Raw genomic sequence first — 118,527 nt, 5'->3', positions numbered from 1 at the left:
CTCCTTAACCGGGACTAATTGACAGTCTCTGTCTTTCTAAATGTGTTTGTGGAAAGGGAGGTTATTGGTTTGTTTTTGTTTTGGATCTTATTTTCTTATTTTTGTGTTCTCATCTTGTACTTTTATGTCATGAACCGCCCTGTGATCTTTGGAGGAAGGGCAGTATACAGATTTAATAAATAGTAATAATAATAATAATAATAAATAATAATAGAATTGTAGAGCTGGAAGGGATGCATCCAATCCAACCCCCAAAGAGAGGAAGAGATTAATTTTATTAGCAATTATTTAGGCTCTACTGAGAGGGAACTAAGTGGAAAGGACCTTGTCACATCCTCAATCTAATGCACAAAACTGCTGGCCAGCCTACCAGAAGGCTGGATGCTACAAAGCTATTTCTAAGTACTAGAGCAGGGGTCCTCAACCTTTTTCAGCAGTGGCCTGGTCCACCGTCCCTCAGACCATGTGGTGGGCCCGGCTATATTTTGAAGGGGGAAAAAATGAACGAGTTCCTATGCCCCACAAATAACCCAGAGATGCATTTTAAATAAAAGGGCACATTCTACTCATGTAAAAACACGCTGATTCCTGGACCGTCCGTGGGCCGGATTTAGAAGGCAATTGGGCCGCATCCAGCCCACGGGCCTTAGGTTGCCTACCCCTGGACTAGAGGGATCCTGCATTTGTGTGCGCAGACTGGCTGAACCACTCTCAAGGGGAGGCAGCAGCCTTAACTGATGATGGGGGTTTGTGGCAGCACTCCCACATTCCTCCTGAGCTTGGTACACACCTCAACAGAGAATCAGGTTGCATATTTATTAGTTTATTTATTAATTTAATTATTATCATTATTATTATACTTTCCACCTGACATGGCTCCTGATAAAAATAAGAACCGCTTAAAACACAGGAAAAAAACAATCATTAAAAACAATTCAACATTGATAGAATTAAAACGATATACACATATAAAATCTTAAAACCATACAAATAATTGCAATAAAAACAGCAGGGCTCCAGCATTTTCATTAAAAAGCAGTGAGTTCCCCAATAATAAATAATAATAATTTTTTTTATTTATACCCTGCCCTTCCCGGTTTAAAAACCAGGCTCAAGGCGGCTAACAGCATATATAAAACATTGATTAAAATGCGACTATAAAACAGCATAAAACACAACATAAAATGCAGCATCAATAGCAAAATTCAGGGGTCATTTTGGGGAGGGGGAAAACCAACAACCCAGACAGTAGACATTGAATGATCACCAGGGCTAACTGGCCCAAAGCCTGTTGCAACAGGAAAGTCCACCTGCCTGAGGAAGGACAGCAAGAAGGGAGCCAGTTTGGTTTCTCTAGGGAAGGAGGTCCAAACCACGGAGCCACCACTGAGAAGGCCCTCCCTCTCCCGTGTCCCCACCAAGCAGGCCAGTGAGGGTGGTGGGACTGAGAGAAGGGCCTTCCTTGAAGATCTCAGAGGCCCATGAGGGCATGAAGTCCTTCACCTAGCTTGGACCTAAGCCATGTAGGGCTTTATAGATCATAGCCAGCACTTTGCATTGTGCCTGAAAACTGAGCCGCTGTAGGATTTACCACAAGAAGTGGCACATGCGCACCGTTTTCAGCATCACAAGGGGGTGGGGTAGGGCAGACTTACATGTGTCCTGCTGGTGCGTGTGGTGGCCAGGAACGTGAGTGGGGAGTTGCCTGCAGGGGCGGAGGAAGGGGGGTTCGGTAGGTGCAGTGCGCCCCAGGTGTCCCCACTGGGGGGTGATAAAATGCCAGGCGGCACTCACCACAGGGCCTGCAGTGCACCCAAAACACCCCTCTCCTGGAAGTGACACGGTGGCTTGAGCGCCTGCAGGCTCCGCGATGCCCCAAATGGTTCGCCCACCGCCTACCCCTCAGCGGTAGGGCTGAGTGGGAGGAGGCAGGCAGACTCCTCACAGGCCCCACACAGTGTCCTGGCCCCACCCCATGGGTGGCTGGCTCCGCCCCTGGGTGCAGGGCACACGCGCCGACCCAGGTGCCCAATCGGCTTGCTCTGCCACTGGTTGCCTCTACCGTAATGGATAAAAAGGTTAGGGTAAAGGGACCCCTGACCATTAGTTCCAGTTGTGGCCGACTCTGGGGTTGTGGCGCTCATCTCACTTTATTGGCCGAGGGAGCCGGCGTACAGCTTCTAGGTCATGTGGCCAGCATGACTAAGCCGCTTCTGGCAAACCAGAGCAGCGCACCGAAACGCTATTTACCTACCTATTTTAATCTACTTGCACATTGTGCTTTTGAACTGCTAGCTGGGCAGGAGCAGGGACCGAGCAACGGGAGCTCACCCCGTCGCGGGGATTCGAACTGCCGACCTTCTGATCGGCAAGCCCTAGGCTCTGTGGTCTAACCCACAGCGCCACCTGTAATGGATAGTCTTTAGCAAACACTTATCTCTGGCCCTACATATTTATCTCTGGTACAATTTTGTACATTATACTTGCTCTACTTACTGATTTGAAACAAAATGCTCCTTTCAATCTTGCTCTGGGCATGTAGTATGGCTGCAAATGACTAGGGCCTGTTTTGGGTGTGCATGCATTCACTTTCAAATATAGGACTGGAGAGTAAACATTGGGAGAACGACAGCTAAAAGTGAGCAACTTCTTTTTAGAAATAGAAGTGTTGCTTTATGCCACCGTATCGCATGATTTGCGCATGTTCGGTTTGTTGCCCATTACAGATTTGAAACCTCTGAAATCCTGCCACCTGGTTCCTTAAACCCATAGTCTTTCCTCTGCAGAACCCTTTGCATTTGCTGCTGCTGCTATCTGCCCAGCTAATTTTGAATGTATCCCCTTTCCACTAATGGTGATCCTACAAATGTCTTGACAGATGTCACGAAAAAAAAGATGAATTCTTTCTTCCCTGAAAAAAGGTCTGAAAAGTGTTTCAGGGAAAATAATTGAGAAAACTTGCTAACCAAATAAGGAGCTCTTGGAGCTTTTAAGTTATGTTCTGATATTGTTATTGTAAGCTAGTTAGCACACATATTTTATTGGGCAGCCGTATAAATATAGGTTAACAATAATAAATGGTTTCCCTCCACCTTCTTTTCTTACAACTCATTTTGAAGCCTTACTTTTGGACAGTTAAGTACTTGAGGCTTTGTTTAAAGCAAGATGTTCAATTGATTTAAAATAAATAACAAAGTAAGCACCCAGTTACTCTTTCTGTGTCTGTGTCAAAGACAAAAAAAAATAGGCTTATCACCAAGTCTGGGCTTTGTCTGAGGAAAAACTCTGGCAGCAGTAACTTGTTTCGGTCAAGTTTAGGTCAAGAGAATGAAAGCATGAGAGCTTCATTAGCTAGCTTATTATGTTATTCCCAGAAAGAGGTATCACAAGCCCATCACATTACTCAGAATTTGATCAGAGTCCCAGCATAGTTAATGAGAAAACTGTAGTGGAAACTTGATATGAATCTTCTTAAAGTTAACATAGAAACTTGTGAGACCTCATGTATGCATAAAAGAGGTAGTTGTTCCATAAGAATAAGTGCAATACAATGATCCTATAGATGGGGTTATCAACCAAGAGAGGTTTTCTTTCAGTTTAACCGGTTCTGCACAACCTGCTAGATAGTATATTTGACTACTAAAACAAGTGAGAGGGGGCTGTGCAATATTTACCCAGGATTCTGGCACAAAGTGGGTTGTGCTCAGTTCATCACAAAAAGGGGGCTCTTGTGCAAGTGCTGCTTCTGGGTCAGGGACCCTCTTGTGATGCAGGTCCAGTTTCACCAATGGTGCCACAGAGGAGTTCCCTGGTCCTGTTCCCTGTCTTCTCTTGAGTTAGGGGTCCCATGGGTTGTGGTGGTCAGGTATGCATTTCATGCTCTTTATTCAGCTCATAGTAGTGAGGAATGGAAGTTCCCCCAGAATGTCTGCTTTATATACGGTACATTATTTACACAATGGGCCCCACACTAATTCCGGGATTCACCTGTAGGCCAATCAGGTTGCAGATTCACTTCCACCTGGAGCTGGATTGGGTGGCTCCTGTGAACCAATCAGACTGCTGCATTCTGGACCCTATTGTTCTAGGACCAATCAGACTGCTGCATTCTGAATCCTATTGTTCTAGGACTAATCACACTGCTGCCTTTAGGATCCTATTCAACTCAGAACATAACAACAGGGAACTCACTGGTTCAGCATAGTGGCTAGGTCTTGAAGAACAGGAACCAAATAAGATACGTCCAGAAGTTCAGTCTGGGCCAAGTGAAAGATTACAGAGAACCCTGGAGAGCTCCCTTGTTGGCAACAACTCTCTGCAGTCCTGCGAAAGCTCGTTAGCCTATTACCTCCTGTTAGGCCTGGTCCCTCTGAAGAGCTGTTTGTTATTCAAAGGGCTGTGGTTCTGTTTTGCAGCCACTGACTCCTAGAGGTGGCAAAGAGGGATGTCCTCTGAGCTGCAGCAGGTGGGCAAGGATGGTCCAGAAGTGGAGGACAATGGTGTCCTCTGCTTCTGAGCTGGATTGCATATTGTTGGCCCAAGAACAGGATACCCAAACATTTTGCTAGTGTCATTGAGTCCTGAGGTGTTGGCAGAGGAGGAGGAACAGAAGAGTGGCATTGCAGGGTGGGCTAAGACTGGGCAACAGGCGGGAGGAGGCCTGAGAGCCAGTATGGTGTAGTGGTTAAGAGCGGTAGTCTCGTAATCTGGGGAACCGGGTTCGCGTCTCCGCTCCTCCACATGCAGCTGCTGGGTGACCTTGGGCCAGTCACACTTCTTTGAGGTCTCTCAGCCCCACTCACCTCACAGAGTGTTTGTTGTAGGGGAGGAAGGGAAAGGAGAATGTTAGCCGCTTTGAGACTCCTTAAAGGGAGTGAAAGGCGGGATATCAAATCCAAACTCTTCTTCCTCTTCTTCTTCTTCTGGTAATCCCCCTTCCAAGGAGATGGCTGCCTTGGCTGAGGACGCAGGACTCTCCCCTGGGGAAAGGAGCACAGCAACAGACTCCAGGAAGGCTGTCAGACCAATGCTGGGGGCTGAGGAACCAGAAAAGGGAAGGGCACAGCCTGGCTGCCCAGGGCCTGGCAGTGCTCCCTTCTCTGGGGATCGGTGCATCTTCCCCAATGCAGTGAGCATTTGCACACTCAGCCATCTCACAAGGCACGTGGATCTTGTGAGTAAATGCTAGGCTGGTGGGAGTGCCAACCTGTTGGGACCATTCTGTCATTATTTGCTGATATTTTGTGCATTATAATATTCTAAGGTTATTCATTACTTTATTTGATACAAGTTGCTTATTTTAAGTCATATCTTTTATTGTCTCTTATTTGCATGGGATTGGGTTAGTATATGATGCATGGTCTTTGCTGTATATTTTGTAGCTTCTTCAGCTTGAAAACTGCCTTGTGTATAGCAATATAGCAAGGCGGTGTACATATTAAAAGTTTGGGTGCTAATGAAGAGGTTGGATCACCGCTTCTAGCCTGGCCGGCCTCACATTTCCTGCATCAAACCTGAGCCTAACAGCTACTGTGATTCATCGCCTATTCCTGTCTGCAAGTCTTCTTCGCTTCAGTAAAGGCCTCTTCCTTACTCTCAAGTAAGAGTCTCTGTTGCCTCAGCCTGGATAGGCACCAGGAGAGCGAGGACACTAGTGGGAGAATATGACAAGATCAATGGGATGCCAGGGAAGGATGGCATTTAACAAGGATAATTCACACACACACATACTTCCACACATTTGGGCCCTCTCCATTAGAAAGCCAATTTTGACTTGGTGCCACATGCGTAAAGCCAACTTAGAATGTGACAGGTCAAACAAGTCATACATAAGATCAGGGTGTCTCCTTGGCCCCCAGATTAACATTTACTGGAAGCAAATAACCAGTAGTCTAATGACTTAAGTACAAAACCAGTCAAAGGAAGAAAATGTTCCTTGCTTCCTTCTCAGCCTCCCATTGAATGAGTTAAGAATGAAGTCAGAAGGTGCCACAGCGCTGACTAGCAACTGCCTCATCCTTCAGTTGTTTCAAAACAATGTCTTGGCAATTCCTACATTTCTATGGTTACTAGAGAATAATGGGAAAATAGTTGAACTGAGTTGCTATAACCTGCTGGCAAAAAATAGTTTTGTAGGGAAAATACTATGAGAGAAAAACCTCAAGTTGTACATGACTACACAACCAACAAATTTTGAGGACTTTAGCTTACAATTATAGAGCACCAAGGGGCCAAATTACACTTCTCTCAGGAGGACATAGCAACAGGCAAAAGTTTAGACTCAAAGAATATACTATTAGTGCAAAAGATAATTCTGTTTTTGTGTTTGGATCGGGTTGGGGAACTTCCAGTTGACATTCCAGTTGGTCTGCCATGGTGCCAAATTGTGGGAATGTTCAGGGGTGCAGGAGAGGATATATTGACTAATTATATCCTTATCCAACTTGTGCTAACAAGTTCACAAAATATCAGCAGAGTTTATAGACATTCCCCTTTAAGTACGCAACGGTAACGTGTGCACAGGTTCGCTAGAACCTCTATAATAATTACTCTGGTAATTTCCCCTTTGATCCCTCTTAAAATACAAGACACTACACAGTCTTTATAAAAGTATAAAAGAGTTTACTCACGTTCTGTTCACAATATGATCCCAGAAGGCACACAGACTTAAAAAGGTAAAATACATTTAGAATCTATCTTGTAGCAAGATAGTCCTTATCTCCTCTCTTGGCTGGGAGCCAAGAGAGCATCCTTAGATGTTTCCTCATGGAAGGAAGATGGCAGAGAGAGGCAAGAGAGGCAAGAGAGGCAAGAGGGAAGAGAGGGAATGGCTGCCTGCCCTGTGCTTTTATCATTACCTGCACAGGTGAGGCCACACCCATCTCTGGTCACATGCGGAGGAAGTCCATCCCCAGGAAGTTTACCTGCTTGCTGGACAGACATCCCTCTCCATGTTCTAACATGTACACTCTAGGAATGTTGTCATTGACTGCTCCTGTGTTTACATCCCACACAAATTGCAAAGATAATGCACGGCTATTTCCCCCAAATTACGCCCACCTAGTGAAGACCCACCTGATGGGTAGGAGGGGTGGGATAAATCCTGTGTTGGCTGTCCGTATCTGTTCCCAACCCAGCTCATCAGGTTAAGTCCTGCTCAGTTTGGCAACTTCGAAGCAAACCCCTGGTTGCATTAAAAACCAGGCTCAAACAACCCACTTCCCACAGACATTTTAGCAGGGCTTTCCATATATCCGGAAGGGTTTTACATTCAAGCCTGCTGAACCTTTGCTTTAGCAGTGGCTTGCAAGGTGCTTATACCTTTATATTATGTCACTCTGTTGTCAGGTGACCGACAGGTTGCAGTGGAGGAGGCAGGGAGGGGGGAGGCTGAGCCCGGAACTAGTCATTCTTTGAACAGAGGAAATCAGAGGCGGGGTTTCCGCCGACTTGCATGTTGGGCAAAAAAAAGTAAAAAGAAACAAGACGAGGCATCTTTGAAGCTCTGGAGATGTTCTTTTGAACTTTGTAAATAAATCAAAAAGATTGTAATGGCAGCGAGCCTGGAGTTTTATCATCATCATTTGACTTTTAGGCCTGGTTCTGGCATTGATACAGCTTTGGTTGTTGTGGTGGATAGGAGAAAGACCAGAGGAGGACAACCCTGTTAGTTCTTCTTGAGCCCACAGCTACTTTGATACAATTGGTCATGCTATTCTCCTGGAGCAGCTCTGTGGGTTGGGAGTGAAACCACAGAAATATGGTGGTTTCACTCCTATCTGGGGGCCATTTCCAGAAAGTAACTTAGTTAATTCTGCTCAGCCCCAGAGCAGTTATTCTGTGGGGTCTCACAGGGCTCCAACTTTTCACCAAGGCTATTTAACATTTATGAAGAGCCGTTAGCTGCAGTGGTCATCAAAGAGTTTGCAATTCGGTGTCATAAATATGCTGATGGCACCCAGCTCCAGCTCTCTCTATCATCTCATCCAGATGAATCTCTGTCTGTGATGAATCAGTTCCCGGAGGCAATCATGGGTTGGATGAGAGCCAATAAACTGAAAATGAGTCCCAGCATCTGCATCCAAGATTTAATCCGATGTTCCAGTGTTTTGCAATAGTACTCCAAGATTCAGTGGCTTGATAACATGACAACTTGGATCCTTAAGTCTGAACAGGCACATGCATTATTATCTGACTACAATTCACCTTAATTGCCTTATCTGGATTCGACAGCCATATTTCCAAGAAATACGGACCTCACTTAGCAAGTTGGCACCATGTTCTTTGAGACACATTCAGCAAAGGGAAGAAACAAGAATCCACCACAGGACCCACTCGTCTCACATGGAAGCTATTTTGATCCTCTTTTCACAACACCCACTTTTCCCTGCAGAATTAAAGGTACCAGCCATGATTGTAATGTTCTGCCCATATGTTCTGTTTACTAGTTGAGAGTTGTGAAGGGAGCACTGTTGCGCTCATGGCCTGCTTGCAGGCTTCCTCTTGGCATGTGGCTGGTCAACGTGGGAACAGGAGGCTGAGCTAGATTCAGGAGGGCTTCTCACTGGTTCTTAATGGAGCTGGGTCCTTAATCCCCCATCTGTAAACGCAGGGCTCCTAATCTAACAGCAGCAGCAGCTCTGGGAGAGCGGGGCCATTGACCCTTTTCATCCTTGGTTATTTCTGCCATCTAAACTGCCCACAAACCTCTGCTGTCAGTTTCCCATGTGTGTGGGGGGCGGGAAGACAGTAGCTTCTGGTATTGGTGGGGATTTAGTTTGGGGAAATGGTGAAGGAAGGAAGAGGCAGGTACCTTTATCCTCAGTCCTGCTCATCCAAACAACTTGGGTCAGGCTTGGTAGTAGAGCAACTGTTTTGCATGCAGAAGGTCCCAGGTTAAATCTCCAGGATCTCTTCTTCTTCTTCTTCTTCTTCTTCTTCTTCTTCTTCTTCTTCTTCTTCTGTGATTCCTCATAGCCGAGTAAGATTGCCTTCCATAAATATTGTTTTAGCAGTGAGTCCATAAGTGACTGTGGAGGCCAATTCTGGATCCACACATCCTTCCACAGTGGGGACATTGGTTACAGGGCAGGAGTTGATCAGGTGAGTGGTTGGCAAGCGTGCCTTCCTCTTAGCACGTTTCTCCCTTTCGTCCTGAGTTTGTGCTTCTTCAAAGTCAATGACACCTGTTCTCCAACTGGAGTGCTCGCAGGCCAGTGTTTCCTAATTGTCAGTGTTTATACTACTTTTTTTTTTAGATTTGCCTTGAGAGAGTCTTTAAACCTCTTTTGTTGACCACCAGCATTACGCTTTCCATTTTTAAGTTCAGAATAGAGTAGTTGCTTTGGAAGACAATAATCAGACCTTCGAACAATATGACCAGACCAATGAAGTTGATGTTGAAGAATCATTACTTTGACACTGGTGATCTTTGCTTCTTCCAGTACACTGGCATTGGTTTGCCTGTCTTCCCAAGTGCTATGTACATTTTTTCAGAGACACTGTTGATGGAATCTTTTGAGGAGTTGGAGGTGGTGTATATAAGTGGTCCATGTTTCCCAAGCATACAGTAAGGTTGATAAGTACAATAGCTTTGTAAACAAGCATTTTTGTTTTCCTGCGAATGTCCCAGCCCTCAAACACTCTGCACTTCGATTAGGAGAAAGCTGCACTTGCAGAACTCAGGCAATGTTGGATTTTGGCATTAGTGTCGGCCCTTGTGGAAAGATAACTGCCCAGGTAGGAGAAGTGATTGACACTTTCCAACACTACACCATTGAGTTTGATTTGTGGTGCTGCTGAGGAGTTGATTTGTGCTTGGTGCAGCACTTTGGTTTTTTGGATGTTGAGCAATAGGCCAAGCTTTTCGTAAGCTTCTGCAAAGATATTTAGGATGGTTTGGAGGTCATCCTCTGAGTTTGCACACACTACGTTGTCATCAACATATTGAAGCTCTATGATGGAAGTTACGGTAACTTTACTCTTTGCTTTCAGCCTACACAGATTAAAGAGCTTTCCATCTGTTCTATATATGATTTCCCTTTGACAGTGTAGGATCATGGCACTGAAAATAATAAATAGAGTTGGGGTGATAAAACAACCCTGTTTAACACTTGATCCCACAGTGAATGGTTCACTTTGAGAGCTATTGTTATCTGCAATTGTTGCAGTCATATATCATGGAGGAGCCGAAGGATGTTCACAAATTTATCTGGGCAGTCCACAGGGCAATACGATTTACAGTGTCGAAGGCCTTAGCCAGGTCAATAAATGCCATGTGCAGCAGTTGGTTTTGCTCTCTGAATTTTTCTTGAAGCTGCTGAGCAGTGAAAATCATGTCCACTGTCCCCCTAGAAGGTTGAAAACCATTTTGGGATTCAGGAAGCCTCAGATATTGTTAGGAGACAGTGTGCTAAGATCCTTGCAAGGATTTTGCCAGCCACAGCTAATAAAGAGATGCCGCGATAGTTTCCACAATCCGTTCTATCACCTTTTTTAAAGAGATTGATCATTTTGGCATCCCTAAAGTCTGCTGGGATCTCCTCTGTCTCCCATTTTTTCCTGATGAGCTTGTGAAGTTGTTGTGTTAGTTCAGTTCCACCCACTTTGAGGACTTTGGCAGGTATCCCATCAGGACCGCTGGCTTTGTTGTTTTTCATTTGGTTAATAGCTGTACACAACTCACCCAGATTTGGAGATACTGAAAGCTCATCTCCATTTTGTTTTTGTGGAATTTGTGAGAGGACCTCGGCAGCTGCGAAAGACTCCAGCATGAAGCCTTGGAGAGCTGCCAGTCACTGGAGACAGCAATGAGCCAGATGAACCAAGGGTGTGACTCAGTTTAGGGCAGCTTCCTATGTTCCTAACCCCAAACAGCTGCACCGAAGTTTCAAAAAACAAACAAATGCACCCGGTGGAGATCCTGATCCCAGCCCTTCTGCGTCATGTCTAGTTTGTCTCCAAGAGAACATGACTAATTGAAAACTGACAGACCCTTCTAACCATATTAGTGGCAGCTTGAGGGGAGGGGGAGAGAAATAAGATCTTTAGCATCTTTTTAAAGTAGGTCTAGCATCAGATTCATTGGCCTTGTCTTCTCAGGACAGAGATGATGACTTCCATTTGTGCCTGATCTTTTATCATGATTAAAGCACAGGTTGTCGTCATAGAGACTGTAAATGTGTACGGTACAAAAGTGGGTGTCATGAGTATACATTAAATAACTAATGCTTAAAAAAAAAATATGCTTAGCACTGACCACTTTCTTTCTCAGTTGCATTCAATTTCCACCAAGGGGATACCAGCTCAGCTCAGCAAAACTTTACATGCTCACTTGCCTCAGTTTATTTGCTGGCCGCCACTATGGTAGCAGAAGTTGTCTTTCATAAATACATTATCATTCCACTTCAAGGGCCAACTTACTAATGACAAAGAACATGCACGGTTGGCTCTGACTTCCAGTGTTGCAGGATGAGGGCTTTGGTTTCTTTGTTTGTAAACAGTTTCCATCATGTGCAAATGTTGCTCCCAAGAGCTTTTGGGAGAAAATTATTATTATTAATATTATTTATTAATTTTTATACGGCCCTTCCTCCAAAGGTCACAGGGCTGTTCACAAATACAGACATATTGTGCCATCATGTTTCGTCTGCCGCAGCTAACAGTCGCTCTGGGGTGGGGCAATTTGCATATGCAATTGCCCCCACCCCCAGCTGTATGCAATAGCTCCAATGCAACCCCCTCCTATGTCTACTTCTTTAAAAAGAAAACAGCATTTGATAGATCTCGTATATCATATTAAATCTGGCTTTAAGTGAGGCATGGCAAATATTTATCAGAAAATAATAGCTCAGACTTGCAGGTAACAGTTCTGCCCCACCCCTGAGGCTTGCCAGCCGGCGAGGTCCTTAATCCCAAAGTTGGCAAATCAGCTTTTTATCATACAAGTGAGCCAAGCAAAGGGCTGTTAACCCGCAACTCCCTCCTCAAGAGTAAACGGCAACGATGAAGGCCGCCAGAAATAATTCAACCCACATTATCTGCCTCAGAAAGAGCCAAACTATACATGACACTAAATCTATCCCTTGGAAGCAGGATAGGTTTTAAAAATGTTTCTTTGTTTATTCACAAAATTTATACACCGCTTGAGTGTAAAAAAACCCACAACAACCTCAAAGCGGTTTACAAAAAGTTAAAACAAGGAAACGCAGAAAAAAATACAATACTTTAAAACATACAAAAAATTAAAATACTCAAACAGATTAAAATTCATATGAGCAAGTGTGTTTTTAGCCTGTGCTGAAAAGAACAGAGCGAAAGTGCCTGCTTGATATCAATAGGCAGGGAGTTCCACAGTAAACGACTGAATCCTTTGCTGTGATCCTGGTGATTATTAGCAGTTAGTCTTGAAAGAAAAGCTCCCATTGGTTCCCAGGCCCTGAGCAGCTGAAGCACATATGGAGAGCAGCTTTGCCAAAGCTCTTGTTCCCACTGTAGAAAAGGGGATTAAAGAGCTTTGCCTTTGTTTTGGCTTGGGTGGGAGTGAGTCAGTAGGTGGAGCCCATATTACTGGCGGTTCAGCACTTGCTCCATTCAAATATGGCCCCTGGTATAAATTAAGCCCTGCTATTGCCAGCAAAGCCAATTTACACATTGGATCTGCCTAGCCCCATGTGGGGATATATGTCTCCAGTATATAATATGTGAAGTCTAGCACAACTCTCTCACTCCAAGCTAGAGGGTCCAGATAGGGCAGCTGTTGCACACAATGATTTGGCTCGAGATGAGATTTCTGGTGAGGCAGTAAGAAATCATAGATCCAGCCAGAAGATTTGCAAGGCAAGGTGCATAAGAACTTCCTAAAGTCCTATAGCCTGGGTTATTCACCATAGAAAAGTATCAGGGCAACAGGTAGCCAAAGTACTGGTATCATCACTCTCAACCCTTGTGCGTTTAAAAGTATGTTTGCTTAACCTAAACCATAAGGTATTCATTACATTAGATGTACAATAGATTATGCTGCACAGAGCTCTACAGTGAAGTCCCTTGAGCTGCCCTAGTTTCCTCAAAACCATTAATCACTGACAAGATGTCTCACACATCCAGTAAAACGGTTTCATCCAAATTCTATGAGTTTTATTCCATATTAAACATTTTTAATAGGAATTTTAGGTCCAGCTATTGAGATATAACATTCTAATAACACGTTATTGGATCTCCACCAACTCTAACATATGCTTAACATATTATGATGCTGATGATATAATCTTTATTGTAACAACTATCATTTCAACTGCTCAAAATACACCCCACCCTGATATAAAAGGAAGTGTTTCTATTTTTAGAACATCTCGCCTAGTGCTCATCACATCTTTGGGCAGCAAATTCCTCGTTAACAATGAAGTATTTTCCTTTGTCTGCCCTGAACCTGCTGCTCAAGGTGAGTCAAAGGAGCACATTTCACCGCCCTGGGCACCTTCAGGAGGAAGGATGAGCTATAGCATGGGTTGGCAAACTATGGCCCGGGGGCCAGATCTGGCCCAATTGCCTTCTGGATCTGACCCATGGACAGTCTGGGAATCGCTGTGTAGATTGGCGTGGGGATTCTGATAGTTCGGGCTGCGCCATTCCCCCCTCCCCACTGCGGTGGCGCCTCCTCCCTCCCTCCTTCTGGCTTCTCCCCGCCCTGCCTAGAGGAGGAAGGGGGCTGGGCTTTGTGGAGCCAATGTTGGCCGAGTGCCATTTTAAGCAGCCCCTCTCTGGAGCCAGCCCTTTCGCACCACTTATCGTCCCTCCGCTGCTGCCAGCCCCTGCCGCTCGCAAGGCACAGGGAAGAAGCCACTGGGGCTCGTCCGGTGCTGTGGAGAAGGGAGGGGAGAGTCGTGGGGGGGGAATATCTATTTCCCCCCCCAAAATGTAGTCCGGCCCCCCACAAGGTCTGAGGAACAGTGGACTGGCCCCCTGCAAAAAAAGTTTGCTGACCCCTGGGATATAGAGTGATTTAATTAAGAAATCCAGGCCCCTTTTAAGGCAGGGGCACAGGGGGGAATTATTCCAAGCCACACATGGTGTGTGTGTGTGTGTCTTTACACATGGAGGCCACATCAACTCTCCAAATGTGCTTCAGCTGTTTGTTACGCATCTATGAGAATCTGGACAAGAACACTAAAGGCATCAGTGTCTAGTTTGCCAAGACGTCAAATGTTCAACTGAGGGCAGAGTGCAAAGTTGTAGAGAATACTGCTCTCCAACAAGCAGACAGTGTAGAGAAAACATAGTGTCTGAACCCGGCACACCATGTTTATTTGCACATTGGACAGAGTTGCACGCCATTATTTTTTTGTAATGGTTAACAAAGCGAAGGTTGCCTGGACCACTTGCAGCTCCTTGTCAAGCTGCTGATGTTGGTTTGACCTGAAGATAAGTGCCCTCTGGAGAGCAGGACCACAGATCCGTTCAGGGAGACAGGGCATTTTCTGCTTGTGAAGAAGAGAAGCTTGAAGGTCTGAACTGGTCTCCTGTAGAAGAATGCTTCCACTAGAGGGGAATGCTGAGCTTCTTTGGCTGAAAAACTACCAGTCGAAATTGACCTAGGAGGGGAAGCTTAGCACTACCCTAGACTTGGCTTAGCCATTCTTACTGCCTTCAGCTGCAGAGCCACAGAAACCGCCCTCTGCTGCCACCTCCTGGAGGCTCCCCAGTTGGAGGCTGCAGCCTCTCTGCTGCCCCTGCTGCTTGGAATTCCTTACTGCATGGCTCTCAAATTCTGCTGTCATTGCTTGTATCCCCAAACTGTCAGCAAAGCCTAAGGGCACAGACTTCCTTTGGCATAGCAGCATCTTGGGAGAAGGTGGATCATTCTGGACTAAAATCTATTTGTGTACTGCACCTTATATTTTTAATCTCCAGTTGATACAGAGATTAGTGTGGTTGTTAGTCAGAATATCCCCTATACACTGGAACCTGGTCCTGGGTGCTAACCCAAGGGGGGTTACACCACAATTTCCATTCATTTTGTTCTGCCTCTGTGTGAGTCTCTCTCTCTCTCTCTGTCTCTCTGTCTCTCTCTCTCTCTCTCTCTCTCTCTCTCACACTCACACACACAATTTTACCTAAAACGCTTATGAAAACAGTAAACCCCAGGAAATAAAACTGAGGAACCCATTTTCTCAGGTTTCCTATAGAAGAAAACCTAAAACTCGATTGGTTCTTCGTGTCCCTATGTTTGCATTCTTTAAAGACAAGAACTAGAGCATAGTGGAAACAAAACAGGTAGAGCACTGTGTGATGGTTATGCTCGAACTGCGTGCTGATATACATGATCCTACAGGAAATAAATGTGACTTCCATGTATGAGCCTGCAGTAAGTAAAACCTAGAGGTGGCAAGTCCACTTGGATAATAGGCCACAATTCTGTTAAAGTACTTTTTGCAGGTAATCAGTAAAATCTCTGACTCTGTTTCCAGATTTGTAAAAGGTGCTTGTCATTAAAAGTGATCTGTGAAAAGAAGAAGCAGATAAGCTTTTGCAAAACTGCAGGAGTATATCCCATTGCTGGTCGTTGGTAGGGGTATATATCCAAGTGTTGCTTATCAGGTAATGGAGGTAGTAGGCATAGGGATAAATAATAAAAGCGTTCCACGCAATATTTGGATTCAGAGTGTGCAGTGAGAATTTGTGACTTGTTTTTCCTTGAGGTGGTCAATGTATTTGTGGACTCAAGCTGCAGAAAAGCGTTCAGATGACTGAATGATCTTGTGTGCCTTCTCTGCACATGAAAACTAGAGGTCAGGAAGAGGTAAGGTTAAAGCCATTCTCTCTGACATCTATCAAAGTCATCTTGTGAAATAACATGCTGACTTTTACCTTGTACAACAACGGTCTTCTGAACAGTGTGAACAGAAAAGATCCTTGTGAGAGGCTGAGGTTTCTGCACTCAGCATTCAAGGCTGTACTTCAAACTGCTTTTTTATTTTCAGCATTTTTATCCTTTTAAAGGGAACCAATAGTGTAGCAGAAAATTAAAGCAGAAATGTTCACTAATTTTATGGATTTTAAAAAAAATGCATATAAAATAAAACTATTTTATTCATCATTGTTAACATTTGCTATATCTTGTCAGCACAAAACATTTACCCCAAAATATGTAGCAGGTATAACATATATTATGTTTACCTTTCACAGATTAGGATTTTCTGACACCAACTTACACTTAAAATTAAAATTAAAAAGTGCGGATAAAATGCAGACTGTTGGTAAGGTGATATAAAGTTCAACATTTTCATTAACTTCAATTGGACCATGAATTAAACAAGAAACTAAATACATTTGACTACAGATGTACAAGATACGACAATTAATCAAAGTTAGAAAGTCCTTATCTGCTCTGTATTCCAGGAGAGTGAACTTGTTTTAGGTCTTTCGGCGAAATTGTGCATGCCCAGTGCCTCTCGTGGCCTCTGCAGGAACTCTAAGGGAACTACATAAGTTTACATGAACAGAGCACACTGCTGACTTTGCAAAGGTATAATTCTCCTTCAATTTGTTATAGCTATTTCCATACCTGGAATCCAGACTTCAACTATCATGGCTACTTCAACCACTTCAGGCTCTGAGTAGCAGCCCATTTTAAAGTGACTTCATTTCCGCAAGTCCTGACTGACTGACGCAAGTGGGAAAGGTGTAAACTGGGCTGCACTGTCCCTCACTCTGCCAGTAGTCAGGGAAATGGGCTGGAATGCTATTTCAAAGGCCTTTCCTTCACAAAAATTACCTTCTTCAACATGATCCTTTATCTAATAATTTCAGATTACGATTAATTATCCACGCCCTCTCCAATTTACATTTACATTCTTGATCTCAGCCTACCTACAACAGGTTTATTAGTACAAAATTCTGACCACCAGGATGGCCTCTCCAACACCTTACTGCCTTGAAGAACGGTGCTCCACAGGTTTTTATACAGCTGGAGGGGGAGAAAAACAGAAATGGTTTCAGCCACAGCATTCCTTTCCAAAATGTTCAGTCTTTGCAGTGATGTCACCTTGATCTCAAGGAGGCACAATGAGACCTCCATTTAATAGTTTCCCTGTATTGTTACATTTGCCCATACTGTATCTCTTTTCTAGGGTGACCCAACACAAATAGAGAATTCTGGCAGGTGCCGTTCAGCAGAGGCTAAAAGTCCTGCTAAAATTCTCCTTTCTATGCAGCAAATGAAAGGAAAAGAGCTCTGCCTTCCCTCACTCTCTTTCTCAGGGTTTCTCAACTTCATAATAATAATAATAATAATAATAATAATAATACCACCTTTATTGTCAATGTACAACCTGTGTACAATGAAATTAAGCGAGCCTCCCCCCCCAAACACTCAATCTCATTGTACTCTGTGTGCTTGTCGCACAAAACACCAACCCCGAAAGTCAGTTGCACTATATTATTTTCCGTTCATATTTCTGCCTCTCTCCTTAAAACCCCCAAAAGCTAGATAAAAAAAGAGGGAATGGTGATGCCACCACAGCTTGTGCTAGGGGCCACTTGTGGGCATCAAGGCATCAGGAGAAGACCAATGTTTAGAGCAAATAAACAGATGAATCATTTCAAAAGAACATTATGGCTAAATTGAATTGAGCTGCAGAGTCTGAACAATGCAGTCAGGTTCTGAGATTATCAAAGAGCTGGTGAGCACATCATATGGTTTTCTCTGTAGCCTGTGCTTACAGTCAAAGTTCTTCAGTTTGTTAAGTTACCGTATTTTTCGCCCCATAGGGCGCACCGGCCCATAAGGCGCACCTAGTTTTTTGGGGGGGAAATAAAGGGGAAAAAATTATTTCCCCCCCAAGGCGCGAGGCTTCCCCTGACCCCAGCCCCCAGAACAGGCAGCTCTGCGCAAGCTGGGGGAACCCTCCCACGGCTTGCGCGGAGCTACCCGAAGCCCCGGCGCGATTGCTCAGTGGGCCAGGCTTCGGGATAAGAAGCAACGCTGCGCAAGCCGGGGAAGGGCTCCCGCGGCTTGCGCAGAGCTACCCGAAGCCCCGGCGTGACTGCTCAGGGCGTCGGGGCTTCGGGGTGCGCAGAGCTTCCCCTCTTGCTCTCCAGGCTTCAGCGAAAGCCTGCATTTGCCCCATAGGACGCACACACATTTCCCCTTCATTTTTGGAGAGGAAAAAGTGCGTCCTATAGGGCGAAAAATACGGTACTTCATTTCCTTTGGCCTGGTGGAACGGTTTCCTGGACACCTCTTCTAAAACGGTTACCTTCCCCAAGCAGAGGTGCCTCAAACTCAAGGATCAGAAAGGCTGGAATGTGCGGTTTGAAGTGGATTTACTTCCAGCATCAGAAGAATGCAACATATATTCATGCTGCTAGACTGTGGGTCTTCCCTTTCTGCCACTCCCAAACACACACAGTTTCTAACTGTGACACAACAAAGCACAAATATTGAAAACACAAAGTTCAAAAAGAGGCACAGTAAACCTGAGCCAGAGCTTTGCAAAAAGACTTGTTTACCTCTCCATCAGCCCTGCCAATTGGCGAGTTGAGAATGAAGTCCGGAGGAGCAATCACATCTACCAAAGCCACGGCCTCTTGCTTCAGCTGTGCAGGAAAAAAAGTTAGACTAGAAACTGGGTATTCTGATTAGGTTTCTACAACAAGCAATAAACTACAGAGCTGTAGCATAACTATTTTGGCAAGCCACTAACAGCCAGCAGTTTCAGATTTCTAATATGGAAAGCTCCATAATCTTCTCCAATTTTCATTTTCATAGAACCTCATGGGTTATCGCGTCCAACCCCCTGCAATGCAGGAATCAAGTGTAAAAAAAGCTCAACTATTTTGGGGGTTTCCTAAAGAAAACACTAAGAAGGGTGTCCCAGGTCATTTTGAAGCATTTTGCGGTCTTCACTTGGGCCTGTATGCCTCCGAATTTCTCTGTAGAGCTCATCAATCACAGCTCTGACTTCACTCATAAGCTAACAACAATGAAAGGCAAGAGTAGGCTCATATACCTTGCAAACCAACTGCTTTGAATGATGCCCACACATTTTACTTCATAGCTTTCAATCTAAAGGCTAGAGACTTGCACTTTTTGTTTAAAGGAAGCTCAGAGTCTGGGGCTCCTGCTGCCCCTGGACCCAGGACAGGAGTATGCTCTTGCCAGCCAGGATGCCAACTTCCAAATAAAAGAATTACTCTTAGTCTACAGGTTACTCAGCATAATATTTAAACCAGTCAGGAACATACCTTGGAACACAGTTCTAGAATTGCATCTTGCACAAATCTGCCAGCATTTGCACCTGAAATGTAGCCACCTGAAAGATATTTATCATGATAATGAAGCTAAATGACTAATTTTGGATCAAAAAATCTAGATCTGTGGGGTATGAAGAATGTTATCTAAAAGTGAGCAGGTTTCCCCTTCATGGATGAATGGGAAGAGGACTTGGAATCTGGTGTCCAAGTGCCTCATTGTGGCTCTCTGGTAAGGGAAGAATACTGAGCTGGCCATGGTCAGCGACAGTCCTGGGAGGAACAGAGTTGAGGCAAAAACTTTGTTTTCTACCTTCAAGTTCCTATTCTCCTCACTGAGCTACAATTCTCATAATGGTTTAACAAACAAATCCTCTTCCCAGGGAACTCTGGGAACTGTAGCTGTGTGAGGGGAATGGAGGTTTCCTAACAACTCTCAGCACACTTAACAAACTACATGGCTGTTTTAAAGTGGTATGGTACTGCTTCAGATTTGCAGTGCAGATGGGGCCTTTAGTTACCTTGCTAGTTTTGCCTTTAAGAAGATTGCACTCCACAGCTTAAGGCAAGTTTTGTAAGAGGCTGGATGTCAGAATAAAAGGTTTAGGAAATTCAGTATTGTATCTTAAAACACAGCTCCCCCGAGCTGTGAAGTAGAAGAGGACTGGGGCTAAAAGACCAGAGCTGTAAGACTGTATAACACATTTACTGCTTCCTTGGTGCAGAAACTACACTGGGTGCCTGAACTTACTTACTTAAATGCAGTAGTAAATCTGTAAGAGCCTTGAAGTGTTTGCAGATTCTAAATTTCACCATGTAGGCAGAATGTTGATCTCACCTTGGTAGAGCACTGCCATGTGCTTATTTAAAGACCATAATCCATACAGCGCACATATATTCTTCAGTACCGGCTGGAGGCTAGCTGGTGTGTTGGAACTGTGAACGTAGTCATGATATCTTTGCAAAACAGTGTGCTCAATAAAAGCTATAGCTAAGGAACGACAATAGTACACCTTGAAAAAAGAAAGAAAGAAAAATTCAACTGAAGCTACAAATCCAGGCAAAGATTACTAACTGTTCAAAAGCAATAAGTAAAAGGCACCCCAAAAGAAGTTGAAAGGCCCATTCTTATTATCCTCTCTGTATCCTTCAGGGCAATCTGTGCTGCATAAAAATGATGCAGATTGTACTCCGAAGCAAGTGTGTGAACTCAACACCCCAGCTGAACATATATAGAACTCAACACCCCAGCTGAACATCTCTCATGCGATTTCAGGGGGTCAGGTATGCAAGACGGATCGTGACACTTCTGTAATATGAGGCAAGGTTGGGCATCATGTCTTGCAACTTTCATCACTAATCCGTTATCTGCAATTCTCTTGTTCCTCCCTCGGAGCTTCCTTTCAGTGGTTGGGCCTGAGAGCGAGGCCACTGTCTCTGGAGTTCTGGTTGGGAAGGTCTTGAGATCCTGCCTCCAGGGGTACATCACATGGTGTCAGTCTGTTACAGCAAACAAGGAAGCCCTGTGGTACCTTAATGAGTAACAGCACCGTGGGACTCTCTGCTGTATTTAATAAACTGTAGGTACCCTGGCAAATATTAAATTAGGATGAACCATCATAACCAAGTGATAATATTGGTTCCTCCAGCTCTTTAGAAACGTCCATTTCCAACCTCTAGCTTCATGAACTCTTAATTTGGATTGGTCTGCCACCATGACCCACTTTCCCCTTTTCTCGCTAGTATCCGTTCCTGACTTACCCCCACTATTTGACATGCCCATTCATGTGCTGGAGCTCCTGGGCATTTTGGAGGCAGTCCAAACACTGGACTTTTTTCTGCTCCTGCTATTTTCTCATGCTCTGCTCCTTCTGTTATCTTCCTGATGGAGCAACGACACCCTGATCCACACTCACTTGTAACAGTCCTCAGCACCTCTTCTCTACCTTTGACTCTCTTCCAAAGGCTTTTGTCATACTCGTTTCCCACCAGTGGCAGACTTGAGTACTATAGCACAATGTGCGAGGCCAAAATTTGGTGCCCCCTCCCCAGCCCTTGCCCTGCCTTCCCAAAGATGGCTAAGTGAGGTACCGGGTTTGGGAAAGGAGGCACAGGGCTCTGGCCGGGTCCTAGAGCCCTCCCATCTCCTTCCCAAAGCTGGGAAGTGCTAACTAGGCTTTGGGAAAAAGGCAGGAGGACCCTAGGACCTTCTCAGAGCCCTGTGCCTCCTTCCCAAAGCCCAGTCCCTCACTTACTGGGCTCTGAGATGGTGCCCCCTTGGCTCAGCACCCAGTGGATGAGCATCACTTGCAAAGTCCTAAATCCACCCCTGTTCCCATATTCACTGGAATCTCTCTGCCTCAAGTCTGGAAGAGCTCTTAGGAAAGGCAACAGCATAGTGGGCATGGAACTGAATTATTATCATTATCATAGAGAGGGAAGGAACTGCTACTGCCTGGACACAAAACTTAATGCAGGACTTGGGATGCCCTGGACACATTCCATAAGGTTTCAGCCCAGCATTTGGGAGAAAGAAGGTTGTGGCTCATTACACAAGAAATTTCCTGATGTGTAGATCACATTTTCCACCACTTGGTGTTAATCTCACTAGTTATTTCTTTTAAAGTAAAAAATGCATGCAGGAGGTTATTTGGCTGTAAGCCTGATGGCAGGGTTTGTTCTTTTTAACTTAGTTGCTGCACAACAAAGCATGGACTTTAGGCTCCAGCTGAGTTTGAGGTCCTAGGTGCTTTACTTTTCATATTTTTTGTGAAAGGAAGTGTGCAATGTATAGTGTGTATGTGTAGGGGAGAGGCAGCGGAAAAGGGCAACATCCATTAAAATAGCCCCGTGCATGAAATTGCTCCGCAACATAAAATCATACAATGTGTTTACCTGACTGTTGTTCCTTGCCTCAAATTCATTGCAACCACATTTTTCTTGGTTTCTCAGCTTCTGGAAACTCTCTTGGAGCAAGTAACAAACCAGCCACTTGTATCCTCTCAGAGGTACTGAAAAAAGAAAGGTCAAAGGTTTAATGTTTTCATTCAAGATAAAATGATAAAAAATCCTTATAAAGCAGACGGCAAATGATGCTGATAGTTTGCATCAGAATCTGAGTTTCTGTAATGCACAGTCTGCGTTTTGCAGAAATAAGGTTGAAAAGCATCCACAAAATTAAATATTTTGCTGCTGAAACTTAGCTCTGCTCCACCCCAACAACTTGCTGTTCATATAAAGACAGAAGAAATAATTTGGCATTATACCAACTAATAGAGGATAGACTTGCTTTCATTTTTGATACTTCTATTTAAGGCTAGTGAACTAATTCATGAGCACTTCAAAGCCCCATTTTTCCTATGTAAGACTGTATTCTCCTTCATTTCCAAAGCAGTATCCTCTCTACTCTCATGTTCATCACTAACAACATTGTCTGTACTGAACGTCTTTCCCAGGCATCATCCGCCCACAGGTCCCATTTTCCCTGCTGATTTACATGTCCTCTTGTTCCCATGCCTCAAGCCCATTCGCTCCTCACAGAGTTTTCGTTTCCACTGTAACATATGGCATAAAGCTCCAGTCATCAAAATCTCAGTCAATCTCTACAAAAGAATTTAAAATTTATTATGTCAAGATGTTCCCTCCCATTCTACTGTCTCCAAGATGGGACAACCTTCTTCCTCTAGCAACCCACCCTCTAAACTGGTACTTGCCATAACAACCCCAGGGGGCTGGTGTGTGAATTAAAGGGAAGAGAGAATGCACAAGGACTTAACCGCAAGCCCTGAAAGGAAGAATAGTCAATGGTTTGTAGGGGAAAGGGGCCACACGCAAAATTATAAGCACATGACAAGAGATGCAATTTGAACAGTTACCGGAAGAATCCATGCAATCTTGAACATTTGACACTGTAAACTTCTGGCAGAGAATATGATCACAGTCTTCCAAAAAATCTACCGATCCCAATGGTGAAGCAATAGGACCTTTGTCTGAAATGCCAATGATACGAAAACTAAATACCAAGTCAAAGTGTGTTAATGTCTATGCACTAATGGCTTTGAAAGTCAATGCAAGTCAAAAATCTGCTCATCGGTGCATTCAGCATGGCTAATTTGATTAAGCTGTTTCCCCCATTTCTCCAGCTTCAACCAAGCCAACTCTTTAACACATCTATGCTTCTGAGACACGGCCCTTTTATTTCTAAGTTGGAAGCCTTAAAAACAACCTCTATTAACCTGTACTTTGCACATGATGCACAACTGTGCACTCCTTCGCCTAATTGCATCACATTCAAATTACGTTTTAAGTTAATTGGTTTAGGAACTTGAGTCAACTCTTCTTGAACTCACCCTAAGCAGAATAAAAACAAGGTACTCAGCGTGAAACAGTAGTCAGCCCTCCCTGGTATTCTGACATGACAATTACTGCTGTTCTGTTGTTTGAGGACACCAGGGAGCACAGACTACTGTTTCACACTGAGTACCTTGTTTTTATTCTGCTTGGGATGAGTTCAAGAAGAGTTGACCCAGGTTCCCAAACCACAGAATATTATGGGTGCTAATTAAGTACCCACACCAATGTGTGTTAAAAATCATGCTTTCTACAGGATGTGCCTATTCTGAGATGCATGCTTAGTTGTGAGGCAGCAAAGTTACAGGTCACCCTCAGTGAAAGTCCAAAACCTGCCAGAAGGAACAAGGATGGCGTCCAAGCTAGATCTTGAACCAGATTCCATGAGAAACCTCTAAAATGCATCAAGACCGCAAAGCCCACAGTTGGGTATTGCCTTTATCAGAATCAAGCAAAACGGTCACAAAAATATGGCAAGCTGTTACGCAAAACAGTGAGAGGAGGAAAAACCAAGCTTGTTCAAACAAAGACCACAGGCTGAATTAAGCCTATACCAGGTGCTACTGATAGCAGGTTACACACACTCTTTGAGAAAACAAAGCCTAGCTTTTAACTTTTGGGTCTGTTCTAAAAAAGGCATCACCCAACTGTGGACTTCTGGATTTCTGCTTACACTGCTTTTTTGGAAATATTTCAGTTTCTGATTGGGAGGTTTCTCTCACCTCTAAATTTAAAACCATCAAAGACACTAACATTTGCATCTACGGAGTCCAACGAACTCAAATTAAGAGTTCAAGTAAGGTCATTGTGACCCCAAACAGTACTAAGAATAATTAAAAACAGGGTTCCAGTTACAGATAGGTAGCCGTGTTGGTCTGCCATAGTCAAAACAAAAAAATTTCCTTCCAGTAGCACCTTAAAGACCAACTAAGTCAGTTCTTGGTATGAGCTTTCGTGTGCATGCACACTTCAGGTATCTGAAGAAGTGTGCATGCACACGAAAGCTCATACCAAGAACTGACTTAGTTGGTCTTTAAGGTGCTATTGGAAGGATTTAAAAAACAAAAAACAAAACCAGGGTGCTGGAGTGCTGACCACCATTTCAACAGAAACACTGATAGGAATGCAGTAGTTCAACTTTGCAAACACACAACTGCGTCTGCTGGCAGATTTACCCTGTCTCCACTTGGTGGGCTTCTGAGTCAGTGCAACGTCCAAGTTCTACATACTAACCTTGGTGTTTGGCGTTCATCCAGCCCAATAAGTAGTTGCTAGTTTGCTGTAGCAGAACATTATTGTCTCCTTCATAGGTGCAATTTGGGTCGTTGTCGTTACGGATATCACCCAGCCGATTCACTTTTGGAAAGAACAGTTAACACGTAGGGAGTTTGTATCAGTGAGCTGTGATTGTGATTTAAAGTTTTATAAAACCACTTACTGCCAATTATGGGAAACAATTATCCGTCAAGTTCACTTACTGGCCAGATAACCATGTCCTCCACAAGCTTCTCTGCATTCCTGAGTTCCTTGTTGAGTCAGCCAGGAGGCCAGCGGTTTCCCCGAAGTAGACAAAGCATGGATTTCACGCCCGAGTTCCGCCTAGTAGAACCAGAGCGAACAATGAATATAGAACACAACAGCCAACATGCTGCATTAACCCTTCTGGGTCCTCCTAGGCCTGAGGAACCATCAACTTCAGCACAGAGCAGAGCAGCTATGACGGGCCAAACCAGAGGCCAAGGATGTAAATCAGGGCTAGGTTTACCTCGCCTGGGCTGGTTCACTCCAGCGGAGATCCCTCTGTGGGCCGGATCGTGTGCGTGCGCTCGTGCCCGTGATTTTCGGCATCTGCACAGACGTGATTTCTGGCATCTGTGCATGCGCAGACACAATTTCCAGCAATGTGGAAGGAAGCCCCCACCCCGTGCTGGTTTAGCGCAGCATGCGGGGACTCGCCAAGCGAGCAGCTCGGTTCGGATCGTAGGCCAGTTAAACAACCCCTGTGGGCCGCTTGCAGTCCATGGGCCTTAGGTTGCCAACCCCTGACATAAATGCTCAACTCTAAGCCTCTTTTTGCAGACTTCTGGGTTACCAACAACCAGTGTTTTTTCTGGGGGGACTTGGGGGTACACATACCCCTAAACATTTTGTGAATCTAAGTTTGGCCTCATTGAGGGGCAGTATTTCAACATGAGTAGGAAAATGAGAGTACCCCTAAACATTTTTTTTTAGAAAAAAAGCACTGCCAACAACTGTGGGAAACTGAACAAGCAGGATTACCAACAAACGTACTAGCAATTTCCTGCTCTTTAGAGAATACAGCTCAGTGTCTGTGCGTTTAGAACATGCAACACCTCCCTTCCCCCAGAAGGGCTCAACTGTAAAATTACTGTACTATTAAATTTATAGATGCAGTTAAAAGAAATTAAAAGCCTAGCAACATCCGTGCCCCTCCTTCATGCTTATAAGTGATGTGTTTTAAAGAATAAATGAAAGATGCATCAGGGAAGAAGAGAAGGAATGTAAAAGAGGAGGAGATTCAGTTGAGGTACACCAAGACTATTTCTTTTATTTAACAAAATCTAGATACCGCTTGATTGTAATATGGTAAAACCTCTAGGCAGTTTACAAGAATATTAAATGTATCATTAAGAACAATTTAAAATGTTTAAAGATAAACAAAAAAACAACAGCAACCTGTTTCACAGTTAATTAAAATGTAATTCAGATATTACAAGATGCTCTTCCCCAAACAAATAATAAAATTTGGCTTTCATGATGTGTTCTTCTTTACTGCATTATCTTCTCACTATTTATTTGGAAAATACAACCTTTGTACTGCTCCTATGTTGTGTAACTTTGATTAAGTACTTTATCAACTGTACTTTTGATTTCACATTAATAAAAAAACTTTATATAAAAAGAAGGCACTGAAGAAACAACAGGCTATATTTGTGAAATTTGTTGTGCATACAGAACTGGGTGTTTTGCTCATATTCAGAAAGGTAACAGTGCTGTGCATTTTCCCAAGCTGGCAATATAGTTACTGTTTTCCTCTCATGAAATTGGGGTGCAAGTTGCCATGTTCTGGGCTGCAAAGTGTTTAGAGCCCTCTGGTGAGCAGAATAGGTACACTCTTCAGACAGCGGGATGCTTGAATCCTGCCAGTCCAATAATGGACCAACTCATGGCTTATAACGAAGAATTACTGACAAATCCTTACCTGCTGTGGACTTTTGTCCTTCATGAGGAGACCCACGTGGAATTCTATGGAGTTTATGAACAACATTTTGGAGAAATGGTCTAAGACATAGGTGGCTGCTAAATACGGCAGCAAGCGCCATTGCTGGAACAAAAATGAAATTTTCATGAGGAAAAACTGAGAGATACACATCCTTTTAAAACACACAGAGGAAACATTTTTGTCCCCTTTGTAAAAGTGGTAATTTGCTTAACCTTCTTTCAGTGATTGATCACTCTGAGGGCCTTCTGGTGGTTCCCTCATTGCAAGAAGTGAGGTTACAGGGAACCAGGCAAAGGGCCTTCTTGGTAGTGGCACCTACCCTGTGGAACACCCTCCCACCACATGTCAAGGAAATAAACAATTATCTGACTTTTAGAAGACATCTGAAGGTAGCCCTGTATCGGGAGGTTTTTAATGTGTGATGTCTTACTGTGGTTTTATAATTTGCTGGAAGCCACCCAGAGTGGCTGGTACAACCCAGTCAAATCGGTGGCATGTGAAAAAAATTACAATCCTGCTTTATTCTGCCCCTGCAGCCCTCCTCCGCAAGAACTACTTTGGATTTTTCTGAGCCAGGGTTTTTAAAACTCCAAATAGCAAAACAAAAGCATCCCTCCTCATTTAACAAGGAGCCACCATCCAGTTCCAACAAAACAGTTATCCTTGTTCATGGAGGATGTTTGTTTCTAAGGTGTTATATGTTAAAGGAGATCCCACTGACCTATGTCTAAGTCTTATGTTTAATTGAGAGTCTCGCTGGGTGCAAAATCTAGCACTTCAGGCTTTTAAAGAGCACTCTAGATTTTCACCTGCATTTGGTATTCAAGAACAGGTATTTCTTCATCATCTGTTGGTCCAAATTGGCGCCGGGTAGCTGAGAAGCGAATTGCTATTGATATGGCGAGCTTTAAATTGACCACAGACATGGATATAATCATAACTCTTCCATTGGACAAAGCACCAAGAGAAACTCCTAAACGCTGCTTGCGATCCTGGAGAAATAAGATAGGATAAGCGGAAGGCTTTAAGGATTTGTTTGAACATTCTGTACCCGGCAAATTCTCCCCAAGTACACCAAGTGTAAACATTCAAAGTATAATATTGTGTTTATGTTCTTAATTATACTGCAATAAACTCTGGAGAGCATGTGAGGAAGAACTAAACGGATTAGGCAATAAAAGGAATCCTTAGTTAAGAGCAATTAAGTTTTGCATTAAGCACACGGAAGTTAGTTAAGCACAATTCATACCTTGAAGGCACTTGCATACGCTCCCTCAGCTGTGACATCTCCGGTTTGGTTCAGCAAGTTCCTTTTGGGTATCCTGACATTGTGGAACATTGCAAAGCTGCCAATCCAAAAAGAATGAATTAAAAGATAACACCTGCACGTCCGATGAGCTGTATAAATCAAATGCTGAATACAGAGACAGTTATTAGTTTCACAGAACCAAGAGCAGACATGATGTTAAATGCATGAATGAACTTAGTGTGCCTGCTTCTCCTTTCAGGATAACAGCTGCAGGGGGACTCCTGAGAAGGATCACGCTGCAGGGGGCACTTTCGGTTGCAGTCAACAGGTCCCGTTGCACTACAAGATCCATCATCCCTGACCACTGGCCATGTGGCTGGGGTTACAGGAGTTCAACATCTGGAGGCACAGGGTTGGCTCCATGTGACTTAACTCTATCATTCTTACATTTCAGTTCTGGTTATAGGCCTCCCTGGAGATGTGAAGGCTCAGGGGGAAATATGGAAAAATTGCAGGAGGGGACTGTTCCCCATTAACAGCTGTAACCACTGCTACAATTTACTAGTTGTGTCATTTTAAAGGAAGCAATCAGGAAAACTATGTGCAGCACAATTCAACTGTCTCTTGGCAGGTGGTGTGTGTGTGTGTGTGCATATGCGTGTGAGTGTAACGCAAGGAAGTGACAGTGAGCAACACATATTTTCTAAAAAGTAAATTCCACAAATAATCCACAGTCAGTGTCTTGGTTCACTTCCTCGCTCAATCTGGTTTGCATTTGTTTGGAAGCTTTGCTGGTCATCTTTGGGACCAGACTCTTCAACTCAGTGCTTCCAACCTATAAAATGAGGGTTTCCTAGAACACCTGTTAAATCTTTGTCCACAATAGGCTGTGCATATGCAATCTGTTAATCTGCAGTGTGCTTGTGTTATGCATTCTGCTCGCGCTTTAGCCTTTGCTTTGCGCTGGTGACACAGCTGTAGTCCTGAGCCACTAGGCCACTATGCGGTAGTTTAATAACATGTATGGATAGTTTTGCTTGGTGGGCTTGTAAGCACATGCAGGAACTGTGCACTTCAGACATTGTCCACCCAACCTGCAGAGGCAGAGCATTTGCTGACAGGCCAAGGGAGCAGGGAGTCTAAGCCATAGGCAAGAAGGAGAGAGTCTGCAGAACATCTTTACTGCTCAAGTGGTGTGGAAGTTAAGGTGGGCAACTTACAATCTCCATACTTTTTGGCATATGAATGGGTTTACACAGCCCTTAGCTTTTCTACCAGCCGAAGTTTTTGATCCTAAAATTGTTTCTGCTTTGTGGTCTTGTTTCTTCAAATACAATAAAATGAAACTGCATTACTGAATTAATTGTAAAAGGTAAAGGTAAAGGGACCCCTGACCGTTAGGTCCAGTCATGGACTACTCTGGGGTTGTGGCGCTCATCTCACTTTACTGGCTGAGGGGGCCGGCATACAGCTTCTGGGTCATGTGGCCAGCATGACTAAGCCGCTTCTGGCAAACCAGAGTAGCGCACGGAAACACCGTTTACCTTCCCGCCGGAGCGGTACCTATTTATCTATTTGCACTTGACGTGCTTTCGAACTGCTAGGTTGGCAGGAGCAGGAACCGAGCAACGGGAGCTCACCCCATTGCAGGGATTCGAACCGCCGACCTTCTGATTGGCAAGCTCTAGGCTCTGTGGTTTAGACCACAGCGCCACCCGCATCCTGAATTAATTGTACCACTCTCCAATTTGGAATATTTCTGCTCTTTAGACTATCTTTTAGTTGACTTTGAAAAAATGTTTGGGTTTTGCAATCATTCCTTGAGAGGGAGCAGAGATGACTGTGAGATTCCAAAGCTTCTCTCCACCCTTTCATGTAATGGTGCACCATGATGCGGCAATGTGCTTGAACCATCTCAGACTGGGACAGATCAACCTGAAGGTCCTTTCACTGTGCGATGTACATGCTAGGATTTCTGTTCTTGAGGTCTGCAGAAGTGACTTGTAACTTTTGCAACATTACTTTGAAGTTCAGATTTTTTTGTTCCAACTTACCCATTATCTAATCCATTCTGCCCAAGTTTTCTACCTATATCACCAACCAACACCCCTGGCATGGGAAGAAGTGTTTTCGGATCTCGGATCTGTAACAAATGCCTCCATTAAAACATTTACAAGAAGTCATTGAGCCACCCTTTTGTTCCGATTAAGAACTCTATACAATTAATTAGAAAAATGTGCACATCTGTTTCAATGCATGCAACTGGTTGGATTATATAGCTATGATCTAAAGGGCTCTCACATAGTTCCCTGGGACAAGGCCTAAGCTGAGAAGTGAAGATACTTCTCCTCCCCTGGGGTTATCGGAGGCTGGGGGGGAAATGTACTCACCAGAGGGGTGTCTAAGTAGACCCCTTCACTTTCTCTCACATAAATAAGTGTAACTGGGAACCATGCAGCACTAGGGTGGGGAGAACCCACCTAAAACCCAATACACAACAAACTTCACATTTCCCACAGGCGCTTCTATGGGGCTCACGATGTCTCTCAGTACACAGCTCATTGTACGATTGCACTGTCAGGTGTCCTTCAGAGAAATATTTTTGAATCTGCTACAAGGGCACATGATGCTCCCCATCTTCATGGGTCTAAAGTAACACAGGACTCAGCAGCACAGAGCTGTGCTCATCTACAGCTGCAGTGTCTCTGAACCTACTGTCGAAACGCACACTGAGGGAGTAGTGCTGAGAGCAAATTCAAGGTGGATCTAGTTTTGCACTGGGTTGTACATTACTTTCTGCTTGGCCAGTGCAGGGCAAGGGCACTTGCAAGCCTTTCATACCCAGTAGAAAGATGTTTGCCTGAAGAGGGACACATTTTAAGCACCCCCCACACCTTTATTGATGCCAGAGTGATCTTATGCAATTCCCAGGCTAGCAAGTGACCGTTCCACAAAAAGTGTTTACAACTAGGAAATAGTAATAGGCAAATGCCACCAATGATCCAGGTTAATGAAAAAGTTATTGGCTTATTCCAATATTCTAGATTTAGATGAATTCATTCTCACCTGTACAACAAAGGAATGCAATCCATGGCACTGGCCATCTGGAGTATATAGCTGTGCGTAGACAACTGCATGAGTTGCATTCTTCCCCATGTTGCCAACCCAGAACTTGGCTGCTTCAAAATCCGGTGAGTGAATAATGAATTCCTACATAATTGATAAGAGGGGGGTGGGGAGAAAATTCTAATCACACTGTATATCTTCTCTGAAATATGAAGTTGGATGAATCTATTGACAACCTCTGTTCTGTGCTGTCGCAGCACAACCCCTGTCTACTTGGCGTTCAGCAGGGCTTTCTCTGAACTAAATGGGCACAGGACTGCAGCCTCAGTGAGCAGGACAGAAACACAACGGAAAATAGTTTCACAGGAGTAAACAATACACACATTTTAGGAGAAAGGCTTCAAACAAAGCCACAGAGGCATTTTTCTTTTTACCACTGATCATATAAATAGGTTACATGTGAGTTGCAGGCCCACTGAATAGAAAAGATAAGAATACCTGGGTTCAGAAGTACAATGTCCTATTTTAATAAAAAGTTAAGTGAAGAATATTAGAGAACTTTACAGGGCACTGCTACTAACTTGCGTAGTCGGGTCATATCTAGCAGTAGTCCGCATGTTCTTGGTATTGCTGCCATGGCTTAATTCAGTCAGAGCAAAACATCCAAAGTTCTGGAGACAAAAGACACAAACTGAGTAAGAACTTGTATGATTCAAACCGGGGTAGCGTAAACATTAGGGCAATGGGGGATCTCTGTTGTAAAAGAGCTGCCCTGGAGCTCCAGCTTAAAGATGTTCATCTGTGAGCTTCAAAGTCTAGTCCTTAAATGATTCAGAGTGTGCACACTGCCCTGCAGCCGGATAGAGGTCACCCACTGACCAGCGGCTGCCCATTGGGAAAGGGCATCTCCTCTGGCGTGCTAGGACCTACATCACCCTTAACTGAAGCAAGGTGAGCATCTTTTGGACAGGTATGTTTGTGGCTTTGTGCTGAAGGACTGCACTCTGCTGATTTGATGCTGCAAGGCACTTCTTGAACTATTGCCTTATAAATTTGTATTAGATATTGGTGCTGATGATCCTGCAATAGTTTCATAAATGATGAATAAGCAAACTGATCCAGATAATTAATCACTTCCACTGTAAGAAACTTTAATTATGGTTTTCCGACAGAAACAGAGAAGCACTAGTAAATCAAAATGAAGTAACTCCATATGAGATACTATTTTACGATTTGCAGATATTGCTTCATTAGAATACATAGCTAATAATCTTGTTTTTAGAAACACCATTAACTCAAAATTAGTGGCAGTATATATACTAGGTAGCCGTGTTGGTCTGCCATAGTAAAAAAAAAAAAAAAATTCCTTCCAGTAGCACCTTAAAGACCAACTAAGTTAGTTCTTGGTATGAGCTTTCGTGTGCATGCACACTTCTTCAGATACACTGAAACAGAAGTTTCCAGACCCTTCTATATAGTGAGAAGGTGGGGAGGGGTATTACTCAGAACTGTGGTGGGAATGGGTGATTGGCAGATAGCTGTGATGAGCCTGTTGACGACTCTTAACGACTGCAATAGTCTTACAGTATATATACTGTATATATACTGTATTTTAGTATATATACTTTATTTTAAAGCAAAGATTGATTTAGGTAGTTTAAAGAGTACCTTCATATTTGCATTATCTTTAATAAATTCTTCATGTCTTTCAGAGCCAGAACTCTCAATTGCACTTTTGAACACCTGTAAACATTAAAGACAATTAGCTGATGTAAATGATAAATAGTAAAAACCTTTTTGTTAAAGTAGAGGAAGGGGTCAAAATGACATGTTCAATAAAGATTTGAGATAGCAAAGCATCACTGCTCACAGCTCAAACCACAAGTCAAGTATTAGGTTGCTCCCTTCCTAGGAGAAAATGCTATTCTGTGATATTTTACGCTATTCTGCATCAGGAAACACAACTTCATTACAAGAAAATAATTTTCCTCCTGGTTTCAGCTGCAAAGTGAAATAATGAAAATAAAAATGAATGATTCCTTGATCTCTGGATTATTATTAAGCAATAGTACAGTATCTTCTCAAGGCCGGTGAAGAGAGCAGGTTTCATCCTAGAGCACTTGCCACCATCCCACAACCCTCTCAATTTTCCAAAAAGGGGGTATTTGCAACTGGGCAGTAGTCGTCACAAAGCAATGGGCCCAGGGTGATTTTTTCTGGGAGTGGCTGGATCACTGCCTCTTTCAAGATGACCAGAACCACACCGTCCCAAAAGGATGTGTTGGCCACACCCAGGATGCATGTGATCACACACCCAACATGAAAAGAAGGGCAGAAGCCATGAAAATATGCCCCCAGGACACATCCATTGATCCCAAAAGGGTGATGAGGCTGAATTGAACTGGTGAGTAAGTTTGACAATCACAATAAAATCAAACATGGAAGGTGTTCGTTTTCAACCTTTGACACGCAAAGGCTCTGGTAAAGATCTAGTGAGGATATAGAGGTAAATCTTTCCACTGCCACGATGATGATGACAACGATGATGACAATAATGATAATAACAATAACAATAATAACAATAACAACAACAACAACAACAACAACAATAATAATAATAATAATAATAATACTGTATTTATATCACGTCCTCCCCAGCCAAAGCCGGGCTCAGGGCGGCTAACAACAATAAAATTATACAACATTCTAAAATCATTTCATTAAAATTAATTCAACTCAAATTGATGGCAACCATTAGGCTAAAGTTCTGTGAAGATTGCCAAAGGAGGGAGTCAGGCTGTGCCTTGGCCAAAGGCCTGGCGGAACAGCTCTGTCTTGCAGGCCCTGCTGAAAGATGTCAAGTCCCGCAGGGCCCTAGTCTCTTGGGACAGTGTTCCACCAGATCAGGGCCACAGCCAAAAAGCCCTGGCTCTGGTTGAGGCCAGCGTAACCTCCCTGTGGCCCGGGACCTGCTAGATGTTTTTGTTTGAAGACCGTAAGGTCCTCTGTGGGACATACCAGGAGACATACCATGTTTCAGGTCTTCCCATCCTCCCTCCTCCTCCTCCTAATGGGAAGCTGGGGAGAGTTTGTTCTTCCTATTCATCAGGACTTTTGTGTTCAAGGCACTGCTGCCCACTGGTGTCAGAATAATGATACTACTTGCTTAAACGGGTTTAGAAAAGCCCAAACATCTGCCAGACCTAAGCATTTATTTATTTTTTTAAGTAAGTTGCTTAGAGACCTTTCAGGCAGTGCTATTTGTTCTAGAAAAAGAGATGCCGGAACTCACCATGAACACCTCCCTTGTTCTCTTAGAATGGCAATGGCGCCCACCTGAGAGGTGCCAGAACAGTGTTCCTGTAAGTTCCCCCGGAAAAAATGCCCTGCTTTTAGGCAACAAGCAACTGATAATAAAAACAGTAATGGAATGTCAGGTGGGAATTCTGCCCGTGTGGCACCATCTGTGTCTGTCCAAAAGGGAGAACTTGAGGAAGATGCTACATAACTCTTTACACCATTAGGTGCTGTAGCTCTGAACATTGTTCGTTGTTATAATTGTGGCCAGCCAGGGCATATTCAGAAGAACTGTAAAAGGCCACGTCAGCAGAAAGGAGCTAAAGGGAGCTCTGCAAAGCCTGAGGCTTCAAGCAAAGGTCATGCCAAGTCAAAGGCAAGACCAGCAAATGCTTTAATATCGCCGGGAGCCTCTTCATTAGTTGAAAATGCGTTTATTCTGGACACGGGCTGCACCCAGCACCCAGCATCACTCAGGGAATTGTTTTCTACATTTGAGAAGCAAAGCTTCACTGTGAAACAAGCCAATGGTCAAGAGATCAAAGCGACCAGGTTTGGAACTGTTTATCTGGAAAGCCTGAACTTGACTATAAACAATGTGTATTATGTTCCTGATTTAAAGTTCAATCTGCTGAGTGTTTCTCAGATGACAAAGAAAGGACTGGTGTTGTCCTATGATAAGGAGAGTTGCAAAATCTTTAAAGACGGAGAGCTGTATCTTTCTGCCAGAGAGAAAGACGGACTGTATCTGTTGATTTTTGATAAGTCAGATTACAGAATGTGCACTGCATGTGATACTAAAATGTTTTCTCTTGCAGGTGTATCCAAGGATAAGAAGGCTGCAAAGATAACCAGTGTTTTTCAGCGAGTGTATGCTGATGTAATTGGTCCTCTAGCACCATCTAGAAGCAATGCAAAATACTATCTTGTATGTGTTGATCATTGCAGGGACGCAGGTGGCGCTGTGGGTTAAAGCCTCAGCGCCTAGGACTTGCCGATCGAAAGGTTGGCGGTTCGAATCCCTGCGGCGGGGTGCGCTCCCGCTGCTCGGTCCCAGCGCCTGCCAACCTAGCAGTTCGAAAGCACCTCCGGGTGCAAGTAGATAAATAGGGACCGCTTACCAGCGGGAAGGTAAACGGCGTTTCCGTGTGCAGCTCTGGCTCGCCAGAGCAGCGATGTCACGCTGGCCACGTGACCCGGAAGTGTCTCCGGACAGCGCTGGCCCCTGGCCTCTTAAGTGAGATGGGCGCACAACCCCAGAGTCTGTCAAGACTGGCCCGTACGGGCAGGGGTACCTTTACCTTTACCTATGTGTTGATCATTAGTCTCAATATGTATGGGTATATGTATTGAAATCACCAAAAGAAGCCTTAGCAAGGTTTCAGGAGTTTTGTGACAAGGTTAAAAATGTTCATAATGCTAATATTGATTATCTTTTCACAGATGAAAAGCCAATTTTCCTTTTACAGGATTTTCAGGATTTCCTTGAGAAGCAAGGGATAGAGTATAAGGTTGCTCTTTCTGAAACTTCATGGAACAAGAGTATTTGTGTAAAGGTGAACACAAAGTTGCAAAATGCCATGAAGGCACAATTGCTGAGTTCACATTTGCCACATGAGTTTTGGGCTGAATCTTTATCTTCTTTCTGTTACACTTGGGTAAGAAAGGTTTCAAAAGGTATGGAAAGTTCTCCTTTTGAGAAGCTCTTCCACAGGAAACCTTCTGTAACACATTTTAAGGTTTTTGGATCTCACGTCCGTACTGAAACTCCACATGGGGTTAAGAATGCCAAAGGCATTTTTGTGGGTTATGAAAAGGGTCTCTACAGAGTAATTTTGTCTGAATCTGGTGAGGTGATTCTCACAAAGTTTCTAGAGAACACTCCTGGACAGGAGAGAGAGGTTTTTCACACATTTCCCACTGATAACAGTTCAGATGATAATTCTGATTATTCTGGTACTGAGAGTGGCACAGAAAGCTCAGAGAGTTCTGTTGACACAGTCATTGAGAGGAGTTCTCACACAATGTCTAGACCTACTGTTGGAAAACTAGCCCCCTCGGGAGAGGCTGGCAACTCTCCCAGGCTCCCGGGAACTTGTTTACCGGCGATCTCCCTGGTTGGCATCCCTGCAAGTCCAGGGTAGATCTTGATAGGTGACATCTCCCAGCTCGGAAGATGCACACCCCCTCCCTCCTTACATGCCAGCAAGAGAAAGGAGATAGTCAGAAAGTCTGCATCTCTACAGTTTATTTCTGACTTTACAGCTGTACAAAAACATGACTGATCTGCTCAGTCTCCATCGAGCAAGTGACACAGCCTTCCTTTACATACGCAACAGGAAGGTCTCATATTACACACTGAACAAAGCTTTGTGAAGCCTGTGAGCTTCCGGGAAGATTCTTTCCCACAGCTAGCCACATCATGTGATGTTTTCACCAAGATGCCAGTTTGTAGCTGCGTTGTTCTCATATCGTAACACCTACACAGGTTAAGGCTGAACTAGAAATGACTGAACCACTGTTTACTGTTGGGCGTGGTTCTCCATGAGGATAAACCACTCAGCAAACAGGATCAGCACCTCATACGCAGGTCTGAGAGAATCACAAAGGGCGTACCACCCAAAAGGTATTCTCAAGAGTTTGCTAACTCAGCTGTGGCATGTGTTACTATTGTTGACAACTCTAGACAAGTTAAAGGTGTGTCTAAGTCAGAGACAAAGACACAACTGGGAGTTACTAAGCGCAACACAACTTTCCCTACCCAAGGTAATGCAGAAGCACTCATTCCTTGGAAAACAGACAACCAGAGAGTTACACTGGTGAAACCAGTGGCAGGTAGTTCCAAAGGTGGAACTGAAACAACAGGGGATTGCTACGTGTATAACAACTGTTTGTTTTCTTCACTGGATGAAGCTTTGTTCGCAGCTAACACTGATTCACATGGGGGAGGATGTTACAATATGAGAACATCGCAGCTGCAAACTGGCAGCTTGTTGACATCACATGATGTGGCTAGTCCTGGGAAAGAATCTTCCAGGCAGTTCACGGGATACACAAGGCTTTGTTCAGTGTGTAATATGAGACCTTACTGTTGCGTTTGTAAAGGAAGTCTGAGTCACTTACTTGGAGAAGTTTGAACTGATCGGACATGTTTTCTGTAGAGTTGTACAGTCAGAAATAAACAAGATGTAAAAGGACTTTCTGACTATTCTTCTTTCCCCTGTGAAAGGGGAGAAGGGGGTGTGCATCTTCCTCACTGGGAGATGTCGCCTATCAAGATCTCCCTGGTCTGTCTGGGATGCCAGCCAGAGGAAGATCACCGGTAAACAAGCTCCGGGAGCGGGGAGAGAGGCCAGACTCTCCCGAGGCGGCTAGTTTTCCAACAAGAATAACATCCTAAAACCACCCTGAGACCTCCGGGTATAGGGTGGTATATAAATTCAATACTAATAATAATGATACAGTGGTACCTCTAGTTGCGGACACGATCCGTTTCGGGTGCCATTCGCACCCCAAAAAGTCCGCAACTAGAGCAGCGCTTCTGCGCAAGTGCGGAGTGCAATAGAGCGCTTCTGTGCATGTGCGAAGCGCACAGAACACTGTGTATACACTTCCGAGTTTGCCATGTTCGCAACCCCAAAATCCACAGCATGAAGCGAACGCAACTAGAGGTATGACTGTAATAATAAGCGAAATAATAATAAGTGAAAAGCAATTTAAAAGCACAAAGAAATTAAAAACAAACATCAATAGACTATTATGGAGGGTGTATGTTCAAGCAATGAAGTTTTCACTACAATTACCACGTGAAAAAAGTGTCAAGCCACTATAGCCTCTAAATCAAAAGTGTACATAGAGCAGCTCAGATGCAATCTCCAAAAATATTTATCCAAAATAAAAATGGAATGCTTTGCTAGAAGAAGAAGAAGAAGAAGAAGAAGAAGAAGAAGAAGAAGAAGAAGAAGAAGAAGAATAGAATGCTTTAAGGAAATCTATAAAAGAGCTTACACCTGCATTGTACATACCTGGGAATTTAGCAAATATTTGGCTCCTAGAGACCAGTCATACATCCCCAGGCAAGTAATCAGCGCTACAACTTTTAACGGTTTCTCAATTATGTCTTCTAGCCGTAGAAAATCATATTCAAAGAGTTTCCTACAGCGGAGGAAGGTTAGTTCGCGGTATTTCTCAAGAGGTAATTCTTCTCCAGTGTGACGAGCAAAGAGAGGGTCATTTTCAAGAGCTGAAAATATTCTGTTCTTAATGGAAGAAACACATCAGAATAGTTGAACGTCAGATTTGAATTTATCATTGAATTGAGGTTTTCATATTTTATATATTAACACATTCAGTCACTTCCCTATGCCATAAGAAATGTACAAGGACAATCAGGAAGAAGTTTAAAACTTAATAAATGTCAACCATCTGACAAGCAATATTACTAAATAAGTTCACATCCAAATATTGCCTCACTGATTAAAAGCTCTTTGAATCATTATTATAGATATTGCATTTCATGTACTGCACTAAAAGTGGTAGAAGTTTGGCTCTGATAAAGAAGTGCATAATTTCAATTTTATACTAATATAATTGTGTGGTTTTCCTCCAGATCAAAAACACAATACAAAAGAAATCTATCCCCTCCTCAAAAGAAGAAGAAGAAGAAGAGTTTGGATTTGATATCCCGCCTTTCACTCCCCTTCAGGAGTCTCAAAGCGGCTAACATTCTCCTTTCCCTTCCTCCCCCACAACAAACTGTGAGGTGAGTGAGGCTGAGAGACTTCAGAGAAGTGTGACTGGCCCAAGGTCACCCAGCAGCTGCAGGTGGAGGAGCAGAGACGCGAACCCGGTTCACCAGATTACGAGTCTATCGCTCTTAACCACTACATCACACTGGCTCTCTTCCAATATTTTTGAGAATATTGTTTTTACCCAATCCTAGATGGAAAACCCTTTAAGCATGAACATCATGCACAGTCCTATCAAAATGTAAAGTAACTTACTGGATGGCCATTTACACTGACAAAAACAGAAACACCTCAAATCCCTCTTTATCAAGGATCATGGCTCTCTTGACCTAAGAAAAGGTCCCTGGCCACGTGAATCCCCTGGCCAGTCAGGCCTCACAGGAATCAGAATTTAATGGTACATATTGGACCCTAGAGTCTGGCAAGACTGGCCAGTACGGGCAGGGGTACCTTTACCTTTTTATTGGATACTTTAAGGGGGGTTATGGCAGATTGAGTTTAATTCGCAACATCGTTTTTAAAGAAATATTATTCTAAGCCTTACTTTAAAACGGAGGAGATCTTCTTCCTCTACGAAGAGTGTCATCTCTTTCCAGTTGAAGGATGCTTTCTTCCGGTAGGCATCCAGCGGTCCACTGGGTAGGTCTGGGAGCACCAAAGTGTTCCAAGAACTGTCCTTTTCCCGATCACTGACAGATGCCATCTTAACATGCAATGTTCTGTAAGCAAACCCAAAAATCATTCAAAACAAATGCCTTTTCAAAAAAGAAGAAATCCTTCAACAATTACTTGTGGAGGATAACAGAGCCAGTGTAGACCATCCTCTCAGTGTACATTAACAGCTCCTGGTACTGTGGGTTAAACCACAGAGCCTAGGACTTGCCGATCAGAAGGTCGGCGGTTTGAATCCCCGCGACGGGGTGAGCTCCTGTTGCTCGGTCCCAGCTCCTGCCAACCTAGCAGTTCGAAAGCACATCAAAGTGCAAGTACAGTGGTGCCTCGCAAGACGAAATTAATCCGTTCCGTGAGGCTCTTCGTCTAGCGGTTTTTTCGTCTTGCGAAGCAAGCCCATTGACAGCTTAGCGGATTAGCGCTACAGCTGTCAAGCGGCTTCCAGCAATCAGCTGTTAAGCGGCTTATCAGCGGAACAGCTGATAAGCGGCTTAAGAAAAGGGCGAAAAAAGCGAAAAAAAACCGCGGGGGGGATGCAAGATTTTTTTCGTCTTGCGAAGCAACCCCATAGGGGAATTCGTTTTACGAAGCGCCTCCAAAACGGAAAACCCTTTCGTCTAGCGGGTTTTTCGTCTTGCGAGGCGTTCGTCTTGCGGGGCACCACTGTAGATAAATAGGTACCACTCCAGCGGGAAGGTAAATGGTGTTTCCATGCGCTGCTCTGGTTCGCCAGAAGTGGCTTAGTCCTGCTGGCTACATGACCCGGAAGCTGTATGCCGGCTCCCTTGGCCAATAAAGCGAGATGAGCGCCGCAACCCCAGAGTCGGCCCCGACTGGACCTAATGGTCATGGGTCCCTTTACCTTTTAAAGAGAGGTTGCTGCTGCTAAAAACTTTCCCTTTTCTCTCTCTGACTGGATAGGGGAACTGCCTTTGGCCAATGTAAATAAACTTCGACCCTGCACAAAGAAAGCTACAAGGGGCAGTGGCGTAGCGTGGGTTGTCAGCACCCGGGGCAAGGCAAGTAATTTGCACCCCCTAACCCGTGGATTTTCGCCCCCTAACCTATGGATTTGCGCCCCCCTAACCCTAACCCCCAGATGTTGCGCCCGGTGCGGCCGGCCCCCCCTGCACCCCCCACGCTACGCCACTGACAAGGGGTGCTTAGATACACGAAGGAGCAGCTGGTTTGTGGGCCTGTTGACACGTCCACTGCCTCTCACGCCATTGCTTTCATAAGCAGGTAATCGCTCGTTATGCAAGGCAGCGCCCGGGTCCAACTTGCACGGACTGCGCAATCGGACAGGTTCGTTGGGCAAGCAGCTCCCTCTCCGGGCAAGGGCGCTTCCCCGGCCAAGGCGCGCAGGGCGGCCCCCCAGCCCCCGCGGAGCAGCCAGGCGGGGCTCCTTCCCCAGCGACGCCTTTGCGCCCCTCCGCCTTCCCACTCGCGGCAAAGGTTCCCGAGGGGGTCGCGCAAGTAAGCGAGAGGCTTGGGGGGGGGGAGAGAGAGAGAAGGCGGGACGCGCGGTTGGGGAAAGAGGTGGGGGAAGCCCCTGCCGACCCCCCCGGGGCTTGACGCCCCCGCACCCACCGTCTCTCCACGGTCGCCGCGCTGCGCACTTTCCCCGACGGCGACAGACTTCGCTCCGCGCCCCGCCCTGCGCGCGCGCGCAGAGAAACGCACCACCCTCTCATAGGACGCGCGCAGAAGCGCCCGCGCCGCCTCCCGCGGAGCCCCGAGGCAGGGCGACGAGGCCCCGGGGCGCGCATCCAAGCCAGCCCCGGACGGAACGGGCTTCCTGCAGCGCGGCCGGGCTCTTCATCGCCTCTGATGGGTCTCAATTCGTGTTTGAACTTACGAGACGCCGCCTCTCACCCCAATCGCGCTGCCCCGCGCGCGGGACTTCCGCACCTGCGGCTGCCTTTTCTTCCGCGGTGAAAGCTTTGCAGCCGCCGTGAAAGTGACATGGAAATCCTGCCTTGCCCCCTGGTAGTTGGATGGCCACCTGCCGTGGATGCTTTGGTTCAGAGTCCTGCCTTGGCCGGGGGTTGGGCTAGATGACCTCTGGAGGTCCCTCCCAACTCCCGCATCGTGCTATCTTGCTATGACTTCCTCCAAATGGTGCCAAAGGGGAAGAGGTTTCTTATCTCTCGTTGTTGTTCTTGCAAGCGACTCCTCCCGGAATATCCCCACGAGCAAGGAAAGCGCGCCGCTCTTGCCCTTTTTCATAGCTCTCTGGGTGAGATGGAGCGGAAGAGTGGGGCGGGGACAGCTCCTCGGCCGGATGTGACGTCGTCAGCCCGCGCCGGCCGCCATGGAGCTGCTGGCGGAGGCCTCCCTGCGGGACTCGGCGCTGCTCCCGGGGGGCTTCTGGGCGGCGGTGGGCGTGTGGCTGGAGAAGCCCCAGGTGGCCAACAAGCGGCTGTGCGGCGCCCGGCAGGACGGGGCTTGGCGGGCCGCTCGGCCCGGGGCAGGCGGGGAGGGGAGGCGGGCGCTGGAGGCCGCGTGCGAGGCCTTCTGCCGCTGCTGCCGCGAGGACTTCGAAGCCCTGGGCCTCGCCGGCCCCGCCGAGGAGGAGCTGGAGGTGGTGCTCCGGACGCTCGTGCCCAAGACCTGCCCTCCCGCGCCCGCCAGGGAGATGGTCGTCAAAGGTGACTTCGGGGCGGGAGGAGGAGGAGGAGGAGGGATCGGGGCGGCCGCTTCGGCCCAGCCTCGCGCCGGCTGCGGCTCCCCAGAGCGAGCTCGGACCTTGGGCGGGTTGAGGGGCTTTGCTTGTATGCCCCGCCGCGAAATTTAGCGCCGAGTGACAACAGAAGGCAGTCAGGTTTTCCGCCATGGAAGGCAAAACTATTCTGCGGGGCAAGCGGAGAACGCTTAGGGCTTGTCCACAGTTCCACTTGGCCCATGCCTTGAAAGCCCAGGTCTGAGCTGTTTCCCGTTTGCCCCACCACTTCCCCCAGGAAAACTTGCTCTTTGCTGCAGAATTGGGAGCAGTTGCCCATCCGTGGAAAATCCAGTTGACGTTTGCACTGATTCAGCGGTAAAAAGTGGGTTTCTGGGGGCGGGTGGAAGCAGTGTGGCAAGCAGAAGTGTGGGTGAGCCCTAGCTTTGCCCAAAGTGGCCCAAAGCAAAGAGAAAACATTCAGAACATCAAAAATGAAAAGCATTGGATATATATATCAAACACACAGAGAGAGGAAGTCGGTAAATTCAAAAATCAGCTCTGTGCTTGATCTTGGTGGGCAGAGACACCTTATTACTACAGTGGTACCTTAGGTTACAGACGCTTCAGGTTACAGACTCCGCTAACCCAGAAATAGTACCTTGGGTTAAGAACTTTGCTTCAGGACGAGAACAGAAATTGCATGGCGGCAGCGGGAGGCCCCATTAGCTAAAGTGGTCCTTCAGGTTAAGAACAGTTTCAGGTTAAGAACGGACCTCCGGAATGAATTACCGTATTTTTCGCACCATAGGACGCACTTTTTCCCCTCCAAAAATGAAGGGGAAATGTGTGTGCGTCCTATGGTGCGAATGCAGGCTTTCGCTGAAGCCTGGAGAGTGAGAGGGGTCGGTGCGCACCAACCCCTCATGCTCTCCAGGCTTCGCACACCTCTCCGCAAGCAGCAGGAGCCCAGCGCTGGGCTCCCGCTGCTTGCGGAGAGGTGCCTGCATGCCGAAGCCTGGGCGCGCTGAGCTCAGCGCGTCCAGGCTTCGCGGACCTCTCCGCAAGCAGCGGGAGCGTTCCCGCTGCTTGCGGAGAGGTGCCTGCATGCCGAAGCCTGGGCGCGCTGAGCTCAGCGCGTCCAGGCTTCGCGGACCTCTCCGCAAGCAGCGGGAGCGCTCCCGCTGCTTGCGGAGAGGTGCCTGCATGCCGAAGCCTGGGCGCGCTGAGCTCAGCGCGTCCAGGCTTCGCGGACCTCTCCGCAAGCAGCGGGAGCGTTCCCGCTGCTTGCGGAGAGGTGCCTGCATGCCGAAGCCCGGGCGCGCTGAGCTCAGCGCGTCCAGGCTTCGCGGACCTCTCCGCAAGCAGCGGGAGCGCTCCCGCTGCTTGCGGAGAGCTGCCTGTTTGAGGGCTGGGGTCGGGGGAAGCTCTAGCTTCCCCCGCCCCAGCCCCGCACCTGGGGGGGAAATAATTTTTTCCCCTTTATTTCCCCCCCAAAAAACTGGGTGCGCCCTATGGTCCGGTGCGCCCTATGGTGCGAAAAATACGGTAAGTATTTAACCAAAGGTACCACTGTATAGGCAATGGCTTTCCTGTGTCAGTGTGGCTCCTCTAACTAGCAGCACTGTGTATTTCTATGTTCAACGCAGGTGGGGAATTAAGCATTGGGCCTTGAAAGGGTTTGAGCATCAAAGGGCAAGAGCCTCCACAGCCATCCACAATAGGGTGTTGATAATAATGCTGGCCTGCTTACAATGTTATTGTAAAGGTTGCAGCAATATGATGTATGCTACGTAATTCTTAAACTCTAATCTGTTTCACAAAGGTAAATAAAACCTACTGTTGTGAAATATTTACAGATACATTTAATGGGACCGTAACTTTTTTGCCATTGGTACAAACCCATGATGGGAAATACAAGATCAAGAAGAGCAATATTTATCAAGTTCGACTTCTGCATACACAAGACAATGAATGGTGGGTGCTGAGAAGATTTTTCACTCTTTGGAATGTATTTGTCATGTGGAATTATTACGGTGTGTGTGGTGGCTAGGGTATAACATTTTTGGAAATTTATGAAACCATGAAATAAAAATCATGCACACCCAACTTACACATTGAAATATAAGCACTTGACTGCTTCCTGACACACCTAAACCTATTTCACTACTTTGGTAGCATAAAAAGCATTTATAACTGAGGTGGCATACAGGCAACTCCCCATTTATGTGTGGGTTCAACTGCAGGTCATTGTATGTGTCGGCCGAGTGTATGTAACTCTTCTATCCTCTTCTGGGGCTGAAAACATCGTATGTGTCAGCAGTCACGCATCACTTAAGAGCACAGAAAAGAATTGCCACCTGTATATAATTTTTACTATTTAGCCTATATATGAAATTTAAAAAGCAGTCCTATCTCTGTATGTTTACTCAGACTTACGGTAACCTGATATATGGAGTGTTTCCCAGTTGTACACATAGGACTGCAGCCTCAAAAGTATGGATGTCCAAATTAAGGCAAGCAAAATAATCAATACTCCCAATCCTAGAGAAAGAGTGCTCCAAACTTCTGCACGGTGCTACAATAAAATTATTTATTCCAAAATTGTCTCCTGCTGTCATGGTATTAAGGGCAGAGCACAGCATATTACCTGTGGCAAATAAACACCCTTAAATGCTAGTATGCAAAATAGTAATATAGTAAGCCCACAACTTACATCATAGGAGTTACATTCCAAGGGTTTGCCTGCAAAGGCAAAACTTTGTAAAGTCCAGAAGACCCCTGGAACCACCCCTGCATTACTTCCTACATTACTAGGTTCTGGAAAGGTGGTCTGAGGCCTCTGGAAGGCTGTGGGAGCCTCCCATGAGATCCAGTAAGCAAGGTGGTGGGCTTAAAAGCCCTTTTTGGGCAGGAAAATCTGGCACAGGAAAAGCTTTTTAAGTAATCTGTCTCTGGTAAACCCAGCTCTGGGGAGGTCATACAAGATCTAATGAGGCCTTTTGAGATCTCGAGACGGCCCATTCTGACCCGTGATAGAAACTCAGATATGTCAGCTAATCACCAAATGGTACCTTAAACCTAAGTTATGGTCGCCATAATGGAACATATTTTTTTAAAAAATGAAATTTATTGTTATTATTATTTTCATTTCTACATCACTTTATATTTTAAAGAAAATAATCTCAAAGTGGTTTGCCTGCTTAGTTTATAGAGATGCGCCATAGCAGAAGTCCTCTAGGAAGCCAGCGTGGTCTAGTGGTTAGAGTGTCAGACTAGGATCAGGGAGATTGGGGTTCAAATCCCCACTCAGTCATAAAGCTCATAGGGTGACCTTGGGCCAGGCACAGCCCCTACCTCACAGGGTTGTCGTAGGGATTAACTGAGCAGGGTGAACTGTGTACTCCTTGGAGAAAAAGGTGGGAGATAAATGCAATAAATAAGCTCCTCTTACCTACTTAAGAAAGCTGGAGGGGCCAGCCAGGAAGAGACATCACTTGACAGTCTGGCATCCAGAGATCTCCACATGGTCACAATTAGACCCTTGGCAGTTGCAAAATGTGTCTGGCACCTGGGGAATTTCCAACATTGCTTCTCACACTCTTCCCTACTCTCCATTTATTATTTTTTCTGCCACTCATTCAAAGCTGCAATCGCATAAGTAAGCCATGTGTAAGTTGCAGCTCTGCGGTACCATAAATCCTATCATCTGTAATCAGAATCTGTTTCTCCATGATTAATAACTGAATCTGAGGCTTCATTTTTATCTCCATGGATGGCAAAATAAGTTGAGTTTTGCACAAATGGGACCAATGTTTCCATCACATCTTGGTCATATCATTTGGTGTGAGAATTCTAAACATGGGTCAGTTTATTTCACGTGGAGGAGTCTGAAGCATGTACATAACAGGAGTCGGAGGCTGCATCACACAGATCTAAGTGTTGTATATCTCTACAGAAATACACAGAACTACAGGCGTCCCACACTTATGTGAGGGTTACCTTCCGGGCCCCCACATGAATAAGCGGAAATCGCATAAGTGGGAAGCACCCTCTAGAAAGCCTCTAAATGCCATTCCCGCCCCCCTCTCCTACTCTCTCTCCAATCTACTTTCCTTTCAACTAGAGTTGAAGTTCTGCTGGCTGGAGGACATATGGAAAGTGGCGGCAGCTGCTGCGCTACCACCTGCGTCAGCTGCTAGACCTAAACGAAGCCCCACTGTGCCTCCAGTGTCTGGAGCTTCTACCATCCCTGAGTCCTCTTTGGGCTCCTGGGGAGCCACAAGAACGCTCCAGCTCTCTCTTGCCATTTCCTGGTTTGAATCTATTTCCAGACCCCAAACGTCTACACGGTCATGCACAATCAATTGCACTTAAGTTGGACTCCTGTATCATTCTATAATGCTATTGATTGTATTACCTAAAACGCTTCCTGCAACACATTCTTTGAGAGTGTAAACCATTGTCTTAAAAAGGATTTCACTAAAATGAAATTCTTTATCGTCCTAATTTATCAGTTTTATCACTGGGGGGCAGGGTGACATTTCCTCTCCCCCCCCCCACCATTGTTTTCTTCATAGACTTCTGAATCTCTATTACCCAGACAGCTAACTTGGGAAAAATATTTCTTCAAAGTTTATTGAATTTTTTTCCATTAATGTGGTTCAGTTATGCCAAGCTTCTCTCTTTTTAAAAATTGCCAGCCTAAAACTTAAAATTGCATTTAATAGAAATTAAGAAGGTTGGACCCAGCCATGATGACATAGACCTTTGTTACGGCCAGATTGGTTTTGTTGCAATGTGTTTTGCATGGGGAAGTCCATGGAAACATAACCTCTGCCACCTTTTAAATCCCTAAGTGGTTTGGGCCCATGATACCTAAAGGACCATTTCTTTCCGATACGAGTCTGACCCTTCAGGGTCTAAAGGAGAGGCTGTTCTTCACCTTCACAGGAAAGTATAGGCATGATTGCTTGGGATGCCAGAGATCGTATTCTCCATGGCTATTCCCAAACTGGAATTCCCCTTTTCCAATAAATTTGGTTGACCTCCCTTCTTCCAGACTTGTGGTCAATCATTTTTCCAGCAGGTGTTTTGGCCTTGTCAGACTGAGTAGTTTTTAAGAGACCAGTCCTCTGTGAGTTTTGAGGTTTATCTACTTTTCTTGCCTTTGATCTTCAAGGTTTTATGATTGTATTGATTTGTTTAATGGATTTTGTGGGTGTTTCTAAAAGCATTGTGTCTGCAGTGCGAGAGCAGGGTATATATTTTTGTATATAAACCAAGAAAAATAGGTGGCATAAGTCCAGCTTGGCTTGTCTGTCATTTTTCTACCTTGTCTTCTGATAGGAATGGGCACATACAAAATTGAGTAAGATAAGGCTAATTAGGTAGTGTGCTAGGCCCTCAAGTCATCTCAAAACCTATTTTATCCATCATCTTATTTCTTTCCCCATTTCCTGGAAAGAAAGGTTTAGCTGACAGAGTTAAATTCATGCATCCATACCATAAACATGCAGGAGCCATTCCTCAGAGTTAGCTTCCTATTTTTGATACCTGATAAATTCATAGTCAGACACACACTGAGCCACAGATGATTTCAAGCACTTTATTACTGAGCAGCTCTGACTTCTTTTTTTCTTTTTTTAACGTCGAAGGTCTATTTCAATGTTTACATCACCTCCAGAAAACTACATTTCAGATGGAATTCTGTGCCCTAAAACAACATGGCTTGGAAGTGAACTGCTGCCAAAACTTGCTAAATGGTCCACAGAGACCACAAAACGTGAATTTAAGAACACACTCTCTCTCATTTCTGTTGCTAGATACAGCAAAATTTATCAAGATCTAAAGGAAAAGTACAAAGACATTGTAAAGGTAAAGAGCAGAACGACCAGATAAACTTTCTGCTATTCAATTATTAAAATTAAAATGTATGTGACAGTGTTTGTATTTAAAATTTGAATCCATGCTAAAGAAACTTCATTGGAATCTTTCACTCCATACCTAGATATTTGTATGGTGGGGAATGTTAGTATTTGTAATAGTGATGAGCAAAAAGCCTTGCCTTTAGGGATTTTCAAGACAGCTTGGCTCCAAAACATCCCTCCCTCAAAATGCTCCAACCTTGCCAAAGAGGCAAACTGCCATTGCTCACTTCCAGTCTTCTTATTCGTACAACTGGCTATGTGGACCTACAGTGGAATCTAAAGAAAAATGGGGCACTTTCTAGAAAGGCCCACCATTCTGGTGAGTTTTCTGTGGGCTGTGTATGTGTGTATATTTCCTGCCCAGAAACCTATGTCCCCACTGTGGAAGGATCTGTGGATCCAGAATTGGCCTCCACAGTCACTTAGGGACACACCATTAAGACCATATTCATGGAAGACAATCTTTCTCTGCTACGAGTGATCACCAGAGAGGGATACTAGTATCTACTATATATGTGTGATTTTTTGTATGTGTGTGTACAATTCTGAATATTCACAGTTAAATGAATTGTCATTTTTGCTTGTTTACCTGCAGGTATGGCCTGAAGTAACAGATCCAGAAAAATTTGTATATGAAGATGTTGCTATAGCGTCATACCTGCTGGTGCGTGGTGGTACAAAATATCTCTAAAAGTGGAAATTTATCTTTTTTTAAAGAAACAGATTTCACATAGTGCTTGTAAAAGACAGGATGGAATTTTAACAAATGGAAATGTGAATTTGACTTTAAAATGCACAGTTGATATAAAAGTCTGAAATAGAGATAGAATAATGGTCTCAGCTTGGAAATGCATTTCCAAGGGATGACTGATAATGAGAAGTGATGGCTTTGGGTTTTAAAATATTTGATTTATCATGTGTATGTTATATCTATGAAAAGGAAAAGTACAAAACTCAGTGCACAAAGAGAAGAAAATGCATTGACACACAAGAAGACAAAGCAGTAAGAGCTAAACATTTGTCGTCTTCTGTGTCTATGCGTTTTTTTCCTTTTTGTGCACTGAGTTGTGTACTTTAAGAGCTATTCTTAGTACAGGCAACTCCCCACTTATGCGGGGGTTAATGGAGTCTCTGATTAACTTACATTTCTTAAAGAATGTAGATGGACATTTCTTTATCTTTCTTGTCAAAATAGAATGTAGCCATGTATCCCTGTTGCAAACACCATTAGAAAATCATCTTTATTTATGTAAACTAACAAAACTTTTTATAGTTTTCATTAATGCTGGTTTTGCCACCAGTTGTTTTTTTTTTTAATGGGTTTTGTCTTTTTCTTAGATCCTTTGGGAAGATGAGAGAGCTGAGAGAGGATTGTCCAGGAAACAGTCTTTTGTGGATCTTGGCTGCGGAAATGGTCTCCTGGTTCACATTTTAAACAACGAGGGGGTAAATAATTTGAAGTTGTCAACTTATTTTATTTCTTTATAAAACATTTATATACTGCTACCTCATTATTGTGAATAACTTCAATATTTTTTATAATACAATAAAAGCACACAAAAATTTAAAACTCAAGGCTATCAACTAACTATTATAGAAAGATTTTGCTTCAATGTCTGCAACAACCCAGCAGCATAGACAAGTTTTCAGCAGGCATTTAAAGGTTGAAACAGAAGGTGTCTGCTGTTACTCATGCATTCTGCTATATAAGCTGAATTACTACTGGGTTTCTATGTCCCTTAGTCCTATGCCTGCCTGCCCAGAGTAGATTTTCTCTCACTTCTGCAATCTCAGGACAATGGGCAGTTGGAGCAGAACGGTTTTCCTGGTAAGGTGGGGAAAAGCAGGTTCTCTGCAGCTGCTCCTTGCCTGGCCGATGGTTGTGGCTCGAATGGTATTCTATTTGGGATTGAAGGCTTGCAGCCTCTAAATGGGCCTTTGGCTGCTGGCTAAGGCCATAGGGGACGTGGATCTGTTTATTTTTCAATGGATGTGTCTATTTTTGTGTTATGATTTATTTTAAGCTTTTGGAAACCTTTTGGCAGAAAACCAGCTCCCAGATACGCATAATCACTGCTTCAGCCTCTAACAGTGCATAGTATTCTTGAAGGGGCTTTAATAGGGGCATTCCTGTTAACAGGAGACAATGAACTACAACATTTTGTTGTAGGACTCACATAAACACTGTATAAAAACTTGTCTTGGCGCTGATGAAGTAGAATCAGGCAATACATTGGGATGAGGGGTAAGGCAAAAATATGGCTTTACAATCAGGCATCAGTCCTGTGAGAGTCCCCTACTTTCATTACAATTTGTAATGTGCTGCCATGTGCTGCCCTGGACTCCTTTAGGAGGAAGCATGGGATATAAATTGAACAAATACTAGTAGAATTTATGCTGATTTCAGGATGTATGGTGGTATTCTGTTCACTGTTTGTATCGTTTTTGGACAGAGTAACTAGAAAGTAAAGTACCGTTTAACTGATAATTCATACATGGACTCTTTCAGCATCCAGGCAAAGGAATTGATGTCAGAAGAAGAAAAATATGGGACATGTATGGCCCACAGACACACTTGGAGGTATTGTTGAAACATGGGCTTTCTGGATTGCAGAAAGCCGTAATAAATATTGTTGTTGTTGTTGATTGCATCTTTATAAACTACATCTTACTCAGAACTGCCTTTTGCAAACAAGCTCACTTACAGTACCGTCCTGTGCATGATTGCGAGGAAGTACGTTTCATTGAGTTCAGTGAGGTTTATTCCAGGAAAATGGATGTAGGATTGCTACAGAAGGGCAAAAGACCCACAACTTTATGTAAAGCATATAAAAATGTAGCCTAGCCCATTTTGTAAGTCTGTATTGTGCGCAAGATTGTGCAGAGAAAACATTATATCAGCTTCCCTTCTCCCCCCTCCCCCCAATTGGCTCTATTGTTAACACTGGATACTTATATTTTGATCTCTCAAATGGAATAAGAGTAGTTAACAGGAGGCAGAGAAGTTTTAGGCTGATCATTTGTAGGGTTTCCACAGAGACCTGATGTTCATATACTTCATAAGGACTCTTCGTATTACCTGTATCATTTGCAACTGAGCTTTTGTTGTTGCAGTGTTTTATGTTGTAAGCTGTCCTAGTTTCTTTTTAAAGAAGAGTGAGGTAGAAACTTTGTACAATGAAGAAGTAAAAAAACAAATTAATCCGGCAGTCACTTTAATTTGGATTGTTGATTCCTTCGCTCTCTGTCTCAACCTTCCCCATCAATGTGAGAGAGAATACCACACAGTAATTGACCTATATATTATCAGAGAATACACAACATATTAAGGTGGTTTCGGGGAAAGCTTGCATTTTATTTTATTTTTAATAGCCTTTGGAATTTGCTATGACCCATTGCATAAAAGCATCTTACTCATAGTATAAGCTGCAATGGATACAGAGAAAGGGGGTGTATTAAACAATCTTTTTGCCTCAGGTGTGAGGTGGCACTGAAGTGAAGACCCTTTGCTGAAGTGATCCGGAAGAAATCCAGATTTTCTATTTAGTAGGAGTGGATGATATGAAAAGCCCTATGGGCTACAACCTAGAGTTCTCAAAAGAGATTTTGAGTCTTGTCAGGGAACTGCCATCGGAGAGTCAGGTGGTGGAAGGGCTCAAGGAGGCTAGGAGACCTTCGGATGCTGAGGAAGGAACCAGTAGGGGGAGAGGGAGAGTTCCTGCAGAAACTCAATCGGAGGAATGGCTCCAAGATGTTTCCAGTGAGAACAGCGGGGAGGGCTCAGGACCTCCGCTGGGGACGCCCACTCCGCGGAGGAAACTGTCACGCAGAGAATCCAAAAGGAGAGTTTCCGTCAAGGAACTCTTATGTTGGCGTAAATTCCGGAAACGCCCACTGACGGATTCTGCCAGTGATTGAGGTGGCCATGCACCCATGGCTCCTCAGACTGGGAAAGTTTAGGCACTGATGGTAAAGCTTGGAGGACTTAAACGCTTACGCACGAGCAGCCCCCTTTTCCCATTACAAGTCTTAAAGGTTTACTACCAAAACTTATGTTAGGATTTCTCAGAAGGTAAAATAACCTTCAGTTTTCAACTTCCCTCTTGTTTTAAAAGAATAAGCTTAAATACATTTGAATTGTTTTTTAAAATGTGAAAATAAGAGCGGTATAAATGTAGGCTTTGAAACATATAAGAAACATAAGACTGCAAGGAGATCTCCTGGGTCGGAACAGAGGCCCCCACCCCATCCAGTATTGTGTTCTCACCATGGCCTCTGAGAAGCCCATGGGAAGCCCAGAGAGATGAGTAAATCAAATTGTGAGCCATTCTCAAAATGCACAACATCACTAACTCAAGCTGTTTTGGAAATGTAATCAAACTGTAAATCTGATGTGGATGATAATGGATTTCAGTAGTAAAACACTACTACCAGTTTTGTTTACTTTATGTGACATACTGTGTAAAAGGCATTGTTTTGTTTCCTTTTAGGAAAATACAGTTAGTCCAGACAGTCTGTATCCAGATGTTGACTGGCTGATTGGAAATCATTCTGATGAGCTGACACCATGGATACCCATAATTGCAGCCAGGTACCAAACCTCAGTGCTTTTAAAAACAAAGTGGACGCTCTTATCTTAGGATGAAGAACCAGTATGGAATGATATATCTACTAATCACCTTTCTGCCATGGTACATGGAACAAATAAAAGCAGAATAAGGATAGTATAAAAACCAACTACAGTGGTACCTCGGGTTACATATGCTTCTGTTTACAGACTCCGCTAACCCAGAAATATTACCTTGGGTTAAGAACTTTGCCTCAGGATGAGAACAGAAATCATGCTCCAACGGCGCGGCGGCAGCAGGAGGCCCCATTAGCTAAAGTGCTTCAGGTTAAGAACAGTTTCAGGTTAAGAACGGACCTCCGGAACGAATTAAGTACTTAACCCGAGGTACCACTGTATGTCAAAAACAACAACACACACCACAAAATGCGGTTTTTGGGGAGAGGATCTGAGCTGAAGTAATGATGCCAGTGAGAATGGCAACAAAAGCTTCAGTAAAGGCAAAAGTTGCAGAAATGAACTTTGGGTGAAAGAAACTCCTCTGAAGCCTAGGAAAGTTGGGTTTCGTTAGAACAGGCTTCCTCAACCTTGGCCCTCCAGATGTTTTGAGACCACAATTCCCATCATCCCTGACCACTGGTCCTGCTAGCTAGGGATCATGAGAGTTGTAGGCCAAAAACATCGGGAGGGCCGAGGTTGAGGAAGCCTAATTTAGAACATAATCCAGAGAAAAGAGCAGCAGAGGTCTGAGTCTGCTTCAAGGGCCTTGAATGCCTGAAAGGTTCCTCCACATTTGCTGTACGCCAAACGCCACGAGAATGGGGCTATTGGTGTGAGGGGGACAGCCTTGGAAGGGCAGAGAAGCAAACTGAAGCAGTTGCTAAGGGATTGATGTGGAACTGCCAATGGGTGGGTTGTTTATGGTAATGATCTCTGTGTATTCTATTAATGTTTAATTGTTTTAAATGACGTTTTTAGCTATTTCTGTTTTATCTGTAAGCTGCCTTGACTCCCTGCCAGAGAAAAAGATAGGATATAAAAATTTAAAAATATTATTATTTAAATTCTTACTTCCTCTTCACCATAAGTTCCCAGGGCAGGTTAAACCAGTGTAAAATGCAATATTTAGATGAGCTAAAACCATCTGAAGACGGAAGAATAATAGGTTGAGGTTGGTAGTGATGGGGAGCAGAATTTTTGGTGATGGATAGTAGTGTGAACAGCCACCAGGGGGCAGCAGTCCATTTAGATAAGGTATATCAACTCAATTCAGTTTTATTTCTGTATTGGCTGTGGGCCATGAAAGAATACAACATTCAACTTAAAAGAATATCTATATCTTACTGATTATTATAGAAAATGAGTCAAGGAAAAAATATTTAAACGATCCCATTAGCAGTCTACAACTGCAAGGGAAATTGGAGCTTGAGATGGAATAGAATAAAAAGCTTTCGGGAATCTGGTGTCCTTTTAGCTGGAAGCCAAATTCCAGGAAGTCAAGGCAGCCTTGGCTCTTCTATAGTCCAGCTTGCCAGGAAAATGCTCTGACCCAGGCTTCCTCAACCTCGGCCCTCCAGATGTTTTTTTGGCCTACAACTCCCATGATCCCTAGCTAGCAGGACCAGTGGTCAGGGATGATGGGAATTGTAGTCTCCAAACATCTGGAGGGCTGAGGTTGAGGAAGCCTGCTCTGACCTTAGACTGCACGGCAGAGCGAAAGGGGAAATAGGAGATCAGTCTGATCTTCATAAACCCTAAACTGTAACACTTCTGTCAAATCCAGGAGGTGCAACAGTTTGTAGATTTTGCATAAGTATTTGCAGATATAATTTCAATAGATTCCTCACATTTCCCTTATTGCAGGTCTTCCTATTCTTGCCGCTATTTTCTGTTGCCTTGCTGCTTCTTCGATTTCTATGGAAAGTACAACCGAAGGCAAAGTAAGAAGACCCAGTATAGAGAGTATCTTGATTTTGTGATGGAAGTGGGATTTGTATGTGGCTTTCGTGTGGAAGAAGATTGCCTTAGAATTCCTTCAACGAAAAGGGTAACTTCCACATGCATTGTTCTTAATCCATTTTAATTGCTTCATATAGCCTTGGGATTTTAAAGAATATCTTGCTGTAGCCTGGCTGAATCGGTGATCTTGAAAGTAGTGGTGGAAAGCTCTTGCTCCCCCCCACCCCCCATAATTGCAATTCTCCCAGTAAATGTCTAATAATCCTGATAGGTTGGATTTCCTTTGAAATAACAAAGTAAGGCAGGAAAGTGTTTGGTTGAGGAAGGCTGCATGGCCAAAGAGCTAAAAACTGGCAGCATCTTAATAAACCTAGATTGTAGAGCTGTAGCAGTCCTATCAGTAAAATACATTTTAGCAACTATCTCATACAGATCAGTTGAGAGCATAGAATCTCACTGGTTTCAAGATGAACTTGAGTTAAATACAGGACACTGAAATTATCCAGACTAATTGGACATTTAAAATATGTTATTAAGTTGTGTGTTTTTAATCACTTGTTGTTTGCTGCCCTGCACTCCTTTGAGAGGTAGGGCAGGATATAAATGCAGTAATTATTAATAAGAATCAAACATGTGGACCCTGCATAACACTTGCATGCGTGAGGAGCACCAATCCCACCATAAACACCTGTCTGTAGACAAGTTTTCTTAGTGAGATAGGTGTTGCTTATCTATAAATGTTTTATACTGCATCCACATGAAGTTGGCATCAAAATGCCAGCCCATAGCACAGTATGTTGTTTTGAACCTTGTAAGCTCAAATCAACTATTGTAAAGCAGACATCACAGACGGGGCTTTCATGTCATCTAATACCCCACTGAACAATGCATCACACCGTAGGCGCATCAGAAATGCAACTTAAAACGATCAAGTTATTACATGGTAGACTTTTAAGGGTTAGGAGGGAGGCTGTTCTCTCTTGTCGGTCCTTTTCCCCTCTGGGTCTTCCACAACCAAAGACCGAAAATTAAGACAGGTTGGGCTAGTATCCCGAGGAGTGTTTAGTGGTGAAGTTCTGATTACATAGTTCCTTATTCTGGGATTGCGGGAGTGGAGGCTGAAGCAACTTCCTAGCCCAGTTTGGCTGGTGATTCTGCTGAGTTTCCACCTTCCCCGAAGCTATAGTCACTTTAAACAAGAGGATCATGCTCTCTGCTTTGCATTCATATCTGAGGTGCTGAACATTGTCTGATCCAGATTTAATGTGGGAGGATAATACATTGGTTGTTGTTTGGAGGAGAGTGTTGCCTTATAATACAATAAAATTGAGGCAAGCTGCTTGAGTGGGAGGGTCTCTTTGTTCAGGGCATATAATTTTGTGTTTTGTGTCTAACTAGCATGAATTCTGCTGCTCTTAGGTATGCCTCATTGGGACGTCTAGAACATATTTAGCAACGCAAGATGCTGTACTTGATGAACAGCGAGCACAGTATATCAGTCGGCGCCAGTCAAACTTCATGGTAGCACCAGATCATCAAACAGATGGATTTCATCAACATGACAGCCTCCCAGCTGCAAGCGATGTCACCATCTGCCCAGCAGCAGATACAAAAGTATCCCAAAAGACAGATGTGGGGAAAGTCCTAATATCTGGATTTCTGCCCAGGGGAAAAGAACAAGTGAGAAACTGTACTACTCTCCCCCAGGATTTGGTAGACAAAGTGGTTTTGAAGGTAGCAAAGTTACTGTTAAAGGAAACCAAAGGGAGTCCGCTTGAAATGTCCAACACGTGGAATCGAGGAGGTGAGATTTTTGCTTCATATATTATTTTAAAACGGAAGTTTCATATAAATTGAAATTGTCTATTATATTTGAATTCACAAACCTCATCTGAAGGATGTTAGAAAGCTTTCTGGGTAATCATGCTAAATTCATCATCATCCTACAGAACTGCAAATTGCAGGCACCCATTGTTGTCTAACAACTCAAATATTATGGAGTTTCTGGAATGGAAAAAGTTGACATCCAGCAAGTCATAAAAATATATTGTGTTATCATGTCACAGTAAAGGCTTGACACAGACAGCATGCCTGGAAAGAAATTATTCTTTAGATACAGCCCTTTATTAACAGGAGATTTCTAGGCTTCTCTTGGGCCATAGCCCTCCTTGGGTGCACCCAAATAATGGTAGAATTGCTAATGTTTTGGGGAAACCAAGAGTGGATTTTTGTAGATGATAAATGTGTATAATTCTAGTAGAGGCGATGGGGTCGTGCTTCATTTCCAGAAAGGGGCTGGGGGCCGGGCCTGAGTAATATGTCTGGTGGTGAGCCTGGATTCTTGATTTTAAATGTATGTGGGTGGATAAGTTGTAATTCTTAGCAGTGTGTGAAATGCATTATTCACATACGCATAAGCAGTTCTTCCTCTTATATTCTAGGACTTAGCCCAAGTATCATAAACAGATTTTAGGATTCATCCACGGGAAGCTCAGCAATAAATAGTACTCCGTCCAAGGCTTTGTTTTGTCTGTTTTCAACTTCTTGTTTTTGTACTGAATAAATGTGAGCATACAGCAGAGAGAAAGTTTTTGGAGACCTTGCCTCAGTTGGTTGAGATGTAACCAAAAAATAATGGTTTGATGCTGTGTGGACAAGCCTTGTGCTCCTGTGCTCTGACTTCCCCTCTTACACCTGACCTAATTTTCTGTTAGTCCAGTTCAGATTCAATGGTCTGTTCACACTATAGATTACCCACTTAGGATGCAACTTTAACTATAGTTACCTAGTGGTTCCAAGATAAAGAAGCCTTTAGTCCTGGCATGTACCACTCCTTGGTTGGCCGGCTGGATCCTCTAGCAAGATCACCAGGGAGGGATATCCATCAGCTTCAGGAGCAGCCCTGCTGGGTTAGGAGCAGCAGGGCTCTAGCATCATTCATATCACATCGTTTGAATTATACTGAGCTTTTGCTTTTCTGAGAGAAAGACACATTAATAAGGAGGGACTCAGGTGATCCTTTTATTGCACCGCAGCCCTGAAGTTCTTGGCTCCCCACACTCAGTTTCGCCCTTTCTCCCTCGGAGCAGGAAAGCAACTGGTGCTGAACTAAAGTGTTACTATTCTTTTCTCTCGGCTTCCAGCAGAAGAGAGGTAAAAGGACTGCTTGGTTGCAGAAACCACAGTCTGTCACTTGGCCAGATCCCATGCTGTTCTTCACACAAGCGGCCATCAGTTTGTCTTGGAGGCACCATTGCTCTCCTCAACAACTAGAGAACGCAGGTGCCAAGAAAGCAGTGAGAAGTGTTAGGAGTGATATTCCCCAAAAGTTTGATGTGTATTCTCCTGCTTTCTTTGCTTTATAAACACCAACATGGTTACCAGCAGTGAGATCACCACTTTCCCTGCAGTGAAGGTACCTTGGGAAAGATTGGTAGATCTCAGTTTCTCTTCTCTTTAGCAACATCTCTTCCTTCAGTCCTCAGCTTCAAAAGGGGAAGTGTAGCAAGAGCCAGACAGCAGCCCTGAGGGCTGGCGGATCAAGTATCAACAAAAAAGGAGGAAGATGGCACCTCTGGGTCTCCCTTCTTCTCCTGAGTAAGCAGCTCCCCCTTCGCATTCTGAACACTGGATTTTAATTCAGTATGAGTAAACAGCAGTGTCGAGGGTGCATTCTTTTTAAAACCAATAGAGAAATTAATCCAATAGGCCCCATTTATTTCAGTTGAAAACAAATGTTACCGTAAGTTCCAAATGGAAATGTGTTTCTCATTTGCCCTTATGTCTGTTTCCCATCTGCTCAGCTTCGCCCCTTGGCCAGAGAATCCTCTTACTTGTTCCCTTGTCTCCTATAGAAGACCCTAACCTCCCAAGTACACCAATACTTGTAGATTCTCCCTTTTCAGATTTATTGTGTAAATTGTTAAGAGATGTTGTAAATTTACCACGACATCTTTTATTACGTTCATGACAGCTAGAAGACATGAGTTTCTCATTAAGTTTCTGTCTGTTCTACCCAAAAGCCTTTTTATGTTGACTATTGCTGCTTTACCACATTCGTAGAATCATAGAACTGTAGAATTGGAAGGGATGCTGAGAGTCATCTAGTCCACTCCCTGCCATGCAGGAATCTTAACTGAAGTATCCATGACAGATGACCATCCAACCTCTGCTTAAAAACCTCCAACGAAGGAGAGTCCACAGTTTCCCAAGGGAGGCCAATTTCCCAAGTTGAGCAGCTCTTACTGTCAGAAAGCTCTTCTTCTGCATGTTATTCAGAACCATTTTTCTTGTAACATGAATCCATTGGTTGGGTCCTAGGCTTCAAAGCAGGAGAAAATAAGCTTGTTCCATCTTCCACGTGACAGCCCTTGAGATATTTGAAGTAGGCTGTCATAACTCCTCTCAGTCTCCTTTTTTCCAGGCTAAACATACCCAACTCCCTCAACCATTCTTCATCAGTCTTGCTTTCCAGACCCTTGATGCTCTTGGTTCCCCTCCTATGCACAGGTTCCAGATTGCCAATATTCTTCTTAAATTGTGGCGCCCAGAACTGGACACAGTACTTCAGTTGTGGTCTGACCAAGGCAGAAGAAAGTAGTACCATTGCTTCCCTTGATCGGGACTCTATTCTTCTGTTGATGTAGTCTAGAATAACATTAGCCAGTGGTTTTATTTCCAATATTTTCCCCTCTCTCCCTGGGCCATGATCTTCAACAGGAAGGATGAAAAAACCACCTGTGCCCCAAGGCCCTTCAGCTTCCTGCCCAGAGTTTCATAGTCCCTTGCCATGTGTCAAAGGCTCTGTCTGGCACTTGTCTGGCACTTGTACCCACGTGAATCAGAAGGAAGGCGTTGCAGTCAGAAGGCTTTATAAAACTTGGCAACTTTTCTGTCACATTGTGAATCTTTGCACCTGGAAGACAGCACACCTCCCAGGACATCCTGTTGACTCCTCACACTGCTGCCTCTGTCCCTCTCAGTCGTGAGTCACTTATCAAAACCCCACATCTCTTCCTCCTGTGGGGTGTAGCAAGAATTGTTCTGTGCACCGTACCTTCCATAGCCACCTCTTTTCTGAGGTCTGCAACTGCTGTTCATGCTCCTCTGGCCCAGAATTAGTGTCCGAGGTAAGGGCATGGAATCAATTTTGCAGCTCCAGTGACACAGCATGGCTCCTGACAGTTCTGCTTCTGTGTGTCAGGCTACTCCAGAGGGTTGACTCCCCCATTGAGTGATCTTCTTCCTCCCCTAGGGGTTACCCCACCTACGTCTCTGTTCCACTCTGGTCTAGTGAGAAATTCCTCATGTGGATAGTTGGGCCTCAAGTTGCTGTACCTTCTCTTCCAGCAAGGCAGCCAACTTGCACTTGCTGCAGGTGTACCTTTGCACATTCCTAGGCAGGAAGACAAACATGGCACAGGTGTTGCCCATCACTTCAGCAGCTCCTTCACCATCCATGTCTCTTGGTCCTACATACACCGTGAGACAGCACTCCAGGCTCTGCTTCCAGAGACTGCAATAAGCTAAACAGAATAGCTGCTGGCTGCTAATGCCTCTTCCAACTCACTTGCATTCGATTGATGGTCGTAGGTTTCCTATAATACCAAATTGGTCACATGGTAAGTTTAATGGTAGATTAAAAGCAAACCAATTGGTTAGTTTTACCTCTTTGTTCTTGACGTGTTTCTCATAATACTTGCATACATAATACCCTGTAGAACAAATTTCAAGGAAGTCCTCCATTGCCTTGTAAGCCAAAGGTCACAGGGCAGAGCAAGATTCCCTCAGCACTATTACCATCTGGCGGCACCCTTCTAGAAATGACCAGAACCACTGTAAGCCCTCTAAGCCCAACAATGATAGACAATCCAGAAGGATACCATGACTGATGGTCTTGAAAGTCTCCAAAGGGTCTAGAAGAACTAACTCTTCTTCTCTTTGCCCTCTCCTTGTATCCATTCTATGACATAAATCATCCACCGCAGCAGTCAAGCCCATTTCTCTTTCATACGTGGGCCTCAAGCTGATCAAAATAATCGGCAGCATGAAAAGTTTATGGTGTTACAAAGTCAAAACCCACACCAATATCTTGCTGAAGAATGGCAAGTTAGTGACCAATGCCACAAGATCTGAATTTAGCCTTTTTTAAGGAGTGGCTTCACAAGTACCACCTTAAAGCCCCAAAACCAAAGTCCAGACTTCCACTCTTGATTTTACTGATTTAACCAGGCAAGGTGGGCAGGGATCCAGCAAACAGGTGGCAGGGCTTCAAGAACACTGCTAGATAGAATGTTGGTCTTGTCAACCTGTGACTCTCATCATCACCATAGTGTCCAGGTCATCATGGGTGAGAGCAAATTTATCTGGGAAATGCTTAGCAAAATGGTCACAGCAACTCTTTGAAGGGTTCAAGTGGTACTCAGAAGACCCTTTATTACTTTCAAAAGTTGTGCTGGATAACACTTCTAGGTGACAAAATAGTAAAACCTCTTTACCACCATCACTGTATTGACATTATATAACTGGGCAACATGTTGAAACCGTTCTCGCTGTGCACATCAACTTTACCAATGCAACACACATTCCATCCTGAAGTGAAGCATTTTCATTGAAACCTTAGACAGGATACATTCACAGGGATAGATTTGATGCTTCACCACCAGCTATATCTCTTTTCTCCATATACCACTTTTTGTAGTCAGCATGCAAGATCAGGCCACAGACAGTGTTATTATACTGCACAGGGAGTTTTGAATACCTTTTTTTTGGTCAAAGCTCAGCATCCTGTCATCACTTGCACAATAAGCACAGTGGTTCACAGACAGTTGTATAGAAAGAAGTGGGATGTTTAATGTTGATATACATCGTAGCAGCTTAGGCACATGAATTTGGAAGTTCTGTAACCATCAAAATTATAATATGTACGTATGAAAATTACAGAAAGTAGATTCCTTCAAATGGCATTAGCAGCTACATTGCTCTGTGTTGGTCAGAGCTCTTGTCTGATACAGGATGATAACTTATGGTAGTTCCTGGATGTACAACCTTCAGTTCTGAGTTCACAAACCTTGTGTCCGAGGAACAACTGACCTCTTAAAAGAGCAACTTACTGCTTAAAAGTAGTAGCTAAATATTCTGGTGCACACGTGGCCAGTGAGAGCATCTTCCTTTAGTGCCTCTTACAGCAAAATGAAGCATGCAGACTGGAGGCACAGGGTGTAATTTGTTCTATTTACCTACATAGGCAAGGGTATTTTCCATAGCACTCTTAAGAGTAGTGGCCTGCTGTTCTCAGAAGCTCAGAACTGAAAATAGTGCCGAGGGTTAGCAATTACTTTACATAAATATATTGTTTTCTGCAGAGAGTCTCCCCCTGAATGAAATTGCAGAACATTTGGACAAGGACACTTTAAAAAGGCTGAAGAATGAATATGGAGGCCTCCAGACCTTACTTAGAAACAATCATCAAGTGTTTGAAGGTAAGGACAAGGTTTGTTCAATGACTGGTAGTCTCTTATATGTTGGTTTAAGTATGTGGAAGATGAATGATCTTAGTCTAAGGACTGCTTCGCGTCTGTCACAAGCATGTTGGGTACTGGATTCAAACAAGAGCAGAGGCGTAGCTGGGGGGCGGGGGCACTGGGTGCCACACCATGGGGTGGCACTTACTGCCCCTGAGCCATGCATCTCTTCTGGGAGTGGCTCGGGTGCCTGTAGGCTCCACGCTACTCAAAAAAGCAATGCGGGCCTGCAGGGCGCCAGAGAGGAACAGGGCTCGGGCACTAGGATTCTGGCATGCCCCACCCTGCGGGCGCCTCGGCCCAGATGCCCAAGTGGCTAGATATGCCACTGAACAGGAGTGTAGGCTTCCTAGGAGTCCTGAAGCTGTAAACTTGGTCTTGGTTCCACATCATATCTGCTCCTCTCCAGCCATGGCTTAATAATAATTTTATTATTTATGCCCTGCCCATCTGGCTGGGTTTCCCCAGCCACTCTGGGCGGCTCTCAACAGAATATTAAAAACATGATAAAACATCAAACATTAAAAATGTCCCTAAACAGAGCTGCCTTCAGATGTCTTCTAAAAGTCAGATGTTTATTTCCTTGACATCTGATGTGAGGGTGTTCCACAGGGCAGGTGCCACCACCGAGAAGGCCCTCTGCCAGGTTCCTGTAACTTCCCTTCTCGCAGTGAGGGAACCGCCAGAAGGCCCTCGGAGCTGGACCTCAATGTCCAGGCAGAACGATGGGGGTGGAGACGCTCCTTCAGGTATACTGGGCGGAGGCCGTTTTGGGCTTTAAAGGTCAGCACCAACACTTTGTTGTTGATAATTATACCTTCACAAGCTCATGGGAGAGGATTGTGGATCATGGCAGGAATGAAGTAAATCTACCTTGGAAACTTAGCTCAACAGATCCAGGCAGGCTGCAGTAATTTAGTCAAGATACAACTTGAGAAGATAAGTCTTTAGGGTACAGGATGGGTGTTCTTAGTGGAGATAATAGGCTTTTTCAGTGCCGATGCCTAGCAGAAAATATTTTTTCTAATTTGATGCATCAGTATGTAGGTAGTATCAAATTTGCTTTTTGTGTGTGTAATACTGTACTTCATTAAGTATTTGTTTACTTTCCCTCCAAGGCATCTCACAAATTAGCTAGAAAACATAGAGTAAAAATATTTTAGGATGCATTGTATTCTGTTTTTCTCTCTTTTTTATTTAAAAAAAAACAGTGTTTAGAAAAGTAAAGTCTTTTTAGTAGCAATTAACATTTCCTGATAATGAAGGAGAGTATTCTATTTACAATAATTCCTTGATAGATAGAGGGGCCTGTCTGTCACTCATCCTGAGAGATAGCAACTCCCAGTTTAGTTCGGTTTTCTGATTGGAAAGGCAGAGTGTTCCAGGATTTCCCCCTGCGTCCTTCCTCTTAATGTGGAATAACAGAAGTACCAGCTCACTGGAACATTCCCTTTATATAGCTTATACTTTCTTATGTGCGGGCTGAAAGTTCTTTGCTTTTAATTTTTTTTGGATTTTTCTTTCCCCCGATCTTTTATTAGCAGATTGTTGGTACCTATAACCCATTTGAGTTCTTCTATATTACCATTCATATGCTTGCAGATGTAATGTAGTTTTTTCCATCCAAATATATATTTAGATTTTATACGCCGGCCTCATTCACGTGTCTTGCCAAGCCAAATGATGCCCATTTTGCTTCTCCCCAGCTAAGCTAAGGGTTGTGGCACCTCAGAGACTAGCAAATCTCACATGCATATTTGTCGTGTTTAAATTTACTCACCCAAATTTCTTGTGGTTCTTATTCTGGCACTAATTCTTGTAACCCTTTGTTAATATTCGGGCCTGTGTGTTTCTCCTTTCCCTCCCCACCCTTTAATTTCAGTTCTAAATGGGAAAGTTCATATTCGTGATTGGAGAGAATGGAAACCACCAAGGAAAAACAAGCCTGGCAAGCAGCTTAAGCAAAGACTTCCTTCTAAAGCATTTAAAACGCGCCTGTGTTGGTTTCACATCCACCATCCTCAGGGCTGTCCGTTGTCTTCTGAACTCTGTTGTTACGCTCACGGTAGCGAGGAGTTGAGGCCATCTCTGAAAACAGCGACAAAGGATAAAGGATTTTGGAGTTAAAATTATGCTACTTGGATGGATTTCTGATGGAATTTCATGTACATTGATTGTACAGTGGTGACATTTATGTTTTGTTCCACTTTATGTCTGCTCTTCTCTGAGAATCCCCTCTGTGGTAAGAGAATAAAGGCTTTTAAATCTCTTCTTGGTGGGATCCATGGTTGGATGGTCGATGTGCTTTCCTAACAATACGAAAGTCCATTGGTCTGTTGAATTTCAGCCTTGATAGTCTTCTGAATTCTCTGAATAACTCAGACGTTATAGTTTATAGTGCTCATTTTGTTTCAGTCATATCTCAGAACAACCTTGAGCCAAATCTGCCTCTGAAATGACATATCTGAAGGGCAAATGTCACTGTATGACTTTGCGATGCCAGTTGTCTTTTGCGCTGTCTCAAACACATCCAGGCGCACATTCTTTTACATGTTTGGTGTAATGAAAAGAACACAGAATTAATCATTTTTGTTTCTGTGAAAGAGGAAGGGGAGAAGAGTTTTGATATTTAAGCTCTGAAGACGTGTCAATGCTAGGGAGGCACAAATCTGAGCTTTCCTGAGCTATGTCCTGTAATATCCTTTTGAACATATGCGCCCCTCTGTTATCCTGCCCTGATTTCCATTTAAACAAGGTGAGCTAACTTGTTTTGAGCAGAGGACCACATTCACCCATGACACACCTACCTGCTGTGGGTTTGCATATTAAAGTAGTTCGAGGTGGGAGACCTTTTTAATAAACTGACAAAATGGGGAAGGGGGCTTGGGGTCAGCACTATACTTTGACAATTCTAAACCTCACACTAATAGGGTTTCAGCACTTTGGAGACCTGAATCTTAGTCTACTTCCTTCACAAATAAATAAAACTTTTACTGTTTGTGTCTGTTGTATTGCGCTGCTTGTGGGGAGCCAAGTTACAGAACCTTGAAGTCCCTAACATTAAAGGTAAAAGTAGGATGTGTTTCTACAACAAACAAATGCTGATAAACTGAAGCTTCATTCAGGTACCTCTACTTTGTCTTGGGGGGGTAGACTCTAGCCCAGGCATAGGCAAACTCGCCCTCCAGATGTTTGGGACACAACTCCCATCATCCCTAGCTAACAGGACCAGTGTCAGGAATGATGGGAGTTGTAGTTCCAAAACAACTGGAGGGCCGAGTTTGCCTATGCCTGCTCTAGCCTGTTCTGTTTGGCATTAAGGTAAAGGTAAAGGTACCCCTGCCCGTACGGGCCAGTCTTGACAGACTCTGGGGTTGTGCGCCCATCTCACTTAAGAGGCCAGGGGCCAGCGCTGTCCGGAGACACTTCCGGGTCACGTGGCCAGCGTGACATCGCTGCTCTAGCGAGCCAGAGCCGCACACGGAAACACCGTTTACCTTCCCGCTGGTAAGCGGTCCCTATTTATCTACTTGCACCCGGAGGTGCTTTCGAACTGCTAGGTTGGCAGGCGCTGGGACCGAGCAGCGGGAGCGCACCCCGCCGCAGGGATTCGAACCGCCGACCTTTCGATCGGCAAGTCCTAGGCGCTGAAGCTTTAACCCACAGCGCCACCTGCGTCCCTTCTGTTTGGCATTACTCCTCCTGAAAAGATCACATTCACAACTTGACCAGTTTTCCTTTTGGCAGTTCTAACTTCCCAGGAAGGGGCATGAGCAAAGACTGCTGAGTGGGGCAATATTTAACTTCCTGTGACTCATGGAGATCATCTGGTCCCAGAAAAGCAGCTCCCCCACAGCTCTGTGACTGACACTGACTTCTTGTGTGGAGAAAGGAAAGAGGCTGGTTGGAGGCTAGAGCTTTTAAGAGAGAAAAAGGGGGCAAGCCTGCCTGTGCCATTACTCCTAAAGAGATCCTGAGGCTCAATGGTCTGTCACCTGGACCGCCTGCCCACGCAGAACAGTTGGATGCTGCAGAAACGGAATGTGTCAAAACTTAGTAAAAAGAACCTCAGAATGGGCATGAGAGGAATGTGCACCAATGTACCCCCCTCCCCAAGAAAGCCATGCCATTTAAGGATATTCCGGGAGAGGGAAAAGCCACCTTTGTTCCCTTCCACATTCCAGGACCCCTTCCGCCCCCCACCCTGCTAAATAGCAAGGAAGCCCTCTAGTTTGGGGCCGGTATCCTTAAACAAGGTCGCCGGAACAGAGCTTCTGTTCCAGGTTGGCTTGGCTGGAACAGGTGTGCTGTTACCCGTCTTGCGTTCTACCTTTCCACGACGTGAGCGCTAAGCGAAGAGTTGGGGGAGGCTGGCCGAAAGATGCCTTGACCCTGGGTCTTGACCCACGTGCCAGTCGGGGGTGGGGGGCGCGGGGGGGTCTGGCTTTGAAGCATCGGTGCACTAGCAGCTGCAGCAGCAAACGTGCTGCTGGGGTCTTGCTCGCTCAGGGAGAAGGAGGAGCGGCCAGATCTGGCAGGATGTGCGCGCCTGGCGGAGAAAAAGGAGCCCCCCACCCCCCGCTTCCTCCCTATTCCCCTTCCCAGCCCGAGGCTCCTATAAATCTGTTTTTCCACCCAGGAATACCAGCCGCTGTAACCCGATCCCCGCGCCGTATATCCCATAATACGCGGGCGCGCTCGGTCCCTTCGCGGCTGGCCAGAGAGCAGCGCGCGCGTGTGGCTCCATCGACGTGGAGGAGCCGCTGGCCGGTGCTGCCACATCACGGCGTCGGCCACGCGCGAAGGGCCCCGGCATGTGGCTCCCTCTGCTCGTGGGCGCCCTCGTGGGCGCTCTGCACCCCGCCGCCCCCGCCTGCCAGCCCGGCCAGGGGGCTCAAGGTAAGGCGATCAGCCACAAAGCGGCGCCTCGGGAGAGGGGGAGCTGGGGGGGGCTCAGCCACCCGGGGGTGCTTTTGCCATTGCAGCGCCGGCTCAAGGGCTTCCTCCTGCAGAGCAGAGCAGGATCGCACCGTCCCTGCAGGATGCGGAGAGACGTGAGATTTCCTCTTTCCAGGAACAGAGTCTTGGCCACTCATCAAAGGGGCCGGTCCCTCGCCTGTAATTTTGTGTGCGCGCTTTGGGTCTCCTGTGCATTGAACTTTGAGCGTGGCCAAAAAAGAGATAAGGAGGAAAGGGCTCCTTAAAACCAGTAAGTTTCATTCTCCGGTGCCTCCGTCTGCTGCGCGCTCCATCGGGCCCTGGAAAGCCATAAGGGGGCTTCAGCTCCCGGTTGGAGGAAGCAGAAAGAGGGGGCTAAAAGGGGGGCGGCAGCTCTGCTCATCTTCTCTTCTCCTACTCGCTGCCTTCAAGAACCAGGTTTTCAGAACCAGGTTGGCAAACTCTGTAAGATCCTTCTTTTTCCTCCTGTATGATACTCATCTCCATTCTTTCTGTTGATTATTATAAATATTCGGAAGCATTTGTGGCGGCTCAAAAAGTTTTGGGGGAGGGAAAGGATTCCCTTCATTGTACCCAGTTCCACAACCTGCCCCTAGAACGCAGCCAGGGAACTGATCCCAGCCTTGACATTTAATGCTGGTAGGCTTGGGCCAGCAAGGCAGGCAGCAGGGTCCCTCGTGGCATATTTTCGTGGCATCCCATGGGTCTTTCAGAGCCAAGGAACCTGCTCCAACCCTGAACTGGCCTCCTTGGGCAATCTGAGCCAATGGGGAGGGTTGGCTTCCGAGCAAGAGTCAGGAGAGGAGCTTGGTGCAAGGATGGGCATCTTATCAAGCATCAAGCTCTGTAAACCAGCACCTTGACTTGGAGCCAAAAATTGACTGGGAGCTGGTGAAGACGGCAAAACAATATGATGTGCTCAGACAGCTCAGATTCAGTTAACAGTCTTTTAGCCATCATATAAACTAAGTGGAGTTTCTTCACTGTTTTCAAAGGCAGCTCTATGCCTATCATATCCTGGTAGGGCTGTAGTTGGCATGGCAGTCTAACCTGGAAAAAGGTGCTCCTGCTCACAGTGGCCACTTGTCTCTCTAGGGCTGGGCTGGCCCATCCATAAGGCAAGGTGAGGTGACTGCCTCAGGTGGCAGGACCCACAGGGGCAAAAGATCAGACGTCCAAGGAATGCATCGCCCACTGCTGCCGTCACAGTGGTAGCAATGGCTACAGCACATTCATTGGAGCCCCCCCTCCAATGCTGCCTCTACAGTGGCCTCTTGGGGGAATTGGAGGAGCTGCTGGTCTCCTACTCCCAGGGAGAAAATGATGGGGGACTGCCTGCTGGGTTCTCCTGGGCTCTGTGTCCACCCAGCATGATTCAAAGCAGGTCTTTTCTCTGCCCAGCCCTACCCCCCATGGCCTTTGATTCCCACAACTGTTGGATAAGGTTGATTTGATTCCCCCACCCTGTTCCCGATGTAGATCTTTACTCCTCCCCCATGTTCCTGATGTAAATCTTCACTCACCCCTTCTTCCCTTGTGGTTCACCTCAGGCGCCAAAATGTCTCAGGCCAGCCTTGTTTCTGCAAGGTCAGCTTGACATGAAACAGGGCCTATCCTGGTGACGTTGGGGAATGAGCAGGTTCCTAAGGTAGGAGATGGTCCTTCAAGTATCCTAGTCCTAAGTTACCAGCACTTTGAAGTGGACCTACAAACTGACCAGCAGGTCATGAAGATCTAGCAAAGAAGTCACATGTTACTAGTATCTGGAATCAGTCAAAATTCTGACTACAGCATTTTGTAACCAGCTGAAGTTTCTGGACACTCTTCAAAGGTAGCTCCAAATGAAGAGCATTATAGCACTCTTTGATATGACTCAGTTATGTGTGACCATGGCCAAATCTGCCTTCTTTACAAATTGCTGAAGCTGGTGTACCAGTCTCAGCTGGGCAAAGGCAGTCCTTGCCACAGCAGCTCCCTGAGCATTCAGGAGTAAACTTGGGTCCAAGAACGCTACCTAGCTGCACACCTGATTCTTCAAGAGGAGTGCAACTCCACAGCAGTGGAGCAAGCCAAAGCAAATTGCATCTGCACTGACAGATCTAGAGGTCCTACTAAGCAAGGGCATTTGTCTAGATGGATTTTCTCTCTCTCATTCATCCAGCCAGCCAGCCAATGACCTAGAGTGGCCACTTATGCACTGCCACAAGGAGGATAAAGGTTAAAGACCCCGACAGTTAAGTCCAGTCGTGAACGACTCTGGGATTGCGGCACTCATCTTGCTTTACTGGCTGAGGGAGCTGATGTTTGTCCACAGACAGTTTTTCCGGTTCATGTAGCCAGCAAGACTAAGCCGCTTCTGGTGAACCAGAGCAGCGCACGGAAATGCCGTTTCCCTTCCCACTGGAGCGATACCAATTTATCTACTTGCACTTTGACATGCTTTCAAACTGCTAGGTTGGCAGGAGCAGGGACTGAGGAACGGGAGCTCACCCCGTTGTGGGGATTCGAACCACCAACCTTCTGATCAGCAACTCCTAGGCTCTGTGGTTTAACCCACAGCGCCACCCGCGTCCCCCAAAGAGGATAAACATCACCAAAAAGAGGAAATGAATTTGCATAAAACATACATGCTAATGTATATATGGGTGCAAATTTCAAAATTAAAAACTGGAATTTAAATTTTGGTGGCACCTCCATCCCTTAAGACAAAAGACCCACACACATATCCATAGCACCCCCAGTTTATTCATAGCTGTCTCCATATATCTCTGTAAACTGGGTTGCTATTTTAAGGTCCAGGAGCAACCAACACAGAGTTGGCCCACCCACCCATGAGGCAACGTGAGGTGGGTTCTTCAGACAGCAAATGTGGGTCTGAGGACTGTGGTGTGCTGCCTCTTCTTCTGCTGTGAGTGCACCCCACCCCCGCTGGCTCCTCTGGCACCGGTATGACCTGCCACTGCTGCTGGTGGTGGTGGCATAGCACAGCTGTGGAGGAGACAGTGGTGGTGCTATGGCATGCTTGCAGAGGAGGAAGAGGAGGAGGCAGGGCATCCCAAGCAAAATGCCAAGGGGCAGGACGGCCCTGGCCAGCCCTGCTTCCCCCCATTACATGTGGGTCATCTGGCTACCTGGGGCTGAGAGAAGAGGAGGGTGGCAGCCATGGCCAGAGCTCTCCACAACTGACTTGTGGTAGCCAAGGCCCCAGCTGTAGCTTGCAGGAGCAGTTAGAAGAGCCCCATCTCTACTTCTAAGCGCTGGGTCAGCTCAGTGGCAGACACAGGCTCCAGTCATGTTGCCAGGCATGGTGAGGCCCCGTCAGGGGGAAAGGAGAGGAAGTTGGAAAACCTGCCTCCTTTTCTTTGTTTATTTTTCCTTTCTATCCAGCTGTAGGAATTACCATTGTGCATTATGTCCATCCATCATTTCTATTTTTTTTTTATTTTTTAATATTTTTATTGGATTTTTGTATAAGCAAGCTTATTAAAAACAAAACAAAAGAGAACTCTGGATCACAAACACAGGATATTGGATTCAGGTCAATAGTGCATATGTAAAGGGTACATGAAAGTTACAAATAGTAATAACAATAACAATAATAATAATATAATAATAATAATGTCATCCTTTTTTAAGGACCACATGCTCCATAAGTCCAGGGAAGCAGCAGGTAACATTTGATGCAACTGATAGGTACCGGTATTTGCATAAAAGATGAATTCCTCCCATACAGAATGAAAAGAGACCAGTTTTGCAGTGTCATTAATAGCCCTAAATGCTAAGTTATCTTTTCTAGAAAAGCAAAGTTCCAAACATTATTTAGTCATGAGGAAATACAGAGGCCATATAACGTTTTCTATTTTTGGACTATAGAAAGGCTTGCAGAATTTAAAGTTTGTTGTCATTATTACTACCTTCAAACAAAGGCAAAAGGGAAAGCTGTGGGGCAAACTGAATACAGTGGTACCTCGGGTTACAGATGCTTCAGGTTACAGACACTTCAGGTTACAGACTCCGCTAACCCAGAAATAGTACCTCGGGTTAAGAACCTCGGGATGAGAACAGAAATTGTGCGGTGGCAGTGGGAGGCCCCATTAGCTAAAATGGTACATCAGTTTAAGAACAGTTTCAGGGTAAGAACGGACCTCCAGAACGAATTAAGTTCTTAACCTGAGGTACCACTGTACAGTAAATTCAATTTCTTTGAAAACTGCCAACCAAAATAATTAAACCAGGGGACACTCCCACCAAAGGTGGAGGTATGTACCACATATCCTGCAATCTCTTTAGCAATCTGGGATACGCTACAAATCATATTGGAATGTTAGATTGGTTAAGTTTAACCTAGGGTTATGTTTTAGAGAAAGTTTCCTTCCATGTGCAGAGATAATTTCTGTTGGTTTATTTGTCATCCATCCATCATTCCTTACAGGGTAAATTCCAGAAATACAAAGCTGGAGAAACTATTTATTTAGCTATGCAGCATTGGAATGTACATCCCATTTTTAAAATGTGTGCAGCGGCCACAATATCTGCCTTGTATCTGCTGTGTTTTGAAACAGCTCCACCCGTTTTGAATCTGTGCTGTATCATTTTGATTCAGTATTTGGGTCCAACTCTGATATGTTAAATTTGAAGCTGTTTCACTCCCATTGACTATAATGGGAGATATAAAACTTGCTATTAATCCCCCCATTGCACGTAAGTGGATGAAATTTGCAGTCAAAGGAGTGGTTTAAACCTGCTTGATTTCAGGCAGATCCATTCAGGGGGGTTTTTGCTTAGGGAATCTTATCCAAGTGAACTGTATCCAAGTGAACAGTTATGCTTACGCAATAACGTTTAGCTGTGCAATGTAACTCCCCCACTCCCTGCACTCCCCCCCCCAAAAAAAAATCTGCTCCAGAAGGTTGGGGGAACCCCTGGACAAAATTTGGCACAAGAAGAGGACAGGGAAAATACATTGTGCAGCTAAATGTTGTTACACTAGCATAACTGCTTAGTTGGGTACTGCCTAAAGTCTCTACTTTTTTCTGAATTCGATGCAAACCAAAGACAATTTAAAACTGAAGAAAAGGCCCCCTCTTCTGAGGGGATGAAGACTGCCAGGTTTCAGAAAAAAACAGACACAGCAGTTCTCTTACAAGCTCACACTTTTGTTTTCCCACCCTAAATTGGCAATCAAGTTCTCTCCCTCAGTTTGTTATGGGCAAAATCAGTTTGAAAACTGGGGAGATGGACTTCCGGGTTGGCGCCATCGCCGAATGGCGGACTCCCTCCAAGCTCCGGAGGGAGCCTGCTCGGCAGGGGCTGGGTCCTCCCGCGCCGGTGACGCGGGGACCCTTAAAAACCATGGGCGCTGAAACCCATGGACATGGTGACTCGGCTGGCACCTTTTAAGCCCCCCCGACCCGCGAAGGAGCCTTTTTAAAGGCTACGGAACGGGTGACAGAGGGGGGGTGGTGCTTTGAGTCCTCCGCTTCCCCTACCGAGCGAAGCCGCATGCCTTTCGACGGAGAGCGCTGACTTCTTCTATTGGAAATTCAGACTTAAAGTACAACCCGTGAGTAATCGGAACTTGGATTAAAAAAGGCGATAAATTTATAAAAAATTTGGAACGAGCGGGGGAGGCGTAAAAAGGAAGTCAGCCCCCCCCTGTTGTAGAGGAGCTAAAGTAAAGGACTTAACATCTAAGATCGAGCGCAACCCTATTTTGATAAAGTTACTAAATTTCGCGATGAAAAATTATAAGACTGAGCTGGAGGAGAATAGTGGAATCGAATCAAAAAGTAACCCCCCCCCCCACGGAACCTGGGAGCGTTTTTGTTAGAGCGCCGGGAGAAGACAAGGAGAGGTTTTGACAGCTGTCAAAGAGCTGTCAAAGCAGAAGAACAAAAAGAACTTTGTTGCGAGGACTTTGCCGGTTACATTTGTTATAATTTGGATTTAAAATGTTTAAAACAAGGAATAATAAGTTACTATGTCTGGTGGTCGTGATCTGGAAGGGAACTGAGTTATTGCAATCCACCTAGAGGAGCTGAGGGACATTACAAGCTGTTGGCATTGAATTTGAACAGAACTCTTTATCTCCTGGGAAACTGCAGAAATGGAACACTATTTTGGCTACAGAGACTTACACACTCAAAGCAGACAATAGACTTATCTATTGAAGAATGGAAGGGACTTGGCATTATGTTTTGTTCCTGAATAACAGAGCCTTTGCAGAGGAATTTAGAAGCTTTTGGAATTGGAACATTTGTGCAGGTAAACAGGAAAAGAAAAGGGGGGGAAAAAGAGGAGAGAGATCAACAAGAACAACAAGGACAATCAAGAATTGGACAAAGTTGGAAGCGGGAACATTTGGGACATCCAGATTTGAAAAAGTATAAAGAAGTAAAATTGGAGTTTTTACTCCCAAGTATATAAAAGTCTGGATGGAAAAAATGGGCCTTTTTGAGATAGACTCCTTCCAAGATTGGACATATAAAATTAAAGACGACTGGTAAAGGACTATGGCTTAAATAAATGTGGGAGCTCCAGGAAGACATCAGATTTGATAAATATTGGGAACGCAACCGGGAAAAGGGGGAGGGAAATTTGGAATCCAAAGGGTGTAAAACTATATTTTATTTTATTATATTTTAATCTATCATGTATATTAAAGGGGAGAACGCGTGGAAGGGAACAGGTCGATTTTAGGAGGTGGGCAAATATTTTTAAATTGGGTTAATGACAATAAGTTCAAAATTTGGGATAAGAAATTGCTGAATTTATTTGTAAGAATTGGAATACAAGAGGGGGAGGGGAGGGGAAGTCTTGGAAAGATGTTATGGAAAATAAGATTTTAAATTGGGATGTTTTGTTTTTTATATTGTTATAATTGGAAATTCCTAATAAATATTATTTTTTTTAAAAAAATGAAAACTGGGGAGATGGAGGTGGCAGTCCTGGGTAGGAAACTCAACAAAGTTCCTACAAAAGGTCCAGGGACTTTTTTTGCTAGGTGATTTTATATCTATCTATCATCTATCTATATCTATATCTACATCTATATATCTATATCTATATCTATATATCTCTATCTCTATCTCTATCTCTATATCTATCTATCTATCTATCTATCTATCTATCTATCTATCTATCTATCTAATCTATCTATCTATCTATCTATCTATCTATCTATCTATCTATCTATCTATCATCTATCTATCTATCTATCTATCTATCATCTATCTATCTATCTATCTATCTATCTATATCTATCTATATCTATCTATCTATCTATCTATCTATCTATCTATCTATCTATCTATCTATATCTATCTATCATCTATCTATCTATCTATCTATCTATCTATCTATCTATCTATCTATCTATATCTATCTATCTATCTATCTATCTATCTATATCTAATCTATATCATCTATCATCTATCTATCTATCATCTATCTATCTATCTATCTATCTATCTATCTCTATCTATCTATCTCTATCTATCTATCTATCATCTATCTATCTATCTATCATCTATCTATCTATCTATCTATCTATCTATCTATCTATCATCTATCTATCTATCTATCTATATCTATCATCTATCTATCTATCTATCTATCTATCTATCTATCTATCTATCTATCATCTATCTATCTATATCTATCTATCTATCTATCTATCTATCTATCTATCATCTATCTATCTATCTATCTATCTATCTATCTATCTATCTCTATCTATCTATCATCTATCTATCTATATCTATCTATCTATCTATCTATCATCTATCATCTATCTATCTATCTATCTATCTATCTATCTATCTATCTATCTATCATCTATCATCTATCTATCTATCATCTATCATCTATCTATCTATCTATCTATCATCTATCATCTATCTATCTATCTATCTATCTATTCATCTATCTATCTATCATCTATCTATCTATCTATCTATCTATCTATCTATCTATCATCTATCTATCATCTATTCATCTATCTATCATCTATCTATCATCTATCTATCTACCTATCTATCATCTATCTATCTATCATCTATCTATATCTATCTATCTATCTATCATCTATCTATCTATCTATCTATCTATCATCTATCTATCTCTATATATCTATGGAAATAAAAAATAGGGAAATCATGCTTTTCAGTCCTTTCTGAAAGTACCCTTTGTGAAGAAGAGAAAGAGAAAGAAATGATGTTTAATTGTTTGGTAGGAGGAAGAATGATTGGGAAGGAAGCAAGCTATCCCAGTAGTCAACTCTAGCTGCTTGCTTTTCATAGCCAAATGGATTGTGTACAAGAATGACAACCCAACTGAAGAACAACTGTTTATTTACTTCAACATCTTTCCCCGCAAACACTGTGATTGCAGTGCACTGGGGAAATAATTAAACGTCTGCCGATCCCTTCTACCTCTCCACCCCCTCTGGAGTTCTGGGCGTTTCCCCAATCAGTCTGGTTTCATTTCTAAGAAAAGAAAAGGCGAAGTGGGGCAGGGGGAAGGCTGCACATCTAACTTCTTTGAGGGGAAACAAGGCCACAGAGGGACCTTGAGAAGCCTTGTTAATTCCATTTAGGCACATGAAAAACTGCCAGAATCACTCCAATTTGCCATGTTATTTGGGGCACACTCAGAACATATCTCTACTAAGGCAAGGCAAGGCAAGGCAAGGCAAAGGACTCCTGGACGGAGTCAAAGGCAACTATGGGGTGCAGCATTCATCTCACTTTTCAGGCTGAGGGAGCTGATGTTTTTCCACAGACAGCTTTCTTGGTCATGTGGTTAACATGATTAAACCACTTCTGGCACAACGGAACACCGTGATGGAAACCGGAGCGCATGGAAACACTGTTTACCTTCCCGCCGCAGTGGTACCTATTTATCTACTTGCACTGGTGTGCTTTCAAACTGCTAGGTTGGCAGAAGCTGGGACAGAGCAACAGGAGCTCACCCCGTCGCAGGGATTCGAACTGCCGACCTTCTGATCGGCAAGCCCAAGAGGCTTAGACCACAGCGTCACCCGCATCCCTTATCCCTAGTATGCATCACTCACAGAGGCCTGCAACAAGTAAGGCCACAATTTCACACTAAAACCCCAATATCAAGATAACATACTCAGCAGGGCAAAAGCTGGTGGCCATGCAAAGTGCAACATGACTTGCAGAACAGCAGGCAGGGAGGCGCGCAAGCAGCCCAGGCGAGCTGCAGAGGAACAGCCAGGACCATCCTGCTCCGCTGACACTCTCTCACCTACCCTGCCACTAAGGCCACAGCAGTGCTGGAGGCTGAGGGAAGGCAGCAGAGCCCTGGTGTGGTGGAGTGGTTAAGAGCGATAGACTCGTAATCTGGGGAACCGGGTTCGCGTCTCCGCTCCTCCACCTGCAGCTGCTGGGTGACCTTGGGCCAGTCACACTTCTCTGAAGTCTCTCAGCCCCACTCACCTCACAGAGTGTTTGTTGTAGGGGAGGAAGGGAAAGGAGAATGTTAGCCGCTTTGAGACTCCTTTGGGTAGTGATAAAGCGGGATATCAAATCCAAACTCTTCTTCTTCTCCTGGTCTGCCCCACCTGTTATGGGCAGGGGAGGGGCAAACAGAAGCAGGTGGGGTAGAAAAGGGGAGGCCCTATCAGTGCAGAGTGGCCTTTGCAAGCCTTCCTGTGGCTCTGCTAGCTGCAGGAGAAAGGCTGCTGCTGTAGCCGCCAACTCTTAATTGATTGAGTTTACTTTAATGCCACTTTTCCACAATGAACTGTGCCCAAAGCGACTTAACAGCTAACATTAAAAGCATCAAAATACAGAACATAGGAAATACAAATGTACAAAATGCAGACCATATCAGTACAGTGGTACCTCGTGTTACAGACACTTCAGGTTACAGACTCCACTAACCCAGAAATAGTACCTCGGGTTAAGAACTTTGCTTCAGGATGAGAACAGAAATCATGCTCTGGCAGCAGGAGGCCCCATTAGCTAAAGTGGTGCTTCAGGTTAAGAATAGTTTCAGGTTAAGAACGGACCTCCGGAACAAATTAAGTTCTTAACCTGAGGTACCACTGTAAATTAAAACATGACAAATATCAACAACTTGGCCAACAAGGAATAAATTCAATATATATTTATAAGGCCACAATCTGGGCTTAAGTACATAAATACAAAGCAAAATGAGAGTTATATGCCAATACATTCTCTGTACTTTCTGTACTCCAAGGAGCCTGGCTTACAATGGGTGGGGGGAGCATTTCCAAAAGGTGGTGCTTTATCCAAGGTGGTGCTTTTTCCGAGTCAATCGGAAAATCGTGTTTTTATCGTTTTTGTAAAGAAAAGCTCAACAACAATTTTGGTGGTTTCTTAAAATGAAGCTCAACAATGTTAAGGTCTTCCTAAAACTTCAACAACTTTCGGGGTGTACTGGTTTTTTCCTTGGCAACCCTACTGGAACGACCAGCTGCTGGTGCAGGTGTTATTGTGCTTTGAATTATCTGGGCATGGCTTTGGCATCTGTGAAGGATGGGTCAGGGTTTGGGTGATCTGTAAGGAGAAGGAATTGGGGCATGGGTAGCCGGGGGGGCAGTTGCCCCCCTAGATCAAGTAAAACAATAGAAATACTTAACTAACTGACCAACTAACTGTCCCCCCCCCCCAAGTCCTGCCTGCCCCTAACAAAAATCCTGGCAATCTCCATAGATTGGTGGAGGTGTAAAGGGAGGGGATGGCCAGGGAGGGGTTTTTTGTGGTGTTGGTAAGCAACGTGAGCACAGCCTCTAGCAGTTTTGTAAATTGCAGGCTGCAAAGGCTCCTTTAAAGATCTATGTCTATTACAGTGGTACCTCGGGTTACATATGCTTCAGGTTACATACGCTTCAGGTTACAGACTCTGCTAACCCAGAAATAGTACCTTGGGTTAAGAACTTTGCTTCAGGATGGGAACAGAAATCATGCAGCGGCAACGGGAAGCCCCATTAGCTAAAGTGGTGCTTCAGGTTAAGAACAGTTTCAGGTTAAGAACGGACCTCCGGAACGAATTAAGTACTTAACCCGAGGTACCACTGTATATGTTTTCTGGTTCCTCAATCTACTTTCCCTCCCCTTCCCTGGACTTTCTATGCATTAGTACTTAATGATGAGATCCGAGAATGAGTTTTGGAAATGACTTAACTCTCTCGGCTGCTGTCTGCATTGCCACCTAGTGACTAAAGTGCAGATTTAACCTACAATATTGAATCTTTAATACGGTATGTAAAGTTACACGAACTGATGATGAGAGTTCTTCCTGAGCTAGTTACAGACCATAAGTTGTTTCTGCATTTTCATGGACATTCAGATTTGGCATCCAATCACTGAACTCACTCTCAAAGCAGAAGTTATACATTTAATATTTTTGGGTAGGCAGATGGTTTCGATGTGTAAAAATGGTTTCAATGTGTTAAAATTCTATCTAATATGCTGCAATTTGAAGCAGTCACGTTTTAATTTATTTCATTACAACCTGTCCCCCCACCCTCCACCTTTGTTTTCCAGCTCAGTGTCAAACCCCATCAGAAAATAAAGGTAAGATATCTGTTTTTGTTCTAAATACTGAAAAATCTTCCCAGATTTTCTCACACAAAGAGAGACAAAAATGCCCATATTTCACTCAGAGTAATTAATGCTACTGCTTCACCCCATGTAGGAACTTGGCCAACATATCTATGAACCTCTTCATATTCAACATAGGGGGTGCTTTGCCATATCACTATTTACCTTCCTGAAGAATAATAATAATAATAGTGCTCATGGAATCCTTGTTTTAAAACAGCTGTCCTGGATCCCAGTTTGCTTCTGGGCCCAATTCCATGTGCCAACATGTTTAAAGCTCTAAACAACCTAGATGCCTCAGTCCTGTGAAGAGTTTCCAGACAAGCCACTAATTAATAAATTCAAGGAAAGTGCTATGTTTAATACTAGATTGTTTTAGGTAGAAGACTTAACAAGAAACATTTGTTTACTTATCTCCTGATTTCTTACAGCAACATGTGTGGACATCAGCTTGGGATCCTGCAATGATGTGTCCTACTCAAAAACAATTTTCCCTAATTTGCTGGATCAGAAGTCCAGAGGAGTGATTGAATACAGCTCCGAATATATCTTGATGAGTGTGCTCCATAACTTGCTGCAGGGAGAATGCAATCCTGATCTAAGGATTCTAGGCTGCTCTATTATGGCCCCAAAATGTGAAGAGGGAAAAATTGTTAAGCCTTGTCGTAAAGTTTGTGAAGCTCTGAGGAAAAATTGCCTTCCTGCCTTTGATGCGATTGACATGGCATGGCCATATTTCTTAGACTGTGATCGCTTTTTCGTCGATGAAGTAGAAGGATGCTTTGATCCATTAGCAAAGCTGCGAGGTAAGGACCAAAGCCATGTCTGCATGTTGTATATTAGGCTGCGACGATCAGATCCAGTCAGCAGGCCTAGAAATTTGGCATGTCCTTGTAAATAAAAGGCCTAAAGGCCCTGGCCACAATCCAAAGTACTGTATTTTTTGCTCTATAAGACTCACTTTTTCCCTCCTAAAAAGTAAGGGGAAATGTGTGTGCGTCTTATGGAGCAAAGGCAGGCTGCGCAGCTATCCCAGAAGCCAGAACAATAAGAGGGATCACTGTGCTGCGATCCCGCTTGCTGTTCTGGCTTCTGAGATTCAGAATATTTTTTTTCTTGTTTTCCTCCTCCAAAAACTAGGTGCGTCTTGTGGTCTGGTGCGTCTTATAGAGCGAAAAATACGGTATTTATGTTTGTAGCCTACAGAATAATTCCTACCAATATAATTCCAGCGTATTAGGGACTTTGACTAGAGGTCAACTGAGTTACTCATTTTGTTACAATTGAATATTGGTTGCTGAAATCAACTTGTTTCAACCTGAGCTGAATCAGATGATGCATTTGTCATCTGGATTGCCAATCAGCCAGTCTTTTAAGAAGGAAAGCGGAGATGTCAGTCACATAATTAGATATGTAGTTGATAATTTATGCACGAATAAACTAACCAGATTACTGGCATAGCCTGTAGAAAACTACCTTGGGTTGACATCTGTTTAGGTCCATGTAAATCAGTCCTGAATGAAATAAAGTATTTGGTGTCCAGTTGGGACAAAGAGGTATCACTCTAGCTAAAGGAACCAAGATTTTATGTCTTCAAGCATGAAGATCTCTTTTGTAACCATTTTCATACTTCACAACACAACAGCCATGTGGGGTAGGCTAGCCTGAGAGCTGGTGATTGATCCAAGACAGGAAGTGAGCAAAACAATGATGAATTAAGTGGAAGTGAGTTTAAAATGTAAAACTGTATATGCTCAGATTATTTTCATTTTGGTTATTAGGCTTGAAAAATGTTTTTTGCTTTGGTGTTTTGTTAAAATTTGTGAAACTCTGCAGGCTCAGATCACTTTTTTGTAGTCCACAAAATCTTATGCCACAACAAACTTGTTAGTCTTTAAGATGCTACAAGACTTGTTTTATGATATTCCAAATGCCTCTGAGACGTTCACAAACAGAGCATGATGGAGAAGAAGGTCTCCTGGACATAGTTCTCAGAGACATATTTTCCTTAGGGACCAGTCTGCCAGCAACCCAGGGGACAAGATGACTTAACATGGGGTAAGTGTGATCCTAAAATAGAATATTAACCACCTACTTACAATTGGGTATCATGTTTGATTTACACATATCTTTTCATTTCTTTGAATTACATTTGTCCCAATTGTGTTATGTCCTCAGATGTTGGCATAATCTTCTACATGGGCATAAAAATTAGTGAGCAAACGCAGCTACATCAATTTTCTTGCATTGCAGGGGAAACTGAATTTGTGGAAGATGCTCCCAGTGAGGTTCCTACTTTCATTCAGTTCACCCACCACTCGTACTCACAAATGGTGAGAGAATTGAAAAAGGTAGCATCCAGATGTTCCCACATTGCTAAATTGTACAGTATCGGCCGCAGCTTTGAAGGGAAAGACCTCTTTGTGATTGAGTTTTCTACTAGTCCTGGACACCATGAATTGCGTGAGTAATGGACACTAGAGGTATATGAAATTTGTTCAGAGTATTGGCGTTGCTTGAACCATGGCAAACTGGAAAGAATACTTCTGTCCCTTACTGTTAACTACACTAGGGATTGAGACCTGCATCAGCGAATAACGACTAAATTAAATTATTTTGCTGTTTGGTAATAGCAGTGTTCAATTGCTGTAATATTTATAGAATGAGCATGCCAAATAACCATAAATGAACTATTGACTTATTGCATGTTTATACCAGATCCTATTTCCACCCTCCAGCAGTGGCGTAGTGGGGGTTGCCAGCACCAAGGGTGCACCTGCTCTGTCCGAAACAGAGCCTACCCACCCCAGGAAAATACTCTTTGGTGGTGGCACGCCTGTGCCTCTCACCTTGAGGCATGAAAATGTGGGATGTGAAACACAAGAGCAATCAAGTACAACATTCCTAGAGTGAACATGTTTACACATGGGGGGGAACGTTTGTCCAGCCAGCAGGTAAACTTCCTGTTTCCTTCTGGGGTGGGACAGACTTCCTCTGCAAGTGACTAGAGGCGGGTGTGGCCTTACCTGTGCAGGTAATGACAAAAGTACAGGGCAGGGCAGCCATCTCTCTTTCACTACATGCATCAAAGAAGCAACATCTGCTTAGCCAAAGATGCCCTCTTGGCTTCCAGCCAAGAGAGGACAAAGGGACTGTCTCTTTATGGAATAGTTCCCAAGTATATGTTACTTTTCTAAGCTAAGTCTGCCTTCTGGGATCTGATTGCGAACAGAATGTGTGAGTAAACCTCTTTATACTTTTATAGAAGACTTTATACTTTTATAGAAGACGTGTCTTATCCTTTATGAGGGAATAAGGGGAAAATACCAGAACAGTTATTATAGAGGCTTTGGTGAGTCTGAGCAAACGCATCCGCTGCAAGTTTGAAAAGGGGAATGTTACTCTGCTAAATTGTGAACTTGTTAACACAAGTTGGAAAAGGATATAATCAGACAATATATCCTCTCCTGCATCCCTGAACATTCTCACAGAAAAGGCCAGTCTGGGGCAGGGAGAGATCAAATGTCTCCCAGTGGTTCTTACTTTGGCAGTTTGTGACAGACACCTTGATAAGGGCAACACAAACCACAGTGGCCACTGAGCCAAGTCTCACAGTCTGTTTCTTGAAAGTCATCTTGAAAGCCAGATAAAACATATCTTGGTTCATCTCTTCACAGTTAAGCCAGAGTTTAAATACATCGGCAACATGCATGGAAATGAAGTTGTGGGCAAAGAATTACTGATCTACCTTGCCCAGTATTTGTGCTCTGAATACCTTACTGGGAATTCCAGAATCCAGACGCTGATCAACAACACTCGAATTCATCTCCTTCCTTCCATGAATCCAGATGGATATGAACTCGCAGCAGAAGAGGTCAATACCTAGCAGGGGATCGGGCAGAACCTTTGTTTTGTTTTGAAAAAATATAGTGCTAAAAAAAATAGTGCCCAAGGTGTCTTAACGATGAATTCACAAAACAATATTTAAAAAACTAAAAGACCTCTTTTGCTTTTCTTTGGCAATAGTGTATGATTTGCATTTTTTACCTGAGTCATCCGGAACAATTTATTTCGGGGTGTGTGGGGCGGCTGATGTGTAGATCCTTCTGCCTCTTGGCAATGGCGTGGCGTGGGTTGTCAGCACCCGGGGCAAGGCAAGTAATTTGCGCCCCCTAACCTGTGGAGAGTGAGTGAGCCAGGTAGGGGCAGAGAGCTGCGAGTGCGAGCGTGCCCCCCCAGATGTTGCGCCCTGTGCGGCCGGCCCCCCTGCACCCCCACGCTACGCCACTGCCTCTTGGTCAGGAGTTTGTGGTCAGCAGTTCCTTCAGCTCTGTAAGGCTGTAGCACCCAAGCTCCCCCCCCCCATAATCCCAGGTAGAAGGAGATCCTGCAACGTTAATATGTTGTGTCTTCTCCAGTTTTCAAAGATATGTGCAGGAAGATGAATCAAAGGAGATACTTTTGGAATTGCCATCACCCATCTCCTCCCCTCTGCTTCCCCCAAGGTAAAATTCCTCCCCTTAGTGACCAGGGCAAAGTAGTGCAGGCAGGAGGCCCCCTCAACCACCCCAATATCGGAACTGACCATTTGAGTTTTCTACTCCATTTTCAGGGCAAGCAGGCCCACTTCTAGCTGTGACTATTTTGTTTAGATTACATGTTAGTTGCTGTTGCGGCTCTTCTGGATTTTCTCTGGTGCTTCAGGGCACCGTCTCAAAGTAGCACCAGAGTTGTGGAGCTTATCCTTTTGTTCACTGCTTGACCAGGGGGCTGGCTACAATGGATGGACAAATGGGAGACAAACAGCGCAGAATCTGGATCTTAACAGGAACTTCCCAGATTTGACGTCTGAAGCTCACAGGCTATCAAGGATCCGAGGGGCTCGTACTGACCACCTCCCAGTTCCACAGTCTTACTGGTGGGGTAAGGTATGGATTGCAAAGGTTTATGAAACGTGCTCTATTTTATAGGCCATTAACGTAGTATCTAAACTGGTAAAGGTACCCCTGACTGTTAGGTCCAGTTGCGGAGGACTCTACGGTAGTGGCACTCATCTCGCTTTATTGGTTGAGGGAGCCGGCGTACAGTTCATGACTGAGCCGCTTCTGGCGAACCAGAGCATAGCACGGAAATGCCGTTTACCTTCCCGCTGGAGCGGTACCTATTTATCTGCTTGCACTTTGACGTGCTTTTGAACTGCTAGGTGGGCAGGAGCTGGGACCGAGCAACGGGAGCTCACCCCGTCGCAGGGATTCAAACCCCAGACCTTCTGATCGGCAAGTCCTAAGCTCGGTGGTTTAGACCACAGCACCACCCACGTCCCCTAACATAGTATCTAATTGCACATTTAAAATATCCTTAGATCATCGAGGCTAAAATACCCTTTGGTGCATAGTCTGCCTTATTTTGGTAATGCGTGTCAAAATGACCTCAGTTCTTAATTTCATGAGCTACGGTGATATCCTTCTTTACACAGAGCATTTTCATTAAAATGTTACAGCGGTAATCTTCAGGCTGTGTTTTCCATTCATAAGATCTCAATGAGGCCATATTAAATGCATCTTAATGTGGTCACTTTAAAATGTTCTTCAGGTTGCCCCTGAGACGAAAGCTGTGATGAAGTGGATCAAATCTATCCCATTTGTCCTGTCTGCCAGTCTCCATGGGGGGGATCTGGTTGTTTCCTACCCTTACGATTACTCTGTACACCCCCTGGAAGAGAAAATGTTTTCCCCCACCCCCGATGAAAAGGTAATATTGCATGACAGACCCATTCGGAGTAATGCTAACCTGTGTGAATTTGCAAAATGGCTGACCAAAGAATTTGCTAAGAATTGCCTGACAAGAAAAGTGTGATAGTTCTACAAACAGCAATTGCTTGCATTTAAATGGCTCACCACGCACATCCATTGCAGTTTAGAACAAGAGTCATTGTATTTAAGAAGAAAATGGCTGAATCCATTGTCCCAGGAACGGCAAGTCTTAGTCCCCAGGATCAGCAGGAAACATTGAAAGAGCAGCTCCGAGTAAAATTAAAAGGCAACAGAAGGGGGCAGTAATGTCATTTTTATTTAGTCTGTCAGAAGAAGCCCTTTTACTCACTTTCTTTGGGGTTGCAACTCCCAAAGCATCTTTATTTAGAAGCCTATGGGATCTCCTTCCAAGTAAATTTGTCTAAGATTAGAGTGAGCTATTACCCTCTGAAGAACTTTAAAATGCACACTTCTCATTTTCCTCTTGTGCACTTTATTGCCTTAAATCACTGAATTACAAGAGAAATATTTCACTTTTATAAAATGCTCCCCACCCCTTTTAAGGCAATCATACATGTAGTATTATATATCTGGATTCACCACACCAAGCAGGTAAGATGTCTATAAGATGGAGCCCACGATATTTTGTGTGGATTCTCAGGGCCCAGGCATCATTTTGGGAAGGCCAGTATAGACTTGGAATATGGGTCTCTTCCCACACATATATCATAATCCTATCCTATACATTCAATCTCATGAGTCATGGAAGAAAAGTGTTTCTCCAAATTCTGAAATGACATTTCTAACATTTCTGAAATTGCACCATGGTTTGTCTACTAATCCCCAAAACACACACCTTTTTTCTTTACTATTATTTTGCTTTTTTGGGTTATTTTTGTAACTTTTGTGTTGGTCTCAGTAAAGGAATTATACCACCAATGTTTTGAATATCCCCCCCTTAATGGATTCACAAGGCTGCAAACATTTTAAAAAGCATGCCATTCCCTTCAAAGTTTTATTTTTATGGTCTTTTTTCATTGCAAAATCATGAATTATCTCCCAAAGGACAATTTCTTCTGGCAAATATATACTTGATAGACAAAATAGCTAAGTGACTCACAGAGCAATCCTATGCATTAGAGATTAGGCCCGCTTTGTTCAGTGGTGCTTACTTCCCCCTAAGTCAGCATGGCATTGCTGCCTTATCCACTCTGGGGTTCTGGTCAAGCACGTGCAGTTTTTAATGAGTGGCCCTTTACACTATTCGCAAGGCTGAATCTTTGCCAAAACAAACAAACAAACAAACAAACAAACAAACAAACAAACAAACAAACAAACATGAATAAGACAGTACAGCTCTATTCTCTCCTGTTTCTTGTGAGCTGTTTGAATGTGGTGATGCTAATGGTTCTATTACCTGTCTTTTGAAAGCATTAGACTGGAGTCACGTGATGCTTGCGGCCCATCGTCTTCATCATTTGCCAAAGACAGTCTCGACACTGAAATCATCTTATTCATCAACTTCCCTAGTTAGTGTATTACCCGAGTCAGACTGCAAAATGGCTTGTTTTTCTGAGAAAAGGCTAGAGGATTGTTGGTGTCGTTTAGCTCCCATTATTTAACTTCCTCACATTTTTGACTCCTTGACTGATATGTATAGCCAGTCCCAGAAACAGAAGTGTGCCATGTGAACGACACATTTGCTCACATAGATTTTGGGCCTGTGATTCCTACCAGCATCACTGGCTCTCACTGTCCCTGGTTATTGTGGGTGTTTGTCCCTTCCAGCGGCTGCATCCCTCTCCTGCTGTGCACAAGGAACCCAGGGGCTTGCAGTTCTTGAGAACACAAGCACAAATCTTTCTGTCTCTAGAGCTACAAATGCTAGCTTTTCTGCAGAAACACATTCTCCCTGTCCTAGACAAGGGTCCAGATGCACAACTCATTGTTTGGAAAGTTAGTTCTTCTTTCCTAACACAGAATCTGATTGATTGACTCCAGCAGATCTCACAATAGGTATGTAGATGTAGGTGTGGTACGCTGGTTTGACATCAGCGGATAGGAAGTGCCTACAGAGGGTGGTGAATACAGCACAAGATATTATGGGCTGTCCTGTGAATCCGCTGGATGAAATAGCAGAAGAACGTTGCCTCAGGAGAGTGAGGAAAATTCTCAGGGATGATTCACACCCTGGCCGGCACTTTCTTGATCTCCTGCCCTCAGGCAGAAGATATAGAAGCATGATTAGTCGCACCAACAGGGTAAAGAACAGCTTCTATCCGTGGGCTGTTAGGCTGCTGAATGAAAAGATAACAACAGGGCAACTGACTTTTGGGTTTGGTGGGTGTGCGTCAGTAAACGAGGGGAATTAAGAGTAAGAGAGCTGAGTGGGGGGTGATCGTGTAATCTCACTGTATACAAGTTGTACAAGTGACAATAAAGTATTTCAATATTTCAATTTCAATAGATACTGGAAAAATAATTTCCCATGAAGCATGATCTGCAATTTAGTCAGTTTGGACCAGGCTTTGCTGGTACACCTGATGATAGAGTCAAGGGCTCCCACAGTTTGATCAAGTGCTGGAGCCAATTCAAGACTGGATTCACCTAACCTGAATGTTCTGCTGCCTAATCCCAGATGTGTTGGATTGTGCTGTAGCCATTCAGTCAGGAGGAAAATGCATGCTGTCTTTCTCAGAGGCAACTTTGCCAGTTCTAGCGAGTCCTGGCATAGAGGAAGACCTGATAGCCTCATTTCAGTGCATGGAGCAGTCTGGGAGGCATTCTCTGACACCCTGCAGTGTTGGGTATCCAACTGAAAGGGGAGCTAGTCAGGCAGGAAGGGGCATTGAGGGAGAGCTAAGGACACAGTGTCCCTCAGCCCAACAGGGGATAAAGGTGGGGTGGGAGATACATTGGGTGGGGGCCCCAGGGCTAAGAAAGCGAAGCCCCCAACCCAAAAAGGGTGAGAGTCTCACCAGATAGCTCTGAAGGCATTTGTGACCCACAAAGAAGTAAGATAGGAACCCTCAGGATCTGTTTGCCCATTGTCAGCCTTGGCTTTTGGAGCCCAGAAAAATCTAGCCTTGTTCCTTATCCACAGCTGCTTCACACGCTACCCAGAAGCAAAAACAAAGAGAGTGTGAGCCACCTGCTTCAGGTTGTTGTGCAAAGGCAAAAACAGTTGACAAGGTTTTAGTTTGGCTCCAGGCAAAGCACCCCAACACCATCTTTACTGCTGCCACTTCTGGGTTCTATGTGACGTGGACCTCAAAATATAAACAAGGGGAAGCTTAATGCATTTTAGTCAACGGCCCGCAGCCTGCTTTGTCTGTGGTTAACCTAGAACTTGGAGTGAAATGTGCTTCACCAAGGGAGGCTTGCCTCTTCTTGCTGCTTCAGCCTGTCTGCCCTTCATCCAGAAGCTGCTCCTCAGCTGCAGCCCCTCTGCCGGCTGCCCGGTCACAAGTCCTTGGGCCTTGCTGTCTCCCCCTCTTAATCTCCACGGCACATGTGCTTCTTTGTGCCTCCATAGCATTTGCTGGTTTCTCTCCTCCAGACACTTCACCACCAGAATATTTTAGCTAGGCAAATGCACAGCTGAGTGCCTTTCTCTTAAGGTTTTTCAAAGGCTGTTAGCAGAATATCTGCAGTCTAGTACAACTGACATCAAACCAGGGCTGAAATAAGCCTTTTTAATTTATGCCAAGAGAACAGAGGTGCCCTGGAATGGGCATTTGTGACTTCGCTTGCCAGATCTATTCAAAGAAATGCTGAGCATTTAACACCTTTGGAAACCTATAAGAGAGGTTTTTAAACTTTGTTTTATACCATCACTGCTCATTGCCTAGAGAATATATTTTTATTAGGCAACTAATGAAAATAAGCGTAACAACCCGAAGCATTTGCAGTTAGAAATTGTGCTGCAGTTTAAAACACACAAATTCTAAGTGGTGGTTGGACACAGATGTGGAATCATTATTAATGACAATATGGTAATAAAAAAAATTAATGACCAAGAATCCTCACTCTGCTGATCACTGCATGCAAATGTAAAATTAAAATAGCAACAAAAACTTCACACAGAATAGACAAGGATCCAGGAGGGAGACTGACAATCAAGGTTCCTTTGTTGCACCTACAAATGAATCTCATCGGGTTCAAAACTAGACTGCTTCCTCTCTCTTTTTCATTCATTAAAAGAAGAATAAATGAAGTGAGCAACAGAAAGTAGCATGATAGGAAATTATACAGGATCAGAAACTGTAAAATTTTCTTGTTTTTCTCTTTTTATCTTTCTGTAAATGGCTTTGAAGGTACCCCCACCAACAATCAAACTCCATCTAAATTTAAATAAAAAAACCAGCAAGCCAGCCAAAACGTTATGCCAAACATTTTCAGCCCATTTAACTAGAATAGGCTGGGGGTGTTTCCCATAATATCCCAGTACTGGTGGGCTGCTGTGCAGGTCACAACCTGTTTGAAATGTCCAAATGCAAGTGATAACATCAGGAATTTAATGGGCATGTGCTTGCAACGTGTGTGTTTCAACAACTGGAAGGCAAACAGCATTTGGAGTAAATAAAAATAATTCAACTCTCTCTTGTTTTTTTAGATGTTCAAATTGCTGTCTAAAGCCTACGCAGATGCACACCCTGGCATCTCGGACAAGTCAGAAATGCGTTGTGGTGGGAATTTTGTGAAGCGAGGAGGCATCATAAATGGTGCTGAGTGGTACAGCTTTGCAGGAGGTACATCTCTTTAGCAATTTGATAACTCTGCAAGAACTCTGAAGTTTCTAATCTTCAATTCTCAAAGGAAATTTCAGTAAGGCTTTTGAGAAAGTCCTCCATAATAGTCTCAGGAGGAAGCTGGTAAAATGTGGGTTGAATGAGGAAGCTGTTAGGTGGATTTGTAGCTGGTTGACTGACTGAACCCAAAGAGTGTTCATTAATGGTTCCACGTAATCCTGGAAGAAAGTGACAAGGGTTCTGTCCTGGGCCTGTTGTTGTTCAACAACTTTATAAATGATTGGAAGAAGGAATTGAGGGGATGCTTATCAAATTTGTAGATGACACCAAACTGGGAGGGGTAGCTAATCCCACAGAAGACAGAATCAGAATTCAAAATGACTTTGATGGATTGGAGAATTGGGTACAAGCTAACAAAATGAATTTCAATATGGACAACTATAAGGTTCTGCGCTTAGGCAGGAAGAACCAGGTGCACAAGTCTATGATGGGGGACACCTGGCTTACTAGTTGTACATGTGAAAAGGACCTAGGGGGTCTTAGTGGACCACAAGCTTAACAGTGTGATGCAGCAGCAAGAAAAGCTAATGCTATTCTAGGCTGCATCAACAGAAGCATAGTGTCCAGATCAAGGGAAGTCATAGTACTACTCTATTCTGCTTTGGTCAGACCACACCTGGGAATACTGTGTCCAATTCTGGGCACCACAATTTAAGAAGGATATTGACAAGCTGGAATGTGTACAGAGGAGGGCAAGCAAGATGATCAAGACTCTGGCAACTAATCCTTACAAGGAGCGCTTGAAGGAGCTGGGTATGTTTAGCCTGGAGAAGGGGAGACTGAGAGGAGATACGATAGCCACCTTCAGATATCTAAAGGGCTGTCACATGGAAAAGGGAGCATGCTTGCTTTCTCCTGTTCCAGAGGGTAGGACCTGAATCAATGGTTACAAGAAAGGAGATTCCGTCTAAACATCAGGAAGAACTTTCTGACAGTAAGAACTGTTCAGCAGTGAAACAGACTCTCTCACAAGAGGTGCTGGACTCTCCATCCTTGGAGGTTTTTATAGGTTGGATGGCTTTAGCTGAGATTCCTGCATTGCAAGGGGTTGGACTAGATCACGCTTGGATCCTTTCCAATTCTAATATTCTATGAAACAGACTCTTAAGATGGACAAACCACACAATATTTTCACATATTATGGCAATTCTTAGAATTCCATGGGTCAGTGTCATCGTAGTGTCAATGAAGCTATTGCGAGTTGAGAAAGAGAAACTTTGGCTAAGGGTGCTGATTTGTTATTTATTTCATTTCTATCCCACTTTCCCATCCAAGGAGCTCAAGGTGGCTCTCCTGCTCCTCATTTAATCCTCACAAAAAGAACCCTGTGATGTTGGGTTGAAATAACGACAGACAGGTAGCGAGCGTCATATGGGAGGCACCTCTCGAGCATGTCTCGGGGAGTCCCTTTTATTGAATATTACAGCATTGCCACGTATGTGCTTGTTGCTGATTGGTTAACACAAATACAATACAAGGGTTGCATATAAGCATTAATCACCAATAGATTAAAGGGTGGGAAAGGGAACACAGAATTGGACAGGCGTGAAAACCTCCTTATTAAACTTTTACTAGTGATTGATATAGCATTCATCCCTAGATGTGGTCAACTATGCATTAAGAACGGGTCAGGTACAATGTTTTCCTGAACTCAATGTGAACTGAACATTCTAAGGTGGTGAGTGAATGTCTTAGTATTAGAATGGTTTGTGCAGCTTTATGTACAGAAGCGAAGCTTAGGAGCAAGACTTCCCATCAGGCCACAGTCATGTGCAAGACTTCCCATCAGGCCACAGTCATGTGTAGAATCATAGCATCCCATCACTGTGAGGTAGGTTAGGCTGAGAGGAAGTGACCGGCCCAGGTTACCCAGCGAGCCTCATGTGGGGATTTGAATCTAAGGCTGGATCAACACTGATAAAAAAAAAACACACTAAGAAAAAAAGTTATATCTGTCAATGCAATTTCCCATTGGCTGCTGGTGTCGCATTTTTATACTGCATTTATAATGTTACAGCTCACCAGTATAGATTAGTCCTAAGGACTAGGTAGTCTCCCAAGTCCTAGTCTAATTCTCTAACTGCTACACCACACTGGCTCTAACGTAGGCTTGCCTAATCTGTGATCCATCACACCAAATGTATTAAAAGGGAGAGAATGATATATCTGCCAGCATTTCACAGATGGAAACGGTGATGTGTTTTTGTCTTACCAAGAATTACGTACTTCACACTGTTGACAAGACACATCACTACCTGCTTTGTTCGCTTGTTTTGCAATAAACTGTCCTCTGCTGAATTTAGAGCCAAAAGTGTGATTCACTGGAAGCAGGGAAATGCTGTGGACACATAATTACCCCACAATCTGTTATAGATAGTTCAAAATATCTTAGCAACTGTACAGTGTGAAACATCAACAATAACAATGTTTATATCCTGCCTCTTTTCTATAAAGAGATCCAAGGTGGCTTATGGATAAAACAGAAACAGCTAAAAGCATAGAAAAAAATAAAATTAAAAGCAATTAAACACTGATTAGTATTTAAATCAGTGCTTCTTTCAGGGGATACTTGAGGGTACACAGTAGTGGCACCTTGTTGTTGTTAAAAAGTGTGACGCTTACTGTAACAGCTTCATAGTGAGTACTGGCACCTATTTTTCTAGAAAACAGAGCACTGATTAAACACACAGACATATAAACACACACACATATAAAAGATATAGTAAAACATACAGATAATAACAACAAGAACATCACAACACCAGCCCTTTCCTTAAAAACAGTCAGGCAGAAATGGCAGGCTGTGCTGTATTTTTCACGCACAGATATTTATCTGCATGTGCACTAGAGACAAAGTGCATCCGTGCACCTCCTAAGAGCTCTAATCTTGACGAGGGAGCCGAACACTGAAGACTGACTACTCCAGCAATTCACCCTAACAAAAACGTAGCATCCCTAAGGGGAGAACGTAGGGGAAATGCTTTGCCAGGGATAGGAGCCAGACAATAGGCTCTTTCTCTGGCTGATACTGTGGGTGAATGGGAAGGTTTCTGAGGAATCGTTGTTCTTCAGGCATCTGTTTCCAGAACGGCTAATGAGACAAGAGAAAAGTGCGAGTGAACCAGACGATTTCAAGCTACACTGGACTCACCTCCCATGTTGAGCCATGACTATCTGAATAGGGAACTGGGCATTTGGAAAGGACTGAAGAAGTCCTAGTGGAGCCTGGAAGTCTCTCCCCCACCCTAAGTGAGACCTCCTGTGTACCAGGAAGCGGAGAGACTGCTACCCACTTGGCACAGAGATAACCACAGTGGATTGTGGGATCCATTCCAGATGATACAAATCCATTCCAGAGTTTTGGCAGAACAGAATGAACTCACAGAGGTATAGAATGATAGAGTTGGAAGGGACCCCAAGGATCATCTAGTCCAACCCCCTGCAATGGCGGAATCTCAACTAAAGCGTCCATGGCAGATGGCCATAATTCCTCCCAAATTTTCCAGAGTGGAACTCTAAATCCCTACTTAAGTCATATTCATTTTTCACATGACTATGTGAATCTACATTGATTAGAATGTGATTCTGTTCCAAATATAATCTCCCATTTTCTGTTCCACATTCACACAATGTGGCAGCTAGACTGGTGACTGGGAGTGGCCACCAAGACCATATAACACTGGTCCTGAAAGATCTTCATTGGCTCCCAGTACGTTTCCGAGCACAATTCAAAGTGTTGGTGCTGACCTTTAAAGCCCTAAACAGCCTCGGTCCTGTATACCTGAAGGAGTGTCTCCACCCCCATCGTTCAGCCCAGACACTGAGGTCCAGCACTGCGAGAAGTGAGGTTACAGGGAGCCAGGCAGAGGGTCTTCTCGGTGGTGGCGCCTGCCCTGTGGAACGCCCTCCCAGCAGATGTCAAGGCAATAAACAACTATTTTACTTTTAAAAGACAACTGAAGGCGGCCCTGTTTAGGGACGTTTTTAATGTCTGATGCTGTATTGTTTTTAATATTCAGTTGGAAGCCGCCCAGAGTGGCTGGGGAAACCCAGCCAGATGGGCGGGGTATGATGATGATGATGATGATGATAGAACTAAACCCTGGGAGGCTCCAAGTTGCTTTAGTGTCGTATCAAAATGCCCCCACCAAATACCATTACTGATGAACCTTCCAATCTTCCTCTTTTCAAGGAATGGCAGATTTTAATTACCTTCACACAAACTGTTTCGAAGTTACGGTGGAGCTTGGCTGCGAGAAGTTTCCCCTGGAAGAAGAACTGTATTCACTCTGGCAGCAAAACAAAGAAGCTCTTCTGAAGTTCATAGAAATGGTAGAGTTTCTTGTGACTTCTTTCTTTCTCCTTCCTTTTACTGAGTTGCTCACCAAGGATGGTTTGTGACACGATTTGACTCAAGGGACCCAGCTGCCTTTTCCACAAATGGGCTGCAATTAGCAGTCCACAGATAACTCTGATGTAACTTCCTCCCTTATTTGAGATTATAGCTGAAGACATAGGGCAAGCAGTGTCCAAATTCCTGCTGTCAAGCCAGTTACATGTGCTCCCTTTTCATTCTGTTCATCCTGGGCAGGACCGGCATGTCCATGAGGCAAACTGAGGCAGCTGCCTCAGGTAGCAGAATCCAAGGGGCACTGCCATGAGCCCCCATCGCCACCACTGCCAGAGAAGTGAGGAGAAGCAGTTGAGCTCTACAGCTCTTTGATTCTAATGTGTAGTGCAGACAGTGTGTTTTTTTCTGGGTGTGCTGAAGGATATGCAGTACAGGCAGTTTTTTTCTAGAAGAAAAGCAATAAATTCAAATATCATTTTTACAGTCTTTTTTGTGTAGGGCACTTCAGAACAGACCTTCTTGAAACCCTTATTTGGGGAGACTGCAGCTTATGTTTTTCAAGCAAATGCTCTCTTAGATCAGTGGCCTGGCAAGTCTACCAGAACAATAAGTGGCTGCAAAATTAGGAGCAACAAGACATCCCTTTCCAGGTCATTAGCAGGTATCTGTTGTGTATTGTTCTGAGGAGCCTGGTCATAATAGGGATTTAAAGTAGTTAGGAATATGCCCGTTTCCCTTAACGGGCATTAAGTTACTCCTCATTAAGCATCCCTGTTTTATTTGCAGTATCATCCTTCAATACAAAGTCCAGTCCAGACCCATAAATTTATTTTTATTTTACAGCTGATCTGCTTTAGAGAATCCAAATGGGACTCACTCGAGACAAAAGGGTCTGCGAATAAATGAGCCCCTAATAGAGATGACAGAGTCAAGTCACTTTGATTGTGTTTAGCCATAGGCCATTGTAACAAAACACTGACCTCACCCAGTAAAGTCTGGGAAGCACTGGCAGAGGAACGGGAGTGCGGAGGGAGCGGATCACCCCCGGCGCCACTATTCCGGTAGGGTGCCATTGCAGCAGGGTCCCTGGACACACACCACACCCCCCCATGCGCCAGGCGCCATGCCCCCAGAACACGCACCACACCCTCACGTGTGGCGTGACTCGGCCCCAAGATGCGCGACACATCCCTGCGGGCCTCACCCCTGGGATGTGCATTATGCCCCCGGGGGCGCTAGCCGTGCCCCCACCTGCTCTCCACCCCCAGTAGTGGAGCATGCAGCTGTGCCACTCCTGGAAAGAGCTCTGAATATAGCACGCAGGGAAGCATTAAACCAAGGAAATTTCCTGAACAACCGCGGGTCCTCTCAGTCAAAACTTTTGTCTCATTCTGCGCCCGCTCCCCATTCATCGCAAAAAGGGCCACTCTGTGCATCGTAGATAAATCTTCACATGATAATCAATCCTAAACATTCCTGGGCTCAACCACCTTTTTGAAGTTCAGTGGATGGTATTGTGCCATCTCATAAAGTTTCACCCGAAACAGAAATGTAGATTGATGGATCTCGCAGCAATAGATGGAAATCCACTCTCTGCTCTGTGGCAACCCCTTGGGGGAAAGCCTTAAAAGGTAAAGGTAGCCCTGCCCGTACGGGCCAGTCGTGTCCGACTCTAGGGTTGTGCGCCCATCTCACTTAAGAGGCCGGGAGCCAGCGCTGTCTGCAAACACTTCTGGGTCACGTGGCCAGCGTGACAAGCTGCATCTGGCGAGCCACCCGCATCCCATTTTTTTATTCACCAACGTCTCTCTTTTGTTCAATAAGCAGCAATTAACTTTATAGCGAAGTAAAAATTAGAAACATGAGCTATTTACAGGCCATTTACAAAAATGTAAGATAGCATCCAAACACAGTTACTATTTTTTCAAGTACACAATTTTTCATAAAACCATGGAAGATTGGGGGAGAATGAATAACTAATGAATTTGTAACATTGAAGAAGTTGCACCCATCATCAAAACCTGATGAAAATTCAGTTAGTTCTGTCCTGCACTTTTCTGTCTTCACATCTACTTTATGTCAAGAAGATGGAGAAACATGGACATTATTGGAATACACTCTCTCTTGCAGACAACAGCCCGGGCCCAAGCAGCAACTTTATTTGTAGTTTCAAACAAGGTTGATGGGGCTGATCAGTTGGTTTTACTCAGTCCTGGGTTGAATATACATTCCCCTGCAGGCCTGACAAAGTCACTCTAGAGTGTCTGCTGTGGCTGTAGACACCAGTGTAGGAGAGACATGTTTTGTTGCAGCTGGAACAGATGAAACATCCAGAAGTGTTGCTACAGGTGCATGATGGCATTTCTTCTCACCTCCCAGAGGTCATTCCTCCTCTGGTCACTGCACAACATGAGTCTCTGTCTCTAGGCACTGTGGTTGTCTGTAAGGGATTCCCACATGGTGGGGGGTGATGTTGCCAACCTTCATGTCATGTTTGCAGACATCTCTGCCTTCTTCTTTGGCGATCCCCGTAGCCAAGTAAGATTGTCTTCCATAAACATGGTTTTAACAATGAGTCCGTAAGTGACTGTAGAGGCCAATTCTGGATCCACGCATCCTTCCACAAGTGGGGACATAGGCTTCCGGGCAGGAGTAACACAGAGTTGGTCTCCCAATGGGCCAGCTTCCTGCAGATCACATCCTTGGGGATCCTACCATCTTCTATTCTGTGGATAGGACCAGGCCAGTGTAGACGTCGCTGAGACAGAAGGGTGAACATACGGGGAATGTGGCCTCAAGAGAGCACATCTTTAAGACTGCCCTGCCATGTAATGCCCAAAATCTTCTAGACGCAGTGCATGTGGAAGGTGCTGAGATGTCACTCCTAACAGTTGTAAGTTGCCTACATAAAGCAGCATGCTCAACACACAAGCCTGGTTGACCTTCATCTTGTTATTGGATATAGGCATCACATTCTCCCATACCCTTTTGGAGAGGTGAGCCATTACCGTAGCTGCCTTGCCAATATGCTTGTCCAGCTGTTGGTTATGATGGAGCCTATGTAGACAAAATTGTCTACCGTGTGCGGTCAACAGTGCTGATGTGTGGGGTGCTGGCGGTGTCCTGACCCAGGATGTTGGTCTTTGCCAGGCTGGTGGTAAGGCTGAACTCCCCAAAGACTTGGGGAAATGGTTGATGAGTCTCTGTAGAGCTTCCTCAGAGAGCGCTGTCAAGGCTGTGTCATTTGCAAACAAGACCTCTTGGATAAGGACTTTTGTCTGGGTGTGGGTCATGACTGAACAGACCCTCGTCGCTCCTCAAATGAAAGTCCACACTGTCTTCAGTTGAGCTGAAGGCAAAAGAGATCAGCAGGGAGAAGAATATGCTAAAGAGAGTTGGGATGAAAACACAACCCTATTTCACACCATACAATTAAAATCATAAAATAAAAACCGCAAACAACCACAGAGGTAAAATGCCATTAAACTCTCACTACATATTCAGATTTTAATGGTGCTAGTGAGGAATAGATACAATAACTTACTTTATTACCACCTGTTAAAATTGCTGTCTCTTTCTTTGTAGGCTCATCGTGGAATAAAAGGAATTGTATCTGACAAATTTGGAAACCCGATAAAGAATGCCCGAATTTCGGTCAAAGGCATCCGTCATGATATACTTGCAGGTAATAGAATTGGATGGAGAAGCAAATTAAGGCCTGAAACTTTGAGGTGGGGTTCATCTGAATATCACGATATTCTTTTTTCATTTCGAATACAGTAATATTTTATTAATTGATTCACTTATGCAACAACTTCTTTACCTTCAAGTCAATTTACAAAATCCAAAAGCAATAAAATGACTTGGACATTAATTGTAACTAATAAATTAAACTATCAAAATACAGTAGTTCCTCGGTTTATGAACTTAATCCGTTCTGGAAGTCTGTTCTTAAACCGAAACCGTTCTTAAACTGAAGCGTGCTTTCCCTAATGAGGCCTCCCACCACCGGTGCCCTTCCACCGTTCAGCTTCCATTCTTAGACTGAGGTAAAGTTCGCAAACTGGGACACTACTTCTGGTTTTGTGGCGTTCGTAAACTGAATAGTTCGTAAACAGGGCTGTTCTTAAACCGAGGTACCACTGTATCAAAGGAAAGATCAAAACAAGGGAAAAGCCAATGTGATGCTCTCCAGATGTTGGATTGCAGTTCCCATCAGCTCTGACCATTGGCCATGCTGACTAGGACCGATGGAAATTGTAGTCGCTTCAGGCAGTGGAATCTGTGTGTGGAATCTGTCCATCTGTCCCTGCCACCACAGCAGAACTCACAGAACTCTTGTGGGAGTCTTGACACCAGTAGGTGAAACTTTGGGGTGGCAAAGTAGGATGGGCTGCCCCTGATTGTAGGGCAACAACATTTTGGGCGCCACAGGTTCCCTCAGCCTGTGTGAGAATAACATGGAAAGAAGCAACCCTGTCTGTGGTTCTCCAGTCTTGGTCTCAAACTACTATAAAGGTTTAATAGTGACAGGAAAGTCAAATGAGCATGGTTTCAAACTAGAACTGAGATATGAATTTCAACAGGGACAAATATGACGTATTTTTCGCCCTATAGGAAGCACTTTTCCCCCTCCAAAAATGAAGGGGAAATGTGTGTGCATCCTATGGGGTGAGTGCAGGCTTTCGCTGAAGCCTGGAGAGCGAGAGGGGTTGGTGCGCACCGACCCCTCTCACTCTCCAGGCTTCAGGAAGCTATCCGCAAGCCTTGGGAGCCTGCGGGAGTTCCCGCTGGACTCCCCAGGTTTGCGGATAGCAGCCTGCATCCCGAAGCCTGGGGCGCGTTGAGCAGTGCGCCCTGGGCTTCGGGCAGATATCCGAAAGCCTGGGGAGACCGGCGGGAGTTCCCGCAGGCTCCCAAGGCTTGCGGATAGCAGCCTGTTCTGGGGGCTGGGGTCGGGAGAAGCTCGGGCTTCCCCAGCCCCGTGCCTGGGTGGGGGGGAAATATATATTTCTTCTTTATTCCCCCCCCCCAAAAAAACTAGGTGCGCCCTATGGGCCGGTGCACCTAATAGGGCGAAAAAAACGGTAAGTTTCTGCACTTAGGCAGGAAGAACCAGAGTGGGGGCTTAAAGCTGGGTCCCCTCCGTCCTAGTCTACGACTACATTATACCATCTCCAGAGCACCTCACTTTCAATACATCCTATACTACTGAAATAGACCAATGAATATGCATATGTGGAAGTATCATTCTATAATGTTTGAAAATTTAAAACAAGACATTTGTTTCCTTTAGCTGCCGGCGGAGACTACTGGAGACTGCTGCCTCCTGGTACATATGTTGTCAGTGCTCAAGCTCGTGGCTACAGTAAAGTCCTGAAGAAAGTGACTTTGCCTGCCAAGATGACCAAGGCTGGACGGGTGGACTTTGTCTTGCGACCCCTCCTTAGTAAGCCCCCTCGAATCGGCCATGGGGCCATGGGCACAGCATATGAGCGTTATGACCCACTGGAACACTTTGACCCTCATGCTCAACATGCCCAACCAGAACCAAGAGATGATGGAGGGCAGTCTGTCCAGCCGAGAGAAAAACCCTGGTGGTGGTCTTACTTCAGCTCTCTTGATCAACACAAACCTTTGTGGCTGCTTAAACATCACTAAACTGTTCTATGTCGCACTCTTCATCTGAGCACACTAGCAGTAAATTGCATTTCCAGCTCTACTTTTGATGATAACAGAAGTATTTGAATCCGATTCCATTGTGAATATAACATTCCCTTGCTTTCCCCCTCCCTGCATTTTCTTTACTTCAAAATACAAAGAAAATATTAAAATTAGTATGCTCTTAAAGCTGGATGTAGCGGTTAATATTCCCTAGTACTGTGCTTCCCTTGTGCCATTGTTGTTAATCATCAGATTTATTATTTATTAGGACCCTAAAGTACCTGAAGAGAAATCTTTCTGATCCTTTAATGCATTTTCATACATGTCTTAACACATTCATTACTGCGAGTGAAAACACCCTTTAGGAAAAATTGGAAAAGCCTTTTCTTCTATACACATTACTTCTACTTAACTTGATACATTAATTTCCCCATCTGAAATGGTTTCTTAAAAAATATCACTTAACGTCTACATTGGTTTCCATGTAGGCCTTTGAAAAGTATGAAAGAAGAGATCCTCATTTAAGCCGGCAATGACTTAAATGGGGTAGCCGGATTCTTTCAGACTGAAAAGGACATCATGCTCTTGCTGAAACGAAGATCCAGCACGCGTTTCTCAAAAACAAGTCATGCTAGATGAATCTCATTTCTTTTTTTGATAGAGTTACAAGCTTGGTGGATCAGGGGAATGCTGTGGATGGATGTAGTGTATCTTGATTTCAGAGAAGTCCCCAGTGATATTCTTGTGAAGAAGCTGGTAAAATGTGGGATGGACAAGGCAACCGTTAGGTGCGCTTGTAGCTGGTTGACTGAGCGAGCCCAAAGAGTGCTTATGAATGGTTTCTCCATCCTGGGTTTTCTGAAGCTTTAATTTTGATGCCATTGTCTCCTCCTCTTGTTATTTAATGCAGATGGAACTACTGAGGAAAGTGCTTCTGGTAGTTTTTGAGACCCACCAGCCGCCCAACCGTTTGTGTCAGAGCACATCCCACAAGGACAGGGAAGCAAATATTGGGAATAAGGATCCCAGATAGATACAGGAAGGAGCCAGGCCAGACCATGATTTCAGCTCAATATCTTTTAACTATTTGTGTTCTGGATAGGAACAAGGTGTATTTGTGTTCACTCCTGACCTTGTCATCATGTGTCCTGAGGGAAGCAATTAAGATGCAAATATAGGGGGGTGTATATGGAGGGGGATTTCCCTCTCACTAAACATTGCTGTTTTGAATGCTCAGGAAATGCAAATCCCCTGATGAAAGAGTGCTAGCTTGAGAAAGGACATCTGGATGACATACAAGCCAGCTTCCTGAAAATAAAACCATATAATAAATAAATGCAATGCAAACTTGCGCACACCTCTCTCTGGCCGAGTGAGAAAATGCACAGAAACATTTGAGCCTCTTCAGGTTGCAAGAAAGCTGGTGCGAGCACATATGGACGGGGTTTTCTCAGGCATGGAAGCAGACAGGTCAGCTAGAAGGGAGGGAGCAGGTCCATGTGGCCCCAACATGTGGCCTGAAGGGGCCAGAAGGAGGCACTCCAGGAAAGCCAAAGGCCATGAGAAGTGGGGGGTTGCCCCCTCCTGCTCCCAGGCAAAGCAAGCTGCCCATCTTGAATAGATTAAGTTGGGATTTTTCTGGGAGGCAAACAGGGAGAGCAGCAACAGGAAAATCATAATAGGGTTTCACGTGCAAATAACGGTATAATGGTGTTGCCAAATGCGGATGTTATTACCAAGGGAGGTGTTTTTTTTTACTATATAATGTTGGACGAAATTAGGATAAAGGCAGAGATTCTGCATGCACTTACTTGGAAGGTTCTGGGAATGACTGACTTGCATGCTTGTAACTGGGCTCTGACTTGAAGCTCAAAAGCCTCTCTCTCGCACCCGTCCCCACCCCCGCCCCCACCTCCTAAGAAGAAAGGCATTTTCTTTGCATTTCTATTCAGTTCTATTAACCCACTTCTATTAACCATTTCTAAAATAAAAATAAGTTTAGGTTCCCGGATTGCAGCATATAAACCTTTCAGATTGGAAGCAAGCTTGTTTTGTTTTAGAAATTGTTACTCTGCTTTTCGTTATTCTTCTTCTTCTTCTTCAAATCCTCAAAGCAGCCTTTATCATAGCAAATACAAATTGAGTAAAGCTAATGACCTGGGGAAAACTTTGCAATTCTTTGCCATCAATCATTGTTTTGTAGAAGCAGAGGGAAATCTTCTCATCTCATACTGAATGAACTTCAATGGAGCATTGATAATTTGTTTACTTTGCAATTATCTTCCATCAGTGGAGACAAATTGATTTGAACAATAAAATTGATGGCAAGTGCAGTACAAATGTCGTCCAAAACTGAAGAAAGACATAACTAGTTTCAATACCTGGGAGCACAAATTTACTCAAAAAATACATATCTTATTTGATAATGTGTATTAGGACTAGGAGATTTGTATATAAGGTATATTTTGTACATTTAAGCAGCCTAAAGATTCAATTTTAGAACTTATTGTCAATGTAATTACTAATCCCTCATTGGCTTTTATAGGTTCTTTTTTTAAAAAAAGAAAATAATGTCAATAAATATTTAAAGGAAGCAAAGTAATTGAATGGGCTTCCTTTTTTATATACCGGTAATATAATACTTTTGCTGGATAAAAGAAAATGAAGTTAGCATATTGGATAATAGTTGATAAAATATTATGAATAAAAAGCATCTCAAAATACATACCAACTAAAATGAGGTTTGCATATTAGAAAAGAGCTGAACAATCTTTTACGCACATTGCACTAGGACGCCTTGGGCTGTCTGTGGGCTTTACCCTGTTTTTGCATTTACTGGCTGAGCAAGTGTTGGACACAGCAGCCGTTCTGCTGGAACAGAAGAGATTGCAATGTATGCAACATTATATTTTGTTAATTACTGCATTTTCCCATGTATAAGACAATGTTTTTTGCTAAAAAAAAAGTCCAAAATTGGGGGTCGTCTTATACACGGATGGGGAATGCATAGGGGTTAAAAAAAAACCTGCACTACTTCCCTTCCCATGGCTACTATGAAGAAGTTGCCGGAAACTCTGGAGCGCTGGAGATACTGTCGCTCCTGGGTGCCCAAATTTGGGTGATCTTGGGTGTTGGTGGGGCACAATCTGCTGCTGGCCCCACCCACCTCAGTGCCCCAGGCACCAGCAGGGATTGCTACGCCAGTGCCAGTGCTTTGAATAGTTAATAAAATATAAAAGTTGTTCTGTTTGATGTTTAAAATATTGATTCCTTAATTTTGGTTTCAAAAAAATAGGGGTTTTCTTACACATGGGGGTGTCTTATACACAGAAAAATACAGTATAAGCATTAATAACCCTACTTGCCACCATGACCTTAATAATTGTGCTAAATAATGTACAGTGGTGCCTCGCAAGACGAAATTAATTCGTTCTGCGAGTTTTTTCGTCTTGCGAATTTTTCGTCTTGCGAAGCACGAAATCCCATAGGAACGCATTGAAAATCAATTAATGCGTTCCTATGGTCAAAAAAAGTTTAAAAATCACCAAAGTGCACAGTACTGTACATACATTTTCTAAGACTCTGGGGGACAACTCGAAGAAGGTTCCTCTTCCACTCTTTGCTTCTTGCTGAAGAACCTGTCCATGGTCTGCTGCTTCATCCGCCTTTTCAGCACCTCCCTGAAAGACGACATGACCCTCGTATCAAAAGTGTTCGCAAGGTCACGTGTCAGGTCCTTGTCAGGGTGGTGCCGCTGTGCAAAAGCCTGCACATCTTTCCACTTCTGGCAAATGTCCCTCAGTTCTTTCTTCTCCTTCTTCCTCTCGCCGGCCTCTGCAGCAGCAGTCTTCTTGGGCCCCATGGCAGCACAGCTCCTACCTTCGCAACCCCCCCCAAAAAACCCAGTGCTTCACATCCAAAAAATTCAAAAGCACAAAACCTCCTAGAAAACACCCCAACCCAAAATCCAAAACCCCCCAAAAAAGTTTTAAAAGTTTAACTTACCAAATGGCTGCAAAAGAAGTTATGAGTTGCTATGAGTTGCTCCTCAAAGTCAAGTTGCAACTGCACCTCTTCAAGCAATGCACCCTGGGTATTAACGGTTTTAAGAAAAAGGAAACAAACTTGCAAGACGTTTCCGTCTTGCGAAGCAAGCCCATAGGGAAATTCGTCTTGCGAAGCAACTCAAAAAACGAAAAACTCTTTCGCCTTGCGAGCTTTTCGTCTTACGAGGCGTTCGTCTTGTGAGGTACCACTGTACATCTTTCCTTCCCAAAAAGGGGAGCCCTGCAGGAGCAAACCAATGGCCCATCAAGTTCTCTCAGTGGCCAACCAGATGCCCAAAAGCAGGACCTCAGCGAATCAGCACTCTCCCCGCCCCCTTGCGAGTCCTAATAGCTAGCGTCCAGAGCCATATGTCTCAAAAGATGACACTAGGAAATTTACTATTTTATTTCTAATATTTGTATCCTATACAATTCACCGTTATTAAAATACAGTTGCAAAGATTGTACAATTTAATACATTAGCCCTGCAATCTTATATCCTCTGAGGCAATAGGAGAGACCTCCCTCTCCAAGGTCAGAAAGAGAGAGCCAAACTTAAAGAACATTGGGTTCACTTTTCCAAACCCAGGTGGCATCAAATATTGCAGAACCTGAAAAAATCACAGATGATGCAGGTGTAGTTTAGTAGCCATGCAAGTCTAGACCATGGGGGAGGCATGAATGATAAATCCAAGAGAATTGCCTTTTTACTACTTTAAATGTCAAAGGAATTTGGGGAAGTGTGTTTAGTAATAACACCCGGGATAACTGCCTTTTAAGGAACTCTAGTAGAGTGTTGAATCAGAGACGCTCAAGGGGGCACCATTGGTCTAAGTCAGAAAATAGGCTTTGTTACTGTACCTAATTAATTGATATTTTCTTACAATTTTATTTTTTCCTTAGGATCTACTTGCACCATTTGGCTTCCAAGTGTATCTTGGAATATTTTCAGTTGGACCTGCTCCAAAAATCCTTTTTTTAAAAAACAAAAAACCAGTAAATGCTTGTAAATTATTTTCTCAACTTCCTTTGTTGTGGAAATTTGCTGAGACAGGTTGAAACACCCAAGAGAGTGAGATATTGAAACTTCTGTGCATTAAACCATGGAACCGTGTGGCATGAGGCTGGTTCTAAAAATCGCAGCGTTAACATGAACACTGGAAACGGCAAAATCTCATCTATTCCCAGTATCTGCACTTTAAAAGTTCATCAGGGTTGCATTACTAATGTTGTCAACTTTGCAGAAATGCAAGATCACTGTTAAATGATAACAGTATTTCTTTTTGCAAACTTTAAAGTCTGGAGGAAAACGATACTTCACAGTTCAAGCACATTTGACTGGGCTAATTTACAAGGTAAACAAATCATTCTGAGCCCTGATCAAAGTGCAGATCTAGGGCCCAGTGACCTGATCTTTAGGTGTGAGAAAGAAAATTGGAGGAAGAAAGTCCCATGCTTGAAGCCTTAGCCATTGGACTTTGACTTGACCTGCCCGCTTAGCTAGGAGTGGTTCCCCCAGCTACTAATATGGGATAAGGTGAAAGGTTACCAATTAGTTGGAGAAGCTAAGAAAGTTGTAAGCAGTTGCTCTCGGCTGTCGTTTCAAATTAGTATTGGGCCACTAGTAGGTAGGTTATAGCGGTCAATGCTTCACTGCACTGCATTGGTTGCTGATTCAGAGAAAGTAACAAGGAGACATTTTTCTATCAGTTTATTGTGCCAGGCTGCTGTAATTTACAGTAGGATTTTACTAAGGAAACCTATCATAATGATTTCTGTTATTTCCACGTCATAGGTTTCTGCTTAGCCGTGAAAGTATTTTTCTTTCTTTCAGTGAGTCGCATTCTTCTGCAGGGTTGTGTTTCTTTGGCCATTCCTGCAGTATAAAGGAGGTCTGCTCTTGCTTCATTTTAGAGAACCAAGTAAAGTCCACTCTTTTAAAAACGTAACTAATACTACAGATTCCAAATTTTAATACAGTGGTACCTCGCGTTAAGAACTTAATTCGTTCCGGAGGTCCGTTCTTAACCTGAAACTGTTCTTAACCTGAAGCACCACTTTAGCTAATGAGGCCTCCCGCTGCTGCCGCACCACCGCCATGCAATTTCTGTTCTCATTCTGAAGCAAAGTTCTTAACCTGAGGTACTATTTCTGGGTTAGTGGAGTCTGTAACCTGAAGCGTCTGTAACCTGAAGGATCTGTAACCCGAGGTACCACTGTATTGTAAACCAGATTCCAAATGTTATGGTATTATTTTGTGTATGTGCACGTTTCTAGCGGTGGGCAGTGGGGGGGGAGAAATTAACCTCCTGTGGGGATTGGCTACACTGGGCATTTCCACTGTGCCGACCTCTTTCACTCTACATCCAGGCAGGCAACAGCAATGCAGCCAGCCAGAGGTCAGGTGAGCACTGCTACCCAACCCTGAGTGTGCACATTTCTGTATTGTTACGCACACCACACTCTCCAGCCAAGGAGAATTTCTGGAACCCCAGTGCATGCCTTTTTTGGTTCCCTTCTACTGACGGTCACTGGAGACTGGGAGCATTTCTGTGATAATAGGCTTATTTACACGCATATACAGGCTGAGTGTGTGATGGAAGGCTCACAGCATTGACTCTCCAACAGATCCTGCTTCCCCTTAGCTTCCCGCAGGGACAAGAAGTACAACACATGCATGCATAAAAGGGCAGGGAAGCCAGGGACCTAGTTGCTGGGAGTGTGTCTGCATGAAGTTCCTGTCTCTTTTCCTGCTCCAGTCCCTTGAGTGCTAATTTCTTTTACACTCTTATATAGTGGAGGCTGGCCTAGTAAGGCTATTGGGGCCCAGCCCTCCCATAGAGAATGCCAAACAATATTTTTTTTACCCCCTTCCCTCCCCCCCAAAATCTCAAAGCTATTCCCTGTGCTACACACATTTTATACTTTTATTTGAACTCTCAGAAGCTCTGCAAACATTCCTGCCTATCTCCCATTCTCTGGCCAATGGGGTCTCTGCGGTACTCAGCTAACCCTAATCCAAAAATGTAGCTCTGGCAAAGAGGTCCCGCCCCTGAGTCTCGAAGCAGGAAAAACATGAGACTGAATGGGCTGCCTGAAGGCTCCTGTCCATTATGAGGGCTATCCAGCATTCTCAGTGTTGGCCTGGTAGGGCCACCTTTGCATGCTCAGAACCGTATTTTTGTTTGTGTGTGTAGCTCGATAGAAGAAGGATGTTGTTTAGGGTTGCATTTATTTTTGTGAATGGGGGAGGACACTTGAAAGTGCTATTGGAACAGGAGGGTTTCTAGGTGTGTCTCTAGGTTTGAGATCTATAGAGAAATTTTGCGTTCCAGTTTTTCTTAAGGTTTAGTGCACAGGTTTACTGCAGAGTACTTCCAGGCTAAGTGAGACCCCTTCTGAACTAAAGCAAGACACTTTTCACTTTCTATTTGTAAAACTGTAGTGCTTCAGTGTCCAGAGTAGCTTCGCAAGGTGTAAGAAAGTGAAATGCTTTTGGGAAATGATTTATAATGAGATGAAAAAAATGTTGAGATATACTTTTGTTAAGAAACCAGAAGCATTGTTACTAGGTATATTAGGGAATGATGTTGAAAAGAAAGATGTGAAGTTATTTAGATATGCAGTAACAGCAGCCAGAATTTTGTTGGCCCAAAAATGGAAACAGGAAGAAATGCCAACGAGGGAAGAAGGGAGAATGAAACTGATGGAATATGCAGAAATGGAAAAATTTACGGGAAAAATTTGAAACCAACGCGATCAGAGATTCACTGAGGACTGGAATAAATTTACAGAGTATATGAAAACTGTGTGTGATCAGGAAATAACGCTTGTTGGATTTCAAGAAGCTCTGTGAAAAAATAGATTGGAATGTCGCTTAAAAGCGAAGATAAAATAAGGATTGTTAAAGTGCAACATAAATTTAGGAAATGTGAGAAGTTGTGATAAATATGAAAATTGTCAGATAGGCTGATGGAAGTCTAAAAGGATGTATAAGTTAAATTGGATGTTTAATTATAAACGGAATGGTTATTGGAAATTTGAATAAAAATTAATTTAAAAAAAACAACAACAGAGTAGCTTTGCAAGGGAGAAAACCAGAACAACTTGGCCATGTTCCTGTGAACTTCTAGTAGTCTAGCAGGCACCAGCTGCCCCAGCTCTTAGGTGCACACAGACCTTGACGGCATCCTCTCCAGCTGGGAGAGGAGGAGGAGACATGTCCCCTTCTGCTAGCTAGTTTCTAGAGTAAGCCTTTGGCCCAAGCTTTTATAATGAAGTAGATGCTTACTAGACCTGGCTTGGCTATTTACAAGAAACTGTTCTCATCATTTTGCAGTTGCCTGTCTTTGCAGAACTTTCATCTAACAACTGTAAAATCCTACGGTTGGAGGAGACTCCGAAAGCCCAAACTTGTTATGTGGGTGGGTTTTTTGTTTTAAAAAAACAAATGTTATTGAACTGAAATCATGCTCTCCTAGAATTCTGTTTTTTTTTATAAAAAAAAAAACAACCTTCATTTGAAAAATAACAGTTCCAGAACCAGTATGTTTTTTTCTCCCCTCCAAAGTTCCTCTCTGTGCATATCAGAAGTTGATTTCTGGTCTCTGCAACTCTTTTTGGATCAGAATTGATCCCCCCTCCCCCGCATTCAGCTGTTTGCAGACCAGGTTCCTATTGTTAGTAATCTTTGCTTTGTAGAAAGCATTAACATTTTGTCTCTACTTAATGTCATTCTTAAGGGACGCAAGTGGTGCTGTGGGTTAAACCACAGAGCCTAGGGCTTGCCGATCATAGAATCATAGAATCAAAGAGTTGGAAGAGACCACAAGGGCCATCGAGTCCAATCCCCTGCCAAGCAGGAAACACCATCAGAGCACTCCTGACATATGGTTGTCAAGCCTCTGCTTAAAGACCTCCAAAGAAGGAGACTCCACCACACTCCTTGGCAGCAAATTCCACTGTCAAACAGCTCTTACTGTCAGGAAGTTCTTCCTAATGTTTAGGTGGAATCTTCTTTCTTGTAGTTTGGATCCATTGCTCCGTGTCCGCTTCTCTGGAGCAGCAGAAAACAACCTTTCTCCCTCCTCTATGTGATATCCTTTTATATATTTGAACATGGCTATCATATCACCCCTTAACCTCCTCTTCTCCAGGCTAAACATGCCCAGCTCCCTTAGCCCTTCCTCATAAGGCATCGTTTCCAGGCCTTTGACCATTTTGGTTGCCCTCCTCTGGACACGTTCCAGTTTGTCAGTGTCCTTCTTGAACTGTGGTGCCCAGAACTGGACACAGTACTCCAGGTGAGGTCTGACCAGAGCAGAATACAGTGGCACTATTACTTCCCTTGATCTAGATGCTCTACTCCTATTGATGCAGCCCAGAATTGCATTGGCTTTTTTAGCTGCCGCGTCACACTGTTGGCTCATGTCAAGTTTGTGGTCGACCAAGACTCCTAGATCCTTTTCACATGTAATGCTCTCAAGCCAGGTGTCACCCATCTTGTATTTGTGCCTCTCATATTTTTTTTTTGCCCAAGTGCAATACTTTACATTTCTCCCTGTTAAAATTCATCTTGTTTGTTTTGGCCCAGTTCTCTAATCTGTCAAGGTCGTTTTGAAGTGTGATCCTGTCCTCTGGGGTGTTAGCCACCCCTCCCAGTTTGGTGTCATCTGCAAATTTGATCAGGATGCCCTTGAGTCCATCATCCAAGTCATTGATAAAGATGTTGAATAAGACCGGGCCCAGAACCCTGTGGCACCCCACTAGTCACTCTTCTCCAGAATGAAGAGGAACCATTGATGAGCACCCTATGGGTTCGGTCAGTCAGCCAGTTACAAATCCACTGAGTGGTAGCATAGTCAAGACCGCATTTTACCAGCTTCTTTACAAGAATATCATGGGGCACCTTGTCAAATGCCTTGCTGAAATAAAGGTAGGCTACATCCACTGCATTCCCTTCATCTACCAGGCTTGTAATTCTGTCAAAAAACGAGATCAGGTTAGTCTGACATGACTTGCCGATCAGAAGGTCGGTGGTTCAAATCCCCGCGACGGGGTGAGCTCCCATTATTTGGTCCCTGCTCCTGCCCAACTAGCAGTTCGAAAGCATGTCAAAGTGCAAGTAGATAAATAGGTACCGCTCCAGCAGGAAGGTAAACGGCGTTTCCGTGCGCTGCTCTGGTTCGCCACATGACCCGGAAGCTGTACACCGGCTCCCTCGGCCAGTTAAGCGAGATGAGCACCGTAACCTCAGAGTCATCTGTGACTGGACCTAATGGTAAGGGGCCCCTCTACCTTTTTAATGTCATTCTTATTGCACCCACACCCAGGAAATAAGGAGGTGGGATAAAAACTTCTTGCCACAACTTTATTGACTGTTTACAGGATCTAGCTAACAGTGGGGTAATTTAACTATCAACTATTTCCAACCCCCAGTGTGAATGTTCTACTGCTGAGGCTTGAGACAATGGATCTCATCCAATGCTTGCTGCATCCCCTGACATCCAGGTGAGCACCAGCCTGGCTCTGAGCCCGGCAGCAGTTATATAACTGTCCCAATCTCCTCATGGCCCCAGGTGTGTTGGGAGAGGCCTGCCTCATCACCCCACTTGCTCATTAGCTTTGGCTGAGTGAAGCAGCTGCACCCCAAGAGAGTCCTGGTAACAGTTCCATCTCAGGAAGATGGTCCAGTAAATCCTCTTCGACCCTGCAAGTGATGTGTCAGGGGCCTCGCCACCATCTCCTCCATCCTACGCCCTCTTTATCCCCACTGACCCTCTAACAGGAAAGAACAAGCTTCCTTCGTTTCCTATTTGTGTATGCAAAAACATTTCTAAACTGTTTATTACTAAAATAATCTCTAAGCAGTGTCCAATATAAAAACATACAAATACAATAAAACATTAATGTAGAAACCTAAACCATGAGAACAGAACCAAAAGAATGCAAGATACAGGGACCATGGTACTGGGCTGATTTAGAAAATTTGGTCCATTCTTCCTAGTTTTTTGGTTTTTCGGTCCATCCTTCCTAGTTTTGTATCAGCCTAAATGAGACAAAGGATAAATGTGATGAGAAATAAAATGAAGTAAAAGGTAAAGGAAGTAAAAAGGTAAAGTAAAGGACCCCTGACAGTTAAGTCCAGTCGCAGATGACTGGGGTTGTGGCGCTCATCTCGCTTTACAGGCTGAGGGAGCCGGCATTTGTCCACCGACAGTTTTTCTGGATCATGTGGCCAGCATGACTAAGCAGCTTCTGGCGAACCAGAGCAGCACACGGAAACACCGTTTACCTTCCCGCTGGAGTGGTACCTATTTATCTACTTGCACTCTTTGGCATGCTTTCGAACTGCTAGGTTGGCAGGCGCTGGGACCGAGCAACGGGAGCTCACCCCGTCGTGGGGATTTGAACTGCCAACCATCTGATCGGCAAGCCCAAGAGGCTCAATGGTTTAGACCACAGTGCCACCCGTTTCCCAAAAAATGAATGTACTGTCGATTATATTAAGCAATGCTGAATGTCTCCAAAACTTGCTGTGCTTCTTCATGAATGTTTAGAGGACCACAGGGCAACACAGTGTTGTTTGTGTCACCCTGGGCACAAACAGCATAGCTTAGTGGTGACTTGTGTTTCCTGCTTGGCAGGGGGTTGGACTCGATGGCCCTTGTGGTCTATTCCAATTCTATGATTCTTTGATTTGCTCTTGCCTGTTCTAGGTCTCTCAGTGCATTATCCAAGTTGTCAAGGACAAGGATTTCCATTTACTGTGGAAGGTTATTTCAGAGCCTGAGGTGGATTGTGGAATTCCCTCCTGATTCCATTGCCCACTCTGGAGTTTCACAGGGGTGGCCAGAGGGTTGTCCCAAAGGGATTTGACCCTTTTGTGTGCACTCCCAAGTTAGTGCATGGAGAATGTAGAATACCCATGGTTGTTTCAGATCCTCTAAGTATTCCTCTTTTCTAAGGACAGCCCTGGATTTACAGAAGCTGGCCCCATTTCTGATTTCAATCTGGAATGTCCCACTTTTCCTTAGGATCAGGGGCGTCTTTCCCATAGAGGCTAGTGGTGCAGGGTGCCAGGGTGCCAAGTTCTGGAGGGCACCAGAGAAGAGGTGGAGGCTGGACGCGGCGCCTCCCGGCATCAGCTCGCCGCCCTCGCCCGCCTCCACCATGCCGCCTGCGCCAAAGCAGCACCACGCCCGGAGCCTCCGTCTGCTGTGGCCACCACGGCATGAAGCGTCCAGCTGACCCGGGAGGTGCCGCATCCAGCCTCAGCCTATTCCCAGGGAGAGGAGCCGCCCTCTAACTGCCTGTCTCCTCCAGCCCCACCGGCAGTGCCGTCCTCCCTAAAAAAAGGTTGACAACTCTGGGAAATGGGGGTGGGGGCGGTGCCGGAGGGAGCTTTGCACCATGGCACAGGATATGCTTAAGGCGGCCCTGCTTAGGATGTCCCTATTTCCATCGGCTAAGTGTTGGAGGGTATGTTGCACTTCTGCTTTTGCTGTCACCAAGTCTTCTCCTTGTTCCTGCTCACCAAGTGCCCCCAGGAGAAAGGAAAGATGGTCTTCGGTGGAAACAGAACCATTAACTAACAGACACATGTTCCTCCCAGGCATGCTGGGACATGTCACCCCTATGCTGTCCTTATTGGGAACATGACATTATTTTAAGAAGCTGCTAAGGTTCTGGAGCCCCACAAGGCCAGCTTCATTTCAACCACCTCTCCCTTCTCTGCCCTAGGAAAGTTTGGGGTCTCAGGGTGTGGGGAGGAAAGGGGAAGTTGACAGTGAGGGCTCAAGATGGGTGCTGGTGGGCACTCACTCCCTCGCAACTGATCTGAGGCATTTTTTGTCATGAGGGCCTCTTTGCCATTATATACTTGCGAGCTGCAGGATCCAGTGGCGTAGCGTGGGGGTGCAGGGGGGGCCGGCTGCACCGGCCACAACATCTGGGGGGGGCTCGCACTCGCAGCTCTCTGCCCCCTGCTAAAATCCACGGGTTAGGGGGCACAAATTATTTGCCTTGCCCCAGGTGCTGACAACCCACGCTACGCCACTGGCAGGATCCTGAGCAAGGTCGGCGCATCAGTGAGGCGCTGTGAAGCAATTTGCCTCAGGCATCAGATCCAACCCCACCATTGCTCCACTGCCAGCCCCACCATGGCTTTGCCCCCACCCCTGCCATCACAGCACCCTTGCCCGTACCCTTGCACCACAAATACTGCATTTTTGCTTCTGTGGCAGTGGGGAGGTGGGGGGCATATCCCATATGCCTACAGTGGCAAAACATTACAGGCCACCCCTGGTTTCAAGGGAGTGACTTTCCAACTCACTTGTTCCTGGTTTTTTTTGGTCATTGTTCTTTGACATGGCACCCAGCATCTCCACACCACAAATACTTACCATTACGACAGTAGAATATTCTGTTCTTGACTTTCGGCAGTGCTCAATGTGTATTTGTAGTTGCAGTGGCTCCACCAACAGTTGCTAAACAAGAGCCTGGTTCTTCAGCTGGTTCAATCTGTCTTGCGTGTTTTATGGATTGACCCAACAGGTTGTGAAGATGAAACTGCCCGTGGATTTCAGTAGTTGCACATGGAAATTTTCTAGCATTGTCAAGACTTCTGCAGAGTGAAACACACACTAGTCCACGCATAAAGGAAAAGAAAACTGAACATGAGAAAAATGTGTTGCACAGGCTTGCATCCAAAAATGCCCCAAAGAATGTTAACATTTAGTCAGAGTTAATTGAGCAGTTCTCCACTTTGAAAGACATGACTATTAAATCAAGCAGAGAACCATAAAACATTTCTGGCAGTTTATTACAAGGCTAACTTCAGACTGAGAAGAAAATGTCTGTCAGGCCTGTAGGAATATGGTTGGAATGGGGTGGGGTGGGGCCATAGCTTTGAACATAGATTGCTGATTAATAAAGTGTTTTTCTTCTTTCAGTTAGCTTGGTCTGTATCAAGCTATTACTATTACATTACTATTGGAATCTACATTTATACTTAAAATGAAAGGCGGGGGGGGGGGGGGGAATGCCCCAAAATAAACTTCATGGAGGTCAAACCACAAACCAGACAAGGATAATAAATGTGAATGACTGGCAGCTGACAGAGTGACAGTAAAAAGAATTCCCCTCCAGGTTATTATTTTTATTAAATTTGTCTATCTTGAAATTCAACAATTTTTTCAGGTTCCCCCCCCCCTCTATATTTCTCTCTCTCTCACACACAAACACACACATTTTTGGACATGTCAATTCCATGTGGAGATGCAATGGATGGCTAGGAGAAGGAAATTGTAAACAACTGATATGAAACATCCTCTAAAAATGATGTGTGAGTCCATTTTGTTTTAAAGGGATTGCCACCTTACATGAAATGACAAAAGGCTGTGTCTGCAATCTCTGCTTTATGGGTAAAGGGTCATAAAAAGAGTAATCACTATTAGTCTGGACTTTTCAAATCATAATCAGATAATCAGATATTACCCATCTCTGTTACCTGGCCTTGCATTGATTACTTGAATGTGCATCTATTCCCTATTAGATGTCCAGAGAAAGTTAACTATTTTTTCGCAAGGTATTACCGGTATATGTACAGTACAGTTTAATCAACACAATTCTGGATTGGCCTCCACAGTCACTTATGGAATCACTGTTGAAACCGTATTCATGGAAGACAATCTGACTCGGCTACAAGGAGAAGAAGAATAATCAACACAAACATTTAAGCAATTTACATAAAAGTTGATTGCACTTAAGCCTACTGAGGTCAATGACATTTAAGTTAGGTAAAGGACCCCTGGATTATTAAAGTCCAGTCAAAGGTGACTATGGGGTTGCGGCGCTCATCTCACTTTTCAGGCCGAGAGAGCCGGCGTTTGTCCACAGACAGCTTTCTGGGTCATGTGGCCAGCAGGACTCAACCGCTTCTGGTGCACAGAGGACCGTGACAAGTGCCAGAGCGCACAGAAACACTGTTTATTTTCCTGCCGCAGCAGTACCTATTTATTTACTTGTGCTGGTGTGCTTTTGAATTGCTAGGTTGGCAGGAGCTGGGACAGAGCAATGGGAGCTCACCCCATCATGGGGATTTGAACTGCCAACTTTCCAATCAGCAAGCCCAAGTGGCTCAGTGGTTTAGACCACAGCGCCACCCACTGAGGGCATGTAAGACTTTCACTTTTTGCAAAAAGGAGCTCCCCCTTGGCAATGATTTAGAGGTCACTGTGAAAGGAAGTGGAAGTGGTCCCCCCTCCCCCTCCATGCAGAGGCAGGGGTTGGGTGTGGGTGGCACCCTGTCTCCACTGCTGAGTCCACTGGGCAAGATTTCCATGCTCTGCTACACTGCGGGCTATGCAGGTGCTGTGGCACAAGATAGGAAAGGAGCCTCAGCCTTGCATTGTCAAGGCAATGCAACCCATTCTCGTGCTGCCTGTTCAGAATGAGGGCAATAGGTTTAACTTCGTTTGCCTTTTTTTGATGGCTAATGGTGGTGCAGTATCACATGGCGAAGGAAATGCAAAGAATGTTGACAGAAAGATGCTGAAGCCGGAGAAGATTAGGGTGATGAAATTGTCAACGTTTTTAGAGTTAGTGTTTATAACATGTCTGCCTTCTCAAAAGCCCACCTTTCACTCTCAAAATGTTCACAGGAGAGCATCTGGCATAGATCTAGTTCTGATGGACATTTTCAGAAGGACTTCAAAGGTGCTTCCCACGCAATGTCAAGTTTTCTTTTTCAATGGGAGGTGGTTGATTGACTCATGAGACCGTTTTGGGGAAGCCACACCCACCCTACACCCGATGCCTTCAAGGTGTCAGATACAGAGTGAGGAATGGTGGGCCTTTAGAGGAAATATCAGAAGCTTAATGAGGACTTCTGGTTGTTCTTTTGCTGAAGCAGGGCACGCTCACTATCAGCTGATGGGTGGTGGAGGCACACCTTGCTCAGGGAGGGAGAAGCAGTCTCCATTCAAAAGAAACTGCTTCTCCCTCCCAGTGGAGCTCTCTGAAACCACCCTCTATGGCTCCTTTCCTCCTCCTCCATTGGAGGAAGAAGCAGTGGCGGAGGAAGCCTCTTCGGCACCTGGTGTGGGGCGCCAAGGGGCAGGGTGAACCATCCATAGAAGCGGGGCAAACCGCCAGCGGGCGGGCGAGTGGTGCGCATATGGATTGCACACACGCACCCTTGACCACCCTACAGCTGGGGGGGAGGCAGTGGGAAAACAGCGCAGAGCCTGCAGGTGCCCGTGGTGAGTTCTTCCGCCATTTTGTCACACACACCCCTCAGGCTGACACCCGGGGCAGGTCGCACCCCCCACCCCCCTTCCTATGCCCCTGGGAAGCAGTGTGGGTGGCTTTCAAACCATAGAGCTGGCAATGCCCCTTGCACTGTGGCTCCCAAGCATGGGATCCCTATGCAGTGCATTTTGACAAGGGAGTGAAGCAACCGATTTGTCAATCATGTGGCATCATAATTATGCCGTGTGATTGACAGGTGGGTTGCCTGCCCTGCCTACCTGTGAAAGCTGGCCCATGGATTGGGGCCACAGAGAGATCTGGCTCCCTGCTCTAGAACTTCAGGTATATGTGACTGTCATCGTATTTCAGCGACATCGGAAGAGCCTGATGGGCCAGGTCTAGTGAAGCACCTGTTCTCACAGTGGCCAATCAGATGCTTATGGGAAGCCTGAAAGCAGGACCTGAATTCAATGGCTGCTCCCCAGCAGATGACATTCAGAGGCATACAGCTTCCAACAGTGGAGGCAAAACACAGCAATCATGTATGGTAGCCATTGATAGCCTTAACCTCCATGAACTTGTCTAATCTTATTTTAAAGTAATCCAAGTTGGTAGCCATCACTGCCTCTTGCGAGGGATTAATTCCATAGTTGAACCATGTTCCACTGTGTGAACTTTCTTTTCTCTACCCCGAACCTTCCAAAATTCAACCTATGTCCATGAGTTCTAGTGTTATGAGAGGGGGAGAAATGCCTTTCTCTATCCACTTTCTCTACACCAGGAATTATTATATATACCTCTATCTCTTTGTACTGGCCTAGATTATTTGATTCAAAGATCAGGCGGCTGTTAATAAGCCCCAGAGCTACAAACTGTTATGCTGTTGGGCACTCAGTGCCCCAAATGCTATTTCCTCATTTATGTTCCTTTTTACCTTCTTAATGATTTGGTTCATGTCTTTGAGTTTTCTTCTACCACTACTTGATGTAAAGAAAAAATGATTCTCATTCTGTCTCCTTAGCATCAAAGATAAATTAGGTACATTCTGTCAATCTGCGTCCACCTAGACTGAATACTTAGAGCGCCTCTGCTCTACATTATATTGTTTCTCTCTGTAATAATAGTCCTAGTTACACCCTTGAGGGACAACATCTGCTATTTCCCAATCACCAGATTTATGTCATCTTTTCTCCCTCGGCAATATCCTTGACCACAGTGATGTGGTAATTTTTTATGTATTTCAGATGTGTTTTTCCCAGGGTCCTAAACATCAGAATGTACTCAGCCTTTATACTTTTCATACTATCTCAGCAGCATCAGGTTTGTGGAGGGTAAACCTTTTAAGATAATTGTAGCCCTTGAGGTCCATCCAAGTAAAAAATTGAAGAAACTAAGCAATGGTCTCAGCTTAGTATCAGTTTCTTATCTGGGTAATAAGAAGGATAGCATGTCCAGGGAAAGTGTTTGCCCCTTGTGGTTCGGTAAGGAGCTCTGATTTCTCAGAGACTAAGAAACAACTTAAATGTAGTTGGGCAATAGAGTCTTACATTCTTGCTTTCAATTACATGCAAAGAACAAAGCCTTGCTTACAGTTACATCTTTGTCTGAATGAAGATTATCAGGGGAGCCTTTGGAGTGTGTTGAATGTCAGAGGGAAGATGGCTTCCTCTCAAGAAGCACATATCCAAAGCAGAGGGGCATTTGAGTAATTAGTACCAGTTGGGGTGGATGAGTCATAGCCGCAGCTTCTCAGAACCAGAAAAAAACAAATATAAGATGGGCCTCACTTTATGACACTAACGTAGGGTTACCAGACGTCCCCAGATTTGCAAATCTGTCCCCGGACAAATTCCATCCCTGGAATGTTCCCAGATTTACAAATCTGTCCCTGGGAAACAGGGCAGCAGCCCGGAGCCAGCCTGGTAGCGCAGTTGGCTCTGGCTGGCTTCAGGAGCTGCTCGCTGCCCGCTGCCGTGGCACCCGCCATTTTTCCTCGCCGGATGTCCCCATATGATGTGTTGAGTCCAGCCAGTCATAACATTTGTCTTAAGGTAACAGAAGGGAAAGAAGGGAAGGACCTAAATATTCAAATACTGCTTTTGACAGCTTACTGATTTATATTAATTGTATTGTCATATTTCATATTCCACCTCGAATTTCAGGATAGGGTCTGGATCTTGTTTTTTTCTGCAGTTTATTTATTGAAGTATTATGATTGTATAATGGCTTTCGCTTTTGTAATATGTAGACATCAGTGAAGAACTATATATATACAGCTGTTAAGGTTAGGTGTACGGCAATTTCTAGTTGTCAGGAATCAATCCCAAATAAACATTAGGCTAATTGAGCAAGAGCTAGCAAATGCCCAGACCAGTCATAGAGAACATGACATGTACAAAATGTACAAATGACACAGGAACCTGAAGAAAAACAAGGGGAAACCTTGTCTTTTTCCCAAAGAAAGCTAAGAGACATCAAGACAACCAAATCAATGGACGGATGACCTCACAGTTCATGTTGTTTAAGCCCAATCAAAGTCTGACTTGTGGAAGCTTCCCAATGGTTCTCAATTCAATTAGCTT

The 118,527-nt window shown here is 44.4% G+C and overlaps 3 protein-coding genes across 7 annotated transcripts; 2 read left to right on the top strand and 1 right to left on the bottom strand.

The window, feature by feature from the left end:
* Positions 1 to 16,068: 16,068 nt before the first annotated feature.
* Positions 16,069 to 41,920, bottom strand: ACOX3 (acyl-CoA oxidase 3, pristanoyl). Of its 4 annotated transcripts, XM_081925610.1 has the most exons (19): positions 41,025 to 41,192; positions 40,737 to 40,846; positions 39,747 to 39,921; positions 38,480 to 38,713; positions 32,826 to 32,900; positions 31,739 to 31,828; positions 31,158 to 31,301; positions 30,146 to 30,234; positions 28,092 to 28,188; positions 27,652 to 27,834; positions 26,822 to 26,944; positions 25,077 to 25,197; positions 24,832 to 24,954; positions 23,124 to 23,237; positions 22,144 to 22,259; positions 20,087 to 20,261; positions 19,243 to 19,310; positions 18,508 to 18,594; positions 16,069 to 16,963 (listed from the first exon to the last, which is right to left on the bottom strand). In XM_081925610.1, exons 3-19 carry the CDS (start codon positions 39,903 to 39,905, stop codon positions 16,844 to 16,846), a joined length of 2,118 nt encoding a protein of 705 aa, XP_081781736.1. In that variant the 5' UTR covers positions 39,906 to 39,921; positions 40,737 to 40,846; positions 41,025 to 41,192; the 3' UTR covers positions 16,069 to 16,843. The 4 variants fall into 4 exon arrangements, with proteins under 4 accessions (XP_081781736.1, XP_081781735.1, XP_081781737.1 ...); XM_081925609.1 differs by lacking the exons at positions 40,737 to 40,846; positions 41,025 to 41,192 and adding an exon at positions 41,786 to 41,920; XM_081925611.1 differs by lacking the exons at positions 40,737 to 40,846; positions 41,025 to 41,192 and adding an exon at positions 41,733 to 41,748.
* Positions 41,921 to 41,992: 72 nt separating this feature from the next.
* Positions 41,993 to 64,784, top strand: TRMT44 (tRNA methyltransferase 44 homolog; the record flags this gene model as incomplete). 2 transcript variants are annotated; one of them, XM_081925622.1, is made up of 11 exons in its annotated part: positions 42,065 to 42,525; positions 44,396 to 44,513; positions 48,194 to 48,413; positions 49,062 to 49,130; positions 49,805 to 49,912; positions 50,976 to 51,047; positions 52,957 to 53,057; positions 54,897 to 55,080; positions 56,412 to 56,796; positions 62,357 to 62,473; positions 64,398 to 64,784. In XM_081925622.1, 11 exons carry the CDS (start codon positions 42,189 to 42,191, stop codon positions 64,640 to 64,642), a joined length of 1,956 nt encoding a protein of 651 aa, XP_081781748.1. In that variant the 3' UTR covers positions 64,643 to 64,784. The 2 variants fall into 2 exon arrangements, with proteins under 2 accessions (XP_081781747.1, XP_081781748.1); XM_081925621.1 differs by lacking the exon at positions 44,396 to 44,513 and having other exon boundaries at positions 41,993 to 42,525.
* A 2,442-nt stretch (positions 64,785 to 67,226) lies between these two features.
* Positions 67,227 to 99,833, top strand: CPZ (carboxypeptidase Z). Its single transcript, XM_081925636.1, has 11 exons — positions 67,227 to 67,414; positions 79,012 to 79,041; positions 79,500 to 79,874; positions 81,322 to 81,531; positions 82,746 to 82,942; positions 83,835 to 83,996; positions 84,661 to 84,819; positions 89,437 to 89,572; positions 93,825 to 93,964; positions 97,569 to 97,668; positions 99,280 to 99,833. The coding sequence occupies exons 1-11, from the start codon at positions 67,330 to 67,332 to the stop codon at positions 99,642 to 99,644; spliced, it is 1,959 nt and encodes a 652-aa protein (XP_081781762.1). The 5' UTR covers positions 67,227 to 67,329; the 3' UTR covers positions 99,645 to 99,833.
* The last annotated feature ends 18,694 nt before the right edge of the window (positions 99,834 to 118,527 follow it).

The sequence above is a fragment of the Podarcis melisellensis genome, assembly GCF_964234715.1.
Source record: "Podarcis melisellensis genome assembly, chromosome: 9".
Classification (NCBI taxonomy): domain Eukaryota; kingdom Metazoa; phylum Chordata; class Lepidosauria; order Squamata; family Lacertidae; genus Podarcis; species Podarcis melisellensis.
Note: the sequence above shows the minus strand (reverse complement) of the source record. Positions and strands in the feature narration are given on the sequence as shown.

Bases quoted from the DNA above. Each gene is read 5' to 3' on its own strand.
- ACOX3 (XM_081925608.1), bottom strand. From the start codon at position 41,643: ATGCGCGCCCCGGGGCCTCGTCGCCCTGCCTCGGGGCTCCGCGGGAGG. The intron at 31,302-31,738 runs GTTAGTAGCAGT...TCAATTATGTAG, and splicing joins GATATGACCCGACTACGCAA to GAATTCATTATTCACTCACC. The intron at 22,260-23,123 runs GTAACTGTTCAA...TTCTTTTTTCAG, and splicing joins AGATTGCATGGATTCTTCCG to TACCTCTGAGAGGATACAAG.
- CPZ (XM_081925636.1), top strand. From the start codon at position 67,330: ATGTGGCTCCCTCTGCTCGTGGGCGCCCTCGTGGGCGCTCTGCACCCC. The intron at 79,875-81,321 runs GTAAGGACCAAA...CTTGCATTGCAG, and splicing joins TCCATTAGCAAAGCTGCGAG to GGGAAACTGAATTTGTGGAA. The intron at 81,532-82,745 runs GTGAGTAATGGA...ATCTCTTCACAG, and splicing joins TCCTGGACACCATGAATTGC to TTAAGCCAGAGTTTAAATAC.